The sequence below is a fragment of the Tiliqua scincoides genome, chromosome 2 (genome assembly GCF_035046505.1).
Source record: "Tiliqua scincoides isolate rTilSci1 chromosome 2, rTilSci1.hap2, whole genome shotgun sequence".
Taxonomy (NCBI): domain Eukaryota; kingdom Metazoa; phylum Chordata; class Lepidosauria; order Squamata; family Scincidae; genus Tiliqua; species Tiliqua scincoides.
Window position 1 is genome coordinate 2,513,161 of NC_089822.1, and position 143,664 is coordinate 2,656,824.

Sequence of the window (143,664 nt, forward strand, 5' to 3'; positions counted from 1 at the left end):
CCTTCTTTGCCCACCCTCATTGCCCTTTCCCCTGGTAAGCCTCAGAATCAGGATGGGTATGAGGTTACAAGCACTCTTAGCCGCTGGCAGTTAGAGCTGCCTCTGCAGTGGAAGAGAGAACTTTCCTCAGCTGCTCCTCTCTGCTCTCAGGAGGTTCTGCCATCCCTCATCCCTGGCCTTCCTTACACTCTCCTCCCCAAGATGTCATTAAATCCTACAGGCTGCCCCATCTCCTTCCTGTCCTTCCCTCCCTGCTTCCCAGGGCCTGCCCTTGTCATACCAGGTGGTGGCTATTGCTGCTTACTAGGGGATCTCCAGAGAGCCTCTCTAGGAGGCTGGCGTACTCATGCTACCAGTTGTGGGGGGGGGGGTGGCCCACCCAAGACTCTTGTCAGGTGGCTCTTGCAGTATGTGGGCTGACATAGAGGCTTCTGGGGCAAGTCTTTGTTTTGGCCAAAGATGTTGGTAGCTTTTTTGCGGGGGGGGGGGCAGCTTGGTGTCATAGGGTAGGCGGATCCCAGACAAGTTTACAATTTTTATTCTATAGTATTTATACTTTTGGTCACATCAATGCAAAACCAATACATTTGCCCTTCTTTGTTTCTATGATTTTTCCTTAGTTAATTCAGGAGTACCAAGGAGAAATGGAGCTCAAAGGACTGGGCTTTTAAGAGTTCCTTTAGGGCAACCCACATAGTTGTGCCTTATCACATGGCTGTGGGGTAGGAAGTGGCTTGTTGCTGAAGTCCTATCCAATGAATGGAGGTGGAAGAGCAGTTGGGCCTGAGGGCTGCAGGCCAACCACTCTGAACCTTGGCATTCCTGGTGCTGGGACAACAATAGAATTGGACTGCTTCCTTTTAACCAAGGAGTAAATGGTGTTCTAAGGCAACCTGGAGACTAACATCCCTGTGCTTAGTCTGGCTGAGATTTGGATGAGTCAGTAGTTCCCATACAGTGCGCCACGAGAACTCATGGAAGGATCTAGTAAGCTCAAAGTGTCCACTTGCCAGCAGTTACTGCAGTTGTGTGTGTGCAATTTGCTGCTGTGATCTGGCCTCCTTCCCGTTGGCAACTTTAGCATGGTCAGCACAATACCTTCCTATAAACACAAGCCCTGATCCTGTCTTCTTCTGGGCCTGGAGGAAGCATATATCCTTGGACACTATCTGTTCCCATGGTTGTGGGCAAATTTCTTACCAGGAGCAAATCTGAAATTATTGCCCCTGAAATAGGAGAAGGAATGCTTAAAAGGATTTCTGATGTCAAATGATGGGCTCCCCCCCCCCAAGTTGTCCTTATTTCCATTTGACAGTTGCAGAACTGAAGCATCTAAAACTACCGCCATTCAAAACTGCCTCACACGTTGCACAGCTTCAAAACCCCACCTACCCATGAGTGTTTTTGCAGGAAACCGCTGGGGCTAATGTGTACCATGTAATCATATAGTAGTAAACGTGTATGGTAATAGTAAACATGTATACATATTTCATATGTATATATAAAATGTTCTGTGTATGTATATTAACCCATTTCTGCCCAGCCCACAGGTGTACACAGTTGATCCCTGTCGTGTATATGCAACGTTGGGCAGAAATGACTTAAGGCATAATATGTGACATGGTCTTTGGTAGGGCTATAGAGCTGTCAGCTTGGTCTCCTGGTTTTCTCTGATGCAAGTCCCACTGAAGTGAATGGGGTTGCAGTACCTGTTGTTTGGGTCCATGGCTCAGTGACAGGGACATTCAGCATGAAATGCCTGGCATCTCCAGTTGAAAGGATCACAGATAGCAGAGCTGGGAAAGACTCTGCCTGAAACCCTGGAGAGCTCTAGTGAGGATTTAGATACCTCTGTGTGGTGTTGGTGTAAGACCATCTGTTAGGCTTATTTCATTTGTGTTATAGCAACAGGGCTATGGTATGGAGGCATTTAGGGTTTTCCAAACTGTTGAAAATGGCGTGTCCTGCGATGAAATACACTGGTGCAGGTGCCCAATGAAGCCTCTTCTAAAGGACTGTTGGTAGAGGTGGGAGAAAACAGTTTCATTCATTCATTCAATGCGAATTTCTGTGTTTTCCATAGAAGTGCAGAAAGTGCTGTTGTGTTTTTATTTTATCTCATTTTCCACCTCTAACTATTGCGCTTTGAAGCTAGATGTGACAAGTGGCTAATTTGGACAGAATCTTTTCTCTACAGGAGTGTTTAAAATTTATTTTGTAGTGGAGATACAGGTGGAAAAAGTTACCTTGGAATTGGAAGTCTCTGGCTTTGGGGGGAAAGGTCTGGGAGCAAGATATTGGCCTCCAGCTGTCGTCCTCCTGGGCCTCTTCTATAATGACAACATTAATTCTTAATTTGGAGGTAATGTTTTCCACAGGCATTTTCGAATCATTCTAAAAGCTCCACCCTAGAGGGAAGCATTTCTGGGGGATGTTCCCTGCATTGCAGTTCTAAGTTCACCTGTGACCCTTGGAGTGCTTTCCTTACAGAGTATGGCTTTGATCAGCGTAGCTGCATAACCTGCTGGCTGTACCTGCTGTTGGGGACTTGGAAGTCTGGTCAGCTGTGAGTGGGGAAAATTTGTTGTACAACAACAAATTTAAAAGTCAACTCTAGCGGGGTTTACATGAAGCACACATGGTTATGCTCTATGCTAGGGTGCCTCAGTGTTGTCAAGGCAGCTACAGTTTGCTCCTGGTTACTTTCACTATTTATACATGGCACTTCTGCTGAAGCATTCCTGGCCAGCAAATACCCTATATTGCAGGCATGTCCAACTTCGAACAGGTTGTGATCTACTTTTTCTGGCCAAAACTGCCGGTGATCTACCACCATGAAAATTAAGTTTCAAATTAAATTTTAACTCAATAAAGTTGGAGGATTCCCCTCCCCCCATTTTTAATGAACCTTCTGTCATTTACTTGGATGTGATCAGCTGTTAAGCAAATTAAGCAAAAACAAAACAGAGAGACGAAGATACAGTAAGAACTGCAAGAGGAAATGGAAAGTACATTTTTTCTTAAAGTTTTATTGAGTAATAACTTTCTTTAACTGTCTTAATAACTTTCTTTAACTTTTATTGAGTAATTTGTGTTAAATTTAGGTCGAGTATTGATCCAGGCTGATCTTGCACAATCTTTAATATTTTGCTCTTGCTCATTAGTGAGACGTCTGAGCCTGCATTTCATCCACCAGCTTTTTGAAGTTGGGTGAATATTGCGTGAGGGCCAGTCTCAGGGAATCCTGGAGATGTTCATCTGTCATGTTGGAACATTGTGTACTCTTTGTCATTTTCAGATGGGAAAACGCAGATTCACACAAATAAGTTGAACCAAAACGGGAGCGTACAGCTTCACTGCATCTTTTCAAGTTGGGAAATTTGTCTCTAGGCATTAGCTTCCAAAACGATTCTTGCTCAGCATGGGTCTTGAGAAAAATGTCATTTTTAAGGGTTAATATTTCATTTTCAAGAGATGGCTTGTTCAATGAGTAATTTTTACTGATAGCAGCTGCAGTTTCTTTATGTCCCCATCTACTTTGAATGGGTATGACAAGTACTCCACAACTGTTCCAATTTTTTGGAAGACACAGAATCTATTTTCGAATTCCTGGATAACAGAACAGATTCCTGTCACATACTTCTGAAAAACAAAATTTGGATATTATCCCATATGGTCTTGCTTTAGGAAAATGATCAAAAGTGTTGTTTGCAAGGTCAGTCATCATTAGCTCAAATTTGCTCTTGTAGGATGAAACTGTACTCATCATCTTGCCAATGCATTTGTTTTTACCTTGTAGTTCCAGGTTCATATCACTTAGTTCGCCTGTAAAGTCAGCGAGAAATGCCAGATCACATAACCACTCCTTATCTTCCTACTCTGCTTGGTCATCTCCCCACTCCTTCAAAAAACTTCTTATTTCATTCAGCAAATAATGAAATCTTTGCAGAAATTTGTGCCTACTTAGCCACCTTACATCTGTGTGCAAAATGATTTCCGCTACCCCTTCATCAAGAGTAAGATTGAAAAGCCGTCTTTGAAGTGATCTTCCACCAACTGAATTTACAATTTTGAAAGTGATGTCCATGACAGTCTTTGTATTGAGTCTCTTGCTTCCCAAAACTTGCTGGTGAATGATGCAGTGGTAAGAAAGGAAACCTGGGAAGTCATCATGCTGTCTACGGAGGGCTATGAAACCGTTAACCTCACCTGTCATTGTTCTGGCTCCATCGGTCGTGATGGAAACAAGTCTATGCAATGGAAGATTACACTTTGTCACAAAAGAATGGAAAGAACTGAATATTTCCTGACCGGTAGTTCTCCCTTTTAAATAAATCATTCCAAGTAGTTCTTCTTTAACACTGAAGTCTTCAAAAACCATCCGGATAAAGACTAGTAACTGCGCTATGTCTCTTATGTCTGTAGATTCATCCAGTTGGAATGAGAAAGCAACACAATTTGAAACATCCTCCAACAGTTGTTCAGTTGTGTCTCCACACATCTTTTCTATTCACCGCATGATGGTGTTTCTTGACAATTGTACATCTTGAATAACAGCTATGATCTCTTTCTTATTTTTAAATCCTTCAAAAACTTTGTCAGCTGCTTCAAGAAAACAATCTTTTACAAATTCCCCTTCAGTGCAAGGTTTGCATTTCTTTGCAATGAGGTTGCTAATCTTGAAGGATGCTATGGTTGCATTAACCGAATGTGACCTTGGCTTTGCCATCAACTGTTGCTGAGTAGCCAATTTCGATTTAAGTTCTTTGAGCTTCAGTTTACGAATTTCACTTTTGGGTGGAAAATCAGCATCAACCTTATTGCGATGCAGAGCCTTATAATGACGTTCCAGATTACCCTTTTTGGGCAAGAATACTGGGGCGTTACAAATTAGACAACAGCAGTTGTCTTTCACCATGATGAAGTAGTCCATTTCCCATTCATCATGAAAGTGGTAGGTTTTGCTCTTCTTTGGAACACTCATCTTTGTTATACTGGGGTGGCTGGATGTAAGAAGGCTAAATCTACTAAGTTAGTATAAACATTGGCTGAATCTGGTCCAAAACTGTCACTGTCCCAAAGTATTAAAGATCAACAGGAACTGAAGACCTCTGGATGATGTGCAATACAAGGACTGGAGATGCCAAAACCACACTTGCAATTCTAAAAGTAAAAATAAGAATTCATCATACTGGCACCAATAATCAAATACCACCAAACAATAATAAAAAAAACTCAAACACCTGTCCAGCAAACCAGATAAAATCAAATTTTTATTATTTATTACTTTATTAATTTATACCCCACCTTTTTGCCCAACGGGCACACAAGGCGGCTTACAAGCACTTTAAAAATACAACATTAAAAACAATCATTAAAAACAATTTACAATAATTAAAAAATTAAAAAACAAACAAACCCCATGGATTTTCATATAAAAAGCAAGAACGCCAGCCAGCCTGTCAACAATTAAAAGCTTTTTGAAATAAAAAGGTCTTCAGTCCACGCCGAAACGTTAGCAACGAGGGAGCAGTTCTAAGGGGAGGGTATTCCACAGTTCGGGGGCCACCACCGAGAAGGCCCTCTTCCTGGCCGCCGCCCCTCTCACGTCTCTTAGTGGCGGCACAGTCAAAAGGGCCCCCCCAGATGATCTAAGAGCACGGGCAGGATTGTAGGGAAGGAGGCGGTCCCTCAAATACCCCGGACCTGAGCCGTAAAGGGCTTTAAAAGTCAAAACTAGCACCTTGAATTGGGCCCGGAACAGAACCGGCAGCCAGTGTAGCCGCCAGAGCAACGGCTCGACAGAGTCAAACCGACATGCCCCAGCAACCACATGAGCAGCCGCACTCTGTACTAGTTGTAATTTCCGGACCGTCTTCAAAGGCAGCCCCACCTAGAGCGCATTGCAATAATCTAAAATCTAAAAATAAATCCAAAAAATACTGCCAAACAAGTTCAAATACCACCACACGCGATTTAATAAATTCTGCACACAGTGTCGAATCAACGCAAAGGCTAGGCAAAATAAAATTGCAGAGGAAAGCAAACGTCACAGTGGTTTGAACCAATTCGAAGGCAAGGCATAGGCAAGTTAGAACAAAATTGGAAAAGCCCGCCAAAATCACCAAATTCTTGATACTTCGATATTAGTTATACTTGATACTTAGATATTAGCCATTAGATATTTGATTTTCTCTGTAAACCGCTTTGTGAACTTTTTGTTGAAAAGCGGTATATAAATACTGTTGTTGTTGTTGTTGTTGATACTTTGTTGTGTCTGCCCGAAAACGTTTAACGAAAGCGAACTATAAAGCGACCAACGACCAGCACACGACACAACTAATATGGTAAGTGTATTCAGTTAAAGCCTGGGTGAATGGATATCGCCCAGTATGTAACACACTTCTAAGGGGTGTTGGGGCGGGGGCAGGAATGGGTGATTCTGAGAGGCAGGAGACCAGGTGTGACGCCGAGCCTGTGGCGTCTCATCATGGGGTGCGGGTGGCGGCCCCCTCGGGTACCCACAAACTATTGGCATGAAAACAACAACTGCCCCCAATACACCCGCAGGCAAGATTCCCGCAGGCAGGGAAAAAAGACAGGCAAAGGATCAGCAGCGGCGGCAAGCCCTCGGCAGACAACCTGCCGGCACAAGCTCTCTCCTAGCGATGGGGCAAGCTGCTGGAGAGATGGAGCCAAGTGGGGCTGGCGATCTACGTCTGACCCCTCCACGATCTACAGGTAGATCATGATCTACCTGTTGGACATGCCTGTTATATTGGATCCAAATGCTAAAATCAATTTAAAATTGGGAAATATTATCTGAAAGTATTTTAAATGGGGTTGTTTTACTGTAGAAATGACCCAAGTCTACTTGGGTCAGGGTATATAAGGCTTGGGCTTTCAGATTTTGTTCAAAAAATTAACTGCAATGTTAGAAGTATTTCTGATGCTGAGCTACTCGGGAGCAGTAGCAGACCCTGTAGCACTAGGGGCACAGTCAACTGCCAGCTGGAACACACCTTTAGAGTCAGACCCCTCCCCCCCAGCATGGAAGAGTAACTGAACTTCTGGGGGGGTTACTGTGACATTTCAGATTTCATACAGAAAGATGAAACAAAGACTAAAGCAGAGGTGGTGAGGTTTAGCAAGGATCAGAGTCCTGATGTTGAAACCATTTGTTACACTGCAAAGAAAAAGCCACAAAGGGAGTTGTGCCTTGGCTATATATGTGTCGCATGAGAGCTCGGTCTAGTCATGTGACCTATAGAACCAGTGAGAGCTTTTTTGCACATTACATGCCACAAATCCAGGTCTGATGATGGTGCATACAGCAGAAGGTGGCTCAGCTGCTCTTGGATCCTTGGCATGTAGACCTGCCCTGTACATGAGTTCACAAGTGTTTCTTGAGGCCTTCACATTGTAAAAATATATGCCTGAAACACCTTTGATGTACATGGGGCTGGCACCTGTGTTAAATGCTGCCCCCCTTTTGTGATGTGCCAGCCTCTGCTCCTCAGGCATCCTGGATTGGATGCAGAAGAAGGGATCTGAGTGGAAGAGGAAGCATGCAAGAAGAGAGTGGCGGGCTAGAGTGTCAGAGAAGCTGTAGCTCACCACTTCCTTTCTCCATACTTCTGCTCTTTCCTCCTGTTCCTCGTCCAGTCTAGGCAATGGGAGGAGGAGCCACTGCAGCAGCTTCCCTCCCAACTCGCTAACCTGCTGCCTCAGTCAGTCTCCCGGATAGGCTTGGACCTTGGATGTACAGCTTTGAAAAGTAAATCAGGGAAATCAGAGTCAAGAGAACAGCTCTCCTGAGGAATCGTCCTTGGAGTAGTTGCATCTCCTTGTCTCTGTACCCCATAGTCGATGTGCAAGGACTGACTCCCTTCATTTCCCTTGAACTGAAGGGACTGTCAGTGGCTGAATGCTGGATCCTGGGCCTCATTCAACTTGTGCTTTTAAAAATCAGCCTGTGCGCCTGCCTGGCTTACATGTATTCATAACCTCCCACAGTCTCAGGGTTATATATCACTACCATGTTTCATCCAAATGACAACACACAGGACCAATCAGAGGTTAATGTGCCTTCTTCCTCTGGTACCTTGATCTTTGTAACGCTGCCTACAACAGAATTTGCTCTTTGTTGCTGTCTTTGAACTGGATCCCTTTTTTGTCTTATATGTATCATAGCATATGTGTGTATTTAAATGCTTAGAATGTATCATATTGTATGATTGTATAATAGGATACATTCTGAGCTGCAAACAGCCTGTTCAGTGCATTGTAACTATTTTTCTTCCATTTGATGTTCAGGAGTATGGTGTATAAAATCAAATGTGTGGATTTATCTTGAGTGTGAGTTTTTCCACTAACTGCTACGCTTGACCTGTCCAGAAGTTGTTGAACTTCTTTATTTCTAGGTGATTTGCAGACTGTGCAGCGTGGATCCAAATGGGTGGTGATGAAAATGATACTTCAAAGTGGAGTGTTTTTATTTCCTCAGAAGTTTTCTTTAAAAAAAGTATATATAATTTTTTAAAAATTTTTTCCTTTGCCTCTGATCCCATCCTGTCCTTTATCCCTCTAACAAATTTCAGAGTTGCATTTCCAAAAGATTCAGGATGAGTCTTATTCCCAAAGGTAGGCAAGCTGAAGGAGCGGGAATAAAAAGTATTCCAAAACGTTTACCCATTGATGTGCTTAATTTGGAAATAAAATATTCAAATTTGCATGCAGTTTGCAATATTAGTCACTTGAAAGCCTGTAGACTGCATGAGGAACTGGTGTTTTGGCATGTGCAAAAGTCAGACCTCAAATTATTTCTGTTTTAAAAGGAAGGGGGGAGAGTATAAATGTGACTGAAAAGAAAATTTCTTTTGTTTCTTGAGCTGTTCTCAGGACAGAATCCTGGGAAAAAGAAGATTATCAAGATCTGAGCATTGGATGTATGTGTCACGATATGACGCTCCCTTTCAAATCCATAAACGGTTATTCAGCTCTGATGTTGAAGAAAACTGATACTGCTTCTTAGATTAAGATTTTTTCACATGTTGTAGGAAGAGTTGGTTGGTAACCTTCGGTCTCGAAAGACTATGGTATCAGCCTACAGCACCTGGTATTCCCAAGCGGTCTCCCATCCAAGTACTAACCAGGCCTGACCCTGCTTAGCTTCCAAGATCAGATGAGATCGGGCATGTGCAGGGTAACTGCCATGGGGAGCTGCAGTGGTCCACAGATTCCTGTGGTGTTGGGTACATGAAATCAAAGAGACTAGTATGGCTCTCACACATAGGAAGTGCTACTGGTGCTGTGCATAGGATGTACCTGCTTCGTACAATAACATGGGAATGGTCTTAAAGTTTCCACTTTCACTAGGGGGCTGCTTGCTCTCACCTCTAGCCTGTGCTTTTGCCCCCTACTCTCCAGGAGGTTGCTCTGCCCTACCTTAATCCATATGCACTCCCGTTTGTTCTGGCTCCTCTGCCCCCTTCTGCTTCTCCCCTCCTGACAGCCATTAGAGGGAGCATGACTTCACCCATCCATCCCGCACCTCCTTTTTTAACACTAATCCAGGACAATGGAAAATGGCCACTGGGTTGGGCCCCTAATTGAAGTGTTATGCAGACAGACCTTGTTGATCTTGAATGTGGTGAGGGGGGGCTTGCCAACCACAAGGTCTGCTATCACTGCTGGGCAGGAAGAGAACAGAGAACCAGACATGGAGTCAGTGCTGGATACGTTCAGGTGGTCAAATTTATGTTTGGGCAGATGCCTCCTCACTGTAGGGTGGTCAGAACAGATCTGTAGCATTTGTCTTTAACACAATTGGCACAGAAATATGGTGGCAGTTTTCAACTTTAAGAGTTTACATCTTGGCTTGGGACCAACTCTAGACATGTTTTCAAAGGTTTCCTTTACAGCTGTTACAGATTACAAATATATTTATAGCAGAGACAACATGACCATTCTCACAACATGACCATTCTCACAGGTTTGGTCATGTGAGAATGGATGATGGCCGGATCCCAAAGGATCTCCTCTATGGAGAACTCGTGCAAGTGAAGCGCCCTACAGGTAGACCACAGCTGCGATACAAGGACATCTGCAAGAGGGATCTGAAGGCCTTAGGAGTGGACCTCAACAGGTGGGAAACCCTGGCCTCTGAGCGGCCCACTTGGAGGCAGACTGTGCAGCATGGCCTTTCCCAGTTTGAAGAGACACTTGGCCAACAGTCTGAGGCAAAGAGGCAAAGAAGGAAGGCCCATAGCCAGGGAGACAGACCAGGGATACACTACACTTGCTCCCAGTGTGGAAGGGATTGTCCCTCCCGAATCAGCCTTTTCAGCCACACTAGACGCTGTGCCAGAACCACCGTCCAGAGTGCGATACCATAGTCTTCCGAGACTGAAGGTTGCCAACATTATAGCAGAGAAGAGTACTGTATTCTACTTTGCAATAGAATGTGATGGTAAAATGCATTCTGCCTATTTGTCCTGTGGGTTGAACAGTGGAAAGATGTTTCGAGAGCTGAGAAGCCATTACTGGTGGTGAACTTCAGGGAATGGAAGATGTACTGTGGTGCAGGATTTGTCAACTAGAGTACGTGTGACCTCAGAGTGTGGGAAGCACACACAATTACTGGTCCTTCCCTAGCAAGGTTCTAGAGAACCTTGCCACAGGAAGTGGTGATGGCATCTCTCCTAGATGCCTTTAAAGACCGAATTGGACTAAGTTCTGGAGGAAAAGTCCATCATGAGTTACAAGTCATGACAGGTATGTGCAAGCTCCTGATTTTAGAAATGGTCTGTCTCTGGATGCCAGATGCAGGGGAGGGCACCAGGATTCAGGTTGTGACTTGCTGTCTTGTGTGCTCCCTGAAGCATTTGGTAGGCCACTGTGAGATACAGGAAGCTGAACTAGATGGGTCTTTGGCCTGATCCAGCAGGGCTTTTCTTATGAGATGCCCTGCCCAACTGCTCTGTAATTTTTAAAAAATGAAAATAGAGCAGACTCTGCCCAACCTGCACAGAGCTGTGGAAGGACAAAGTGCCCCTGTGGATCTCCATCATGCATCTTCCACCCCTGTCCTTACACAAATTTTTCCTGTTGAAGGAACGTGAGGATTGGGAGTGAAGAGCAACTCTGTCTGCCTTAACAAGCATCCTGCCTAACTTAAATGGTGAGAATTTCTGCAGACCCTGACATTGGAAAGCTTGTTTTTCTTTTTATGAGCCGAAGTGGCTCCTTACTCTTAATGGAGAATTGTTTTAAATTTAAGGATTCTTCCATATGTGTGTCTATTCAGAAGTGAGCCCCATTGAGTTCAATGGGACTTACTCCCAGGTAAGTGTGCATAAGATTGCAGCCTAATCCTGTTTGATTCTGCACTCTAGGCTCCCCACCTGGTCTAGCCACTGTTGTAATTTATTCAAAGCTGCTGGCTTTCCCTACAAGCTAATGATGTTCATCATTTGTCCAAGTTCAAAGCAGAGAAAATAAGCCATTGCAAAAATGACTATAGGCCACGACTTACAACTGGATGGAGGAGTTCAGAATCTTTAATGTAAGAATGTTAATCCCTGGTGTGTGTTTCTTCTGTTCAAATCCACTTCTCTTCGGTTTTGTGTGTACAAATCCATTGAATGTTGCAATACGTACCAAGACGATTGTTCATCAACAAAGCACACTGCCTTGGATTTCACTGAAAATAATTCCAATGTCTGGGTTTTTTAAAAGTGTATTAGAATGCAGGGTGTTAAGTGAAAGATTCCAGTTTAATTCTTCATTTCTTGGTATTAAACGTTAATGCTCATAAAACTTTTTCCACTTGTCTTGTCTACTTGGTTGTGCTATTTCTTGATGTCACAAGAAATAAAAAGGACACAGAAGATGATTCTATCTTTTTTCATGGGGAAGAGCTTGGAAGTGGAATCTGCCTGAGCCCATAAAGCTTGATCGTTGAGATTCCAGTACCTTAACTGATTCCACTTCCAAATGTTGCAAAATGGAGCATGGATTTGGGGAGGAGGGAGAGGTCTGAGCTGTATTTCCAGTGTATACAGAAGTACAAGTAGGCTGCAAGATGGCTCCTTTGCTCTGTTGGTTCTGTAGATGGAATTGTTAAGCACTGGATCTCTCTCTCTAGATGGAAAATAATTGGCACTGTAGCTGGAAGGTTGTGTGCCCCACCAGCTGCAGCAAATGTTGTTCTTATCATGAGTATCACTATCTCTTCTGCAGCCTACAAACAATTTTTTTTTTTGCTATGGCCTTGTTCTATCGAGTCATTGTTCAAGGTGGAGCTTGAGGTTAATTTTTTCCTCTCCTCCTCCTTGCACTACTTGGAAGTTGTGTGAACTGAAAACTACTGAACGAAGTATTTGTGCATCGGTAATATGGGTATCTCAATAAAGCATTTGTATAGTGATTCCAGGTGCTTTTTTCACTCCTGTGTTGCTGCACAAATGGTGTGCAATGAAGTTTCCTTCTGCCAGCTTCGCAAGTGACAGGCTGGCCTTACAGCACTCAGAGACAGAAGGGAGCATTGTATTATGTAACAAAAGCCATTATGACTTGCTTCCATTGAAAGGCTTCAAAATCTGCACCAGCATGGTGTTGCTTTGAAAGCCTGTAGTAGCTCAGAAATACCTGGAAGGCAAATGTCTGGGAGAGGAACCTAGCTTAGCCTTCTCCATGTGTGTCAAAGGAGAGAGCCTACTATGAGAGGTGTGGAGGGTTAGAGTAGGGAGGGTTCTGCTTCCTTCGCTTGGCCTTCTGATGGTGGGACCAGACTGAAACTTGAGATACGAATTGTGCAGACACAAACATGGCTGCCCTGTCATGTCTAGCTTGACCTTCCGTTCCTTCTAGGGCTAGAGTGCATTCAGTGCCAGGCTACTTCTGCTGACTGCTGTTGGGTGTCTGGACAGTTGATGGCACTGCCCTTGTGCAAGAACACAATCATTTTAAAAGAGGGCAAGTAAAGGAAAATGTGGTCAGATTTGGAGAGATGTGTTTGCACTGGTTCACTTTGGTAATTTGTTGCTGTCATGATAGTCCAAAGTTCTCTTGACCTAAAATTTATTGTGACCTTTTAGAGAAGAATTGGTTGCTGGTGACATGAGCTGATATTGGCAAGAACTTGCTTCCTGTTGTGTGTGACATGAACTGAGAAACCAGTGGATTGAGCAATGTACAAACCAGCTGAGCAACACTTGAGAATAAAATCCAGTAGGTGAGAACTAAAGAAGAAAGTAAAAAAAAATCCTGATTTGTGGCAAGCTAAATAAGAATGGAAAATAGGATTTTCAGACATGGGTACCAAGTAACTGAACAATTGCAGGGATATGCAGTTGGAAGTGCTTTGGACTACCTGTCTAAACTCTGACTCTCATTTCTGAGACTTGTGGCTATAGAGATGGGTGTGAAAATAGTAGTAGCTTCCCACTGATCAGCCCCCTCGGTACACTGGCTAATTTTTTCATGAGATTTATATCCTACCCTTCAGGTTGAAACCTCAGGATGGCTTAAGATAATTTTCTAATCCTAACATTATTTTAAAGCACAGAAGAGCCAATAAAGACCCACAAAGTTGTTAAATGGGTGTAAAAAAATATGAGTTTTTGACACTGATGTACTCAAATTTTTCTACCTCTGATGGCCACCTGATGTCTCATGCAGTACTACCTCTGGCCTGTGCAGATTTCTTCTTTGGCAGTTTTTAGGAAAGAGAGCTACTATCTCTTGGTTGGAAAACGCCAAGTCTCCCTTGCCATTATATTCCAGGAGGCAGTGGCAGCCCACCGTTTCCCAGAAGCCTTTGGTACCACACTGTGGTTCCCATTCCTTACTGTAGCTAAGCTGAAGTATGTGAAACTGAACGAATCATGTTTGGTTCCTCAGTCTAACCTTTCCTCTGTTCTCTTCCCTGTGTCTTCCTTGTGTCAGTTTTTAGATGGTAAACAACTGGTGGCGGAGACCTGTCATTTTTACTCTGTATAAAACACCTTGTACATTGATAATGAGGTATAAATAATAGTCATAGTATGCTATACTATGACACTAAGCTACCAGCAGAATAAAACACCCTCCTTTGAGGCTTCATTCTTTGTTGCTGGTGCTGGCTGCCAACTACCCATCTTCATTAGCAAGGAGATACCTAGTCACAGTGAAAAGATGCTAATAATACTTATTAACACTGCACTGATTAGGGAAGTACATGCACATGGTTGTTGCAAAGCTTGGCAAAACTGCTCTGAAACCTGCAATTATTATCTCCCTAGTGTAAGAAGCAAAGCAAATTCTCAGAGTCTGGCTCAAGGCCATGTTTTCCTGCCTCTTCCTCAACTTGGGGCTGTTTCACACATTACTCAGCAGCAAAACTGGGTTTTCCACTGTGGGTACATGCAAGGGTGAACAGCAGCTGATCAGGGCTTTATGACATGCACACCTGTATGAGATGCACCTTAAGTACATCCTGGATAGGAGGACCTTGTATCTGACATATTCAGTGTTTATGTGTCTCTATTTCTATGTACACTTACCCAAGAGTAATCAATTTAATTAATCTGTTTAGTAGACTTTAAACATGCAGAGAATCAAGCTGCAAAGTGTTAACACTTAAAACAGCCTAGGTGATACACCTAGAACCTTAGTATTCTGTGTTTCACACCCTGCATGCTTATCTTCCAATGCTTGGTCCTAGCTTCTGCAGAAACTTCATTCCCCAAAGCATCTATTGTGGAGAGGAGCATGTGATGGCATTTGGTGTACAAGAGGGCAGAGAGGGTGAATGGATTAAATTAATACCATGAAATGATTGGGGGAGTGTAAATTAATAACTGGGAAGAGAGAAAGTAGGCATCTTGATTATTGTACTGTCTCATACTGGAAGTCTGGGTTTTAAGACTGAATCATCTTCACATTTCACGTGGCCCCTGGACCTATGGCAGAGGCTGCATCCCTTCTGTTTCCAGCAGCCTGTTTCTATGCAGTAAAATACACTGAAGTAGCAGTCCATCCTTGATTGGAGATGGATGTGCACCTCACCCTGTACAGCACAGCACTGCACATTTTTCTTTCCTTGGGACTGGTAGAAGCAAAACAATTACACAGGTCAACACACATTTTGCTGTCTTAAAAGTTAGACCTATTCCCAAGTATATTTGGGGTGCTTATTTTAAAAATGGCGTCAGTTTTGCCCCACCGCACCACAACATAGCCTTAGTGAATGATTCAAAAAGCTTTCTCACGAAGCTATGGTATGATGCGATGGGGCAAAACTGATGCCATTATTGAAATCAGCCCCCCAAATTCAAATAAAACCACCAAAAATTTAGAAAACTGTTTTTCTGACCCTCAATTTTGCAGGCCTGGGTGGAATGACAAAGGAGAAAAATGTACAGAACATTCTCTCTTAAAAGAAATAGGGACTTGAGTCATTTTAGGCACAATCCTAACCAATTTTCCAGCACTGAGGTAAGAGTATTGCAACTTCGAGATAAGGGAACAAACATTGCCTTACCTTCAGGATGCCTCCATGACTGCCCCCCAACTGCAGGGTACAGCACATGCCCTGCTGGCACAGCTATCTATGCCAGTGCTGGAGTCAAGAGTCTTTCCAAGTCACTGGCCCCATGTCGAGCTGAGGTTAGTGATGTCCTTCTTCTTCTTCTTCTGAGTTGTCAAAAACATCTGCTGAAGTGTGACTTGAGTTGAGTCAGCCTGAGTCTAGTGCCCATCGCTGCTTAAAGGGGAATAATTATGTAGAATGTGGGTGTTCAGGTACCCTTGTTTATACCTCTCCTTCCCCCCCAGCCAACTTCTTGTCTAGAGAGCACAAATCCTATCCAGCTTTCCAGTGCTAGGGCAACCTGGAGGTGAAGGAAAAAGCATTCCTGTACCCCCCCCCCCCACGCCCCAAGCACATGCTGTACTGTATTTGTGGGCAAAGTTGGATAGGATTGGGCTGTAGGTAGCAGTGCACTAGCATGGAAATATAAATAACAGTATCAAACACATCATAAAATATGTTACTGATTTTCTCAGTGTTTCTCAAACTGGGTTGTGGTCTGAGTTGGTGGAACAGAACCTAAACACAGCTGATGGCAAGATCAGATAACTAACTGCCTCACACCCTAAGGCTATTCAAAAATCAGAGAGCTGCTCATTGACCTGAAAAGGAGCTCAGCTTCTGCAGTTTGCAAGTAGCTGCTTGTTGCCCTGAAAAAGCAGAGCAGCTGTTTTGCAAACTGCAAGAGCTTGAGATCTTTGCAGAGCAATTAGTAGCTATTGTGCCAACTGCAGAGCAATTAGAAGCCATCTTACCAACTGCCCTGCAAAGAGCTCAGCTCCTGCAGTTGGCAAGGTAGCAGCTAGGTATATTCCGTAGGTTAATAATTCCGTAGGTTAATAATTATATGCATTAAAAATTGGTCACTGTGTTTAATAAAGTAGCAAACCCAATTGCTGGGGGTGTGAGAGCATAAATAGAATGCCGGATGCAGTGGAGGGCACCTGGACGCAGGTCATGCCTGTTGTCTTGTGTGCCCCTGGGGCTTTTGGTGGGCCACTGTTAGATACAGGAAGCTGGGCTAGATGGGCCTTGGGCCTGATCCAGCGGGGCTCTTATGTTAGTTGCCCTGCAAAAGAGCTGAGCAGCTGTTTTGCAAACTGCAAGAGCCTGAGGTCCTGGCAGAGTCAGGAGTAGCTGCCTTGCAAGCTCCAAGCGCTGGGTCTTGGCAGGGAGGAGCAGCTGCCTTGCTGACTGCAGGAGCTGCGCTCAGGGCTGTTGGCCAGCTGGCTGCTGATTGCCCTGCAGCCCTCAGGCCCTTGCAGTTTGCAAAGCAAAGAGCTCAGCTCCTGCAGTCTGCAAGGCTGAGTAGAAAGGGAGGAGGGAATTAAGGTTTTGCTTTTAATTTTTCTGGCAGGAGCATCAATTATTATAATAAATAATTTATATAAACATAAATATAAATTTATAAAATATAAATTTATTAATTTAATTTATTTACTAATTTATTGATTAACTAATTAATATTAATTAACTAACTAACTGCAGCTCGTGGAGAGGAAACGGATCATTTTGCGGCTCCGGCTCCTGATCTGCAGGTGCTGCTTGAGGCGACTCAAAGGCTTCTTTCTGAGTTCCGCTGTCGTCACAACCAACTTCTCTCTGGGCGCTGTGACGTCAGCAGACGTCATCGTCGCGTGCTGCCCCGGGCGGGCCACGTGGAGTGGGGAACGCCCTCTTTCCCTACCCCCGTGCCAGGCTCACGTGGCCCTCGGAGAGGCGTGCGGAAGGGAAGGGGCGGGGCCTGTTCCGCGCATGCGCGGAAAGGGGGGCGGGCTGCGCGGCCGCCCGTGAGGAGGGAGGCGGAGAGGGAGAGTCACGTGACTGTCGCCGTTGCCGCTTTGTGAGCACATTGGGCAGGTAACGAGCGCGCGGCCGCGGGTCGGTACGTTCCCCTCCCCCGCGCGCCCCCCTCAGAGGCTGAGGGAGGGGTGCCCCGCGATGGCCCTCGGGGGGCGCTGTCCGTGCCCCGCTTGGGTCACTTGGGGGCGGCCTGGGGGTCCCGGGGGGCGGGGAGCCTGCGCTTCGCCTCAGCGCCCGGCCCGTCAGGGGGGCGGCCAGACCCAGAAGTTCTGCGCCGCCGAGGCCTCCCCGGGCCGGCTGGGGGCGGGCAGTGGCGCAGCTGCGGGGGGAGCGCGAAGTCTCGCAGGGAGCCGCACCGCGTTCCCTTCCACGCCGCGCCCGCCTGGCGCGGCTGAGGGGGAGGCGCCGCTGCACACCGAGCGCTTCGCCCCCGCGCCACTGCGCGGAGCCCCTCCCTGTGCCGCCCCCCCCCGCGGCACAGGTGTTCCTGGGACCGGGACCCCTGGAGGCCCGCGCCGCCCCCTTGCGCCCCTTCCCCTCCCCGGCGAGAGGAAGTGCCTGGACTCGGTGGTGTGACGGACCGGCGAGAGGGTCCGGGGCTTTCCCAGGAGCCCTGCCTGGCCCTGCCGCTTCCACGGGCGGAGCGGGGCCTGCTGCACTGCAGCTGCCTTCGGACTGAGCCGCCCCCTGAACGGAGTCGCCCATCTGTGGCCAGGCGCGAGGAGGGCAGAGCAGGAGGGCTGCCTTCTTGGCGTCACCCCTTGAACCGCTTGTGCCCAGGGCTGTGCATGGGCAGCAGGGACCAGGCAGGAACCGGCTCGAGCAAAGGTGGCTCTGTGTTGCAGCAGTTTTCTTTGCCAGCAGGGACCCATTGCAAAAAGCCAAGCCCAAAACTTTTTCACATGCTTCTTGCCTGCAAAAGGGAGGAATCTGCCCTGCGCGCTTGTTTTCCCTACAGGAACTGAAGTGAAAACTGGTTTTGACTGTTAGGAGGATGTAACCGGTTGACTGGAATAACTTTTCCGTGAAATGCAACTCTTTCGATTTGCAGTTCCTTAAGGCTGCAATTCTACGCAGTTATTTATGAGAGAAAGAGCCGTTCAGCTCGTAGGTTTACATCTGATGAATCTTGTGCATATACCAATTGCGCTGAGAGTAGTTCTACGTTTCTTTGAATTCTCTGCTTAGAGGTATCTGATGGAGTATATAGCTTTCGGATGCATCTAAGTTTGTGTGAAGTACATACATCACCAGTTGCTAAGTCAGCTCTCCTGCAGTGCTGGAGCTGGCTTTTTCTTTTCTGAACCTGTTACATGGAGGTATGTTAATTGTTGTATGCGCATGTTGATGTCTGGGGAAAGTCAGTGTCTTCTGCTGCATCCCTCACATAGTCTCATTTTTAGTTAAGCTGTGAACTAGCCTATCACTCATGATGATATATTTGCTCTTGCTGTTAACCTGAATTCCTGGCTTTTACCTAACTTCAGCTCTTTTCTGATTTGAGTAGTAGTAGTGTACACCTCAAATGTACTACTTAGAGCAGCCATTTCCAACCACTGTGCCGCGGCACACTGGTGTGCCGCGAATGATCTGCAGGTGTGCTGTGAGAGTTTGGGAGAGGATCATTTGTTAATAGGGCTAATGGAGATGTGAGCTCCCCACCAACAGCATGGTGTGCCTTGTCAATTGTCAAAAAACTGATGATGTGCCTTGACAATTTTAGTATCTTGTCAGTGTGCCCTGAGACAAAAAAAGGTTGAAAATCACTGACTTGGAAACTGGTAGGCCTGCCCTGGGGGATCTCAAGGTGGAGGCCAGTTCTACCCTATGCTTTTGAGTGGCTGGTAGTCCTGGCCATCATTGTGAGAACCTCTAGGCAGAGGCCGGGTCTACTCTTGGCTTTGAGTGGCCTGTCCTGGGTGTCAAATTCCCTAGGTACCGCTAGTGCTAAGTAGGTATGTTCAGAGTATTAATGTTTATTGTTCAAGTACAAAAAAGCTATCAGAAGTTTTCTGCCTTGTCTTCACTGAATTATCATCTTTTAAATGTAAAAGCAGGATATTTTGGAAACGGTAACGCTGGGTTTCAAAGAGCTTCTGCAGCAAACTTGTCCAGTGGCTGCTTAAAGGTTTTTTTTGTAGAGCTGTTGCTGACACTTCATCCACATAGGTTTAGCTGCATTGTCAGGTGGCTTCCTTAGAATTGGTTTTCCAGAGATGATGTGTGAATGTTACAAAGTTGTATATCATACCTCGTGTGAATGTTGCATATCTTTGCCAAATGTTGGAATGCTAAAATCTGTAATTATACAATTGCTCTCTGTAGCTTTATCTCTGAATGAGAAATGCTTCTTTTGGGAGGCCTGTCACCTGTGCGTTGTCATATCAAAACAGATGTAAAACTTTGATTTAAATGAGGCTTTGGTGCATGGTGATGGATATGGAGTCTTTCAGGCATTTTCACTTGAATATCAGGAACATGTGAAGAACTTCTGAAGAGAAGGAACTGTTCAGACAATGTACATCTTCCAAAGTCATTCTCCATTAAATGTCAAAAGGACTACCTCTACTCCTGGAAGGATTGTTTGAAAGAGATTATTTAGATTTGGCCCAGTTTTCTTTCTCCAATATAGAGGGAAGCGAATGTCATACCTTCACTGTCCTATGCATCTGCTGCTTCTGGGAGTTTTTGAGGAGAGGGAGAAAAGTGGTCCTGATTACAGTGCCCTTGATTAAGGAGTCTCAACAGGTAGAAACACTCCCTGCTCTGCCTTCTCTTGCTTTTTAGGCCCCTGAGCTATAAAAATGTCACTGTCTAACTTTGCAAATATAGGGAGGGACTGTAAATATTCATTTATTTATTACTGTATTTATATACCTCCTTTCTTGTACACTTGAGTCTCATGGACTCAGGGTGGTTTACATAGGCAGGCTGATCATAAACCCTGCCCTTTTTTCAAATGAAGTTTTTACAAGTGTTATAGAATGTCTCATATATAGAGTGTCTCATAGAATAACTCATAAAACCCTCCATTTTGCCAGATGTTTCATAGTATGGTTGTTGACCTGGTTGCACAGCTCTTGAGCTTTCCAAGCTTCCATGGGCAGCTGCAAAACTTGCCCCTGCTGGTTCTCAGGATGTCATCCATTTCTTACCAGTTGAGTCTTCCACTTCCTTTGTCTCTAGCCAGCAGCTTCTGGTCACTGATCTAAGGCAAGACCCAAGCTGATCCTGCTTCGCTTTTCAGGCAGTGCAGCAGCTCAAACCCCAAACTGCACCTCCTGCCCCAGAATGTTACCTGTTAAGAAAGGAAAAAAGAGAAATTGTAAGTTTATTTTTTTGGACACAGGCTGGAATTCAACACTTATTTGAAATTTGAGTGTCCCAGAATCAATATACAGGTATTACCACAGGTATAACTAATATCCTGTATAACCCCAATATACAGGAAATCCACAGATTTCTCACCAGAGGTTTTATCTCAATGTAATGAGAAGGGCCCTTGAAATTAAAGGAAAAAGTCATTTAATACTAGCCTCCTTAATGGGAGAAAGGACAGCTGGCGGACAACTCATAGATCATTCTCTCTCTGGCCGCTTAGAACAGCTTCACTTCAAGGCAAGTGACCCCTCCCTTTCCCCTGAACATGTGAAAGAAAGATAATCACTTTGCATTCTTTACCGGGGCTGTCCTCTGGGTGAAGGGAGGGGGCTGTACTCTGGGTGAAGGGAGGGGTCCTTGGCATGGAGTGAAGTCTTTCTAAGCACCTGGCTAGAGACTGATTGGATTGTTTGCCTAATGACTCTGTCTTACATCACAAAGGTCAGCAAGGCTGTTTTTAAATTGCCTAGCAAAGGGACCTTTGTTTTTTAAATGGATTTGCTTTAATGTGATTTTTGCCATCCACATGAGTTCTGGGAATGGAATCTGAATGAGACTCAACCTGTATTGTAGCATTCTTCTCCCCCCCCCCCACTGCTACTTATAGGTGGGCTTTTTACATTGAAGTCTGCTGTAATGAGGCTTTATTTTGATTCTAGCACAAACTTGCTGTGCAGCCACTGCTTGCTTATGCTGGCTAAGCTACATTTCAGCCTTCAACTACATTTCAGTAGTATTTAAACCAATGTAGGACCCTCTTGTGGTGACTTGACATAAATGTATGAAGCTATATTTTTTTTGTTTCTTAGTGCTTTTTAGGCCACTTTCTGGTTTAGTTCTGGTTCAGGTCCACCTGTGGCTGTATGCTTGGTTTGGGTTAAGGTGAACAAAGGTTCAGTGAGCTATAAGCTTTGAGCTACTAACTTTGCACACCTAAATGGATTTAGTTCCTGTTTAAGTGGGAAAATGTAAATATTGATCCCCTTGTTGTGCTCAGATGTAATGGATATTCTAAGTGTCTCAGGAAGTAGATATAAAGGGATGGGAAAGATAATAGAAAAGGAGGGCAGGAGAAATAATACACTGATCCTTGATTATTACGTGATGCTGAAAGATGTAACAAGATGAAACAATAGGTGAAGTTGAAAGAGAAAGGCATCTCTCCTGCTCCTCTGCACCCTCCCCTTTGGCTACTGGATTCTTTTTCTCTGGTGTCTTGGAACAACTTAACTGTTGGATTTCTTGGGAAGCGAGCAGCTGTTCTTGGAATATTGCACATCTGGGAGAAACCACCTCTTTTCCTCAGGGAGCCTATAAGTGGGTTTATTTGTTTGCGAAATTTCTATCCTACCTTTCCTATGCGGAAGTAGATTCCAAGGCAGCTTACAAAGCTACATAGTACAACTCCAGAGTACAAATGAGTTGTTGTACTGTTCTAGGGGTAGAATCCTTCATGGCATAGTCATCACATCTGGTGTCTGGGTCTGCCTTCTGAGCTTCCAGCAGGAGCAGTTTCAGGTTGGCCAAGCAGTAAACAGCGACTACTCCTGGCTTTGTTGTCTCATGGCAGCTTTATCAGTCTCCCATCCAAAATTCAACCAGGGCCACTCCTGTTTAGCATTCTTTAGACAGCTTTCTGCTCAATTGCCAGACCACACCTGCTGTTTGTATTCTAATAGACCTATAGTTCCAGACTTATATGGTTTAGGGCAGAGCTTTTGGGGCCCTGGCCACTTTCACCTTAAGGGGCGGGGCAGCCTGGAGGCAGGGAGGAGGCAGTGGCGCAATCCCCAGGATTGCGCTACTCAGGGGGCTGCAGGGGCTTGGCCACACTACCTGAGCCTCCTGCAGCTTCCGGGGGGGGGGGGTATGAAGAGCCCTGTGCGACCTTCTGTAGGGCTTCCCACAACTTTGAAAGAGAAAGTGGAGTGATCGCGCCCCGCCTCTGCTAAAGCGGAAGTGGAGCGCAATTGTTCCACTTTCACTTTTGAAGCTGCAGGGAGCCCTGCAGAAGGTTGTGCAGGGCTCTCCGCACCCCAGGGAGTCTGCAGGAGGCTCAGATACATGCAACCAAGCCCCTGCAGCCCCCTGAGCAGCATGATCCTGGGGATTGTGCCACTGCCTTCCCGCTGCCTCCCCCCCACCCCCACAAGAACTTAGAGAGGCTCAAACTCTCCAGGAGAGTTTGAAAACTGCTGTTTTAGGGGGGAAAACAGTCATTCAGTCCACCTAACTTTCACCTTACCAGCTGCTCAAGCCTCTATGTCCTTTTTACTATGATGGGGGGTTGCTTTCTGGAGCATTTGTTGTACTTCACATTCATCAGATTGGGACCGTTCTTGTGACCTTGCATTCCCTTTGCATTCAAAACTAGTCTGTTTGACTGAGTATGGTAATTCTGAAAGTGTCCCTGAGCATGCTAGTATTTCTTAAAAGAACCGTTAACATATTGAGATAAAGAAATGGATCCTGTGGGAGTTGGGGTAGGTTCTCTTCCGATAGTTCTCCTGTGAGAGTGGGTAATTGTATTATCTGTGTTATCAGGAGTGAATGAATGATGTGAATGATCTCATTGCACTGGAGCAGAATAACACCAGTACTGCCCTCCTTCAGAGGAGATACATCCTCTGTCTCTTCATGATTTAGTGTAAAAGTTAAGCACACATCTTTGGTTCAGAAAAATAATGTGCTTCAACTGTAGGGATCCAGGAGGCAGCTCTAGTCTCCCCTTGGCCCACAATTTCTGATTTGACTTTGCTGTCATTTTTGTAGTTGTTGTAGAATTTGAAGAGACCAATTGGGTTTCTAGTCTGACCTCCTATCTGAAGGTTGGGAGTTTCCTGTACCTTAGATTGGGCTGCAAATTAGATCACATCAGTAAGGCAATAGACCTAAGCTATAGTGGAAGGCAGGAGTTTTTTGGGGGACAGGACGGGACACAAAGCAGAAGTGTTAAGAAGTAATTTAGGTATGCCTTGTGATTTGGGAAGTTTGATTTCCTGTACAAAAATAGCTTATGCAGAAGAAGGTAAACATGAGCTTGATGCTTCTACCAGGCCCAGTGGTGCAAAGAGGTTTGATCTTGTCCCAAACGATAGCTACAGTGATGCTCTTCTGTGGCAAATGGGTTCTATTTCAGCTTCTTCCTGCCTCTGCCTCTGGGTCATATAGTTCTCTTAGTAAACCTGTTTGCTGAAAGTGAACTCAATTTCTTATCTGTGTTTTACTGAATAACTGAGACCAAACAAGTCTTTGCCTCCCCTGGTGTCATGTTCCAAGTTAGGGTGGCTGCTATTCTCTTAAAATTAGGAGGAGTGTGTTGTATTTGAGAAGTCCATCCTACCTACTTTTCTGAGCTAGGACCAGAATGGTATTGCTCATCCTGCAGCCTTGCATGCTTTCAGCTTCAGCCTTGGCTTTCCCAGGAGGCATAGATAGACCATATGAACGTGCAGTTGTTTCGTGATCGCAGGGTGGCATGGGAATGACCTAGCTTAAAAAGCAGCAAGCAGTGGTAAAATGTGTGGCTCCTTTTGCACAGCTCAGACTTCATGTAAACTCAAAATGACTTAAATCGAGGCTTGCCTGTGTGTAAAATTGAATTTGTGCATTTCACTGGAGGCACCTACATTTTGGGGGGAGTTGCGTTCAAACATAAAAAGACTAATTTTTCAGCTTAACATCTACATTTTTAAGCAGGTTCCTAGATCCAAAGTAAATTTGTTGAACCCAGGTTTTGTGCATCTTAGAAGTGTCATATGGATCAAGATTCATTTTACAGCTACCATGAAGTTGCTGTATGAATTCCATTATGACACCTTGATTTGCAGCAAGTGCCAAAAATTAAAACTCATTGCCAGTTTGTCAGTAACCTGCATAAGGTTGTCTAATCAGTACTGCTAGATCTGTTTCATATTCTTGTAGACGAAAATTTGATCACCTTTGTGGACACCTGTTTCCAAAGCTCATTGTTCAGTTTTTGCTTTGTGTCAGTCATCACCAGAGGGTGGGTGGGTTTGTGAATGTGCGAGTGACTGAGTGATTATTTTGGTGGTGACTCTATTAACGTGAAATGGCAGTCTAATGGAAGGGGGGGAAGGGGGGTAGAGGGTTCTATTAAGTATTGGGCGGAAAGGAGAAACTACAGTACATTCATTAATAAATGAGCCAAATAGAAATAGGTATGCTGTTTCTGAAGGAGTGAAGTGTAGTTAAGAGTTGTTTTTTGGGATCTATTTTATGGATTGACTCTTGTCATGCAGCCAGTCACATCTTAAGATCCCAAGACGAATAAATGTGGCTTTGTTCAGGTATAGCAGTGTACCATGGCTTAGTTCAACAAGGCCATGCTTGTGAGAGCTGCAGGCTTGCACTTGTTCTCTTGGACAAGTAGAGGAGGTTTTAAAGCTTTGACTTTCACTTTCACTTTTCATGACCCACAATTCCGTGTTAAATGTGAATTTAGAATGAATGAATAGAATCCTTTATTGGCATATAAAACACACAAACAAATCTTCAACTATATACAATTGGTCAATTGGTCAGCCAGGTAGAATGTGAATTTAGAACTGAGGTTTCTTCCAACTATAGATAAAACAAACTGGGATCAAACCATGCTTTGATATGCTGGTTTAACAATTGCCTTTAGTTAGAACAAGTTTCCCAAGTTTGTATATGGCAGAACTCAGTTTATTTTAAAGAGGAAGTTCTTCTCTTTTTCTCTGTGGTGGGGGACACACACAGATGGACAGACAGCGTATGAACCTACAGCTCTCAGAGACTCCTTTTTTGTGCTAAGTCATGGTTCTGTGTGGCATCTGAACTGGGCCTATATGTTTATTATTCTACCTTATTCTTAGCTACCATGGGCCAGTTTGAATAAAAGTGTATTCCACTTCTGGAATTGGCTGAGTTTTGGCAATTCTTCAGGGAAAAGAATTGCAAGGTACAGGGGCAGCTGTCAAAATTTCCCTCTACACAGGCTTAACTTGGCACATCAACTGGGAATGCACTTATTCTATTGTCTTAAAATCTTATGGCCAGAAATGTTCTTAATCATACCAAGGTGGTCATTTGAAAAGGGCTCCAGGCAGAGCTTTACCGCCCTCAAAGATTTAGTTATGGGTCCATCTGTAGTTCACAGTTTGCACTTAATGTATTTTTGCAGTACCATTTCTAAATTGGCTTCACATTCTGAGCCACATTTGTGTTTGATTTTGGGGGTAGGGTGAGATATGTTGCTTGCTTAGACTCTGGATCACAATTAATTCTGGTTCTTTTATGCAGTGCATTGTAAAACTTTAAGCCATCTGGCAATTTCTGTTGTGACTTTTCCATACCTTTTTAAAAATATGGATAAACTCAATCTAAAGTTAGCATGATGTGTAAATTCAGAACAAGTTTTAATGAGGTAGGGTATAAATATATTTAAATACATAAGAATGCACTGCTTGAGATAAGCTTGTTAGGTTATGCCCAGCCATTGGTAGTCTTGGGTCATCAGCAGACTGACGAAGATAATGTTCATCTTTGTTTAGTTGCTGCTGTTAAGAATATTTATACAGATCCAATCTGTAACTGTGGATTCAGAACTCACGGTTTTGACTAACCATGGGTTGCAAACCCGCAGCTGGATCCACTAATGACTGGAACCTCATTCTGGTTATGTCTGAGAGACCTTCTGAGGTCCTCGGAATGCCCTCTGGAAAGTTTTGGTTTTCACTTTTCCTCTCTTGAGTTTAGGATGGCACACAAGATTGTCCCGCACCTTCAGTTTATCTTTGTCAGCCTTTATGAGGTGGGTTAGGCTGAGGGAGAGTCACTGGTCCCAGTCACTGTGAGATTTAATATTGTGTGATACTCAGGAATTGGTTAGAGATGTCATTGTTACTGAGCCATTGGGGAACAGTGATCATGCTGCAATTAGTTTCACCATGCATGTGGGGAGAAGAGTGCCAAACAAATCTGACACAAAAGCCCTTGACTTCTGACAAGCGAACTTCCCTCAAATGAGGAGACTAGTTAGGAAGAAGTTGAAAGGGAAGGTAAAGAAGGTCCAGTCTCTCCAGAGTGCATGGAAGCTGTTTAAGACAACAGTAATAGAGGCCCTGTGGAGCCAAGTTAATGAGCCAAGTTAGAGAGGCTGTTCGGGGCAAGGAAGCTTCCTTCCATAAATGGAAGTCTTGTCCGAATAAGGAGAATAAAAAGGAACATAAACGGTGGCAAAAGAAATGTAAGAAGGAGATACAGGAGGCCAAGAAATCCTTTGAGGAATGCATGGCCAGAAATATTAAGGGGAATAATAATAGCTTCTTCAAGTATGTTAGAAACCTGCCTGAGAAGCGGTGGGCCCGCTAGATGATGAGGGAGGGAAAGGGGAGATAAAAGGAGATTTGGAGATGGCAGAGAAATTAAATGAGTTTTTTGCATCTGTCTTCATGGCAGAAGACCTCGGGCAGATGCTCCCAAATGGCCCCTCTTGACCAAGGAATTGTCAGATAGAGGTAAAAGAGAAGATGTTTCAGACCTAAGTGACAAATTAAAGATCAATAAGTCCCCAGACCCAGATGGCATCCAGCCAAGAGTTATTAAGGAACTGAAGAACAAAGTAGTCGATCCCTTGACTAAAGCATGCAACTTGTCCCTTATAATGGCCTTGGTGCCAGAGGATTGGAGGATAGCAAATGTCACACCTATCTTTAAAAAGGGAAGGAGAGGTGACTTGGGAAACTAGGTCAACCTAACATCTGTTCCAGGTAAGATGGTGAAATGCCTCATCAAAGATAGGCTCTTAAAACACATAGACTAACAATCTTTGGTGAGGGAGAATGAGCACGGCTTCTTTAAGGGTAAGTCTTGCCTCACAAACCTTTTAGAAATCTTTGAAAAGGTCAACAGGCATGTGGATGTGGGAGAACCTGTGGATATTATATGTCTGGATTTTTCAGAAGGCATTTGTTATGGTCCCTCACCAAAGGCTGCTAAGGAAGCTCTATAGACAGGGAATTAGAAAGTGGGTCCTAAACTGGTTGAGGACCAGGAAACAGAGAGTGGGTGTCAATGGGCAATTTTCACAATGGAGAGAGGTGAAAAGCAGTGTGCCCCAAGGATCTGTCCTGGGACCTGTGCTTTTCAAGGTGTTCATAACCTGGAGACAGGATTGAGCAGCGAGGAGGCCAAGTTTGCAAACGACATCAAACTTTTCTGTGTGGTGAAGACCAGAAGCAATTGTGAGAAGCTCCAGAAGGATCTCTCCAAACTGGGAGACTGGGCAGCAAAATGGCAGATGTGTTTCAATGTAAGTAAGTGTAAAATAATGCACATTGGGGCAAAAAAATCAAAACTTACATATAGGCTAATGGGTTCTAAGATGTCTGAAACGTATCAGGAGAGGGATCTTGGAGTGCCTGTGGACAGCTTGATGAAAGTGTTGTCCCAATGTGCAGTGGCGGTAAAGAGGGCTAATTCCATGTTTGGGATCATTAGGAAAGGCATTGAGAATAAGATGGGTAATATTATAATGCTGTTGTACAAATTGATGGTAAGGCCAAACCTGAGTTTTGTTTAAACTCAGTTCTGTTCCAGTTCTGGTCACCACATCTCAAAAAAGATATAGTGGAAAAGGAAAAGGTGCAGAAGCGAGTAACCAAAATGATTACTGGGCTGGGGCAGCTCCCTTATGAGGGGGTGCCCCAGCCTAGTAATGAGGCTGGGCTGAGGAAAGGCTACAGCGTTTGAGGCTCTCCAGTCTAGAAAATAGGTGCCTGAGGGGGGATATGATTGAGACATACAAAATTATGCTGCAAATAGAGAGACACAGACACTTCCCTCTCATAACACCAGAACCAGGGGACAACCTCTAAAATTGAGTATTGGGAGGGAGAGGGCAGACAAAAGAAAATCTTTACTGAGTGTGGAACTCCTTGTCAGAGGAGGTGGTGATGGCATCTCGCCTGGATGCCTTTAAGAGGGGATAGGACAAATTTCTGGAGGAAAAGTCCATCACAGGTTGCAAGCTATGATGGGTTTGTGCAACCTGCTGATTTTAGAAGTGGTATGTGTCAGAAATGCAAGATGCAGGGGAAGGCACCAGGATGCAGGTTTCTTGTTGTCTTGTGTGCTCCCTGAGGCATCTGGTGGGCCACTGTGAGTTATAGGAAGCTGAACTAGATAGGCCTTTGGCCTGATCCAGCGCAGGCTCTTCTTATGTTCTTAACAGCACATGTCTGGATATTGCATTTTGCAGTATCTGTGTTAGAAACTGCGGTCAAACAAGTTCTGCAGTTTCCCTCAACAAACCCTGGAAACGGTAGTTTGGGGTGGGATATGTACTGTTGTCTTTTCCTGCTAACAGACTGTGCTGGGGAAACAGTGCATAAATATCCATCAACAGCAGTTTACTTAGTAAATGAAAGAGAGAAGATAATGGTTCTGTACCTCATAATCACTGTCTTTAAAAAAAAAAAAAAAAAGGCAAGGAGGATGTTCACCATCTACCCTTGAATCTTCCCAGCGTTGGTAAACCTACTGTCCTACTTTTGTTCTTCAGATCACTCTGACAACAGGGTCACTGTCTTTTACAAGGAATGTTTCATGTTGCTGCTGTAATTCAGAATATACAGTATTTAGATAATTTTTTTGAGATTTGTTTCAGCATTTCTACTATGAGGAAACTCAAGATGAAAATGTTATTGTTTGGGGAATAGTGATTGCTTTATAGATGTGACTTTAGTCAGTGTGTAATGCAGTAGAGCTACATTTTTTTTTAGATTGTGAGCCCTTTTGGGACAGGGAGCCATTTAGATATTTGATTTTTCTCTGTAAACCGCTTTGTGAACTTTTAGTTGAAAAGCGGTATATAAATACTGTTAATAATAATAATAATCTGAGCATTCTCCAGATGAAGTTCTCTCCTCTTCAGTCTTCTGCATTTCAACAATTCTGTATTGTCTGCTACTTTTGTGTGTTGGGGCCAAACACATATTGGTGACGGACGTTGGATATCTGTACATCTGTGAGCCTGATTAACTTCTGAGCCTTCAGCTTGACTATTTATAGAAAGTGTGGCTTCTCTGCTTCTATTCCTGGAATTATTTGGAACTTGTTCCAGGGGGTAGTGGAGGAGGAGAGCAGTTTAGAAAAGGGTGTAGGGAGAGAACATGCACACATGTTTATGTCTGTTACCTGGCAGTAGTGGGCAGCTTACTGGCCTTGGTCTTAAAAATGCATTCTTAGTCGTAGGATTTGTAACCTCTTGAGACTTGGGCTTTACTGTCATTCAGGATAGAATCCTTAGTACTTCACATGAAATCAAGCATGGGCTGGGGGATATGGGCTTAGCCTTGGAGTCATTATGAGCCCCATCAAGAGCTCATCTGGGTGACCTCGCACAAATCATTTGCTGTTTCATAGTTAGTTCTTCAAAGGAAAAATTGGCATTTGAATTCTTGTGATGTGGAAAAGGTGCAAAAGAGAGCAACCAAAATGATTACTAGGCTGGGGCACCTTCCCAATGAGGAAAGGCTACAGTGTTTGGGTCTCTACAGTCTAGAAAAGAGTCGCCTGAGGGGGGGCATGATTGTGAAATACAAAATCATGCAGGGGATGGACAGAGTGGATAGGGAGATGCTCTTTACACTCTCACATAATACCAGAACCAGGGGACATCCACTAAAATTGAGTGTTGGGAGAGTTAGGACAGACTAAAGAAAATATTGCTTTACTCAGCATGTGGTTGGTCTGTGGAACTCCTTGCCACAGGATGTGGTGATGGCATCAGGCCTGGGGATTGGACAAATTTCTGGAAGAATGATGTGTAATTTCTGGAGAAATGATTTCTGAAAGCCATGATGTTTATGTGCAACCTGATTTTAGAAATGGGTTATGTCAGAATGTCAGATGCAAGGGAGGGCACCAGAATGCAGGTCTCTTGCTGTCTTGTGTCCTCCCTGGGGCATTTGGTGGGCTACTGTGAGATACAGGAAGCTGGACTATGACCTGATCCAGTGGGGCTGTTCTTATGAATGAGACAAGGAATGTTGCTGTTAGCTTTGGTTCACTGGGATGGGGGCATTGAGTTTTTTTTATTCATGCCATCATGAGTAAATAACTTTGGTTTAGATTAGAAAATTCCCCATTCTTGCATTTTTGTTCTTCAGTCAGATCCTAAACTTGATTCACATATAATGTCACTTCACTTTGTGTACTTCGGTTCCCTGATTTCCTGTTTATGATACATCTGAATAGACAGGCTTTACTTTGTACTAAACAAGGAGTCATGGAGCAAGGAGCACACTGACCCTAATTCACTCACGTAGTGCCAAACTGTGGTAAGCAAACCTGTTTCGTATTCCTTATGAACCAAGTCATAGTCCTGTCACAATTCTAAAATAATTGTAAGTTTAACATTCTGTTGACAGACAGGGCCATCTGTGTGGATTATTACACTGATAATGCAGGTCATTATGTGCCAGAAACATAGTAGTAGTACTCTGCCCAGAAGCGTGTACTAGCTGATCTGGACAAGTGATCCAAGCCAAATGCATGAAGGGGGCTGTGGGTAATGATTCTGCAAACCCTTCCCCATTTCTTGGAACTTTAGCCCTTTCATTTTCATGGGCTTCCTCAGAAGCTTTACAGTGGTTCCTGAATTATATGATGATGCATAATAGTGGACTAACTTTCTTGAATGCCTGTTTGCCACTTAGCATGGCCACAGGAGAGCGTTGGGTATGCTCTTTATCGTGCTCAGAGCTGCATTCTTCTGTAGCGTGCAGGTGGCAGTTAGCAAGAGCTCCCTGGCAGATGAGTCAGTGTGGAAAGGGTTTCCAGGAGATAAATATTGAATCCCATTACCTTAACCCGTCTAACCTGACAAAAAAGTTCAACTCTGTAAATGGAAACCTGAGTAAAACTTGATAACTGAATCTTTACAGTGGAAAACTTGTGCTTGAGGGTGGAGGACCAGAGCGATATTAAGCTTAATGGGTGGCTGGAAGCAGTTGTCTTGTAGGCCCTGTGAAAAGTAATTTTCAGCTGCACTCTACAAAAGGCTTACAAGTTGTGCTGTTGACTTATGTAGCACTTGAGGATCAAGGAAAAAATTTAAAACAAACTCCACTTGCACCTTATTAGTCCATTGCCTGTTCAATGCAGGTATTGTTGGGTTAATTACTACTTTTCTTGTTGAGTTTCCTAAAGCTTTAATGGGCTGTCATTAAATGAATGTTTTTATAAGGCAATGACTGGTGCAGGAATGCTTTCCATGCATATTTCAAATAACTGAATTGGTCTACTAGGGCAGCTGGCAGAATCATTACCCGTAACCCCCTTTTTGCAACACTTTTAATGTTTGGTCCCCAGTGTAGGTATTGTCTGTGGGGGGGAGACACTGACACAGGAGGGTAACTGGCAAAAATGGATTAACTCTGCTTTTTAGATTTTCCAGGCCTAGCTTCATTTTCTCCTCCTACAACTTGCTATCTGTGTGGCTGTTTTTTTTTCCCTTCCAGTGGGTTGTGAGAAAACAGTTCCCTGCTCTTCCCTGGAGCTGGTTGGCTGTTGATTTGCATGTTAACATAGTCTGTGTGCTTGAGTAGACATAGAGTTTTAATAATAGGCTTTTGATCTCCCATCCTGGGATTAGGAACATTGCAAAACCATTTATAAACAGGCATGTGTTAGAACACATTGCTGAACTTTGACACAGCATAGTGGTATGGGACTTGCAGGCTATGTAATAGCCAGGTGCAAACGTCTTTTCTGTTCTAAATTGGAAGAAAATTAGTTCCTAATAGAACAGCATTTGCCAAGATGTGCAATACCTTGCTTCCAGCTAGCACAGACCAAGGTGTTAACAGGGAATCGTCCCGAGCTGGTTTTTCAATTCTCAGAAACATGGATCACAACTAAACCATTCCAGGAATTGTTCAAGAATCTGGTGTCTCTATGTCCCTGGAGGTGAACAGTGTGGAGTTGGAGGAGTGCATTTCTGGACTTCATCCTTGTCTAAACTGATCACTTCTCAACACTCCCTCCACCCCCAACTTACAGAAGCAGGAAAGGGTTTGAACTGCTTCAGACTGTAAATAGGAGATTGTGTCACTGAAGGCTCTCCCACAAAACTAAAATAGGCTGCCACTTAATTAAAGAATTCTTAGTTGATGCAGACATCTTCTTAAGAGGCATTCGCTTTTCCCTCTCACACAGGAGGGAATGCCTTTTTAAAGATTGTGCTTGCTATCAGTACTTCTTAGAATTCTGCTGACAGTCACTGCTTCTTAATTTAAAAGGTATACCACTGGCTGTTAGTCACGGTGGCTGTATGGGGTCTTCCTCTATTCAGTCAGTTTTTGTTATCTGATAGGGCTGTGGTTTTCAAACTCTCTGGGAGTTTAAAAGGCACATTGAGTGCTTGCAGGGGAGGGGAGAGAGGCAGCGGGGGCGAGGGGAAGGCAGCGGCACGATCCCCAGGATCACCCCCGTTGCTCAGAGGGGCTGCAGGAACTGGGATGTGCTCACCAGTCCCTGCAGCAGCGTCCTAGGGGTGCGGGGAGCCCTGCGCGAGCGTCTGCAGGGCTCTCTAGCCTGCAGAAAGTGAAAGTGGAGCCTGAAGTAGAGCATGGTTGCTCCGCTTTCACTTTTTGGAGGCTAGGGAGCCTTGCAGACGCTCGCGCAAGGCTCCCTGCACCCTCAGGACACTGCTGCAGGGACTGGTGAGTACATCCCAGTTCCTGCAGCCCCCCTGAGCGACGGGGGCTTAAACATAGAGCTTTAAGAGACTCCAGGCCGATAGGAAAGCTTTTTGAGAGAGTGAAAAATGCATGCTGGAGCTCTGCCTGCTGAACCAAGCCTCCTGTTACTGCTTGTCACGTTGCATTGCTGGTCTTGCTACCAGGCGACGGAGATCTGGAGCTCCCATGAGTGCCACTGGACACTACCTCAAGTACCACCAGTGATTCAAGTACCAATTAAGATTGCTGTCCTCAAACAAAGAAACAAAGATTTAAATCTCTAAAATTAGCATGCTTGGGAAAAGACAAGGCTGGAGGACTTCTCTGCTTGTTTAAATAGGGGAGTATTCAGTCTTTTACTCTCCTGCCTGTAGTTTGAAGTGGTACAGTCTAGAAGGAACAGTCTGGCCATGTGATGAGCAGGGCTTTTTAGATTTCTGCAACTGCATCACATTTCTGCAAGTGTACCAACAGCCCAAATGCCCAAATCTGGCTGTTGATAAATGATGCTATATCAGAACGCTAATGACAGTAAACTGGCTAGGACAAAGGTGAAGAGTATAGGTCTTGGTTAAGCAAAACTAGTGAGGAAGACGACAGAAGAGACTAAATGTAATTGTAAGGGGTAGAAAGGTTGGGACTGTGGTCCATGGCCCTGTTGGTGGTGTGTGTACATGTGAATTCATGTTTCTAGACTGAAACAATACAGGATGCATAGTCACTGATTATGTAGCTATTACATAGTGCTGTCTTCTCTTCAAGGTCAGATGTTAAGGGCACTGTACTTTGAAGACAGAGCTGGCCTTGACTAAATGATGCACAAATCATTTAGTTAACTTCTCTGTGTATGTCTCTTAACAGAGGATCTTCATCCCCTCCCCCAGCCGTCTGTCACCTTTTCACTAGTTCTTGTGTTCAAAATACATTGCCTGAATTTGTCATGGGGGCCATCCCCATGGCAACAGGCTTGTTGAACAGATTTGATTAACCTGTCAAATTTTCTGTGTATGGGTAGGTGAGCAGACTGGTGGAGAAAGGAGCTCTTATTAAAAGTAGATTTAAAAAACTTATCTCTTCAATATTGGTAACTATAAATAATGAGGCAGCGTTAGGTGCCTTCTCAATATATGTAGCCCAAGAGGCAATGTGCCAACAAAATTAGCCAGCGCAGTAACAGAATGTGGAACTAGTTGCCAGTCTATCCCTGGAATTGTTAAATTGTTGCAGATAGTGGGTGCAAAATGTGTGGAAGTGGCATTGAAGAAATTGTACAATTAGAGGGAAAGCCTAGCTGTCTGTAGGTCCCTTAATCACATCATAAATCTTAGAATAACAACTTTTAATGCAGACCCTAGGATATGTTCTTTGAAAAGAGTAAGTTCCTAACTCTTGTGGTAGGAGACAAAATCAGATATGTAGGTTGCTTTTTGGGGACCAGTTTATAAGACCAGGTTGATCTGGTGGCAGTGGCATGATGAAGCCACTCCAGTCGATAGTAGTTTGTGATGTGACAGATGTTGTGAATGCCCAGACGTTTCTCAGGTACACAGAGAAGTTGGCTGTGCTCTGTATCCTGGATCAGTCCTTAACTTGAAATAGCTTGAGCAGTGATTTGCACACTCATGATATGCATCTCACTCAATAGCAGTGTGTATTGAGGCGTGGCTTCAAGAAACCTAATAATACACTTGTGTGGAACACCAGAGTATTCTAAATTGATTTCAGATAGAAGTATTTTTACTCCAGGTAGTAGAGAGGGCTTGATTTTGATTGTTGTGGTTGAGTATTATTTTTGTAAGTCCTAAACACACACACAGAGTATTAAGAGAAAAGTGGACTGAGTAAAACAGTATTTGCTTGATGTAAGTAAGTTGTAGTATAGAAAAGTCTCTCAAAGTGCTATTCTCTGTGCCACGGTAAAATTCCTTCATCCATCTTTTCTCTTTGCTTTCTTGTACCAGAAAGTAAAATGCTAGACCAAGCAATGGAATAGTGCACACTAAAGCCTTCTCCCTTTATGTGTTTTGCTTTTGGCTAGCATGTTCTAATACGTTGCATTTCTCTATCAAATCTCTCTAATGAGGTTCCTCAATGGCTCTCAGTGCAAGGGAGTGTACAGCAAGAGGATGTAGAGTAAGGCAGCCCCCTATTTTTCAGAGAGTACTTCGTTTCTTGGGAGCTCCTTTACTCTTATCTGAAGCTGGAAATCTTTTCCCCCCACCCTGTTCTCATTTTCTGGATTCAAGATAGAAAAATCTGCCCTCTCACCCAGGGTTAGCAGTGTACATATTCAGCTGTGGGAGAGAGTGTGCTGCAGTTGGGTGCATCAGATGAAGAAAGGCAATTCATGTGCAGGAGCACCTGCACTTGCAAGGACACAAGGTGGAACACCAGCATATACCCTTTTTCTCATGTGTCATTTTTGTCTCTTTTGTTTGAATGGACATTGAAAGAACTTAGTTCCTTGAGTAGGTACACAGAGAATGGCTTCACTTGTGGATTTTTACATAACTGCCTCATCTGTTTCACGTGGTGAATTGTCTTTATGAATCCTGACCTGGCATCTGATATGTACTATATAAGGAAAATGTTGGAACTTTCTGAGCCTGTGTGAGGTTGGGTTCACAAAATGATCACTGTATGAAATGCATGTGGTACATTTTTGCCATGGTTCAGCTTTCTGAAAGCAAGCTAGTAAGAATAATACAAACTGGTCCTGCTGGAGGAAATGATCAAAATAATGATACAACCAGGTACAGGTGCCTATGTAAGTATATGTGGTACCCAGTCAGGCAACCCTCAATGCTGCATGGAAAAGCCACTTTTTAAGTTGAGGTGCATTGCAAAAGTACTATTTAAAATAACAAGGGAGCCTGCTGTTCAAGGGCAAAAATCCCCCAGGAGTCAGCTAAAGTAACTCTTTGACATTTGACCTGGTCTTTCTCTAAGAGAGATCTTGTTGTTTGGGGGCAACTCTGCACAAAGGCTTTTAGATTCTAGCCACCTGTTCTGCGAAGCAGTGTCTGGTTTAGCATGTGAACATAAACAGTGCTCCTTTTCTGTTCATCCTATCCAGTCAGCTTAGTTAAGGATGGTTTCCAAGATAAACAGTGGGGTTTTTATTCTCTTTGCAGATTTTCTATTTTGTACATACATTGTTTTGTATATACGGCATATGATGACTTCGGTGGGCAGTGAACGTACCCGGGGCACTCGAGATAAAGGGCAGATTTCGGCCACACAGCCAGCACAACCACAGAAACCAGTAGTACAGGTAAGAATCCAGGATCAGTGGGTTCATATACATGTTTTGCAAGAATGAATTAAAGCCATGTAGCTATGTGAAGCAACTACCCTGTAACTTCTTACTGGGTTTGTGTGCATGATAGTATACTGATGTTTGTACACTGCATGCTCAACAGGGAGCAGCAGCCCAATGGAAGCTCCCTGATTAGCGTGTTTGACACCTAAAAAACATCTGATGTGTGAAATGGTCCCAAGTCACCAAGTAATGCATTGACATTCTTATTTTGACATTCAGATGGCACCAAGAGTCTGGATAGACTTGAGGATTATAAAGTACTACAACTTGTGTTTATAATCTCTTTCTGAGCATGTTAGAAAACAATTTTTAAAATGTTTTTTAAACCTGTCTCTGAGGGGTGGTCACTGACCAGCTTGATGTGAAGGGGTAGCGGGGTATGATACCTTCCTGTTACCCAAATGTGGTCATTAAGACCTGTCTGTGAGCAACACCCACCCACAGAGTCATGTTAATGTTTAATAAAAAGGATTGGTCTATTGATCTAGCTCAGGGGTACCCAAACCCCGGCCCTGGGGCCACATGCGACCCTTGAGGCCTCTCACTGTGGCCCTCAGGGAGCCCCCAGTCTCCCATATGAAAAGTCTTAGCCCCGTGGAACCACTGAGAAGGGGAATTAATAGGTAAGACCAAATTTCCCCAATCCGGAACTTTTTATCTTAGTCATGACCTGAACATACATTTTCCCAGCCTGCGAGAGGTTAGTTGATTTCACCCATTACTACACTTTTTCTTTTGGACACCTTCTTTATTTCTTTCTCTAAGACTAAGTCAAGATCACCTGGAGCATTTGGTCAGGAAGGTGACAACATGACTCTGGTACTAAATGACTATTTGGGCCCAGTGATACCACCCACAGTGATTCTATGTAGGAGACAAGCCCCAAAGAGTGTCTTTTTACTTGGTAGCCATAAAGCATTGGGACTAGATGGATCTGTCTAGGAGTTGATGCTACTACTGAAAAGGTCCCTTTTGTAGCAGTCAGCCACAGAGCTTTGGACAGCAGGGACTACAGAGAGCTGACCTCAGAATTTGGATGGAGCACTTAAGGGATTAACTACAGGAAAAGACACAGGTTCCTGGTTCCCAAGCTGCATAGGATTTTAAATCAGTACCTTGAATTTTGCTCAGAAATGAGCAGGCAGTCATTGCTGGCTAATCAAAATTAACAACATGGTGGTGGTATTTTACTCTAGTTGAGGCTTTTAGGTGCTTTACAAGTTCAGCCCCATTTGTAACTGATGCTGAAGTTCAGCCTGGAGGTTACTTAAGCATGAATCACCACAACCAGTTCTGACTTTCTCAGGAAGGGACATACCTGTTCATGCTCCCCTGGTGTGAGCGAAAAGACATAGACATAGAAAAGGGAATTTTCCTAGTGACAATTTGACCCTTCATGCACTTATAGACAAATTAAAATGAATCCAGTTTTGTCAATCTCAGTCTAAGGACTTTCTGACTTCTGCTTAATTTCTAATGTGCTGTTTAAAACTTCTTGTCGTCCACTTCCCATTCCTAGAGATTAGTGTCTCAGTGTAGACCTGTGGATGATCATGCCACAAACCTAAACAATAGGCTCTTTAGAAGCAGAGTACAGAGACCTCACTTAAAAGCACGCAAAAGTTTTTTTTTCTTCAACAGGATTCTAGATGCTATGTTAAATGCTGCATAGTCCAAAGAATAAACTAGCTAGGCTTTCATACTTGCACAAGCTTGAGCAACCATCTGGTCAGGGCAGTCAGCTTAGGTGTTAGAGAAAACAGGAGAATAGCATTTGCGATCGGCTGCTTTCTGATGTGTCCTGTTGATCATCGTTGGTGTAATGAAGATTCCCTTTAACTTTATATAGTCTCTTTACTATAACCCTAGAGCTGTTGATTTCTTCCTCTGCCTAGTAGCAGCATATGAAGGGGCCAAAGTGGTGATGGTATGGATGGATATAATTCTGAAAAGTCTGCCTGGGACAGACCAACAATGACACCTTGCTGATCCTTCCCCTTTCGATGTGGTATGACATGGCATCCTTCCTGCATGGCAGAGTTCTCAGTCAGAGATCCCAAAATGTATTTATTAGCCTGTTACAGCTTTGCTCTTCAGGTCATGTCAGATAGGGTGCAAGTTAGTACAAGGTCTTCTGCAAAACTTTAGTTCTCTCTTATAGTCATCATTTGCCATAGTTCTGTCTTTTAAGCCTTACCATGTGGAGCTGAATACAATTATCCAAGCTGAATACATATCCAATTACAAGCAAAAATCCACTCATCCATTCATTACAACAATATAACAACAACAACAACAACAACAACATGGCATAAATGACAATTATAAATGGTTAGCACAAGTGAGTGTATTCTTCAGTTAAGAACATAAGAGCCCTGCTGGATCAGGCCAAGGGCCTATCTAGTCCAGCTTCCTGTATCTCACAGTGGTCCACCAAATGCTTCAGGGAACACACAAGACAACAGACATAGCCCACGTCCTGGTGCCCTCCCTTACCGTCTAGTGGGCCAACTGCTTATTTAGCAGGGTTCCTGCTTCTAACATATTTGAAGAAGCTTTTATTATTCCCATTAATATTTCTGGCCATGCGTTCCGAAAAGTCTTTCTTGGTTTCCCATATCACCTTGCTACTTTTCTTTTGCCTGAGTTTATGTTCTTCTTTATTCTCCTCATTCGGGCAAGACTTCCATTTATGGAAGGAAGCTTCCTTGCCCTGAACAGCCTCTCTAACTTGGCTTGATAGCCATGCTGGTATCCTCCTAGATTTAATCGAACCCTTCCTCCTTTGCAGTACACACTTACACTGGACCTCTAGCTTTAAACAGCTTTCACGCACTCTGGAGAGATTGGACCCTTTTAACTTTCCCTTTCAACTTCTTCCTAACTAGCTTCCTCATTTGAGGGAAGTCCACCCATTGGAAGGGTTTTTGTGTCAGATTTGTTTGGTGCTCTTCCCCTGACATGCATAAGAACAGCCCCACTGGATCAGGCCATAGGCCCATCTAGTCCAGCTTCCTGTATCTCACAGCGGCCCACCAAATGCCCCAGGGAGCACACAAGACAGCAAGAGACCTGCATCCTGGTGCCCTCCCTTGCATTGGCATTCTGACATAGCCCATTTCTAAAATCAGGAGGTTGCACATTCGCATCATGGCTTGTAACCCGTAATGGATTTTTCCTCCAGAAACTTGTCCAATCCCCTTTTAAAGGCGTCCAGGTCAGTAACCATCACCACATCCTGTGGCAAGGAGTTCCACAGACCAACCACATGCTGAGTAAAGAAATATTTTCTTTTGTCTGTTCTAACTCTCCCAACACTCAATTTTAGTGGATGTCCCCTGGTTTCTGGTGTTATGTGAGAGTGTGAAACTAATTGTAGCATGGTCACTGTTCCCCAATGGCTCAGTAACAATCGCATCTCTAACACTAATTGTATTATTAGTGTAACACTAACCCTACTAGTGTAGTTGTAACACTAATCACTGTTGCTAAAAGCACCTTCAACTTATGGAGTATCACAAGCTGTGAATTAATTCCTCCTGAGGAGTGCAACCTTGTCCAGAACAGCCTGAACACAAGCACTCCATATGGTTTTTTAATTTGATTTTTGAATTTATGTTCATACTTTTCAGGCAACAGCAGAACAAATTCGACTTGCCCAGATGATCTATGATAAGAATGATGCAGATTTTGAGGATAAAGTGAAACAGGTAAATGTCTTGGCCTGTCCCATTTGGGAAAGAGAGTTTGATTTCATATGCAGGACAGGTGAAAACAACAGAACTGAATAGAATGAAATCTCACCCTCTTCTCCTTGAAACCGTTTTCAGGCCTGCTCACTTGCTAAAACCTGTTTTCTAAAGCACCTTGAAACTTTATTTATTTATTTAGCGTATGGCAACCTTGAAACTTATCTGTAACCATGGGAATTAGAATCTATAAAACAAAAGAAAAAATTGGCAATTTTGGAAATTCTTATTATTATTAACAGTATTTATATACCATTTTTCAACTAAAAGTTCACAAAGTGGTTTACAGAGAAAAATGAAATAACTAATGGCTCCCTTTCCCAAAAGGGCTCACAATCTAAAAAGTTGCAAGAGAACACCAGCAGAAAGCCACTAGAACAGACACTGCTGGGGTGAGGTGGGCCAATTGCTCTGCCCCTGCTAAAAAGAGGAGCACCCCCTTGAAAAAGTGCCTCTTACCCAGTTAGCAGGGGAAAATCCAAACACTGTGTTTGATTTTGTAAAAGGGTCCCTAACATATGTGTAGCTGTGGTCCCAATTGTTTTGATTGCTTGTTTATTTTTCAAGTCTTATTGGGACTGAGTTGAAGCCAATCATTGTACTGTAAGAACGTAAGCCCTGCTGAATCAGACCAAAGGCGCCTCTAGTCCAGCTTCCTGTATTTCACAGTGGTCTACCAGATGCCTTAGGGAGCACACAAGACACCTGCATCCTAGAGCCAGTATCTCATCTGGCAGTCTGAGGTAACCTACCTCTAAAATCAGGAGGTTGCACATACCCATCATGGCTTGTAACCTGTGATGGAGTTTTCCTCCAGAAATTAGTCCAATTCCCTGTTAAAGGAGTGTAGGCCAGCTGCTATCACTACATCTTGTGGTAAGGAGTTCCACAGACTAATTGCACACAGGGTAAAGAAGTATTTTCTTTTGTCTAACTCTCCCAACACTCAGTTTTAGTGGCTTGTTCCCTGGTTCTGATGTGTTGTGGTTCTGGTGTTGTCTCTACTGTCCTTGCTTAGCTCTGATTTTAGAGAGTGATGTGCTTGTGTCTGGTCTCTTTGCTGTCATATTTATTTGAGTTTGAATGTATTCAGGTCCTGCACACAACTCTGGTTGCATCTAAAAGATCTGAGACATGGGGAGGCCACATGTAGCTTATAGTGCCTCGGAAATCCTTCTGAAACACACTTCTGGTATAGCGAAAAACCAGAAGTCCCTTTCAGAAAACTCTGGTAAGCCTTTTGTAGTGTGGGGAAGCAGCTTGTGATCTCCCCACATATCACAAAATGTGCCAGAGCCTTCTGAGATGCACTTCTGGTTTAGCGTATCTTGCATGTAACAGCAGTATCCTTGTTTAATGAACTATTTAGTTGTGTTTTGTATTGCTATACACCCTGAATCTCTGGGATGTTCTAGAAATGATTTTTGAAGCTGTGTATTTTCAAGTTCATTTTCTCTGTTCTTGCCTAGACTTGTCATGGTTGATTTTAGGACTTTTTAATGTACCCTCCTGGTGTGTGTGTACATTAAAAAAAAATTTCCCCTTGTTTTTTCTAGCTTATGGAAGTGACTGGGAAGAATCAGGATGACTGCATCGTGGCTCTACATGACTGCAATGGGGATGTGAACAGAGCTATCAATATCTTACTGGAGGGAAATTCAGATACAGTAAGCACTAATTTAGGACTAGCACTAGCTTAATGCTTTTTTTAAATGTAAAAGTTGACTTTGAGCCCATGTGATCTTCTCACCTTTTGTGGGAGAACTTGATTGTTGCCAAGGCTGGAAAAATTCATCAGGATCTTTTGATAGCTGAAAACATTTAAGACTCCCTGGTGCTCAGATTCCCCCTCTACTCCCAGCCCTGTCGGTTAACATTCATTCTGTAAATGGCAGGAAATTAAGGGCCCAATTGTTTCCAACTTTCCAGCTCCGGTGTAGCCAAAATGCACTCCTGTGGTAAAGGAACACATGTTCCCATACCTTGAGAAGGCCCCAGTGATTGCCCCTCTACTGCAGGATGCAGCACACACCCCACTAGCACAACTGCACCAGCACTGGAAAATTGGATAGGATTGGGCTCTAAATTGTTCCTTAGTTCAGAGTTCCCAAATTGTGGGTTCATGACCCCCAGTGGGTCCCAACCCAGTTTTTGGTGGGTCATGAAACTGCAGTTAGCTTAGACTATGACTAGACAATTAGACTACATGCATCAAAGTTAAACAATCTGCTGCTTGGGGGGAACCCTATGGCCAAATAACCTTTACAGCCACTGAGGCTTGAGTGAGTGGAAAGCTTTTCTTTTAGGTCCTGATACCAGAAAGTTTGAAAACCACTGCCTTAGTTGATTATTTCTTCCTTACAAAAGAGATGCCCTTCAACTTTGAGTGCAACTTGTATGTAGCAGCATTTGCTTTTTGCAGAAGTGTATTTTCCTCTTTAGTTTCTTGAAGGTCAAGTGCTAAACCTAATCCAGGGAAATTCTGTGTAGAGTTCTCCTCCTGATCTGCTACCAACATTGTTGTATAATACAATTTCCTTTGAACAAATTTAAGGTTCTCCCTAGCTTGGGGAGCTTGTATCTCAGCTTTTATACAAGTGAGGATTGGATGAACTGCAGGTCTGTCTGCCCTGGTGAAATAAGAGTGCTTACCTGATTGATGGCAGTTTGGCAGCTACTCCAAAGTTATCTGTGTCTGCTTAAGGATGGACACTCTTTAATTCTTGATATCTGCTAGCTTGATTCTGTAGTTTGAGAATCTTTGCAAATATTCAGTTAGGGTACTTTGTAAGTTAATTTGATTGCTGTGGTGCAGGTCTGAAAATGTAATTCATTTTTTAAGTCAATAAGTAACCTACTTAATACCTCAAGAAAGCTGAATTTTGTGACCTGCATACATGATGCATATTTGAATAATTTTTCTGTCACAGTTCAACTCCTTTATTGGCTTGTTTAATTCAGATTTTACTTATCCAGGAGGGGATGGGGCAAGGAATTGTGCAGGAGACCCAAGTCTCACCCCCAGTCTTATGAAGCTACATCTGATTCCTGAGACAGCAGCGTACCTTTGGCTAGGAACTTGCTACTTTTTAAAATCATTAAATGAAAGCTGAGATTGTGGGAAATTTAATTCTCTGTCCATTAGTTGTGTATTGTTCTGTTCTTCCTTGCTGCATAGAAATATGTGCTTGCCAAAGTCATGCTTACCTTAGCTTATCTTTGCCAACCATAAGGGCTAGGAACTTTCTGCTTTTTAAAATGATTAAATGAAAGCTGAGATTATGGGAAACTTAATCTTATGCCCTTTAGTTGGGTATTGTTCGTTTTTCCTCGCAGTATAGCTACAGCATACACTCAGCCCTTCTTCTGACTATTGTGGTCCAATGTGTATGGAGCAAGAATTGGCAGCCTTCAAACTTATTAGGATAGTAAAAATCCAGCACCATCTGAGTCAGTGCTTCCCAAATGTTTCATTGCCAGGACCAACCTTTAAAAATGACAATCTTTTGCAACCCACTAAAAGATATATAGAAGGAAATAGTTTTTATTAATAAATTATTTTTATTTGTTAATAAATTTATTAATTATTAATGGATAATATGGGTCCTGTGCTAAAACTGAAAAAAATGTGACATTTTAATTTTGGGGGTTTGAAGATTACCACTGGTTAGGTTTCCAGCTAATGATTTTCTTCTGCAAACTGGGCAAGGATGCTTGAAATTTTTTTTTAAATATTCCCAAAACTTTTCACGACACACCAAAAGTCTGCTGTTGGGTCCTGATCCACAGTTTGGGAAACACTTGTCCTGCATGACTGGGATGCCTTCTTTTGCTTACTATTTGCATTCCAAATTAGGGGAGGAAGGATATGTAGAGAGAGGGATTCTCTGGTTCTCATGGTCTCTTGTGAAGTCTTGCCAGTAGAATGAAACTGGAGACTGCCCAGACTGGAACTGTCTAAACTTATTCAAAACATTTCTGTTCTGTGCTCTTAGGCCTTAGAGTCTCAGAGCAGGTAATGGTACTCCTTTAAAATACAGCAATAATGCACAAAAATGTAGTATAAAACCAAAGCAGGAAACGTTTATTTAAAAAGATTTGTATCATGACTTTTCCTAAAATCTCAAGGCTGCCAACAAAATTCATGACAAATATAGAATAAAAGTTCAAAGAATGCTAAAATTCAAAACAATGAACCAGTAAAATATTTTATTTTTAAAAAGGTTATACCATGCCCCAGACAGCTTACAAAATGCGATAACCACACAAATCAATAAAAGTATGAAAAAGGACAAAAATAGAACATACAGGTGGTTCGTCATTTTTTACGGGGGTTCCATTCCCAGAATCCTTGTGGATGCTGAAAACCATGAATAACGATATCCATGATTCAGGGCACCTTTACCTCTTCAAAAGCGAATGGAGCTGTGCTCAGGTTGCTGCTGGAAGTGACCACCCAGGGGCATTAGAAGTCATTCTGTGCATGCACAGCTTCCCCAGCCCTCAGATCAGCCTCTGGAGGTGACCAGAGCACAGCTCTGGTTGCTTTTGGAGGCTTCAAATTGAGCCATGCTTGACTTAACGTGAGTCTGGGGACCTGTGTTGAACCAAATCTGCAGATAGAAAATCTGGGAATAAGAAGCTCAATCTACACAAAATAAAAGTAGTTAGGGCAGCAGTTCAGTTCAAACAAAATAATTAAAAAGTTTTATAGATGGTAATGTCAGGTTGGAAATTTTTGTGCAAGATGACAGCCACTGAATTCTGTTTGAATTATTTTGTGTATTCCTTCTCCATCCGAATAGACTTCGTGGGAGACAGTGGGTGGAAAGAAGAAAACTCTTGGAAAAGAGAGTTCAGAAAACAAAGAGAACAGAGAAAAGCGAGGGGACAGAGATGTGAGCCGAGGACGAGGAAGTTCCAGCAGACGAGGAAGAGGGGGAAGCTGTGGTCGAGAATGTGAGCCCTGACATCTTGCTTCTAGAAGTGTGGCTGCTTTCATTTGCCTTTGTTTGCTTAGGACTATTTGTTGAGCTTAAATTGCTCTATTTTTGTAGGAGAGTTTTGTATATTTTTGTCAGAAAGTCTCAGATATAATACAGGTCTAGCCTTGTTATACACTGATTTTTTATACACGGATTTGACTCAACACAATGGCTCCTGCAAATGAGAAGGAATATGCTTATACCTGGAGAAGGGAAGAAATGCATCCCTTAAAATCACAGTTTAAAAAACTTTTTACTGTTGCAGAGGGACAGTCATACAAGTGATTACAGGTATAACCTAAGTATCCACAGATTTTTCTATCCCAAAGGTGATGAGAGGGGCTCTTTAAATTAAAGGAAAACAGTCATTTACTAATACCAGGGAGGGCAGCCGGGGGCTGACAATCCATCAATCTCTCTCTGCAGGTTTCACTCCTCCCTTCCCCCTGAGCACAATTATGATCTTCTCCATTCTTTCCCCCTTGCTGGGGCTCCTGGTGAAGGGAGGGATTGCTGCCTCCTAGTGAAGCCTAAGCTCCTGGAGAGAGACTGATTGACTCTGTGTGCATTACAAAGGTCAGCAAGGCTGTTTTTAAATCACGAAAGAAACTTTGTTTTTTTTAATTGATTTGCTGGAACCCTAGAGAATGATGAGACTCAACCTGTACTGTGCACAGAGTATTTTTTATTTGGCAAGTTTGTTGTGGGGGAACTTGAAACTGGCTTGGTTTCAAGGTGTCTTATTCCCTTTTAAGCAAAAACAAGAATATTTTGCCCATTATGTATATGTGAAAAGGGAGACTAAACATTATCAGAGTTGTAACAAAAGCAATGAAAGGAATTTTATTTTCAAGATGGCAGCTTATGCCAAGGCTTAGATGCAGCACTATTAGCTCTGTAGGCATCTCAGTGATGTGAAGTTTAAATCAAAAAAGAGAACAACAATTTCAAGTCATCCTTGTGCCTTCTCAGAACCTCTCATCCTTTTCACTATTGCTGCATGATTTTGCCTCACAGCTGGAAAATGTCTGAATGGGGGGAAGGAACAGATGGGCAAGGTAATAAAACTGTTTTCATTAATAGTTTAAGATTCAAATATCTTTCTTTGTGTGTGTCTCTGCCTGTGTCTAGTTAGAGCAGAGGAGAATGGAGTGGACAGCAGCCAAGGGGATAGGCCTTCTGACCGTGGGAAGCGTGGCAGAGGGAGAGGTAAGGTGAACTTAGAGAGAGAGAGATTCTGTTTGTCTGTAATGCTTGGGGCTACTTACAGTTACACTGCACAGTGTTTTAAATTAGGGCATGCTAAGATTTTTTTCTAAGACTTTCATTAAATAAAATCCTTTGCAACAATTCTGGGAGAGATCTGGAGAGGCAGGAGACACAAACTCCCAACCAGTATGGCGTAAGTGAGTCAGACTAGAAGTGGAAAAAACTCCCCCCCCCTTCCAACCAATGATCTTGGATTAGGTTTTCACTCTTGGTCTAGCCTCCCTCAGGGTTGTTTCAAGGATAATGTGGTGATGGAGAGAACTGTATGTGCCTCCTTGAGCTCCTTTGAGGATGGGCAGGATAACAATAAAATGAGGTAAATTAATAAAGTCATGTAGGGACAGTAGATAGTTCCTGATGTTTGTTCTTGTTCAGGTGCACGTGGACTGAAGAGCTTATGGAGGAACTGAAACAGTGCAGGGGAAAGGGTGCTTTTCTCTGGAAGCCCATGCTGTTGAGCTTAAGCATGCTACACAGCCTGCTTAAGAATGTTCTGATAAGTTACTGTAAATCTGCACTTTCCCATGTTGATGGTGCGAAATCACCCTAAAATAGCAGCAGTTAAAGGGAGTCTGTTTTCAGAGTTGCCATTCAGTTTTATAGATAAAGCATATTCTCTCCCTTTAAGAAGTGAAATATATTGTGAAAGCTCTTCTTGTCTAATGGGAGCCTAGTTAATTCATTTGTCTTCAAGACTTAGTTACTTGTGTGTGTGTTTTTGTGTTTAGTTCCTAAAACCATTGGCATAAGACGTATTTTGGATCAGCTTTGTCGGACCCAGTATGGATGTTCCTGGCTTTCCTGGCCTCTAGGAGTAATCATGGACTTTGTGTCAGACATGTTGACTTGCACTCCCTTTACATAGTTTCAGACTAGGGCAATTGTGAAACTGGCTTATATGGAATAATTTCCTAGCAATCTTTGTTTAAAAGACAATTGTTTGATTTAAAAAGCAAGTTGTTCTGCTGGTGGCCCGTGTATGGACACTGAAGAAGGTTGCAACGGGAAGAAGCTGTGCAGGGGTTAAAAACCAATAAAAACTTGGTAGTGATAAGAGTTGTGAATCTGGAACAGTGTTTTGGAGTGAGGGAGGGGAAGGGGGAAATAAGACCTCCTATCCTTTCCTACCTGTCATCCCATTCTGTAGGCTTCCCTCTTTGTAGCTGACTGGGAGCTCCACTATTGGGACAAGGACCTGGGAAAAGTATATAATTGCCTAGCAACAGTACTTTAAGACTTAAGCAAGCAATGAGAGTATTGCTGCTGGGGTGTATGTTATGCATAGGTTAAAATCTAGACCCAGGTCTGAACCAATTTGGGAATTGCATAGTTTCTCTGCAGCTGTAAGAAAGGAGGCAGTTGGTTGGGTAGAAAGGAATGTGTTATCTGTCCTTTGATTGCCAGGGAGGATAGGTAGCTAATCGGAAGAGAGTGTGCTCTTAGCAAGTGAAGATTTGCTCCAGCTGTGTGATTCCAGTATGGGAGGGGTAAGAACAGGAGCATTAAGAACCAGCCTCTTCAAGAAGTTTCCAGCCATTAAGCAATCTGGTTGGCTTGTTCAGAAGTCATTTTAAAGGGATAAAAGAGGACCCCAAGTGGTGTGGTGTGAGTTTCCCTTGGGCAGAGAGTCTTGGGACCACCAAGACTTTAATCTCAAATTGATTTTCAGCCTAGTACAACATCTTAAATGCATCTCCTGTTTTGAAAATACAAATGTGTTCCTGATTTCTTCTGTGTGCATTTTGGGTTATTATTGGAGATGAAACTGAATTTACTCTAGAATTGGTAGGAATTGGCGATATTAGACAAAGGAGTCTAATGGCCTAAGCAGCCTCAGGTGTACATTGAATCATCTCATGCCTTTCTGACACAAAGTGCAGATTGTTAGGGTTTATCCAGCATATTCCCTTCTTCCTTTTCAACCCTGTGTGTGTGTGAGTGAGACTTATTCTGGGATGGTCCTAAATAAAGTATTGCATTATCTGGTTTTGGATTGAGGCATTTAAAGTATTGGCATGGTTTATCGATGGAAACAACAGTGTAATGTCATGCCATTTGCTGGCCTGTTCTCAGCTGTCCTTCTATTCTGAAGCTATCCACAGCCATCCTGCTGTGGCCTTTCTGTATCCACAGTGGCCATTCCTGACCTGTCGGTCTGAGGCCTTGTACCCCCCCTTAGGAAATAGTTAACCTTACTGGTCTTGGTTGTGCTCCTCTAGTGGACATCTAGCAGCAATTTAATATATACAGATAGTTGCATGTGTTCGCTACATTTATCAAAAGAAAAGGGATAAAACACTCTAGGTAACAACACATAAACACCTCCTTATATTGAAAACTTACCAATGAATGCACATGTTGACATGATTCCAGCTTCTAACCCAAAACACTCCACATAATCTGATGTCTCTAGAAAAGACCTTCAATACAACCACATTAGCAAATTCCATAAATTAAGGATGTCCTGTTTGAAGAAATACGTTGTCTGTCTCGGATCTCCTGGCAATCAGTTTCACAGGATTATTCCTGGTTCTAGTGGTGAGAGAAAGAGACATTCTTTTCTGCACAGTTCCTCAATGCAGCATATGAGTGAATTGGAGGAGCTGCTGATGCTGAAAGTGGAAAATTTAGGGGAATAATTGTAGTCTTTGCATAGGATGTGCTGCTAGACGGACACAACAAAATTTATCTCAGTTGAATGTGTGGTTTCTATTGGACCAGGTACACTCAACCTTGAATATTCAGATCTTTGTAACTTTACGTTGAGACTGTTATGGACTCATATTGGTTTGATATGATGTTAATTTGCTTTCCTCCTTGATACTTGTAAAGAGTAGGAGAAAAACTTGTCTTACTATAAATCATAATCTGATTTTATTTTTCTGTATACAAAGAGTTGGCTGCTTCTGAAGGAAGCAAGTCAAAGGAAGAGAGGATTTTGCTTAATCTTACTAATCCAAGCAGGTTGCTTTGTTGAACCCTCTGGGCTTAAGGTTTAGCCTGTCCATGTGATACTATTAAGCAAGACTCTTTCTTCCTATAGGATTTGGACGTGGCAGAGGAAGAGGAGCAGGGAGATTTTCAGCCCAAGGCATGGGGTAGGTTTTTACAGCATACGGAGTGAGAGATAATATAGAAACTTGGAGGACCTGCCCACACTACTGAACAGATATAGAAGGAAATTACACAGATCTCTGCAATTAATTGAAAACTGGACTAAATGCAGAGTTTGACTGTGTGTGCCCTGATACCTGGAAACTTGAAAGGTCCCTGGCTGTGAAAGACCAAATCCAAGGACATCAAAACCAGCTCTACTTCAGATACCAGGGAAACTCTTCTGAGAATTCAGTGAGAATTGCAAAAACAGAGGGTTTGATAACATCCTGTGGCTGCCTTGTTGTCTAAGGTTAGGGCAAGACCGAGATGAGTATTGGCTCTGTCAAAGATGTCCCGAAAATCATCATCTTCACTGATTATGCCTTTAGCCATCTGCTCACTAGTGCTCTCTAGCCCCTCTTAACATTTACATAGTTGCTGAAGCAGATATTAAAAATAATAGCCAAAAGATATATATCTATGCTGCGGATGCTACAAAGCAGAATTCAGGCATTTTATTTGCTGGGTATGTGTTGTCAATACCATGTGCATGTCCTCTAGGGAAATGTTGTGGACCTTTGTCAAAAAGGCGTTTCAGATTGGAGAAACAGCTTTTAAAGAGCTGCTTTTCATGCACTCTGTTTCAAGTCTTTCAATGCACCAAAGGCTTGCTCAAAGCTACACTGTAGAAAACACAGGGGGTCCCCATATGCACAGATTCAGTTATCTGTGGATCTGGTCTGCGGGCTCCTCTGGAGGGACCCTCTGGAGGGTCCTCTGAGCCCAGCAGAGCTCGTGGCATCCACAGCCTCTGCCAGGTTCAGAGTGAACCCTAGAGCTCAAAATACCTGTGACGTTTTTAATGTCTTATAAGGAGACCCATACTTCCTTGTTCCAAACTTACAAGAATGCAGGATTGCCCTTATTGGATGTTGTATCCACCTTCTGAGTCATAGGTATCTTGCATTTGGACAGTTGTGGGATCTCTCAGTTCAGACTTTTTAGTGAGGAAAGCAGTGAGGGAGTTCAAGTCCACAGATCGCCTTGCAGGTGAGGATGGAATGTGTGTTCAAATCCAGTCCTGCCTTCACACTGCTACAGTTTCCAAGGTGGCCAGTAAATGTATAAAATATATTCACTTATTCACACATAAGTGCTTGACAGTAACAAAATATCATACCATTAATAAGTGAAAAAATTGGAAAAATACAGTGAAAAATTTCTGGGTAACTAGCAGCAGAGTAGCATCACCAGAAAACCTGTACCAGCTGTAAATAGCAACAACAAACAATGGACAACAAGTTTCGATATTGGAGCATTTTGGGTTAGGGATGCTCAATCTGCACTGAGAAAAACCAAATGCTTCTGAAATTGGCTTGTGTTAGGTGACTATGCATATAGACTTGCCTTTTCTGTGCATTACCTAATGGACCCTACTGTTCTTATGGGGTGAGTTTAAAAGCATATCATCCTTTTATTTTTTTTAACAGCACTTTTTAGGGTAAAAGTTCTAGAGGGCTTCCCTAGGGCTTAGAATGCCATGTAAGACAATGAAAATGTTACTTATGTTTTTACGATAAAACTGGAAATAACATTTTTCAATTTAACTGTTATTCTGAGGCCCGCATCCACAGGTGGATGCGTGCGGCCTCTGAGGGGCTCAAAAGACCCTTCAGAGGGTGGAGGGCATCCCTCCTTATCCACTGATTCAGCTATCCATGGGGGGGGTGGGTTCCATTTGGGAACCCTTGCAGGTACAGGGCAATGTCAGTACTTGCCAATTTTTTGTGACATGATAAATCAATTGCATGCACTGCTAAATTTAACAAACCATCCATTCTTGCACTGTTAAATTTCTTGCATTGTTAAATTTAACAAAATATGTCAATGAAGACACCAAACTATTTGCATAGTTAATAAATAGCAAGGTACAGGCATCCCTCCCCCATGTTGTTGGGAGATCTCTTTCAGGGTCCCCCACACGGATACAGAAACCATGGGTTTGGGGGAACCCTATATCTACCCCCACTGCTCATTAATGTTGTTTAGATGCTTAGTGGGGTGAATTGTTTCTTTTACAGGACTATAAGCATGCAAGCTTATAGTGTGTGCAGATAGCCTGAATGCTTGAAGAGGCTACATTGAAAATGAACAGGAAGCGGTTAATTTCCTGCTTCCTGTTAACGTTTGATCTAGTCTTTTCAAGCATTCAGGCTTGTCTAATCTTGCATGCTTATAGCATCCTGTAAAAACAAAAAACAAAAACACTTCACCCCAGTATGCAGCTAAACTCAGATTTGTCAAGTTTGACTGAAACTGTATTTATACAGTACGGTTACTAATTTGATGAAGGAATGTGTTTTTAGAAATGTGTACTTTTTTAATGGAAAAATATAATAGTGAATTTTTTTGTCTGCTTCAAGTCTACTCTGAAGACTTGTTGGTTAGCTTGTTGTAATGAAGTGTCACCTGTTGGTTCAGAGACAGAATGCATGTAAGGCACATGGCTATACTGTTGAACTGGGTCCAATTCTATTTTATTCACAATTGTCATTTTATTAACCAAGTCACATTTAGAAAAAGCCCCCCCCCCGTCTAATGCTGTAAATCAGTGGTTCTCACACATTTAGCACTGGGACCCACTTTTTAGAATGTGAATCTGTCAGGACCCACCGGAAGTGACATCAAGAAGGAAAATTTTTAACAATCCTACCCACACTTACCCAGGAGTAAGTTCCATTTACTATCATTGTTAAAAGAATAGACATAGTAGCTTGTTAAAAGTACAGGGCTGTAACATTTTCACAAATGCAGTTACATACCATGGTAGCATCTAGTCTAATATACTAAAAATAAAATATTGAAATGAATGGGGACCTGAAATGGGCTCACGACCCACATAGTGGGTCCCCACCCACAGTTTGAGCAACACTATTGTAAACGAAAGAAATTTCTTTTGTAGTTAGATGGGTATGCAGGTTCGCAGTGGCATTTTGCTATTTCTTATCATTACATTGAGCATGTGCTTTGCATGCATAAGGTCTCAGATTCAGTCCCTAACATGATTCATGTAGAAAGGATCAAAAGTACTAGAGCTTGGAAAGCTGTGAAATTTTAGAGGGGCCATACCAGATAAGATATCTCTGGGTTAAATGTTGTGGTAGCCTGACTCCGTATAAGACAGGTACATATGCTCAATTTTCTTTGTATTTCTGACTTTCTCAACTTTCTTGGCCTGTAGGACCTTTAACCCTGCAGATTACACAGAAACTCCTGCCATGGATGGCTATGGCACAAAACAAGAGTCTTGGGAACCCACACAGAATAACACCACTGATGGAACAGGTAAGGCAATTTTGCAAAAAGATACAGAATTAATAATCTACCAGAAGTTATTGATGTAAGTGTCATGCTGTGTCTGTCCCCAGACATAAATATTGGTTTTTATTTGTTTTTATTGTAAAAGCATAGAATGGGAAGCAGGGAAATTATCTTTGAATATTGCTGCATTTGTGTTGAATAGGCATGCTGTGTTGACCTTAATTGTTTATCTTAAAAAATTGAATCTGCCTCTTAGCAAAGGATAACCCAAAGTGAAGCTAAAGAATTTTCAGACATCAGCAATGCAAAACATAATACAAACAAAATTAAGAGTAGCTGATTGGCAGAAAGCATTATAGCGTATAAAATCCCTTACCAGCGACAAACCCCAACTGTCAGTGACCTGTACCTGAAAAGTCATTCTACTAGCACCATAATGGGGAGGAAAGATCCCCCCCCCCCCGGAAAGAAAGCCTGGAAGCTTTTTCGGTTTTTTGTTTGCCACCAGCTCTGCCCTAAGGTCTAGAGCTTTCCCTATTATAAGGCTTTGTTTCAGAGGGTGTCTGAGACCCAGTGCAAGCCTCTTGAAGGATGGCAAATTGCAATGTTTGATTGTGGGGTTGTTATTAAGGTCTGAGCAAAATGACTTGGATTAGAAGCCAGTATTGATGGGGTGGTGATGGAGCAAGGGTATTTTACCTTCTCTTAGTAGATTCAGATTTCTTTGTATCTGTGATAAACTCATTGACCATAATTTATGCTGATTTTAGTTATGTTTTGTGGATAGGTTGGTTTTTTTAATAGTTGAAATCTTTGCCAAGGAACTTATTAAATGGTGTCTTACAAGTTCCAGTGCTGAGCTCTTTCTTTATACCTTATGGCAGTGATTCCCAAACTGTGAGTTGTGGCTCCTCAGGGAGCTGTGGAAACCAAACCAGGGGAACCACAGAATCCTCGCAAAAACCACTGCCCTATGTAGTGTATAGGATTGTAGCCCTAATGGGGAACTGCAGCCCATGGCCTAGTAGGTCAGAGGAGAGCCACCATTCAAAAAAGTTTGGGAACTTCTTCCTTAAGGACTTCTGGTTTGGGGTGGAACTAGCAGGGCACAGTTCTTTATGGGCTGATTGCTTGTCTGCTTTCCTTTGCAACAGGAACATGGAAAAACTCGGTTGAAGAATGGACAGCTGAAGACTGGAATGAGGATGTAAGTCTATATAAATGGCAGGGAAGAACATTTGGTGTAATCAGCAAGAGCTGCTTTGTTCTGAAATGCCAGTGGAGAACATTTGGATACTTTTTCTCCTCTAACATTGTTTAACCTTCATTATCTTGAATAATCTTAATCTCCTTGTGCTTTAGAGATGTACCTGGCACTCATTTTTCTTGAAATGTTTTAGCCTTCTTGGAGGAACAGTCTCCACCGTGTCCAGTATCTGGTATTCATAGGTAGCTTGAAATGGAGAGCCTTTTCTATTAAATGCCCTGTATAGTTTGTGAACAATCTATTGCAACCCACTTGTCAAAAACATTTAGGAAGAAATATTTCATTAATAATAAATAAATAAATAAATAAATAATAATCAGGGCCCTGTGCTCCCAAGGCTGCTAGAGACCTTATATATAGTGTGTGTGTAGTCATTTACTAGACTCTCTCTAGAAACTGAGCTAAAGGACTGTCCCCCCTTTACCGTCATTCCAGGGTACCCGGAAGGCTGAACTGGAGAGCAAGATGTACAGTTAGGGACTACCAGGCCAGACAGAGAGGCTGAAACTGGGTTCATGCATGATCTACATAGCATCAATTACTAGAGAAAATTGGAAAATGTAACATTTTAATTTGGGGTATGAAGATTATCTCATACCACAGGTTAGCGTTCCAGCTAACAGTTTTCTTCTACAAACTGCGCAAAGGTGCTTGCGAAGTTTTTTAAAAAGTTTCAAAAACATTTCATGATCCACCAAAAATCAGTTTGTGACCCTCTGTTGAGTCCCAACCCACAGTTTGGGAAATACTGGACTAACACATTTGTATGATATCTTGGGGCTCATTCTGCTTCTCAGCAAATGATTGTCATGGCTTGAACCATTCACTAATGAGGCTATGCCATATCTCCAAAACTAAATGTGATAGGCCAAAAACGGACCCCATTTTTTGAATCAGCACCCCGAATATACCCAGGAATTGATCTAACTTTAAAGACAGCAAAATGTGTGTTGCCTTGTGGTGTTTGTGTAGCGCTTCCTGAGTGTGCAAAACATTTCACATGCATTGCCCTGATGTTGTCCTCGCAGCAAATTAAGCAAATTTGCATATAAGCAAATTTCTGGAGGAAAGTCTTTCATAGGTTACAAACCATAATGGGTATGTGCAACCTCTTGATTTTAGAAGTAGGTTACATCAGAATGCCAGATGTAAGGGAGGGCACCAGGATGCAGGTCTCTTGTTGTCTTGTGTGCTCTCAGAGGCACCTGGTGGGGCCACTGTGAGATACAAGAAACTGGACTAGATGGGCTCTGGGTCTGATCCAGCAAGGAGGCTCTTCTGATGTTCTTATAAGGTAAGTATTGTTATCCCCATTTCACAGATAGGGTAGACAGAAGCTAGGAGGAAATAGCTTGACTTTACAGAGAATTCATGGTTGAGGTGAGATTCGATTTATCAAAGTCCTTATTCTTTCTTAGTGTTATCTGCTACAGCCACTCAAATGTTATTACCAAATTTGAGAAAATTTCTTACTTTCATAAAACCAGTTTGTGCTGGCCAAAGTTTGAGGTAAAGTAACTGCTGAGATGGACCACTTGGTCTGACTTATTATGGCAGATATTTTTATTCTTCCTGGTGATTGTGTCCAGAATTTTTTGTACTTGGTGTAATTAAAATATAATTTCTTTTCTCCATCCCTCCCCCCACGTCTTAGCTTTCAGAGACAAAGGTGTTCACTGCTTCATCTATTCCAGTTGAGAACCACATCGCTCCTGGCCAAAGGTATTCACTGCTTCCACACCAACTCTTCTCCTTCAGACAAGCAAGTAAAGAGCTGGGGGAGGGGGTGAGTAGCAGCAGCCTTTGGGTGTACATGTGGACACCCATCACCAGTTCCATATCTCTTGTTAGCCTCCTGCCCTAAGTACTCTCTTCACCTTGCCTTATTGATAGCCTGATCCTGTCCATAAATGGGAGGGGCTTGGGACAAGTAAAGATAGCTCAAATGTGTGTGTGCTCAGTTGTGTAGATGAGTCATGGGCAACACAGGGCCCATTTCAAGGTCATGAACCACCGGTCTTACAGTGGCAGTGGTATGGCCAGAGGTGTGTATTTTCAGTGGTAACAAAATAAAACACATAACACTGCTTTCTGCAAAGAAACCAGCAAAGGAAAAAAAATTCTAACACCTCTACATGTTTGTAGGCTAGCTGGGCTGAACAGGGGGTAGGGTGGGTGCCTGGATAAGTACTGTGGCTGCATCTACAGACACTATACCACCTATATCACCTACCTAGTACACTTCTAAAGCAATTGTAATTTATAATTACAATGTAAATTTTGCACATACCACTTTCCTCCAGGGGGGGGGGGAATGAAATCTATGGAGAAAGTAACATGTAAGAACACATCTAGGAATGGGAGAATAACATGACTTGTTAGCATCTTCCTAGGGGGTCATTCCATGTCATGTCAAGTGGTCTAGGGCTCCCCGCGCGACCATCACGGATTTTAATGAAATTTTGTGTGTAGAGTCCCACATGTCTCAAAGAACTTAGGTAAAGTTTTAGTTCGCCGGTGGAATACTTGTGGAGATATAGCCATTTGTTTGATCCCATACTGCAACCATGTTCAGTACAATTGTGAGATTTTGACAAATTTGAGACATGCTATTTTTTCAAAACAAATGAAGCTTAGCTACTTTACACAACTTTTTGCACTCTATCTTAATGAAACTAATAATAATTTTTGTTGAGCATGTCCAAAGTGGTTAAAATTGCAGCAAAGTTGGCCAAAAAAAACAGTGCTCCAAAAAACCCCAAAGTTTAGTGTTGAATAGCTCCAGCAATAATTAAGTAATTTGTGAAATTTAGTGCATAATATCCCAATATAACCTTGTTGTCAAATATGTAATTTCAGCCTCCTAGCTCTTTCCATTAGTTTACAAATTAAGTGTAAAGTTGATGATTTTTGTAAAAAGGCCAAAAATAAGGTATTTTCAACCTGCTTTGACAAAAAAGTACCTTCTAGAAATGCTTTTAAACTAATCTCATTAGAAAGAGCATGTTTCAAACCCCCCAGAAAAATGGATTTGATTTTCTAACGCAGGCAAACAGTGCCTGAAAGATAGGGACAAAGTTGGGAGACATTACCATAGCAACATATATTTCAACATGCAATTCTGTCATTTTTCAGGTTGTGCTGATTTTTTTAAACAATTTTTTTATCCACATCGTTATAACTGGTCCATGGTGACGTCATCACTACCTGTTCAAGAATGTGAACTGGTAGGGGTGTGAACTGTAGGGGTCACGTCCAATAGCTGTGCAATACCAGACACGGGTGGATTTTTTCATCCAGGTTCCCAAGTCTGTAATTTGGTTTCTTTGTTAAGGTTCCAAAGCTTTGCGTGGGTATCTGTCTGGTTCCAAGCCATTGATTGGGCTGCTTATCCTGGGTTCCCAAGCCTAAACTGGATATCTCATATGGTTCCCAAGCTGAAATGTGCAGTTCGGTTTTAAGCGCTAACCATTTTTTTTTTTACATTCTGTTGCATTTATGAGCCACTTCCTTCAACACACTTTCTGGAAATGAATATATATAGTGTGTGTGTGTATATATATATATATATTAAATAGAGCACCAAAAGTTGTATAAAGTAGCTAAGTTTCATCTGTTTTGAAAAAATAGCAAGGGAGATATTATGTCTCAAAGCTGTCAGAATCTCACAATCGTACTGAACATGGTCGCAGTATGAAGTCAAACAAATGGCTATATCTCCACAAGTATTCCACTGGCGAACCTAAAACTTTACCAAAGTTCGTTTGAGACATGTGGGACTCTACACACAAAATTTCATTAAAATCCGTGATGGTTGTGGGGGGCACTTTTCAAAAACTAGACCACTTGACATGGAATGACCCTAGGGCCTCTTCAGTATAGCTTATTGCTGGTGGCAAGGAGTGAGTGGTTGTGTTCAACACAGGGGCTAGGGCATTCCTATTTTGTTAGCCCCTTGATTTGCAGACTCTAGGGAGTAAAGTTGCAGTTGCTGTGGCACCACCATTGCTTTTCCTGAGGCCACCCACTTTATACATCTGCTAGAGAGCAAATAGAGGATGCTCCAGTCAGTGACTATCTTGTACAGTTGTTTTGGTTTATGCTAGAGGGGACCAGACATTTTAACTCACACTTCTGTTTTTGTCCTGGGTGCCCATCTTAATTTGCTTTTTGTAAAAATACATTGATCTAGGTCTTTTTTGGTGGTACACTAGTTTCGTTTTGCACAAGTGTGATACCACATCACTAAAGATGTTTGAAAATGGTGTTTATTTTTCTCAGAAGGTCGCCCATTGTGTTCAGTAAGCCTGTAAACCTATCTTAACTCCCCAGAAACAAATCTCTATAAATAATACTTTGGTTTCCTTTTTTGCAGTTGAGCACTGGTTCATTAGATTTAGTTTTAAATAACTGACTTAAATAAGAACTATTTAGTTGAGATGGTGGACTAATTGATAGTTAATTGTAGAAGAAAAATCAGTTGATTTATTTTACTTCGTTCATCTACTTTATGTATAGGGTAAGGGCAACAGGAAGGGGGAAGAGTTTTAACTTCCCCATCAAATTTGTCTGTGAAAAATGTGAAACAGAGAAGCATATCTAGGATGTAAGGTTACTTTCCTTCTCCATGACTGCTGTTTCTTGGTGCCTGCAATTCTCCTTCCATGTTCCATGACTGCCAGCTATCCTGCAAATAATTCTAAATGGCTTTTGAAAAGCCTCATTTTGGAAGTTCATTACATAGTTCTGAAGAGAGGCGTGACTAATTTGAGGGGTTCTTCATTAAAGTCAAAGTATCCCATTTAGCTTGTCCTCCAAAGACTGACTCATGCTTTTCATATTTCAGAATAAGATCATTGTTGAGAAGAGTCGAGTATTCTCCCCCCCCCCCCCCGCCATTGTGGTTGAAGGATGTTCACATTTTCAAAAATACCTAAATCGGAATTGGTTTCTAGCATATTTTTCTGATAGGGCCTTCATAATTGTCTGCCTTGCTTCCATGTTTTGGTTTTCTCTTGAGCTAGATACATTGGAAAGACAAGTCTAGTTACAGGTTTATTCAGAAAGTTTTATTTCAAAACTGAAATAAATAACAAACAAGGCATCTGACAGGAATACTGTAAGTGTAGGATATTCTGTGAATTTGTGTTTGGATTTCTGGATCCATGCTGAGTTCTTTCCAATGCCAGTTTTTCCCTCTCTCTCTATGTCTTTTGGCCTCCGCTCAATTCTCTCCTACATGTAGCATTGACCTGATGACACTGCTTCAGAAGCCTGTGACTTCTAACCCAGAAACAGAGGCACACTCCTTTGAGACTCCTCAGCAGCAGGGTTTTGGACAGGCCTTGGTCTTCACAAATTCCCAACACAACTCTCAGATGACCTTGGGTGCTGGCAACACAGTGAATGCCTATTCTCCACAGAGCCTGGTAATTGTGCCTTTTTGTCGTCTTCGAAGCACTGAGCAAGGCTAAGCAAAATGATATTTTCACTGAAGAAAAGGGAAACACTAGATAGATGACTTTGAAATATGTTGAGGACACAAAGCTGGGACTTTCCTTGCCAAGGGTAGCTTCTGCTTGCAGTCTTGCTTGGTGATCCCATCGTCAGCCTACAGATGTGTTTCTGTCATTGGTTGAACTGACCTACTTATATTGATTCTTGGAGGACAGCAGAAAACACTCTGTGCATAGTAATTAAGCTAAAGCAGTTCTGTCTATCAAATGTAATTCTAGGTTGGAAGACGCTGATGTATTATTTCCAAGCACATATCTGATTATTGCATGTGGAAATTGATTGTTTCTGAGTCTTCTGGCCTTATGAAGATTGCTTTGCTATTAACAAGTAGTATCAAATTTTGCAAATGAAAAATACTTCCTGTTCCTGGTGGTACAGCTTGGTCCTTTGATTCTAAAACTTGCAAGCTTCTCTAAATTTCAGTTCACTATGTGAGATTCATTTATTGTGTATGTAGAGTAATATGTATATATGTTGTACCTGGCACTTGTTAGGGTAAGGGAAGCTGGAAGATTGAACTCTACTCCAAGTATTTTATGTTTAGAAAGGAGGCAAGGGGAGCTGGGTAAGAATATGCAGAAACACAGTTTGTATAAACAAGGGTTGGTCTGTGTAGGGGGTGAGGCTCAGGGTTTAAGCCAGAGACATCTCAGAAAAGGTGAATTATCCTAGGTGCTTTAGGTAAGAATATAAGAACAGCCCCACTGGATCAGGCCATAGGCCCATCTAGTCCAGCTTCCTGTATCTCACAGCGGCCCACCAAATGTCCCAGGGAGCACACCAGATAACAAGAGATCTCATCCTGGTGCCCTCCCTTGCATCTGGCATTCTGACATAACCCATTTCTAAAATCAGGTAGTTGGCAACCAGCTTAGCAAAATATGCATTCTGTTCCAGAGGGCGCGTGGAATAAGTATAGGCTCCCTGCGGATATGAAGGATCAGTGAGGGCATCTTTTTAAAAGATAGAACGCTTGGGGAAGGTTAAAAATAGCAGTGAAACCACTGCATTTTCAGGGCTGCAGGCAGCTTTTTGAGCTGCCTACAGCCTCCTCCTAGTTGCTTCAAAGCTGCTGTATTCCCCCAGTGTAGTCCCAGTATGCAGTACAATGCGTTCTCTTCCTGGTGGTACTGCATTCTGGGGTGACATTGGAAAGTGAGCAGCATCAGAGTGACTAAGAAGAGGCTGCAGGCAGCTTGGAAGGCAGCCTGAAAATGCAACGGTTTTACACGATAATGTAAAAGTAGCTGTACGAGTTGAATCTTGTTATTCGCGAGGGTTCCATTCCCAGAACTCATGTGGATGGCAAAAATCATATTAAAACAAATTCAATTAAAAAACAATATCCCTTTGCTAGGGTTTGCTTTGCTAGGGTCCCTTTGCTAACCTTTGTGATGTAAGAGAGTCATTAAGCAGACAATCCATCAGTCTCCCTCCAGGCACTCAGAAAATCTCCACTCTGAGCCAGTGACCCCTCTTCACCCAGCTCCTAGCGCTGGGAAAGAATGCAAAGTGATGATCATCCTTTCACGTGCTCTGGGTGAAGAGAGGAGTCGCTTGCCTTGGAGTGAAGCTGTTCTAAGTGCCTGGAGAGAGAAATATTGGTGAATTGTCAGCTGGCTGCCCTCTCACATTAATGAGGCTATTGTTAAATGACTTTTTTCTTTAATTTCAAGGGCCCTTCTCATCGTGTTGAGGTAAAACCGTAGGTAAAAAAAATCTGTGGATAATTAGATTATACCTGTATTTAATCTTCCTCTACCCCAGGGGTGCTCACACTTTTTTGGCTCGAGAGCTACTTTGAAAGCCCGGAGATCTACCAGAGTTTTTTTTAAAATGTTCGCACCATCATAACATATAACATTTATGTGTACAATGCATGTTGGTGTACCTTGAGCTCCACTGAGTATAACAGGACTTACTCCTGAGTAGACATGCCTAGAATTAGGCTGTGAGGCTGCAATCCTAGCCACACTTACCTGGGAGTAAGCCCCATTGAGTACAATGGGCCTTACTCCCGGCGTTTCCTCCCAGAGGCACCTGAAGGGGGGGTCGGCACTCCGCGGTCTACTCATTTTGCCTCGCGATCTACCGGTAGATCGCGATCCACCTATTGAGCACCCCTGCTCTACCCCATATCTTTTAAAAAGGTGTCGTCCTCTCTCCAAAACAAAAACTTTGGATTCTATCTTAATTTAAATTTTCATTCATATTGCTGCCTCTCATATTGTTCTCAGATCACAAAAATTATATTTGGACAACTTGAGTGTTAATTTATTCATGTAGTAATGGTAATATCCTTCACTTTGCCTACTCCTGCTCTCAGCAGATAGAAATTCTTCCCCATGCACTGAAGCACTTTGTGAGAAAAGGTTTTGAAGAATCGGTGCTATTGCCTGGACGTGGCATCCTCTTGTGAGACTAGCGTTTGTCTGAATCTTCTCAAATGAGAGACTGTACTAAGGGAGAAGTTGGTATTAAGTTCTCTTTAGTATCAGTTTAATGTGGTTTATTTCTAGTCAAAAAAAAATCCCACCTCCAATTTTCAATCAAATTTTCAGATTCAGGGCTGGCCGCGCACCCTAAACCAAAGCCCTTTAGCATTATATAACACAAGAGGGAAAAGTTTCAAGAGGGGGAAAGAAAAAAGGAGCTCTTTTGTTTTTTTCTCTCTCCATCCCCATGAGTAGTAGCTGGAACCCTAAACTGGAGCACTCCCATTAGGGGCTTAAGGATACAGTGCAGCGTTTTGTTGTGGGTCATCTTTTGTGTTGAGGATGATATTACTATAAAGTGTGTAAGTATACATGCATACTTGTTTTTTTTCCATAATGCACTGAATCATGTTTTTTTTTCCCCCTTCGGCCTAGTCTTCAGTACTCTGTTCTGAATTTGGAGAATTCGGATCTTCAAAATTGGCCAACTCCACTGGATCTCAGATTTTAGACCAGTTGAAATCTCCAAGTTTGGGCCAGTTTGCATCACAAGGTTCTCTTAGCACAAACACCCCAGTTTCCACAACTGCTGCATCATCCTGGGATGTAAAACCTGCTATTTCACAGCCTTCGGTTCTCAGTCAGTTTGGTAAGTGCTCAGTCTTTGTAACAGTTAAAAAATATGGGGAAAAAAGTTTTTCTTGCTGAGTAATCGAATGTACTGATTGGCAGTGCTACAAGCTGCCTCAGCAGGTTTTGATGTTCTTCTATCACTCTCTTCTCTTGCTAATGGTGCCTAGACTTCAAGTCGCAACCTGAACCGTCCCCCGTGCTCAGCCAGCTGACCCAGCGGCAGCAGCAGCAGACATCGGCAGCCCCTGCCCCACCTCCTGGATTGGAGTCCTTTGTCCCACAGGTAAAAGTCAGAGAGCGATCACCGATAGAGAGCTCTACAGCTATTGGCAAAATGCTGCACCTCTCCAGCTTGTCTACTGATAGCCAGGTGGCGCCTGTCCAGCAAATGCAACAGAAGCAGATCAAGCTGCCAAAACGAAGGATAACTCCAGCTTCTAAGGTGGGTAACCCTGCAGAGAACCAGCAGCGTTCATGTTGCCTTTGATAGAGTGAGTGGGATTAGATAATCTGGGCATAGGCTAAGGCCGTCTCCAAGTAAGGCGTTTTTCCATGTGTCTTCTGGGAAAGTGATTAATCCCTGAACTACACTTGCATGTTACACTGGTTCAGTATAGGTGTCTTTTATATTTTATTTTGTTGGGTTTTTTATGGTAAGGAAGGGAAGGTGAAAGAACTAATACTTCAATAAATGGATGAATGAGAATGGCTGTGGATAGCTGAGAACAGGCAGCAGGTGGTGGAGGTAAGTTACAGTTTTGTTCCCACAGATAAGAAATCTACGGGAACAGAGTGCTTGAGTAGTGAGTACTGCAGTACTTGTTTCTCAAGTGGAAGAACCCATGTGCTGAGTTCTGTCCCAGAATAATACTTAACCTTGTCTGTTTTGTGCAGGGTGACTACCTAATTCTTAAACTCTTTAGTTCAGGGGTGTCAAACATAAGGGGCCAGGTTCAGTTCTTGGAAGCTCTTAATCCAGTCCATGGAAGTTGTTCACGATGTAACTGTGGAGCTTGGCTCAGCCAGTCTTAATGATGTTCTGAGGTATCGAGGAATTTCATGAGGCCTTGGGGGACCAAAGATGGCAGCTGCCAGATTGTAGAGTGGAGTCAAATGCTACACTGGGCCCAGACCAAATGAGCACTTACTCCATGGAAAAATATGTTGGTGTGTTTCAACTTAGGTTGCATTTGCACCCATGCGTTCACTGCAGTCCAAGGCTTTCTTTTTTGGCACAATCTGTACTGTTCCCTCTTCCCGTGCTGCTGGTCATCTTCAGCAGACTTGCTGGGTCTGCAGAAATTCCAACAGCACTTGCCTGCTGGATGGAGCGGGGTCTCCCTCTGAGGCTTTGCCTTTCTCAGGGCAGGGCACTTCTGGATCCAGACATCTATGGTACTGTGATGCCCCACCCCAGCTTTTGCAGAAGGCATTTTCCCCATACTTCCCCTCACGATTTCTACTCTTCAACGAAGTGTTCTGCTCTTCAATGAAGGAAGTGGATGCCCCAAACGGAAATCCCTTTTGAAAATATGCCCCCCCCCCGCTTACTTCCAAAGTTGACAGGCAGCATGTTGAAGTACACTTCTTCCTGGTTGCTCAGTTCCTTCCTCACATCCCTTGGTGTTGCAGTGCAGCTTCTCTGCTTGCACCACCCTGGGTTGTTGAGGCAGAAAACAAACACCCTGTAGTCAACAGAGTAGCAGCTGGTCCAGTACGTTGAGGGACAGCATGGTTGTCCTGGAGCACCCAGAACGACTTGACCAACTTGTAGTTTTCTTTGAAGTTATTTGGCTTTGCTCCTGCATGCCTCCAGGTCCTTGTAACAGCCCATGTGCGTCAATTTCTCTGAAATGTATCTGATCTGCTCCACATTTTGGTAGCTTTTGGTGAGAGTCACCTGGACTACGTCTTCCTGCCAAGAGTCAATAAATGTCCTGCTGCTTCTTGGTGCTCAAACAGTAAAGAAGTGCCCTGCTGCTGTGGAGTAACTTTGGCTATGGAAATACCACTTCTCTCCATCATGAGCCAGTGCAATTGAAAGGCTGCCTGATCCCCTGTTCAAACTAGGTCCTTTGTCTCCTAGTGGACACAATAAGGGGGAGGAGATGACTGCCCTTTAAAGCTGAAACTAACAAGGGGAAGAGTTTTGGTGAAGAAGGGCTCCCCAGAAGGACAGTCTGAGATGCCATCTCATCTATCGCTCTTTGATATCAAGTTCCATATGAGCATTGCAACCACTTGGTCAAAAACCCACATGGAAGACTCTGAACCCCTGGATTAGGAGAGCAACGAGTGACAGAGGGATATTTGGATATTCCATGGCACAAAACTCATGGGAAAAGGAAACTAATGTCAGTTTTGCATTGTAATATGCACTTATTCCTTGGAAATCTTGCTGCTTTGTACTTCTATGCTTTACTCTTTTATTATGATGGTGTTTTCGGTTCTGTGTGGTAGTGTTTTTAGTTATATTCTAATTGCTTATGAAATTACTTTATATATTTTTGTAAACCACTTTGGATGCCCATTTGGAAGAAAGTGGGATAAAAATGGATAAATACAATAAATAAATGCCCATTATGTGGGTTTCTGCATATGTGGTTTGGGCCTTATTCTTGTGACAAGTTTATAAGTATGCAGGATATTTAATTACCTTTGATGTGATTGTTAGACTCTTTTGTTTCAACTAAGTCTAGTCATGGTAATGGTATTATACCTGCTAATTCAGTTGACTTTTGCTCTAATCACCTTTAGAAGTATATTTGTTGAATTGTCATCTAGAGGTTTGCAGCAAAGTTCCCTGAGAGATTAAAATGCTTTTCCACCTGCTGGACATGTTCTATTCTTTTTCAATATGTTGGTTTTGGTCTATTAAGCCCTACAAAGTTTGAACCTGCTCACTATTCATGCTCTTTCTCTAGGACAATGGTTCCCAGGCTTTTTAGTACTGGGACCTACTTTTTAAAACAACACTCTGTCAGGACCTACCTAGCTTTAGAAGACAAGAAACTGATAAAGATCACTTTAACAGCTGCTCAAGGCTCTGTTTTTTGTCTTTTTTGCTATGGTGGGTGAGCACCTCCTGGGGCATTTGTTGGGCTCCATGTACAATAGGATCAGGACCATTCTGGTGGCCATGAGTTCCCCTTTGCCTGGCCTTCAGTAAGAGCCAGGGCGCATTTGCCTATTCATGAGTAAATGTGTACATGAGACTCGGTTTCACTTTCCATAGAGCTCTGTACATTTTTCTTGTCAGCTTGGAGTTGGGGGACTTCCTTCTTGAGTCATTTTGGGGGCCTGCGTTCATCGAATTGGGACCATTCTGGTGGCATTGTGTTCCTTTCAGCCTGCCTTTGAAGTGGACCTGAGGCATGCTTGCCTGCTCATGTGTAAATGGGAACGTGTTACTCAGTTTCACTTTTTATAGGAATCAATACATTTTCCTTGTCAGCTATCAATTTGTCAGTTTCATGACCCACCATTGATCAAATTGTGACCCACTTTGGGTCCTAACCCACAGTTTGGGAAACACCACTCTAGGGCCTGGAGGTGGGTACCCCCTCCTTTGAGGTTCAGGATGGTGGTGTTTGCAGATAAGTCTTCTCTGTAGTGGGTCTCCTGGTTGTAGACTTCCATTCTGAGATAGATTCTTTTGGCACCTGTGTTGTTGGTGCCTAAAAGTTAGTTTCCCCAAAGCTCTTAGTAGATGACGCACATTCTGTTGGCAGCTTTTGGTGTTAACTTCCGCTTTGTTTCCTGACCTTTAGGAAGCAATTAAGAAATTGAGTTTTACTATTCTCACTTGGTTATTAAGATTCTTTTTGTTCATCTTGCAAGACAGGATGTAGAGAAAATCCGTGTTGTGTCTGTTCATTGGCCAAGGCAGCCCCTGAATAACAGAGCTGGTTTCACTTGGCCGCTTTCACATGTGATGGGAATATAGTTTTAATTTTTCAGATTCCTGCCTCTGCTGTGGAGATGCCTGGATCTGCTGACATGTCAGAGTTAAATGTGCAATTTGGAGCTCTGGAGTTTGGATTGGAGCCTTCCTTCTCAGAGTGTGGAGAAGCTTCAAGCTATGAGAACACCAGCCAGACACCCAGCGACATCTTATACCCCAAGCTTGTAAAGTAAGCACACTGTTCGCTTGTCTTCTGATTAGCTTCTCACTCAACCTGACTTTGTGCCAGGAAATATGTCTGGAGATAAAGGTGTCTGATTCCTCGGGCTCTGTGGCTTAACCCTCTGGAGACTAAAACAGAACTGCATGTAAGTGGGTTTTACATTAGAAATGGGATTCTAAAAGAACAGGAACTGACTTTTTGCTGGTTGGGAAAAGTTGCCTTACAGTCAACTTGAAAGGAAGGTGATCTGCCATGGATTTGACTATAATGATAGATGATACATGACTTTGATTTTTTTCCAGTGATCCTTCAAATACCTCTTTGCCTGTGTCCAGTATGATACAGGAGTCCCCCTATACCACCCCTGCCATCTCTTCTGCCAGCTTGAGTTGCTCTTCCCAGAGTACCAGTCCTGTAACTACCACGTCCTCCTACGACCAGACCTCTGTACATAGCAGGATAACATACCAAAGTTCCACTTCTTCATCAGAACCACCTCCTGTCATGGTGAGTAGGCTCTATAAAACCCCAGTAGGGCAAAAATAAATCTGTGCAATTGAGCTGGGGGACACGGAGGTGATTATTGGATGGAATTATTCGTTGGCAACCAAACTTGTACACATTGCTAACTTGGATTTCAGGTTACTGTAGGAGAGCCCCGTATCCACTGATTCACTTATCCATGAATTGGGCCCATGGCCTCCCTTGCGCTCCCTCAGGAAACAAGGGAAGCCCTGCTTTCTTTACCTCCGAGGATCCTCTGAGTCCAGCAGAGACCATGAGCGTCCATTTGCAGCTTCTATCGGGCTCACGCTGAGCCTTAGAGGCGAAAAAATTCACTTCAGTTTTTTGTAAAACTGGAAGTGACTTTTTAATGCTTTATAAGAAGGCCAGAAGGTGCTTAATCTGTTGAACAAAAACAGTTGTAACTCTGGATGTAACTGATTTTACTTTCTGAGGGCCCAATCCTATCCAATTTTCCTGTGCTGGTACAGCTGTGCCAATGGGGTGTGTGCTGCATCCTTTGGTGGGGAGGCAGTCACAGAGGCCTCTTCAAGGTAAGGAAACATTTGTTCCCTTCCTCAGGGCTGCATTGCGGCTGCACTGGCGCTCAAAATTTATTAATTATTTATTTGATTTGTATTCTGCCATTCTCCCTGTAGGGCACCCAAGGCGGCTAACAATAAAAGCATTACAATATATTAAAATACAGAATAAAAAACAAATAAACATTAAAAGTAAAAACAGTTAAAAACAAGATAAAAAATACAGAGCAGTCAGCAATAAAAAAACGCACAGTAAAAACATTAATTTATAAAAACAGCCCTTATAAGGCCTCGAAGGCTTTCCTAAATAAAAATGTCTTTAGGCCCTGCTGGAAAGCTAATAATGAGGATGCTTTCCTCAATTCGAAAGGGAGGGAATTCCATAAAGCAGGTGTCACCACCGAGAAGGCCCTGTTTCTGGCCGCCATCCCCTTCACCTCCCTTAATGGCGGCACAACCAACAGGGCCCCCTCTGATGACTTCAGAGCATGGACCGGATTATATGGAAGAAGGCCGTCTCCCGAAGAAATTTGGATAGGATTGGGCCCTGAAACATCTCCATGATGATGACTGTGACCAGGAGCACCCTCTCTTCATTCTGCTGGGTGGGAGTTTTGCCTGGCAGAGTTTTACCCTGCTCTGTCACAAACGATGATATCTTGCAAAAGATTCAGTTAACAATGGATTTAATAAGGTAATGTATAACAGTGTTAAACTTTGTTGCACATTTTAGTTCAGCTGCCCTCCATTGTTGACACTGGCTGCTTTGAATTTGCAAAATGTGTTCCTTTATGTAATAATAATAATACAGGTATTTCTATACTGCCTTTCTTGGTCCTCAGATTTCTCCTTAGACTTTATTCAAGGCGGTTTACATAGGCAGGCAATTTAAATCCCCGTAGGGATTTTTACAATTTGAAAGAAGGTTTCTATCTTTCAAGAAACCACAACATTCAGGTGTTTCTTTCTTGATCTGGTCGCACATTCTGGCCTCCATCCTCCCACACTCAGAGCAGATGGAATAGCTCAGCTCAGCTTGTCAGCTGCTTCAAGGTCTCTCCATTCATGGTGCTGGTGGCCTCGAACCGGCGACCTTCGGATGTTATCTTCAGGCAAATGGAGGCTCAACCCTCTAGACCAGACCTCCTGCCCATTTCTTACCATGTACCATGTACATTTCTTACCATTTTCACATTTGCCTGGGAGGTCAGCAGAAGGAATTAGAAAAGATAAATTGATTTCCTTTACTACTGTCCTGACTGGGGTTGTATTAATAGAAAACATTTTGGGAGGAACCTTAAAACAGAAGACTTAATTGCACATAATTCCACCATCTATAGGCAGCTGAGTCATTCTGCCTTTTCTTTAACATTCTTTATCTGAAATTTTGATTTTCAGAATGGCCACGGAAGTGTTCAAACTCAGCCCACCCTTGACAGTAAGTAGATGAAACCTTTCTCCATAGGGAATTCCAACTCCCTCCTTTTTTCCTTTCTGTGCTTATCTGAGTGTGAGCTTATACAAGCACACTCTGCTTTGTGAGCCAGTTTTTTGTTCTTGCAGAAGGCATACAACTTTGGCTTGCCTTCTTCAGGCTGGAAAGAGTAACTGCCAAACTGACCATGTGAGACTTGCCACCAGTGTGCAAGTGGATGTTATCAGTTGAGTTTCTCTTGCCTGAGTTGAATTTGTGGTCGTAATTCTATGTTTCTAACTTTCTTTTGCAGACTGGACAAATTAGAAACCAGACTTGCATGCAAGATTTATCATGATGTGATAAAAGGCATCCCTTTTTTATTTAAGTCTTGGGCTCATCCTAGGTTGATTAATTGTTCCGTGTATGGCCAACATGCGGTGTGTTTTTTTTGGGGGGGGAGGGGGGGGTTGGCTTGCACACAGACCTAATTGCAAATCATTAGCTGTTTTGGGGTTCCCCCATTTTTCTGCTAGATTCTGCTCTTCCCTCTGAACACTTGACTCACAAATTGTTCTTAAATTCCTGTTGCAGCCATATACAGCTGCCCTGTACTAAGTTAGACCATGAGTCTGAGCCCAGCTGGAGTCATAGCTGGGAGTCCCAGGTTCAGTTCCTGACAGCACCACTTAGCAATGAATACAAGTAGCAGGGCTGGGTGGGAGAACCACTGCCTGTCCAAGTAGACAGTACTGGGCTTGAAGGATGGTTTGAGTCTCTTATGAGGCAGCTTCCCTCCAAGACTTCAAACAGAGGTGGTTCTTCCAGTTTTGCTTCTTGAGATCTTTCCAGCTGAAAAGTCAATAATTTGGCCCTCTGCTTTAAAAGCATGTACCTTTCCACTGAGCTCTGGCTCCTCTTCCCAAATGTTCCTCTAAGATACAGGTGTATCTTAATAAAAATAAATCTGCAGTGTTCCCTGTTGACCAGGAGGACTGTGGGATTTGAGCTTGCAATGTCACAGGAGCAGGCCTTAATGAGTGCTAAGCCTAAACTCCTGCACAACAGCATGGATCAGCATTTCTCAACATTTGTCCCCCACTGTACCACTTCACATGGTCCACCTATTCAAAGTACCACCGGAAGAAACTGGTGATGATATCATTGCCAGTTATTTCTGGATTGGGAGGCCAGGCACAACGTGACAAACACCAGTAAAAGGGTCAGGGCAGACAGGAGAGCTGTATTTGAGTATGTGAAAAGTGCACACTGAAGCTCTGCTCTCTGAGCTGAACCTTCCACTACTTCTTGTCATGTTGTATTGCTGGTCTCACTGCCAGGCGACAGAGGTCTCCCACAAGTACCCCTAGTTACTACTTCAAGTATCTTCAGTGGTATGAGTACCACTGGCTAAGAAACATTGGTGTAGATCGTTGGAGATTTTGATTAAGTACTGAAATGCGTTCTAAGTGGCATCCTGCAGAAGTCCCCAGGGCACCACTGTTGCCTTCCTCTTAAACTGCGATTCCTTTTGCTTGGATTGGCTGGAGCTGGTTGCTCCCTGGGCACCTTCCTCAGAGATGGCACTGGCCTTGCTTGCAGTGGCTGAGCAGGCAGTGATCCTCATGGTACATTTTACAATCTGCAATAAGAAAGATGTTTTCTGAGTCAGATTTTTCTGAGCTCCCGTTTCCCCCCCCCCCCCCCCCGAATCTGTTTTTCAGATTGGAAGAACAAAACTTAAATTCGAACTCTCCTGTTGAAATTTTATATTTTGGAATTATAGTCCCTCTGGTGGACAGCTTTTTCTACAACTGGAATATGTTGTGTGTAACCAGCAGTATCAAGATTTCACTTTACTTCATTTTATGATTTCCTGAGAACCACCTGCAATTTGCTCTGAGTTCTCGATCCATCCCCCACTCCTTTCACGCCCCCCTCCCCCCGGGTCTCGGATCACCTTCCAGACCTGAACAGAGCACAGTTCTGGTCAGGTTTGGAAGGTTCAGGTAGACCCAAATCCCCGGGTTCGGAACCTGCAGATAATTAAATCCATGGGTTCTGAATCCACGGATAACAGTCCACCTGTATTTTTTTAAAATTGCTTTATGCATAAGATGTAGTGTCCTTGCCCCAGTTGCCACCTGGTACTGGCAGAGATGATATGCATGAGCTTATTAATGGGCTCTGTCTTCAGACTGGAAGAGATCTGGTTTTTGCATGGGGGGCCAGAGCCCATTGACTTAGGTAACTGATGCTACTTATGTGAAAAGAGCACTGCAGGGAAACTGTGATAAAAGCAGGGGTGTTAAGGGCATTTTTGGGCAAAGCATTTTTGGGTAGCCTAGTGAATGCAACTTTTTTTTAGGGATTCCAAGTTATGTCTTTGTTCACTTGCAGAGAACTTTTTCTGGCTGGATACTGGCACCCCCAGAAAGTGGTTAGAGAAATGTCTCTTCTTTAGAATCCATTAGTCAAAAGTTGTGACTGTCAGTTTCTGTTCTGCCTAAGCCTGCTCCTTTCAGCAAATTCTGTTTTTTATTTCTTTCATGGTAGTTTTGCTTCACCTTAAACTACTTGCTATACTGTTGGGGGGGGGGATTTCTGCTGGAATATTCTGATGGCCTGTTAATGTAGCAAGAGGCACATTATGTTGAAAAGACAGTGATGCTCAACTTCCAAGCACATATCTGAAACTGCATGCTGTGGAAGATCTGATATTCTGAGTCTTTTCCATTGCCCTGTGTGTTGGAAAAAGTTAAATTAAGGGTTAACTCCCAGTCTGATGTGTGCCTTTGTTTGTATATGGTATTGCAAAATAGGCTGGAAAATGCCTCAAACTGTTCTGTTCCTATATGAGAGCTGGTGTGGTGACAAAGGAACAGAGCTGTGAATTGGGACTTTCCCAGGCTCATGTTTTGCCTTGGCTCAAAATAGTTTTGAAGTGACCTTAGGCCCACCATTCCTTCTCAGCCTCAATCCTCCCCAGCTGCAATGGGGGAAAATACTTGCCTTATGACCACATCAAGGTAATACCTGTGAAGCACTTTGCACCCTTGGAATACTGTGTAAATGCTTAGTAGACTGTTGCAGAAGCCAGTGCCTTGGACCAGCCCTATGCAGGGATGGATAGCAAGTCTGTCCTTAAAGGCTCCAAAAGCAGATTTGTAGGCCATGTGTCGGGTGTGGATTTCAGAACATGCATGACATATGTGCACAGGAGAAATCTATTGCAGTTGCTGGGATTGTGTGCAGTAGCCAATAGACAGCATCATGGTTTGCCAAGGGAGGAGAGGGTAGAAGGTACAACAGCAAGAACTTTATTGTGGTGATAATTTCCCAAATGCAAGGAAGGAGAGGAAAAAAATAAAAAGCAATGTGATGTTCCTTAGTGTTTTGTGCGTAGTTCCTGTGTAAAGAGAGAGAAAAGAAAATTCTTAAAAGGGAAAGGGGTGTATGCAAGCAAGGAGGGGGAAAGGGATGTGGGGAAATCAAGAGGGTTACCTGAGGGGTAAAGAACAAGGTGCCTTGTAGTAACAGGAAAGTGGGGGGCAGAGAGCTGAAGGAGAAGGGGGAAGGAAGTGAGAGATTCCCAAGGTTCTGGCTGCAGCATAAGACCATGACTATGTTGCAGTTCTCTGTAGCCTGAGCCTGGCCCCACAGGCAAAGAGAGCCCCGCAGTGGGTTGTGACGTTGCTTTGCTCCCATGCAGCAGGGGAACTAATATAGGTAAACAGCCGCAATCTTGTTGGGCAATGGGGGTACTGAGAGTGTTATTTGCCAGGATTATGGTAGTTGGACAGGCTTATTGGTGCATGCTTAGCAAGATGAGAAACTAAATATAACCATTTATTGGCCCAGTTGATTGGATAGATTTCTCTTATGTTGCCCATCCACCTAGTCCACAGTCTTGGTGCTGCTGCACAGTTCTTCTCTGAATAGCTTTCCCCCGCTTCTTCCAGCTACATCCGTTCCAGCGCCCAAGACGGAAGCTTCTCCTCCCTCACTGCCCACCAAAGTTTCTTCCTTGCCTAGCACTGCGGCCACCACGGCTTCATTTCTGCCTTCAACGCCGTTGCACACTGTGCCACTACCCAGCTTGCCGCAGTCAAATGACTTGGCCAACAGCTCACTCTCTCAGTTAAGCAGGTACAGTAGGAGGTGTGGGGTGGGGGCCGTGAACACATGGTGGAGTTGGGTGACTGGGAAGATGAGTGGTGGAGTCATGGAGATCCCCTCTGTTTCCTCAGGCAGGCCACGTGAGCTTTTATTTCTATTCTACTTCACTTACATGATGTCCTCCTCTTCCAAGGACAATAAGGCATATATGTGCTGCACAATGTGGCTGTTGGCTTGCTGCTGGCTGCTGAAAGGAAACCAGTTGGGTTGTTGGTCCATTGGGAATTGTGTGGTCCTGCTCTTTCTCTGCTTAGGAGTTTTGCACCCTGGGAAGCTTTTATTCTGCCTGTGTAACTTTTGAGGTTGCGAGAGACACACACAAATGTAAAGGGCTGGTTTTCTTGCAGAAAGTTGTCATGCAAGTTACCAATCTACTAAGAGAGATAGTATCATTTTGATCTGAGTTGTTTGTCTGCTTCAGTGCTGGTTGTGTTTGAGTTGAGGTACTAGAAATGTCCAAAAAAGGACATTTTTTTAAAGGAATGCTCAGTTGTATCCTGAGTGTCATTCTTGATCTAACACTTGTGCATGTTCTCTCTCCCAGTTCCCTCTCAAATAATCAGAGCAGTCTCTCATCTGCCTTGGCATCGTCATCCACATCTCACATAGTAAGTTCCTTGGATGTCTTCAGTAGCTAAAGTGTCTTCCTTGATGGATCTGCAGAGCCAGACTTTTCCATGATGGAGAGGACTGTCTTCCTTCAAAGATGGGGAGGGCAGCATTTTGTCCATGTCAGTGAGCAGAATATTGCATAGTGTATCATATACCAAGGCTGTCTGTATTACAGTTCTTATGGATAGTATTGATGGGGAGCCATCCACGATCTAGCTTTGGTTGTGTCAGCTGGTGGTTTTGAGGTGTGGTGATGTTAGAGCTTCAGTCTGGTGGTAGTTTGCTCTGTGCTTAACATGGACAACTCAGAGCGGCAGCACAGTTAAGTGCCCAAATACTGGGATGAGTTTATACTCAACGCTTTGTGCTGGATAGCTCATTTAGAAATAAGAAATCTCTGCAATTCTGTGGAATTATGGTGCACAGATTTGTAAATCTGTCTATTTTAGAATGTTTTATCTCACCTTTTTCTTCCCAGGGAAGGCACCCAAAGTGACTTAGAACTTTTAAACTATCCATATATAGCAGTGAAGAGGTCACTAATTCTTCATTGGGAATCAGTGCTTTTAAAGTAAGGTGTCCTTGGTGAAACTAAAGTATAGCCAAGTGGGAGTGAGTCTGTAAGGGCAGGTAGTGAAGTGGACCATATGAGTGCACTGCCACGTGGTCCATTTGTAGGCAAATTCTTGGGTTGCTTGATGCCACCTGTTTTCTATCCAGATTGGACAGAGCCAGGTGTTTGGAACTAAGGAGGCAATGCAGATGCCAGCGCAAGGCCGGCTTCTTCGCCATGCTGCTTGCTTACAAAGTGTACACATGACACTCTGCAGCGCCCTTTGCTTTCTCTTTAACCTCCTTTGTTTGTGTATGTGTGTCTTTCTCTCATTTCCAGCACACTAGTGTTGAGAACTCCGCTGTGCTCCAGCCTTCTGCAACCTTTTCAATTGCTTCAACCTCAGCCATTAGCGCCACCTCTTCGGTTTCCAGCATGGCCAACACTACCAACAGCCTTGGCCTGAACGTGACCAGTGTTTGTCTACCAGCCCCCACCACACGGGCAGCTCCCTTAGTGTCTTCAGGTTCGCAATATTAACCGATCACGTGGATATAGTGAGAGAGGACTTCGGTCTGCAGGTCTGCCCGTTGAGCACCTCTCATGAAGCTGTAACTGCGTTGAGAAATTCTATGCCTCTTCTCAGAGACTCTGCCTTCTCAGCATGCTTTGCACACTGACCTGTGAAATAAAATTTGCTTGCCTTTTTTAATGTGTGGGAATATTTGATGGGGAAAACTCTCCACCTTGTGTTTAGCTTATTACCTAAACAACAACAAAAAACTGTCTCTTGTGGTTATAAGAGAAACTGTCATTCATTTTCTCTCATTCCTCTGCTCTCCAATCCCCTTCCCAAAATATTTCTCGTTATTTGAAAATCTGGATTGTGGAAACCAAATTTTGTAATATTTAGATTACTGTCCAGATTTCTGCATAATTCTGTTAGCAGAACCCACTGGGGCCATTCTTTTGTTCAGCAAGTTTGGTTCCCATTGGGTGAATGAGGTGAAAGTGAAGAGTGGGTGGAGAGGTAGAGCTAGTTGCTCTGAGAAGATGTTACTTTGTATGGGGAAGGGGCTGTAACCTGGCTGTGGAGCATGTGCTTCACAAGGTCCAGGTTCAGTCCTTGGCTCTCCAGTCTGAAGGTCTTGAGTAGCGGGATTTGGAAAGATCGTGCTTGCTAAAGATCTCTTTTAGTTGGAGAGTTTAGTTTTAGTTGAAAACAATTTTGAGGTTGGTAGCTCAATACTCTGTTCATTCATGGTTCACGAGGGGTTAGACTTGCATATCAATGATGCCTTAGTTGAGTGATCTTAGATTTTGTTCTGGGGAGTGGTGTTTAGGGAATCCACAAACAATGGGGGTTGCTGGTTAGATTTCTTCAATCTTTGTTTAGCTGTAAACCATCAGTTCCCAAACTGTGAGTTTAGGGCCAACCAGTGGGTCATGACCTAATTTTGTTGGGTTATGAAACTGACTGGGCAGATTAGGCCATGTGCATCAAGGGTCTAACGAGCTGCTACTGGGCGGGAGCACTGCTGTCTGGTCACCATTATAGCCACACCCCTTGGCATTTATAAATCAGGCAGCAGGCTGGCTTCTAAAATATGGGAATCACTTCCCTAAACTATTTCAAGGTTTGCATAGTTAAATTTATAACTCGTGCATTCTTTTCCAGAGAGGTGCACTCTCTTGGCAGGTAAAGCATTTAAATAAAATAAAATTTTATTTTAAATAAAATTTCTGTAGAGTGAACACTAGATTTAAATAAAATTAAATTTTAAATGAAAGAGAGTACATGAGTTATGTTAAATGAGTTAAATTTAATTTATCAATTTAAATAAAATTAAATTTTATTTTACTTAATACACCTAAAAACCGCACTGCTGGAATTATCCTAATAGCTATCCTCAACTAGTAGATACTTTGCCAGAGACATTTTGTGTCGCATCCAGAAGATCAGGCTTGGGCTTGCTGAACCTCCCAAGAAAGCTGCATCAGGCTTGCTGCCTAAAATACCTTTGTACAGGTTGAATATCCCTTATCCAGACTGCTTGGGATTGGAATGTGTCTGAGTTTCAGAATAATTGCATAAATATAATGAGAAATGCTTCCTCTTGCTCTTTTTACTGTTACCCATATGGGTATCTATTGGCCTCGACATTTTTCAGCAATGTCTGTACAGGTACACACCACAGAGCAGAGAATAGAACTTACGGCATGTACCTGCACTGTATGTGAGAATGAGCATGATCTTCTAGTGTTCACTCTACAGAAAGTTTAAAAAAAGTATTGGACAAAAATGTCTGGATTTCAGATGTCTGGATAAGGGGTAATCTACTCAGTGGCATAGCTGGAGGGGGGCGGAGCACCCAGCCTGGCGGGGACTGTCTATGGGGCGAGCGAGTGGCCCCTCCCTTCGGAGCCATTCCCAGCAGGGGGAGCAAAACGGAGCCATACCGGGAATGGCTCTGAAGGGAGGGGTTGCTCACCCGCCCCGCAGACGGTCCCCGCTAGTCTGGGCGCTCCGCCCCCCTCCAGCTACACCACCGAATCTACTTGTACTCATATTGGTCAAAATGAATTGTACCACAGTCCTGTACAAGAGCATGCTTCTTTGTTGAGAAGGCTCAGTTCTGTGACCACCATCATTGCTAAGCATTCTGAGCCCTGTTTGAGTGAGATGGAATAAGCCTGTTAAAGCAGGAAACTGTTTTTCACTGAAGGCAGAGGAGAGAGCCTCAGAGCTGCCATGGAGGGTAGTGAGTCCACCCCCCCCTTGCCCTAGGAAATGAGAAAAAACGGGGGAGGAAACAGTATCCCTTTTATGTCATTTCTGGTAGTGCAAGTTAAACTAACACATACCTGCCCTAAATTGTCACAGAAGGACAGGTAAGGGTTTGATGAAGAAGAGAAGATGGGAATGGGGAACAGTTGTCATGGTAGAAGATGGCACAGAAAGGAGGAGTCTGCCATTATCAAGGAGAAGAATCTCTTTTGCGAAGAGACTTGAGCAGCTTCATCAGGTAGTAGAGGTAGGAAAGCAGTTCTCGGGCACAGGGAGTATCATAACAGGAAGGCAACAGTGGAAGTCAAGACTGGCACTTTCCATTTTTCTGTTCTGATGGTTTGTTATGTGTATCTTGCAATTTCAGGTTAAAGTTTTTCAACCATTTTCTCTGCAGAACTTTCTGTTTCTAAGTCATGGTCAGTAGTTACTTCAGAGCTTGTCACAGGACATATTTCAGAACTGAGAGCTATGTGGCTCTTCTTCTACTGTATTTATTAGCCTGAACTTATTCATAGAAACATTTCTCTTGGTTCTACAGGAAAAGCACCCCCCAATCTGCCCCAAGGTGTACCTCCTTTGCTACATAACCAGTACATTGTGGGACCTGGAGGACTTCTGCCAGCCTACCCAGTAAGCAGTTTCTTCTGCCTGCCCTTGTCAGCTTTCTCCCCCATGCCCCAGATGCCAGTGGGATGTGGATGGGGGTCTCCAAGTCTGATCAGGGTTAATCTGCATACAGCAGACTTGGTCATGTGTAACTTGCCACCAAGTCTGAAGATACCAGCACAACTTGCGCTTCTTGGATCTTACTGTGGAACTGCATGTGATTGAGTTGCAACCTGCCTTAAAAATAAGGTCTCATGCTCCTCAGAAACGGGAAAGACCCAATGACTACATCCTGCAGAGATGGTGTAAAAACACATGGAGTGCCTTTTCCCCTCTGAATGTGCGTTTTCTTTGGCTTAGCGTCTAAACTGGGGCACTCTTTTGTTACCTCAATCAAATGTGTCTCTTATTATGTCACTAAGGAACACCTTAGAACTAGATGAATCTCATTTGCCAAAAAATTTAGCAGGTCAGTTCTCACAGTAAAGCTTTAACCTTGGAACAGGTACTGGTGGAAGAAGATAGAGTGCTGGGCTAGTAGACTAATGGCCTGATCCAGCAAGGCAATTCAGGTTGCCATTCTGCCCTGGTTTTATTTGCCGGTTCAGTGAAGGCAGTTTCAATAATACTGTAATTCAAGATCCTATGTTCCATGATTGACTCTGGAGGTGAGGAGGAGGAAGGAGGCATTTGTAACCTTGTCCACAGAATCGCCTGATCCTGCTGTGCTTTATTTTTTTACCCTTTAAAGAGCTAGCTAGCATTCTGACTGAGAGACTGAGTTGGAAATGAAAAGCGCTGGTTCAGGTTTTGCCTCCTGCTATGAACTCATGTAGTTGGTCTTGGACAAACCACTTTCTCTCTGTCTCTCAGCCTGCAGTGTGCAGAGAATAGCCTACCATATATGGTTCTTGTAAGGACTGCAAGAAGGTACTGTTGGAAAGCACTTTGAAACCACTGCTTATGTAAATGCTAAGCGTTTCTTACTGCTAGAGGAGTTCTTTATTGCTACATGATTTGTTATCCTCAGTCAAAAACACAAAGCCCCTGAGGGTCAGGCTTGTGCTCTCACTTGTAGCTGTTCTTGACATGGCTGCTGTTCGCCACTGTGGCATTTTGATTACAAAAAACTCTGGGGGTCTTGGTGGTTCTGGCCTGCAGCCCAAGAGGTTGCTGAGCTTAATGATGTGAGGGGGTGTCTTGTAACTTTTTATTCTCTCTGTCCTTAAGCAGATTTATGGTTATGATGATCTCCAAGTGCTCCAGTCCAGGCTACCTATGGTAAGTGACTTTTTTCAGTGGAAGTGTTCACACTGTATCTGAGATGGTATCCTTTTGAGAGATCTATAAACGTGTGTTGACATGATTTGAAATGTGTAACGTTAAGTCACAGTTCACTAGCTTCAATAGGACTTTGGGATCAAAGCTTTGATTTCATATAGAAGAGCAAGTTACCTGTCCTTATCACATGCTTAAAAACTAGGGGCACTTGGAGGCTTCTGCTGGGCATGAGGTGGGGCTTCTCCACACTGCATAACTTCTAGTTAGTTGTCCAACTGATTACTTTCAGTGTTCTGTGACCCCTTACTAGTTGGAGGGACCAAGTTATATACATTTGGCAGGGGGAGGAGACAAAGTCCTTCATTCAACCACGTCCTGAAGCTTTATTCTGAACCCAAAGCTTTAGCCGCCTTGGGTGCCCTTCGGGAAGAAAAGCGGAATATAAATCGAATAAATAAATAAATATTGAGGACATTTGTGTCCTGCTTTTCTGGTTCACAATTGAACCTCAGAAGGTTCCATACCAAAAAGAAAATCTAAAAACCAGCAGCAGCCAAAATACAACCGAACAAGGGGCAGGAAAGGGCAGATTTTTGGAATGGGAATTCCAAACTCACTTTTACTTACCTTTTGCATAGCTTGGTTAGCATTCCTCCAGCAAGCAAGCTTCAGACTGCGATTTGCAACTCTAGTTTGGAGGGCAAATGCCAACTGTAGACTTGGTTTCAATGCAATGACAAACTAAAATAAAAAGTCCTTTTGGGATTTTTGACCACATTCAGCAAGTTTAGACTCTCCTATTGTTTCGCGCTCACATGTAAGGCATTGTCAAGGACTAAAAACAACACACCTAAAATGGTACATTTAGAACTAAAAATTAATCTACTGGTAAGCTTTTATTAAATTAAATTATGCAGGGGATGGACAGAGTGGATAGAGGGATGCTCTTTACACTATCACATAACACCAGAACCAGGGGACATCCACTAAAATTGAGTGTTGGGAGAGTTAGAACAGACAAAAGAAAACATTTCTTTACTCAGTGTGTGGTTGGTCTGTGGAACTCCTTGCCACAGGATGTGGTGATGGCATCTGGCCTGGATGCCTTTAAAAGGGGATTGGACAAGTTTCTGGAGGAAAAATCCATTATGGGTTACAAGCCATGATGTGTATGTGCAACCTCCTGATTTTAGAAATGGGCTATGCCAGATGCAAGGGAGGGCACCAGGATGAGGTCTCTTGTTATCTGGTGTGCTCCCTGGGCCATTTGTTGGGCCACTGTGAGATACAGGAAGCTGGACTAGATGGGCCTATGGCCTGATCCAGTGGGGCTGTTCTTATGTTAAGCTTTCTCCCGCTAAAGATTCACTAAAACACTCAAATTCCTTTTCCTCTGAGTTTCTGTTGTGAGCTCATGAGTTTTGTTTTTCTAGAACTGGGGGGGGGGGGAATTATGTTTGGAGTGACTTTTTCATGAAGAAAAACTTTTTATTTTTCTGCTATTAATGTAAAATATGAACTCTGTGAAGGGAGTCGCTGTCCAGCTAGCCATTTCACTTGATCTCACTTCCCTTATGGTCTGTGACAATATCCTTGTGTGGGACTGCTTAGTTCTGGACTATCCCTCAGCAACCAAAAAGCTGGAAAGAGAGTATTGCTGATATATTGAAAGCAAAACTGGCCAGAAACTGAGAATGGGGAGGGCTGCTCCAAATATGGACAGGGAGGGTGGGGACGCTGAGCTGGGGTTTATCTTTGTGCTTAATGCTTTTTACAATAACTGAAAGGATAACAATGGATAACACAGGTAAGTGTTATACAAATGGATTCATGGCTCCGGCTCAAGCTTGCTGCTGCAATGAACTTTCTAGGTTGCCTTAGGAAGCGGTGCCCTCTCTGCCTCCTTATTGCTAGGGGACAGTAGTAGCTTCTTTGTCAGAGTTGTGTCAGGATCATATCACTGTAAGGTCTTTGCATGCTCAGGCCCAAACCAAACGTGCAGCTGTTCCATGGGAAAATACGTCCATGGATCACATTAGACAGAGGGTTTCAATTCGTGAGATTTGTGACCACACATTCACCACAATCCAGGGCTTTTTTAATGCAACGAACTGCACCAGTCCTCCTGCCGTACTGCTAGTCACACCAGGGCAGACTTCCTGGGTCTGCAGAAATCCCAGCAGCACTTGCCCGCTGGAAGGGGTGGTTTCACACCAAGGGCTTCATGAACTATGTTCCCTGAAGAGAAGTCGCATATCCTGATCCTATGTCCAGGCAAGGGGAGCAGACAGTTGCCTCAACTGCCTCACCTACCAAATTCACGGATATTGAAACCCACATGGGTTTGCAAGTGTCCATTCAAAAGCGCATGTGGAAGGCTTCGAACTCACAGATTAAGAGAGATGAGTGGGAAAAAGTTGCAGTACTTGGATATGCCATGGCACAAAACCCATGGGATAAGGAAACTCATGTGAGTATTGCTTCACTTTGCACTTACTCTGTGGCATATGCCCACTGCCATGTGAGTTTCCGCACGTTTGGTCTTGGCCTCAGTGAGCGCTAGATAAACGCTTGTTGTGGTTTGCACATAGTTTGCCTTTTCCCATATTTTAGGGCTCAAGCTGTTGTGGAGCTTCTAAAAATGGAGACAAATATGGTTCTGAGCTGCTTGTCCACCTTCGTTTTCCATCCACTCCCCACTTTAGTCTGCAATGGAGAAGTCATCGTCCTGGTCTTTCAGTTCCAACTGGTTTCCAACCCACTTGGAGCCATGGAGTGCTGATTTGGCTGATCACAAATCACCGTTTGCCAGTTCAGAGGTGCACCAGTCTGTAGCTAAGCTGCTTTTTTAGTCCCGTTCCAGCACAAAAGACACTTTCACGGTGTTAAAAGAAGTGGCTGCTATGAGGCAGCCAGCTCTTGGCATGATGTGATTCTAGGAAAGCCCTGAGCAATGCAGATGATAAATTGGGTTCCATGTTTGTTCTGCCTGTTTTGCCAGTTGCATGAAAACTGTGGGTCAGAGAGTTGGCGTCATCATAGCTCTGAGCTAGTTCTGTAGCTCTGAGCTACAGGAGTAAAACTGTTCTGATGTTTACTTTTCTTTAGGATTATTATGGAATTACATTTCCCGCTCCTGCAACATTGACTGGCAGAGAGGGGAGCCTCACCAACAATCCATACTCAGGTGAGTCAGAGTTCTGAAGTCTGGCACAGGGGAGAAAGTAGTGTTAGCTCGGTGTAGCTGGTAGGCTATTGGATCCACATCTAGGAAGAAGTGACCCTATGCAGCTCCAGTTGTGCCCTGTTCGTGAGCTTCCCTGCAACACTATGGGCTGTCCATTTTGAGGAGGCAAAAAGGCAGCACTGACCCAGTGGGGTTGTCTCTGCATTAGTCCTGCTCAAGGTGGTTTACAGCAATCTTAGAAAGTGTTCAAGTGAGTGCAGTATTAAATGTGCAATGTACCAACTTAGCAAATACTTCCTGCCTATAAAGGCAAATGTTATGAAACTTGTTTTCTGTAATGAGAGAGGCTGGGACTGCCCCCCCTCCCCAGCAAGAATAGAGCCCTGATTCTCAGTCTGTGAGGGACTACTAACATCTCATGAGAGAGGAATGAATGAATCAAAGAATATTGTGACTAAAGTACCACCACAGAGCAAGTTGCCTGTTGCATCACTGATGATAGGCTGGTCTTGGTGTCTGCCAGTTGTCCTACACTGGAAGGTAGTTCTGTGGATTGCAAGTGGTTGTCTCTCTATCAGTTCCTCAAGAGATTGCAGCAGGCTTACTTGCTCATTGTACATAGAAAGTCACCATAACCTTGGTCTGTATGGATCCTTGGCCAGAGACACAGTCTTCACAGTCTTGTACAGTGTGCTTTTTCTGTGTTTTTCAGGTGACATAACAAAATTCGGTCGTGGGGATTCTGCCTCCCCCACACCTGCTACCACCATGGCCCAAGTGCAGCAAAACCAGACTCAGACACACCACACAACGCAGCAGCCCTTCCTCAACCCCACCCTGCCCCCTGGATACAGCTACACTGGTCTGCCCTATTATGCTGGAGTGCCAGGAGTCCCCAGCGCGTTTCAGTATGGACCTACCATGTTTGTAAGTTGTGCAGCCCAATGGTCTCTCAGACTTCTCCTGGGGTGCTTCCAAAATATTCCTTTTACCATGATTGAGATGGGCTGGTGGGAGGAGTCTCAGTGAACCAGTGCTCTAGTGTTCCAGAGCAGGGAAGAATGTCATGGGGCCTGGAGCGGGCCCAAAGGCACACCATGTCAATGCTTTATTTTAAATATACTTTTAACCTGCTCTAGCTCCTGAGAGGTTCAGTGTGGCCTACAATGTATAAAGACTTCTTAGAAAACAGACAAAAACTAGCAGTAACACAGACTTTTAGAAAACATATAATAATGAATAAGCACCACTGAGCTTGTCAGGGCCAGCAACTCCTGGGAGAAGGCAGACTGACCGAGGAGACCAGTGCCTAGTGCAGTGGTATTCAAACTGGGGCGTCGCAACCCCCCAGCCTGTGGGTCCTGGCTTCTGGCCCCTTAAGGGGCGGGGGCAGCCAGGAGACAGGGGGAAGGCAGCGGTGCAGTCCACAGGATAATCATCCACAGGATCAGGGGGGCTTGCAGGGGCTTGGGTGCACGTGCCCAAACCTCCTGCAGCCTCCCAGGGGTGCAGGGAGCCCTGCGCAACCTTTGGCAGGGCTCCCCAGGTCAGGAAAAGTGAAAGCGGAGCGACCGCACCCCACTCCACAAAACCGGAAGCGGAGCAAGATTGCTCTGCTTTCCCTTCTGACGGGGCTGCAGGGACTGGGATGCACTCACCAGTCCCTGCAGCAGCCGCCCCTGTGTGCGGGGAACCCTGTGCGACCACCTGCAGGGCACCCCAGGTCAGGGAGAGGGAGAGTGGGGCGATCGCGCTCTGCTTTTGCGGAGGCAGAGCAGATCGCTCCACTCTCCCTTTCCCTGACCTGGGGCGCTCTGCAGGTGGTCGCACAGGGCTCCCTGCACGCAGGGGCGGCTGCTGCAGGGACTGGTGAGTGCATCCCAGTCCGTGCAGCCCCCTGAGCGATGCAATCCTGGGGATCATGTCGCTGCCTGCCCCTGCTGCCTGCCCCTGCCCCCGCCAAGACTTACTGCGGGTTTCAAACCCAGAGAGTTTGAAAACCGCAGGCCTAGTGGTTTACGTGTGTACATATACAGCTTCTTTCTACCCACTTTCTCTACTGAACCAGCAGCAGAAAGGGGGAGGGGAGCCTTGGTAGTTTGTATTCATTGCCACCATGCCAGGCTATACAGACTAGGTGAAGGGGGGGGGGGTCATCTGGGAAATACCCCTCCCAAGAGAGCAGAGGGGATCAATCCTACAGCAGTGTTTGCAGGTTGAAAAGATGTGAAAGTCCACTGAATTACTGGTGAACGTGGGCCAGGGAGACAACAGGTCAAAATGTAATTAGTTTATTTAAAGTCTAAACAAAAGGGATTAACAAAAAGAGGAAATACAGGTGGGTGGTAAAAAGCCAAGCAGGCAGATGGGGAATACTGCTTAGGGAAAATTTTATTTTTTCACATTAATTTTGAATGACCCCGGGGTAATGGATTTTTGGCCAGAAGACCATTTTTCCAAAATCGCAATCAACCTCTCCCAATCATCTCTGTTGATGCTACACAGTTACCTATGGTGAGTAGCACTGCTCCTGGCTTGGCTATAAAGTGTAAAGTGTTCACCAGTTGGATGCAGTGCTCTTTAACGTCCAGCAGATGGAGCTGGGATGCTACTCAAATTCTTTTGGCCTTCTAATCCCCACCTCATGCCTGGACAGAAACCAGGGAAATTTGTAATGACTGGAATGAATTAGCAAAGAAAATACCATAGTCCAGTGTTTCTCAAACTGTGGGTTGGGACCCACTAAGTGGGCCACAAGCCAATTCCAGGTAGGTCCCCATTCATTTCAGTATCTTATTTTTAATATATTAGATTTGATGCTACCATGGTATGTGACTGCATTTGGGGAATGCAGTACTTTAAACAAGCTACTATGTACAGTATATTCTTTCAACAATGACAGTAAATGGGACTTACTCCTGGTTGTAAGTAGGATTGTAGCCTAGCATTATTCCAAATTTTCCTGCTTGATGACATCACTTCCAGTGGGTTCTGAAGATTCTCATTCTAAAAAGTGGGTCCTGGTGCTAAATATGTGAGAACCGCTATCATAGTCCTATAAGACAGTTCTAATTATGCAGCCCCTGTCTTAAACTACTCACATTGCTCAAAGATTCCCCAGCCATTTCACTTGTGGTGGGGTAAGTGGCTGTTGTTTTACAGCAGGCTCTGAATTTGTCTCCTGTCTAAGACTGCTTTGTTGTTAAGAGTTCCTGGTTACTTTTTATGCTGCTATCTTCTGATTTTTGTATCCATTGTTTAATCTTAATTTTTTTAAGCGTTAGGCTTTTTGAGTTGTGGCCCTCCTTCCATTGGACAAAGATGGAAGGTCTTATAAATAACTTGACCTTCTTTTACCTGCCTCTGTTTGCCTGCACTTAGGTACCTCCGGCGTCAGCCAAGCAGCACAGCCTCAGCTTAAGCACTGCTTCAACACCCTTCCAGCAAGCAAGTGGCTACAGTCAGCACGGCTATGGAGCAGGTAACGGTGGCAAATGTTCTGCTGTGAATTCCTCTTTTTTACCTGTAGTGTGATACAGGCTTGTTCCTGTGGAAGGGAAAGATGACCATGTGTGAGGGAGTGTGTCACGCAACACCAAATCTGAAAAGCCAGATCTATAATGTCCACGGGTTCTCCCACATCCACATGCCTGTTGACCTTTCCAAAGAATTCCAAAAGGTTTGTGAGGCAAGGGCAGTGCAGTAATCCTATCTTGCACTGGAACAGGCAAGCCAAGAGGCTTGTACTGTATCCAGTGCAGGATAGTGGCCAGAAGCGGCTTGGCCAGAGGCAAGGGGAAACTTTTCCCCTTACTCCTGGGTAAGGGCCACTGACCTCTATGGGTCTCCTTCGACTTGCGCCACCTCTGAAGGTGGCGCAAGTCTGAGGAGAGCTTGAAGCTGCTCCGTTCTCCCTGGGAAGGGGGGTTGGGATCTGGCATTACTGCCAGATTCCAGCCCCGCCTCCCTCTCCCAGCCCACCCACCCAGGAATTGGGTGGCATCTCTCTATGCACTCTCAAGCATCTCCCTATCCACTCTGTCCATCCCCTGCATAATTTTGTATGTCTCATTCATGTCCCCCCTCAGGCACCTCAGCCTAGAAAAGAGTTGCCTGAGGGGGGGGCATTATTGAGACATGCACAGGAAGGACAGAGTGAATAGAGAGATGCTCTTTACACTCTCACACAACACCAGAACCAGGGGACATCCACCAAAATTGAGTGTTGGGAGAGTTAGGCAGACAAAAGAAAATATTTCTTTACTCGGCTTGTGGTTGGTCTGTGGAACTCCTTGCCACAGGATGTGGTGATGTCATCTGGCCTGGATGCCTTTAAAAGGGGATTGGACAAGTTTCTGGAGGAAAAATCCATTACGGGATACAAGCCATGATGTGTATGCGCAACCTCCTGATTTTAGAAATGGGTTGTGTCAGAATGCCAGATGCAAGGGAGGGCACCAGGATGAGGTCTCTTGTTATCTGGTGTGCTCCCTGGGGCATTTGGTGGGCTGCTGTGAGATACAGGAAGCTGGACTAGATGGGCCTATGGCCTGATCCAGTGGGGCTGTTCTTATGTTCTTATTTAGTGTACCCAAGCGCTATGTTCAGTCACATTGCCCAGTGCCCTAGACATGGAAGCAGTTGTACCAGTAACACCACTCTCCTTCCTCTTGTTCACACTATCAGGCTATGAGGATGTGACTCAGGGGACGGCAGCCGGAGACTACAGCAAAGGAGGCTACGTTGGGTCCTCTCAAGCACAAAACAAAGCATCTTGCAGTGGACCAGGAAAGGGTAATGAACGTCTTGTGGTTTTCTCTCCTGCTGCCCATTTGGGAAGTCTGGGATCCCCTTGGCTCGGCCAGGGCTTCCGAGGCTTCTCAAGGGCCTGTTCCAGCTTTCCTCTCATTACTGGTCTACCAGGGCTGGGCTTTGTCTTTGCAGTTTTACTCAGAGGATCAGCCCAGGGTTTGAAGGGGAACAAGACCCAAGCCGCAGAACAACTCCCCAGTATGGTGGGGGAGGGGGTGCTCCTGTAACTTGGCAGAAACCAAGCTGGGCATGGCTTTAATCTGGCATGGAGGGGCTGGTGAGGCAGAGGAATCAGGCATTCCAAGTAGTACTGTAGGACTTCACATACCTCAAACACTGGATTGATTTTGCTATATATCTTATTGGTCTTTTTAAAACTGGTACAAAAGCTTTACCAGTGGGCAGGCTCTGCTTGAGTGCAGAGCCTTGTGTGCAGGAAGCCCCTGTTCAACACCCTACATTTCTGATGGAATGATCTTGAATAGAGAGCCTGGGAAATTCTACCCTTCGGGGGGGGGGCGATGAGATTTGCTGGGTGGGCTGATTGCTCTGTGAGGAAGCATAGTCTTTACACATTCAGCAGAGCAAACGCAGTCATCTGGACCACATCATCCGTTCACTTTTAAGGAGCTCTGAGGTTGGATGTTCCTAGTTTGGGTGAAGACCAAACTCTGTACTTGGGGGTGTGGAAGTAAGACCCCCTAGAGACATGACTGCCCTTCCTTTGATTTAGGCCCCTGCTTCCAGTGGCCTAGAACTGAAAAAATTGGTGCTTTGGAAGAGGTCAGTTCTCTGAATGACCTTCCACAGGAGCTTCACATAGAGGCCTTTGCAACCTTTCCCTTAATTCAGTTCCAAGTTGTGGGCCTCCTGCAAAGCCGGGGTGGGGGGACACAGGTAAAGGCTGCGTGGCATGGTGGCTGCACTTGTCTTTCAAAGCCTGGGTATGTTAGTGACATGTTCAGCCTCCAATCAGAATGCTGCTGGAAATGTGGGAGCAGACCAGGGGCTCATCTTACTCAGCAGGCCTTCCAAGTGCTGGGAGAAGGCATGCTAGCAGGACGGGAAGGCCCTCTACTGCTCTGTGCTCCTGACTTTGTGCTTGTGGGGCTGCCAGCCAGCCAGTCAGGAACCCCTTAGCTGACAAGTTCTGTGAATTTTCACTCAGTAAGTGGTGAGATTTTCAGGGGCTGAAGCAAGAGTTGGATGTTCAGGGACACAGGCCACAGACGCCTGCGTTTGCCTTCCAGGAAGCATTCCCCCCGGTGTGGGAGACAGGATAGGCCTCTTCTAAGATGTAACCTTCTTTTCTATACAAATGTTTATAAAAACTATAAAGGCATGCCAATTTAATGAGAAGCATCTTTGTTGTTGATTTAAATCACTGTTTCCCAGCCAGTGATCTGCAGACCACAGGCGGTCTGCGAAATCCTGAGAAGTGGTCTACAAGGTCACAGGAAGAAAAGATCACTTCCAGTGTCTTGCCAAGTGAGCACTCCCTCACAGACCATCAGAGAGGGCAGAGAATGGACTGTCCGCAGCCGCAGGTGGCACTGATGTGGGGCTGCAGCTGTGGGCAGTCTGTTCTCCACCCTCCATGGGGCACGCTTGCTCAGTGAGAAGCCTCCCCACAGACTACCAGAGAGGGTGTAGAACAGGCTGCCTGCAGCTGGCAACAAAACCAGCAACACATAAATTTTCTCTATAAAAAAATCTAAGAGATCTCAAATAAACCTTCTTTGTTACAAATTTATTTGCTTTTTTGTGCCGGGGGATGGGGGCATGCACATGGTCCATGACAATTCCAATTTTTGCCTCAGTCATCCACAGGCTCCTAAAGGTTGGTAACCACTGATTTAAATGTTGCAACTCCAGTACTTCAGTTTAGCAGTTACAGCCGGCTGGTTGTTGCCCCTGCTGGATTATTTGTAATAGCAGCTGTTCAGCCGTCCAGGCTGTTGTCTTTTAAAGGAACAGTGTGGCACACTCTGGCTTGGGGCAGAAGGAAGCCTGCTCCAAGGCAAAAGGGTCACACCAGCTGACCTGGTTTGGGAGATGCAGACAGCAACGTGTCTGTCTTCAGAGCTCTGTTTTTTTCCTGTTTCTAGGTGTTTCTGTAACCTCAAGTAATTCTGGAGTGCCTGATATCTCTGGCTCTGTCTACAACAAGACTCAGGTGAGGAGCCCCTGGTCCCCTGCTGCTGCCACTGCGGACCCCTCGTCAGTGTGCTGCTGATCTCGCATGCAGCTCCTTGTTGAGATGTCCTTGGGTCTTACACACTGCGAGAATGCCAGAGGTGGGCGTAGGCCCACCCGCAGTTCAGGCTGCACCCTTGCCTCAACACTCAGCAAATGCTCTGGCATCTTGAAATGCGGTTTCACATGATTCTGGGGCAGAACCCGGGTCATCCTCTCCCTCCCGGCCCCGTAGCATGCTCTGGTCAGAGATGACCGTGTGTCTGCCCTGTCTTTCTATGTCTTCAGGTGTCTTTGTTTGTTCTCCTCTGCTCAGACTTTTGACAAGCAGGGATTCCATGCTGGCACTCCACCCCCGTTCAGCCTCCCCTCTGCCCTTGGCTCCACGGGGCCCCTGAACCCAGGTGCGGCTTCTGGCTATGCCCCAGCCCCGTTCCTCCACATCCTGCCTGCCCATCAGCAACCTCACGCACAGCTGTTGCACCATCACCTGCAGCAAGATGGACAGGTGAGTGGCTGGGGCAGGGAGGCAGGGCAGATGCCCCAGGGTTGCCCACCATGCAGGCCTGGAAACCTTTCACTTGACTGTGGTGCTTCCCCTCCCGTGGGGCAGAAGGCTTAGCTGCCACAGTGATCTGTGCACTGTGTTATGAATATGTACCGTTTAGGCCTAGTAGCATGTAAAGCCTGAACCAAGCTAAACCAGTAACAGAGAAGTGGCTTGCAGTTCTAGCTGCAAGGAATTTACAACTCAATGGAAGGTGATAATGTAGCACCTAAGCAGACAGAGAGTGCCCATGAATCTCCGGTGGGGAGGGGAAGAACTAAGAGGACTAGCATCCAGCCCCATTTTGGGAAGATTCTGGCCCCAAGGGTCTCTGATTGGACAGTTTAAATGAGTACAGAGTCACCTCAGACCTGTCACCATAAGAAGTATAAGAACAAAGCCCAAGTGGTGTGTGGGGGTCTTTGTCTCTTTTGGTGGAAAAGGTTGTGGGTGCAACATCCTGCAGGCAGAGGGCCAGGGCCATGTGGCCTCAAAGGTAACTTGGAGGAAAGATCTACAAAAGAAAGCTGACCCAGGTGAGAGTTGGGGAATAACAGAGATAGCCAATTAGCTTTGTCATTTTAATGCTGATATGTTTCCTAGAAGTTTTATGCCTTTAGCATTTGCCTCTAGCATTTATGCCTCTAGCATCATGTAACCCTATGCATTTAATAAAGTAAAAATCCTTTTACTAAGTTGTGTCATTGTCTGTTGGGGACAAAGTTTCAGAATCCTGCCTAGCCGTTCAACAAGCTACCAAATCCTCATTGAGGACTAGTAACTTGAGGACTGAGGCTTTAATTGGAGAAAGAGCTCAGTGCCTGCAAGAGATAGAATTAAGCCTAGAGGGTCTCAGTGTCCCTGGACTGAGACACTGGCACACACAGGGTGGTGGCAGTACTACCAAACGGGTCCTTGAGGGCTCTAGGGTTCGAGAACCAAGAACTCTGAGCACCCCAAAACCTTGGAAGTGTATGACGTCTACGACACACTGGTTTTAGCTTTATCACCCTCCTGCTTCCTCATTCCTAAACTCAGTGGTATTCTCTGGATGGAAAAGGAAATAATATAGTTGCACTGATGTCTGTTGTACATGGTGGAACTCTGCTTGTCCTTCTGACAGATGATGTTTTTTTAATGGATGGAGGTTTCCAAGGGATGGACTCATTGCTCTTCTGGAAAATCAAAAGCTATCCAGTTCTACTTTGAATGGAAATCTCATTAAAAGACCATCCCCCCCACACACTTGGGGGCTTGAAATGTCTGGAAAATGGCACCTGGTGGGTAGAGGACTTGCTATGATGTCTGAAAACTGCTGCAGGATGTGCCACTTCTGGGTCTTCTGGTGTTGCCCATCAGAGAATGTGCCAGTTGTCACTTTTCGAGCTTGTGGTGGTCCATGTGTGCCTGTGCCCTTCACCCCCCAGCTATTTTTACAGAGCTGTAAACAATGAGAATCTTTTTGCAAAGGCTTCTGGGGGTTTAAGTATCCTACAGGTGGCTCCCTGAATCAAAAGCAGCCCCTGAGATAACTGGTGGTGGCCCCTGCTGCAGCCGCTGGTGCAAAGTGCATCTTCAAGTGACTTTCTCTCTCTTGCCTTTTTCTAGGGTGGATCCGGCCAGCGCAATCAGCCAAGTGCCATGCAGCAGAAGTCTCAGGCTACCAAAACTGCCTATGGAACTTCCCCATACTGGACAAATTAACCCCAGACACAGAAGAACCGGGGGTGGGGGGAAGAGGGAGAGAAGACCGCAAGTAGCAGCCAGCAGCCATCCTTGGATCTGCCCAGAAGACAGATGGGGAGCGTGTGGGTTGAGGATCCAGGAGTCCAGCCCAGAAGCCTGTGCAGGAGAACGGCCACCACTTCCCTGCGTATGCAGTTCCTTGCCCACCTCCTCTGTGGTTTACGTTGTATGTAATATATTTATGTATGTATTTGTAAATGTCATAGAGTCTAATGGTGGCTTCTGCATTTTATTTTTTGAGGAAGCCTGTTTTCTTCCTCCTACAGGAGCTCCAACCCTTGTTGACCCAGGGCAGCTCTCTGGATTTTTTTTATATTGCTTTGAGGGTGTTGCACTCGAAGGACAAAGTGTGCCGCTTTTTGTTGTTGGGTTCAGAGACACTACGACTGAAAGGCTGTTCTTAACTCTGGCAAATGGCGAGGCTCGCTAGAGGAATGGAGGCTTTTCGCCTTCCTCCTAGTTTCTTACATGTAGTTTGTTTTTTAAAGAGTATTTTTGTTCCCTGTCTGCCCAGTCCTGCCAGCACACAGGTTGAGTAGTCTGGCTGCAAATAGCAGCATCATGTTTTTTTGGACAACTTTTTTTAAGCTGCGAGGTCGCTGGGATTTCTCCCCACCCCATCCCCATGTTCTCCTGCCAGAGACTTTGGTCTGCTCTGCTTCTCCCAGAATAGTGTTGACCAGTCAGGGCTTCGGCAATGCAGGGATTTTTTAAATGAAAGGATGCCATGGGTGCATCTTGTAACTCTCTCTTTCCCCCTTTCCTTGGCCTGGGTGCCACTCCACATATCTGAACCAGGATAAATAGAATTAATCAGTGATGGCTCTTCATGAACTCCACCCAGTCTTTCTTTGCAGGGGCAGGAGTAGAACGTGAAGGGGGGGTATGCATCTGTGTGTGCAGGAGGAACTCTCCATTCTTCCTGTTCTACACCACTGTGGTGAATGTGTTAAAAATTTTGTGTTTTTTTAGCCCAAACTCCACCTAATAAAGTTCTACGCATATCGAAAGTTTGCAGTCTCCATTTTCAAAAGTCAGCTGGCTCTGCACTTGCCCTTGCCCAGTGATTCACATCTGGCCTAAAGTCAGGGGTTAGCAAGAACCCCCCTTCTTGATGTTCTCAGTACCTCAGCACAACAAAATGGCTTCTTAGCACACAAATAGCTGGACAGTGTGGACTTCCTCCTCCTGCAGTGTTACCTAACAGTGCCAGAAGTCCTCCCATGGCTTATCTTGTGCCTAGAACTAGGTAGCTACTAGGATGTGCAATCTATAGAACTCTGGACAGCCTAAGCAAGTTAGTGGATTGGCTGGAGATCTGGGGCTGGGGACAGAAATACAAGGGATCTGTTTAAGTGTCCATCTTCTGCCAGTCTAGGACATGGTGGAGAAAAGATCAAAGCGCTGCACTTGGACAGACGTGCCAACAGCATCACCAAGCAGCGTAATATTCTTCTGTGATGAGCTGAGAGGGCAGAGAAGCCTTCAGCTGCGTCTGCAGAATTTACTGCAACAGATGAGGGCTGCTGTTTCTGGTCTCTACACCAAATTGTAAAACAGCACCCAGAAAGGAAGCCAAGCGGAGGAAATGAAAAGGCATCCAGTGATTGGACTCTCCAGGGAGACTTCAGTCTATGGAAAAGCTTCTCATTCATGTTACAGAGGAAGGAAACAAATTTACCTGGATCAGTGTATGATTTTTGCTCTGACACAAGCATGTCTATTTTAAGAAGTTAAAAAGGTGGTGGGTTTAAGTGCACAATGCTGGTTCTAAGGAGGATTCCTGTGGGTGAAATGTGATTCTGTTCCAGCCAAGTAAGAGTTCTAAGATGATGTGTCAACCATCAGCTACTCATTTGTGCAGAGGGTAACTGATGATGTTTGATGCTGTGAGAATAAGCAATCCGTGTTCTTGAAGTATTTTCCATCTTGGTGGTTTAATTTTCCCCAATAGCTTCCTCTATTCTCCATGCCTACAATCCATTGTTTTTACCACAAGCTGCTTAAAAATTCTGGATGCTTATTTTGAGTTTCATGTAGCGTTAAGACTGTCCTTCAGTGATGCAGCACAACATTGAAATAGCACATTAGTGGCCAATTGTTTATGGAGTGTTGCTGTAATTGTGGTTGGCTTCTATTCTGGTGGCTGCAGTGCATGTTTGCTATTGGCACAGAGCATAGCAATAGTAAAGGAGATCACTGCGTGTGAAACCAGCTGAATTTCCAGTTGAGGAAATTCTTTCCGTGGAAAGGAAATGAGGAAAACAATTACCACTGAAATGACTCCAGTTGGTTTTGTGGATCCCTAAGAACTAAATGAATAGCACATCTCTTGTAGCTGGTGTCCCTCCTCTCTTCTCATAGAGGTGTTTTTTTTGTGAGTGAGAGGATTACAGATGTCTTAATGAGCACAGTGGGCAGTAACCATTTCCAAACACCTGCTCATAGAACCATCTGCTTATAGCTTGTCTGGTTCACCACACACTCATGAACTTCCCAAAGTGTTTAAGAGCAGTGCGAAACTATAGTGTTGACATAGTTTTTCTGACCACATGTTGAGGGTCTATATCCTTACTATAGGCCGGTCAGCCTAACATCCATACCGGGTAACATCCATACCGGGTAAGATGGTGGAATGCCTCATCAAAGATAGGATCTCAAAACACATAGACGAACAGGCCTTGCTGAGGGAGAGTCAGCATGGCTTCTGTAAGGGTAAGTCTTGCCTCACTAACCTTATAGAATTCTTTGAAAAGGTCAAACATCCAGCTAGTTCAGCTTCCTGTATCTCACAGTAACCCACCAGATGCCTCAGGGAGCATCCAAGACAACAAGAGACTTCCATCCTTGTTGACGAGACAGACTCCATCTTGACCCCTAGACAAATTTGGTCTGGCAACGTTCTCAATTCGGAACAAGCTCTGTTTGTGTGAAATATGCGAGCTAGTTAAAATCAAGGACTACAGAAAGTAGTCTATAACATCTATACCGGGTAAGATGGTGGAATGCCTCATCAAAGATAGGATCTCAAAACACATAGACGAACAGGCCTTGCTGAGGGAGAGTCAGAATGGCTTCTGTAAGGGTAAGTCTTGCCTCACGAACCTTATAGAATTCTTTGAAAAGGTCAACAGGCATGTGGATGTGGGAGAACCCGTAGACATTATATATCTGGACCTTCAGAAGGCGTTTGACACGGTCCCTCACCAAAGGCTATTAAAAAAATTCCACAGTCAGGGAATTAGAGGACAGGTCCTCTCATGGATTGAGAACTGGTTGAAGGCCAGGAAACAGAGAGTGGGTGGCAGTGGGCAATTTTCACAATGGAGAGAGGTGAAAAGCGGTGTGCCCCAAGGATCTGTCCTGGGACCAGTGCTTTTCAACCTCTTCATAAATGACCTGGAGACAGGGTTGAGCAGTGAAGTGGCTAAGTTTGCAGACGACACCAAACTTTTCCGAGTGGTGAAGACCAGAAGTGATTGTGAGGAGCTCCAGAAGGATCTCTCCAGACTGGCAGAATGGGCAGCAAAATGGCAGATGCGCTTCAATGTCAGTAAGTGTAAAGTCATGCACATTGGGGGAAAAAATCAAAACTTTAGATATAGGCTGATGGGTTCTGAGCTGTCTGTGACAGATCAGGAGAGAGATCTTGGGGTGGTGGTGGACAGGTCGATGAAAGTGTCGACCCAATGTGCGGCGGCAGTGAAGAAGGCCAATTCTATGCATGGGATCATTAGGAAGGGAGAACAAAACGGCTAGTATTATAATGCCGTTGTACAAATCTATGGTAAGGCCACACCTGGAGTATTGTGTCCAGTTCTGGTCGCCGCATCTCAAAAAAGACATAGTGGAAATGGAAAAGGTGCAAAAGAGAGTGACTAAGATGATTACGGGGCTGGGGCACCTTCCTTATGAGGAAAGGCTACGGCGTTTGGGCCTCTTCAGCCTAGAAAAGAGACGCCTGAGGGGGGACATGATTGAGACATACAAAATTATGCAGGGAATGGACAGAGTGGATAGGGAGATGCTCTTTACACTCTCACATAATACCAGAACCAGGGGACATCCACTCAAATTGAGTGTTGGGCGGGTTAGGACAGACAAAAGAAAATATTTCTTTACTCAGCGCGTGGTCGGTCTGTGGAACTCCTTGCCACAGGATGTGGTGATGGCGTCTAGCCTAGACGCCTTTAAAAGGGGATTGGACAAGTTTCTGGAGGAAAAATCCATTATGGGGTACAAGCCATGATGTGTATGCGAAACCTCCTGATTTTAGAAATGGGTTATGTCAGAATGCCAGATGCAGGGGAGGGCACCAGGATGAGATCTCTTGTTATCTGGTGTGGTCCCTGGGGCATTTGGTGGGCCGCTGTGAGATACAGGAAGCTGGACTAGATGGGCCTATGGCCTGATCCAGTGGGGCTGTTCTTATGTTCTTATCCTGAGGGCTCTATTCCCAGAAGCCCACATAGATGCCACATAGTGTTAAAGGAAATCCATTTAAAAAACAATGCCCCTTTGCTTAGTGGTTTAAAAACAGCCTTGCTGACCTTTATAATGCAAGACAGAGGCATCAGGCAATCATTGTCTCTCCAGTTGCTTAGAAAGGCTTCACTTTTGAGGTAGCCACCCCTGGGTGAATGCTTCACCAAGCATTCTTCTGTGTGCTGGGGGAAGGAGGGGTCACTTGCCTCTGAGTGAAGCAGTTGGAGAGCACCAGGAGAGAGAAGGACTGATAGAGTGGCTGTCAGCTGCCCTCTCCCACATTAACAAGGCTATTGTTAAATGACTTTTTTTCCTTTAACGGACGCTTCTCATCCTGTGGCTTAAGAATTTGTGGATAATTAAGTTATACCTCTAATTTTTAATTCTGGACCCATTAATTCTTAGAACCTTTTCATCTTTAGCCTAAGAGAAGTTGATTCTTGATGGTGAATGCTCAGATTAGTTAGTGTCCTTTTATCAAACTTATAAGGGGGAACCTGATACAGGTCTTCTACAATGAGAGAATGCAAAGTTGGTGGGCTTCTACTCACATTAGGCAATGGGATGAATTCATAGGGGGAAGGTCACCTTTGATTGTCTACCAATTCCACTGCTGATAAGATGGTATTTTAATAGCACTGACTTGCCTATGACAAGCTTGCTTCTCAATAATGCATGGTAGACAGTGGTGTAGCTAGTTCACTTGACACCTAGGGCGCATAAATTTTTGTCACCCCTATATAACAAAATTGTCATTAGGTAAGGGAGGCTTGCCAGAATGTGGAATGAAATTGGGTACCAGTTGGAAGGGGAGCCCAGGTCTGCCCGGCATAGATCTGGGTTCCCAAGTTTGGATGGGAGCCCAGATCTACCTGCCAAACAAATCTTGGCCAGAGGCCAAAGGTCATTCAAGAGCCCAAGTCTACTGGGCTGGTTGACCTGGGCTCTGGTTTACATAGTGCTCATACCACCCCCCCCAAACACGAACATTGGATCCCACCCTAGTGTAACCCTCCCACCAGATGTCACCTTGTTAACACCTTATTGGTTCCATGCTGTGACATAACATCTCATTAGCTCTTTGAACAATTAGTCTCGTTGGTCTATTTTACATAAGACAGTTATATTTTTGGTTTCTGGTTTTGTGGCCATAACTTTTGGTAGGTTGGCAACCTTCAGTCTCGAAAGACTATGGTATAAGACTACAGCACCCAGTATTCCCAGGCGGTCTCCCATCCAAGTACTAACCAGGCCTGACGCTGCTTAGCTTCCGAGATCAGACAAGATCGGGCATGTGCAGGGTAACAGTTGCTGCCATAACTTTTGACAGAATGGAGATTTCACCTTGAATTTGTTTCATTGTATTCTGCTGCAAACTACACATTGAATGGTATATAACATGTTGAGTATTATTCCTAACTGCAGTTCTAGCAATTTTGGTCACCAGTGGTGTCACCGCTCTGAGGGTGACACCCAGGGTGGATCACCCACCCCCACCCCGTCAGCTACATCCCTGATGGTAGGTTTAGGGATATTTTATTTTAATTACAATAAACAATTTTTAAAGAAACCCATGCATCAAGATGAGCACTCCAGCTTGGTAAAGAATTTGTTTGATTACTTAGTGATGGGACAGAGCTATGCTAGTGGAGAAAGTTCTATGCTAGTGGAGAAACTACAAGAAAACTCATACATGAATTGAGAAATTCCAGCACATTTCAGCATTCAATGTTCACTTTTGTATTTAGTAAGTTTGATAGAAGTTCATTTGGCAGGATCCATCCTTGGAAGAACTGGAAGAATTTTGCTTAATGCCATGTCCTACAAAGCCAGTTCTTTCCAGTGAGTTCACCCTCAAGCTGTCCGAATCCCTGTGTAAGTTACAAGATTGCCTTAAACAGGAGTAACAAGATAAGATGGTATAAAACCATATCCACCATTTACAGGGATAATGTAAAGGCTACAATATATCAAAGGCTTCTGCTTGTTACATGAGCTTTTCTAAATACTATGACTCATGTTCTCTGTGGCCTTGCTGGATTATAGAGAACAAACTACTGAAGGCAAGGAAGCAGGTTGTTGACACCAAGGAATTCTCACCTTTCCACCAGCTGCAGTAGATGAAGCAACCTACTTCTTGTGCCAATGAAGGTGGGGAAAAAATGGGAAGGGAGGTTACTAACCAGGGGCTTTTGCAAACCAAAGAACTGGTTTGGATTTTTGGCCATCCAATGGCCATCCAATGCTGTTAGAGATGCTGTGGCACTTTCAAATGTAAGCACAGGTGCTTCCCAGCAGGGACACACATGCCTCTTTTCAAGAGAACAGAAGAAAGCGGAGAAAACAGGTCTGTGGAAGATTTGTCAGATGTGACAATGCATTTTTCCTTTTAAATGTATCTTCCTTTTGCATAACAGGTTCCCAGTCACCAAAAGAACAACCCCCTAACAGCAAGTACTAAACACACTTGGTGATTTTAAACATTACTTTGCATGCTGTCGATTGCTTCTGCACCGCAGAGGAGCACCGCGTCTGTCCTGGCATCACTGTACTTGCTGCAGTCACAGAATCTCTCTCAACAGCAGAGGCTTCTTCTGAACTGCATTCCAGTGCAGAGTACAGCCCACTAATACAGTGTCCGCATGCAACTGCAGCTGCATTAGTGAACAGAGAAAGTGGGATACATAAATGCAAGCAAGAAGGTGAGCACTTGAGGTATTCATTTGAGAGCCACACAGAGAAGCAAACAAAAATGGCTCTCTATTGCATATTTAACAACCCAAATTTTGTGTGTGTGGTAACAGAAGCGCCGACATGCTCCCTTGTTATACCCACTAATGTGGAATGACAACAGCTGTGTTCTGGTTGTTTTTCCACTGCTGTAGTACAGGGAGTTCTACAGCAATGAGGGAGGCTGTAGTAGGTCATACCAGCAAACACCCTGAAGGACACAAGGAGGGTTCCTCTTAACAGCTCTGTGCCTCTAAATGAGGTGGCATTTGGACAGGGAACCAACAATACAGAGGTACTTTATTTCACATTTTATTAGTAGACAGAGTTGCCAAAAACTAGAATTGCCAAAGGGGATGGGGGAAGACAACACAAAAATGCATTAATCAGGTTTAATTATATCAACCAAAAGGAAGAAACACACTATCCGGGATTTCCACTCTAAAAAAAAAAGCTGGGGTGCTTCCTGCTGGTCTCAGAATAGTTAACTGCATTAGAAATGGTTTCTGCATCAAAAACAAGGGGCAGGAGAAGTTGGGTTTCTGAGAGATCGAGAGTACAGATGGCTCAAGTAGCGTTTATCACCTTCAAACATGTAAATATGTTTGAGCTTGTATCTCTGTTGGATTTCAAGACCGGGAAACCAGCAAGTCAACAGGCAACGATCCCTTGAAGGGTGGGGATGAGTCAGCCTGGCCCAGCGGGCAGCAAAACCCTCTTGGAGCAGGTGCTTTGCTTCCCTCCAAAACAAAGTCACAGCAAGGGGAGGACAGCGGTCTAATAATGCATCTCACACCACCAAGCTCGAGAAGACAAGTTACTGGAGCGCATACAGTGAAAACGGTCAAAGTACAAGAAAGAGCTGAGAGATGCAGTTCCCTTGTTTCAAACCAGGCCAAGAGTACCGACTCCACCTCCACTGCGCAGATCAGGGCATATAAGGAATCTGCCCTGTCTGCTCAGCAAGGGGGCACTTCACAGTTCCCTGCTGTGGCACAGAATGCTCTGTTTACAGAGCCACACGCTCTCCAAGAACAACCTTACTCCAGAAGTGCCCCCCACAGTTGGATTGTCTTGAACAAATCACAGTTGGTTGCATTTTGGTTTCCATTTTTACAGTCCTGCTTGACACCCTCTCTCCCCCCCCCCCCATGCCTCTTTAAGCAATTAGGACTGTTCCACAATTTGAACGCAGAAGCTGAAATGGGCCAAGTCAGCCACCCTCATTACAGCCAAGGGATCCACAGTTGCAACAGAAGCCTGAGACATATAGCTCATTCCACTGGATGAACAGGATTCTCACAGACGGTGGCTGGGGGGAGGGGCAACAGATACCAGTCGAGGACTGGCTTCCCCAAAGGGGTCCATGGCGGCTTCAGTTCACTCCACAAGGCTGCCTAGAATCCATGGCTACTGACGAGCCTGCTTCTGTGCTGCAGCTTCAGGGCAGAGCTCTTCAGGGCGAAGGCACAGCGCCAGGGTATTCACCCATCCTTGTCTACATGATAAACTGAAGTTGTGTGAATGACATCATGCAAGAAAGCAGAGGGTTGCATTACAGTCATGGCCAAGATATCCACCTACCACAAGGTCACAGAGGATTGGCACAACAGTGATCACATGGTTTCTGTCACTGACTTAACTCTTTGATGCTAAATTTTGTCCCACCCCAACCCATTTTCCTTGCAAAGTTCAAAGGCGCAGTAGATCCCTTGTATAAAGCTATCCTGAATACATCACTGCTCGAGGAAGGGGTGCGCACTGCAGACCATAAAGCCAGTCATTTTTTGTTTAAATCCCTCCAAGAGGCATTGCTCTAGCTAGGCATCACAGCCCAAGCATGCTCTTAGCATTACGCTCATTAGTGAGTATACCATGCCCTCAACAGCTTTCACCTCTGGCAAGAGCCCAGAGAATCTCATCTAAGTAAACCCACAGACCCTGGTTTCTGCCCCCCTCCCCCCACCCCTATGCTAAACAGCACTTCCTTTCAAGGTTGATCAGATTGTTCTGCCCTAGTTGGGCACACCCCACACCCTGGGGCAGAAGGGAGCAGTCACAATTGCTCCCAAGGAAAACACAGTATGCTTGAGAGCTCTGTCCCACAGGAGAGAGCCTGTTGCAGCTGACTCTGCCTTCAGAGAGAGGCCTTGTGACAGCAGTGGTCAACTGTCTCCCCCGCCCAGATAAAGCAACTCGAGGGTGCAGTGGGACAACAATACAGAGTGCTTTGAAGTGTTTATTGGAAGGTTCATATCACAAGACAACCACCCCAAGCCTCAATTCAACTTCTTGGGGGCTACAGCCCCTCTCAATCCAGGCTCCCTCCCCCCTCCACACATTTTGTAGCACTGCAATGGAATACTGGACTTGTCAGCACCCTGTCTTGTCAAGCTCACTACCCCGGAGCTTATACTTCCTGCCCAAGACCTGAAAAGAAGGCGAGGGGCAGGGGAGAACCACCAGCACAAGGCCAAACAAGTGAGCACCCCATCACAGTCACTGGAGCAGCAATATCTTGGCAGGGGCCCTGCAGCCAATTCACTGTCGTTCTCATCTCCGTTTAAAAACCCCGGCTCCTGGGGAGGAACCCCCCGCCCCACAGTCTCTGGCGTGAAATACATTAAACATCCGGATGAAAGAGACTGTGTTTAATTCAACACCCTAAACACAGAGCAAGCCTGTTGTGTTGTGAATGTTCCTGGAGGGGGTGGTGGCGAAGAGGAGCAACTTTGTGGGGGGGGGGGGAGAAAAAGGCCAGGACGTGGGGTGGGGCAGAGAATAATGCAAGTTTCAAGACACTCTGTGGGGAGCTCGTGTTTGCTAAGAGGTCCAAATAAACAAAGGGGAAAGAGTGGGATCCATACAGCAGGAGAAAGCAGGAGGTGCAGGTTTCGTTGGTATCCCCCCACCCCCTCCACCGGTGTGTATATATATATTTATATATTTTTTGCTGAACTGTCACCAGGTTACGACTGCTCCCCTCTGGCCACACGGGCAGGGCAGTGCGGGGGAGGGGCTGGGGCAGGTCACGACTCCTCGTTGCCAGAATCATCGTCATCGTAACAATCAGCATCCTCCTCCTCCTCCTCCTCGTCTTCATCATCTATGTCGTCGTCGTACAAGTCGTCATAAAGCAAATCCGAACTGTGGTCATTGGAAGGCACTTTAGTTTTGATGCAGTACTCGGCCAGCGTGGTTGGAACCTTCACACCGTCCTTCTCCGCTTCTGCCTTGGTTGCCTGGACTTGTTTCCTGCAAGGCAGAGAACCGAAGGCCCGACAGTTAGGCACACTCTGCCCAGCCAAGGGCAGCGGCCACATCATCGCGCGACTCCGCCCTCCATCAGCTCTGAACACTCTTCCTGTGCCCAGGGGTGCCCGGCCTCCACAAGCAGCAAGGAGGCCAAGCAAGGCTGTGGAGTGAGGGCAGGAGACTAGCTCAGGGAACTGTCTGGCTGGGCAGATTTCTGCAGTCCAAGTTCAGAGACAAGTTCCTCCTAACAGCGTTCCTCCAATGGATGATGGTCCCAACTCAGGATTGGAAAGCCAGGAAATCCACCTCATTCTGCCCTTGGCCATGGGTGCGGAGGAAGAATCTGGCCCCCTGTCCCACTGGACCCCACCCCCAGTACTCTGCTTGAAAGCCTTTCTATCTCGAGCAGTTGGCCAGAGCAGAGAGAAAAACATAAGTATAGGATCTGGGTCAAGTCTCGATTAAAATGCAGCCTTATGCTGCTGCTTGGCATATAAGACAGTGTGGGGAGGAGAGAGGAGAGCGTGCCCTGCATGTGTGTTTGTCCAGATCAGGAAAACCTACAGGACTCATTGAGGGGAAGTTGGCAAAGTGCTACTTCTCTGAAGGCCAAATGAGAGGAGGACCCCACCCCACCCCACCCCACCCCGTTGTCTCAGAGGAAGATAACACTGCAGCCATCCAGCTAGGGCCTCAAGCACCAGCAGTTGCAAGGCTTCACTGCACACTGCCTGGGGAAAACCAGGGAGCCAACAGGACAGACAATGTTGGGCTGGACAGATCAGTGGTCTTTCAGGCTTCCTCTCACCCCTCCTCAAGCACTGCCCACAACTCAGGCTGTCTGCAGAGGCCTCAGGCTTCTCCCCAGTCCAAAAGGGTCCCGGGGCCAGTGATGGGCAGGACTTCCCTCACCCCAGGACCCTGGAGAGTCCATGCCAGTCAAGACAGACACACTGGCCAAGACTGAGTAAGACAGCTTCAGAGGCTCTCCTGAGGCCAGTTTTGAAGCGGATCCCAGGAAGAAAGCCCTTCCCCCACTGCCCAACCCAGGAGGAGGAGCAGCAGCAGCTGCGGGCTTACCGAATGATTTCTGCGTATTCTTTGTCTTTTCCTTTGCTGTCCCTCCATTTTCTGAACATGACAGAAGCATCGACATTTGCCGGAGAGAAGGTGTTGGGCTCGTTAAGCAAGGAGATTACGCTCAGCAGGATAGTCCTGAGGAAGCAGGAGAAAGAGGCATGTGTCAGGCGGGCTGCATCTGAGGGAGTGTTTCATGGTTCTTGAGCTTCCAGAGCTGGTTCTCAGCACCTTCTGACACATTCAGGACAGCTCAAGTCAAGCAGTTTCTACCACAGGACTTGCCATGTGTGTTCAGAGGGGAGTTCGTGCAAGGCAGGGAATCACTGGACTTGCACTCTTGAGTAAGTGGCATCGCTCACACCTGGCGATCCAGGGAGGAGCAGCTCCTGGAATCTGTGGCAGCCCCCTTTCCCCAAAGCCTCAGAATCCCACCTCAGGGATTTTCTGAGCTCCTGCTTCCCATACAGCCACTTAACTGGGAGCGCTGAGGACCAAGCCTGGGATTTCCAGACGCCTTGCCAGCGCTTCACCACTGATCCAAGACTTCCAGTGCTGCACACAAGCACCGTCTGCATGGGATGCAGTGAGTGCAGACCAGAGCATGAAGAGAAGCAGCCCTGAAGTGGGGCACGGGTGTGTGCTGGAGTCAATGCATGTTAGTACACCCCTCCCCCAGAGCTGCCTGGGGGCCGGTCATCAACAGCAGGAGCTGGCAGCCTACAGCCTGTAGACTGGATCTGGCCTGCCACCCAAAGTCAGCCAGCCTAGGTGGAGCTTGGCTTGTGAGGCAAAGCCTCCCACCCAAGTTGCTCCGCATTGGACAGGACACGGCAGAGCTTCTGGTGCTCGCTGAGTTCCTTTGCCAGGCAGCAGGTGGTTCTGCTGCTCCCTGTTTGTTTCACTCCCAAACTGAGCTGTGTGTGCTTCTCCTGGGAGCTTAGCAACCTGGAAGTTCAGTGAGGATGTCATTGCCAAACGTCCAGCCCCTTTGCCTGAAAAGGTTGCTGATCACGGATCTACAGCCAAGAGAAGGAGAGAGAAAAACCAATAGTGGGGATCACGCGGGGCCAGTCAACAGGCTGTGGAAACCAGGGAAGCCCAAGGTGCTCCAGCAAAGTCTTTTTGGAAGGAGCAAGTCCTGAGGAGAAAGTGGTGTGGTCTCAAATGGATGCCATTGAAGGAGAGGGATGCATAGATGAAGCAAGGACGAACTCTGAAGCAGGGATGAGGAGCATGTAGTGGGGGGGGGGAAGCCAGAAGAGAGACTGGAGTAGATGCCCAAAAGAGGCATATGGGGTTGTGCCCAAATGCAGCAGGCATCCTTTCCAGTTCGCAAATCTAGAACTTGTAGCTTTCAGCACCTGTGGGGTTGGGCAGTGCACATCCTAGGCACATGGAGAAGAGGCAGTGCTAGCCAGTGGGAAGTTGGCCTGGTGAGAAGCCAGGGAGGTGCCCCCCCCACACTATGGTGCAATCAGGCTGCCAGCCTTCCATCACAGCACTGAAAGACCCCCAATTCCGACAGCCTTCCTGGGCTCTGGCCACCTGCTATATTGAACAGACACATGGGGAAAGCAATTCCTTCCCCAGCCCCCAAGTGGCTAAATGAGACAACGCAACAAGACCGAATGAACAACTACAAAGGGCTTTCCCACAAGTAAACAGAACAATTGCCGCAGCGGCCACACACGGGCCCCCAACAGTCGACCCTGCCAGAGTCCATTTTGGCTCCATGATTTAGAAGCCGGCTCTGGAGTGATTCACTCCCAGAGATCTTTGTAACTGTTAGTCCATGCCTGCCATTAATGAACTTTTCAATACTGGCCATTTCTGCAGCCTCCAGAGGCCCAACCTGCCGCGCAGCCCCCACTGAAAACAAGTCGGTGGCCCACAGACAAGCTGGAGTGAGACCGAAGCACACTTGGATGAGGTGACCTCCAGGTGCCTCGCTTCACTCTTGCAGCAGGATTGATCCAGATTTTTATGCAGTTGCACCTGTAACAATCATGCCAAACTCTCTGCAGCAGACCTAAAATCTGCTGGAGCCAGAGTTGGAGTTAGGGTTTTGGAAGTTTAAACATTATGGAGAGGGAAGCCGAGAAACACTGGTGTGCTTGGACCCAGGCTCTGCATCACCTTACCTGACATTCTGGGTTGGATTCCACCTTTCAGATGGCAGCTCTCCACTTTGAGGGTCATCTACAGGTGGGTGAAGGATTGAAATACAGACGTCTCCATTCTGGCAAGAGAGAGACAGGTGGTCAGGACATGCAGACACCCACCTCAGCACAGACCCCCCCCCCCCCAAATACCTCAGCCTCGTTTATCCTCTCAGCTTCACCATGAGGAGGCTGGGCAGGGATACACAGTAAGACTTCTCGAAAACAAAAGGGGAGAGCATATATCCCTGCAGCCTAAGTAACCCTCAAAGGGCTCTCTACACCCCTTGCAAGTGGCTGCAGTGGTCCGCCTTGGGCGTTCTGGTGCTTGGGCACAAAAGCAGCAGGAACTGTGTTTTCCTTGGGGGTTCCCTTGATGAGCATCCAGAATCCACAGAACTCCAGCAGGGGGAGCCAGAGCTCTCGGAAAAAGAAGAACTGCCTTCAGCCCTCTGCTGGTCCGGAGCTCCATGCCAAAGCAGCCCCAACACACACCCTGTAAGATTGATAAATCTGTATGTCCTTTTTGCGCTGGGCATCCAAGGGGGCAAAGACATAAAGGAGAAAAAGTCCACCAGCACGCACGGATGGGTCCGCTTTGTGGGCTCCAGAGTATACGGCATCGCAGCTTACGAAAGGGTGAGAACCGATAGAGACAGGTGGAAAAAATGGTGGGAGTGGTTAGATGGGGTGAATCCACCTATAACGTGATGTATCTGTGTTCTAGTTAAACAGCTGATGTAATGTGACTGTAGTTGAAAACGAAAAATGTGATTTCTTTCCTTTGTATTATTTATTGTAGTATGAAACTTTTTTTAAAAAAAATCTATACCCCCCCCAAATCTATATTTGCCAACACACACCCTGCTTTGTTCACCTTTGCATCTCCATATGGAAGGGTGGGGGGCTGAGGGGGGTGAACAGGAACTCCCAGTGGTGTGGGTAGCTAAGGGGAGAGATAGTCACCTTGCCCATGGGGCAACTTGACTATTTCCCAGTCTCCCCTTCAGTTGCACCTAAGATGGGAAGGGAGACCAGCTGAATGGACAGTGGATGATGATTGGCTGTGTGCAGTGCTGTTGTTGGGGGTGGAGGAATCCCACCACTGATTATGTGTCTCGAAGGTTATGGTGCCATCATTAAAAGGGCGACAGGTCACAGGGGTTTTGCAGTGCGGGCTGGTTGGCCTCCCCAAGAGAAAGACGGCTAAGACAGACACACAATTGTCCTGCTTTGTGACCTCAACCCCTCCCCGCCTCAGGGGTACTGGTGATCCTGAAGGTAATCCCTCGAGCCTACAGCTGCTGCTTTTAAATGCCAGGATTAAAAAGCTGCTGCTTTCAACATGAGGCCTGCCTGACCCAGGACTTTACCCTGGCAGGCACCAGAGACCTGGCTGGATGAGGCAGGAGGGCTGGGTCTCCCTCAGCTCTGTCCACCAGGTTTCTTGGTGCTGCAGCAACCACAGCTACAGGGATGGGAAGTCAGGGTCATGATGGTCTGATAGGACGCAATTCCCCTTATTATTAAGATTTACACCCTGCTTTTCAACACAAAGTAGTTTACAGAGAAGACCAAACAATGGGTAGCCCAATCCTGCATTCCCTGCTCCCTCTCCCGGCCCGTCTCCTCCCCTTCACCTCCCCCACCGCCTCAGAATGCCTCCTCCCCACCTCCCCCATGCCCCCACCTACCGCTCTGCTGCCTTGTGGTTCATGCAACTGCCGAGCGGCAGAGCTCCAGCGCTCACCCAGTGTTAGCCCAGCACCGGTGCTAGGGCCTGCAAACATGCCTTACGGCACGTTGGCACCAGTGCGTGCCAGCAGTGAGCTGGTGCACACTGCATAGGATTGGGCCCTAAATGGCTCGCTGTCCCCAAAAGGGCTCACAATCTAAAAAATATGCAGAAGAAACACCAGAGAACAGCCATGACAAGAGACAGGGGCTTGAGTGAAGTTTTCCCCTGCTAAATACAGGCATCCCCCCCAACCACAGTTTCACTTTTCTGAGGTTCTCCCCCCCCCCGTTTTTTACTTATCTATGTGCCTTTGCAGCACTCTTCCTATATAGCCCTTCCTGCTACAGAACACTAGAGGAGGAATGCAAGAAGCAAGCAGTCAAAACACTAGAGTAGTGGTTCTCACACATTTAGCACTGGGACCCACTTTTTAGAATGAGAATCTGCCAGGACCCACCGGAAGTGATGACATGACCGCACGTGACATCATCAAGTAGGAAAATTTGCCTTAACAATCCTAGGCTACAATCCTACCCACACTCACCCAGGAGTAAGTCCCATTTACTATCATTATTAAAAGAATATAAATAATAGCTTGCTAAAATTACAGGTCTGTAACATTTCCCCAAATGCAGTCACATACCATGGTAGAATCAAGTCTAATATATGAAAAATAAAATACTGAAATGAATGGGGACCCACCTGAAATTGGCTCGCGACCCACCTAGTGGGTCCCGACCCACAGTTTGAGAAACACTGCACTAGAGGAGGGAGACAGCCAGAATGTTAACAGGAAACAGGAAGCAGTCCCACTTCCTGTTAGCGTTCTGCTGTTTCTCTCCTCTAGCATTCTGGCTGATTGCTTCTCGCATTCCTCCTCTAGCTTTCTGTAGCAAGATGGTCTGTATAGGAAGAGACATTAAAAAGATCACGTAAGTATAGAGTTTGCTTTTATCTGCTGTTTTGGAGTCTGGGGGGGATGGGACATATCTGCTGTTTCGGAGTCTGGGGGGATGGGACATATCCCCTGCAGACGGAGTGATGCCTGTATAAAAGGAGAAGCACTTGAAAAAGTGCTTCTGTCCAGTTAGCAGGATAATCAAGTAACCTGTTCAGGGTCTATTTTGTCCCTCATGCTAATTTCTAGAAGAGGTCACCTGAGGATCTGGAGAGGGGTGGGGTGCCTTCAGTTTGTTGATGACACCCAACTCTATCCCTCCTTTCCATCTAATCCTGGGGGGAGCGGCTGCTGAAATCTTGGAAGGTGGTGGGGAATTGGATGCGGGTCAATGGACTGAAACTAAATCTGGACCAAGCAGTGGTCCTCCTGCTCCAGAAATCCATGATGCAGGTGCGAGACTATCAACCTGTTCTGAATGGGGCTGCACTCTCTGCAGGAACAGGTGTGCAGCTTGCTTGGAAGTCTTCCTGGATACACAGCGGCTCCTGGAATGCCCGGTGTTGACTGTGGTGGGGGGAGCCTTTTGCCCAGCTTTGTGTGCCAGCTGAACCAAGACCTGCTGACATCTCATTCGCATTACTGCAGTGTGTGCTACACAGAGCTGCCCCAAAGACAGTCCGGAAAGTGCAATTAGTGTAGGGTGCTGTGGCCTGTGTGGCTACTGGGGCTCAGTGGTTTGATTCTACTGGACACTGTCAGTTCATTTCAGAGCCTAACTCAAGGGGCTGGTTATGACCTTTTGTCTTAGGATCAGGGTACTTGAGGGACCTTGCTGTGAATATGTACAGTTTAGGCTTAGTAGCATGTGGAGCTTGAACCAAACTAAGCCAGTAACAGAAAAGTGGCTTGCCATTCCTAGCTGCAAGGATTTCAGTAAACAGCCAACCAGATTTACAACTCAATAGAAGGTAAGAAGGTAACACCTTTGCAAACAGAGTGGTGCCTATCAAGCTGACAAAGGGCAGCTGGGCTGGCAACCAGACCCACTTCAGGAAAGTTGTCCCCAGAAGTCCCTGATTGGACAGCCCAATGTCACCTCAGTACTATTAGCCTAACAAGTATAAAAGAGGAGGCCCAAGGGGGTGTTGGGGGGCCTGCTGGGACAGAGGTTTTGGGTGCAACATCCTGCACGCTGTGGACCTTTGTCCACCATGGGCATCTGGCCTCACAGGTAGCCTGGAGCTAAAAGATCTACAAGAAGCTGAGCCAGGTGAGAGATAGAGATTAATAGAGATAGCCAGCTAGCTTTGTTATTTTAATACTGATATGTTTCCTAGATGTTTAAGCCTCTAACATTTGCTGCCTTATGTAACCTTATGTACTTAATAAACTAAAAACTCTTTTACCTAGTTGTTTCATTGTCTGTTGGGGACAAAGGTTCAGAATCCTGCCTAGCCATTCAGCAAGCTACCAAGTGCTCATTGAGGTCTAGTAACTTGAGGACTGAAGCTTTAATTGGAGAAAGCGTTCAGTGCCTGTAAAGGATAGATTTAAGCCGAGAGGGTCTCAGTATCCCTGGACTGAGACACTGGCACATACAGGGTGCTGGCAGTACTACTAAACAGGGGGCCTTGAGGGCTTTAAGGTTCGAGAACCAAGAACTCTGAGCACCCCAAACTCCCATAAGTATGCAACAGACCTCCTCCTCCCATACATGCTGGCTCCCTCCCAATATTTGGAAGGGGCCCTTCTGCACATGCCAATGCCATCAGAAATAAGGGGAGCAGTACAGAAGGCCTTCTCTCTGGGGGGTGCTGCAGTTGGGGATTCCCTTCCCTTGTGATTAAAGAACTGCCCCCCTCTCTTGTTCTGGCGGAGACCAAAGACATTCTGTTCTAGCCAGCATGTGGGAGTCTTATTGCTTATCACCACCTTTTATCAATGGTGCTCAAAATGGCACTCCATAATGTTCTGATGCCGCTTTACTACTTTTTTCTATTTCACCGATTCTTGACTCCTTTGGCTCTTTCGTGGCTGCCGTATTGTGTTTTGGTGCTCACTATTCATTGCTGCTTTTGATGTTTTCACTGTTTCCCATTTTTACATGTATTGAGGCTGTTGTAATGTTTCTTATACAGGGGGCCCTCGTTACCGAAACCCACAACCACTCCCAAGTGCTGGCAAAGTCCATGGTTCTTGGAAGAGGAGCAGCACTGCAAGACTAGGCCAACCCAGCCTTGGCCTTCCTTGCCAAGTATCAAGCCTGAGGCTCAGTGGCAGCCTTCCAGGCAGCCAAGAGGGGGAAGAAACCAGTGGGAAGGCGGAAGAGATCTCAAATGCACCAGCCCTGGACAACACATCACGCTACACAATGGCTACACAATGGCTTCTCTTTTGACATAAGAGATGCTTTGTGGGGCAAGAGTGACATACAGGCTTACCTCATAAATGTTGGGGTGCCACATTTTGGTCAGGAATCTGAAGGTCGGTGGCGAATACGGGTAGTCCATAGGAAATTTAATGTGAGCCTGAAACAGACAGAACCAAACACCATATTCAGAATATGCACTTGGCACCCCAGTACAGCCATAAAAGCCTAACCTTGCATGCAGCTGCAGAGCTGTTCTGCCTCCTTCATACCAACATCATAGTCAAAGCAAAGGGACAGCAGGAGCCCCTCCGAGCAGCCAGTCACCCTCTTCTGCATTAAATTTGTGTTGGGTTCAAGTTCCCTCTCAGGCATGTTATTCACTAAGAAAACCCGAGGCCAATGACCATCTTGGCCTAACCTCACAAGGTTCTTGAGTGCATTGATAAGAACTCACACGCAGGCATTCCTCCCTAAGCCCCAAGCCCCAGAGGGACGACAGGACACCAGTGGCCAAAAACAACTACAAATACCACGCAGTGTTTTCTGGCCAAGACCTGGAGGCTGAGAAGCTCTGGACAGGGAAGATTAAGTTTTGTGGAAGTGCTAGGCATGTAGCAAATAGATTTCCAAAACTCAAGAAGTATTAAGAAGTTCAGGTTGGGCCCACATTGAGTCAGATCCATGGATAGAAAATCCGTGGACAAGTAGGCTCAAGCTGTACATAATTCTTAAAAACAACTGAACACAACACCATAATGATGGAGAAGAGGAGGTTGGGCTTCTTTAGTGCAAATGCTCCTAAAATCCAAAGCTCTTTCTACCGATATATGTGTCTTTTCTGAAATAAAACCAATGCTGAGGGAACGGATTTTTAAACTGGATAATGCTCAGGATTTAGATTTAGTAAGATCTTCAAATTTTTCTCAGCTGTACCGTTTTCTGAAATTAAGTCACTCGAGAGCACAATATTTATTCTCACTTACCTCTGCCCCTTTGAGAAAGGCGTTCACTGAACTGCGTTTTCAAACCATGCCAACAGCAGTTCTAGATGGCAGATATTTGTCCACTCCCAGGCATTTGAGATTTTGTATTTGTGGAGCAGGACAGATCGAGGATATTGCACATTATCTGCTTTACTGCCAGCTTTATCAAAACCCTAGGGAAAAATTTCTGGAACCTATTTTGGCTACCCTACAAGGGGAGAATCCACAAATGAAATTGTGCTAGTTACTTTCTGACTGTGACCCATCAGTCACTTATAGCGTAGCGTAGCGTTGCTTGCTAAGGCTGCCAGAACTATTTGTGCCAACTACCTGGGGGAAATAGCGGTAGACTGTCAAGGAGACTCCTTAATATGATGGGTATAGGTCCCTTAGTGCTTGATTTTGATTTTATTTTATTACTGTTTGTATTTTGATGTATACCTGGATTGATATATTTATTTCATTGTGATGGCTATTAGCTAATACAATAAACAATTTTGACTTTGACTTTTGACAATACCATAATGAAAGCCACCAGTGCTCACAACAGAAACAGCATGTGAAAATTAAAATGATCACAAAACCCAAAGAACTCAAGGAAATCCAACATGAAAGTCTTAGCTGCCTGCTAAAAAAGCAGGGACCACTCGGGCATTTGGTGGGAGGGAATCCAAAACCAGGGCTGCCACCACTGAGAAGCCCTCGTCCTGTGCTCCCATCAGCCATATTTCAACAGGCAACAGAAGATGAAGCTGGCAGCCTGCCTCCTCCCCCACAAGCCAGCTTATCCCTCCTGTGACACTTCAACAGCTCTCTCCCGTGAAGACAGACTTGGAGGCAAAGGGCTTTCTGCCCCATGCCCCCACACACATGAATGCAATCAGGAGTTCGTCCCTAAGCTGCCAACTCCTGTGTGAAAGCAGAGTGAATGCAACCAGATGAGACAAGCAAACCTGGTGTGTAATAAGGCGTGAGATGCAAATCAGGGTAGTGAATGTTACCAAGGTCAACAGTGCCTTCTGGAGAAAGGGCAATATATTCACTACATTTATTCACTACATTTATTTAAGGGACAGAGACACATCACTAGATTCGTTGTGCTTACAAGAGGTGCATCTAGTTAATGCAATTCATTCATAACTTACTCCACAACCGCTGAAGTGTGAAATGGGTGCCATGCAGTACCACCAAGTCCACTGAAACTGAATGCCACAAGCCTCACAAGGCATTAACAGCAGGTGGAATTCTCAGAAACCCAAAACAAACTTCTTATTCAGTGCCAGAGTTGAATTCCCACTGCTGTGCTGGATGTGCAGCCAGGCTGCAGGCAAGGATGCTGCTCTGCCTGAACAGGGAGGGCAGACACTACGCATCAAAGCCAAAAGCAGCACTAGAGCCAGGTCCTTCTTTTAAACTCCCCTCCTCTCAGTCAGGGATCATTCAGAAAAAAGGTAGTGCAAGCATAGTTGCTCCAGTCACAACCCAGCAAATCCACTGAGAATGAATAGCCTGGCACGGAGCTTTTGCAAAAGCTGTTGCTGGAAGCCAATCTACAGGAAAGAGCTGTTCATCTTACAGGACCACACTGAGTTTCAGAAGACCCTGCAGGGGCCAAGATACAGCCACTTCTCCACACTCACAACCAGAAAGCTGCCATTTCTTGAGTGTTTCAACCAGCAGCAGAGTGTAATTGGGATATGCTAATACCACATATCCCAAAGAGGGGCCAGCTCAGTGTCAAGAGGCCAAGCACCCCCCTGAAGTTGAGAACACGGCAAGACATAGCAGGGTGCTTCCTAAAGCACACACCACAGGAGCTGTTGTCCACTGACTGACCCACTGCAGTTCTGTCCACTGCGACGGACAGTGGCTGGCTTCCCAAGGCCCAACATGCCATGTTCTTTCAGCTGCAATGCCAAGGAATGAAGGGTTTACTTTCTAGCTGGTGCTCTACCACTGATTATGGGTTTTCCAAGGCAAAGCAACAAGCTCACTCACTGGTTAGTGTCAAAACTGCAGCTTCCATGTGTGAAAAACCCACCACAGATCAAACAGCAAATTTTCCAATTCAGACAGTTCAGATCAAGTGGCAGCCAAGTTATTGGAGAATGGGGTAATGAATGGGTCATGTCTACAGGTTCTCTCCTTCCATGCCTGGACAATCCTGTTTCACTCCTTCAACTATACATGTGCTGATGCTCATCAGTTAGTAAGCAGGAAGAGGCTCTGGTTGCACAGAGCTTTAAGCTGGGTATTTATTTTTCACATTTTTATACCACCTTCCTCCAAGGAGCTGGTTAACATGGTTCCTCCCCTCATTTTGTCCTCACAACAACCCTGTGAGGCAGGTGAAGCTGAGAGACCATCTGGTTTCAAACTGGCCCAGGATCACCCAGGAAGCTTCCAACTGAGTGGGAATTTGAACCCAGATCCTCCAAGACTAAGCCCTACTCCCAAACCACTACACCATCCTGACTCTCAATTAGATTAGTCAGACATCTGCCCGAGGAATCCACAGAAACAAATTCCAAAGAAAACACGTTCACCAGAAGTCAATATTGTATTTGAGAGACTGCCAGATGGGCAGAAGTTGCAAGAAGATGCGCTTTGCATTAGGATGCCCTGTTGCTTAACAAGCAAAACAACTTCCCCGATCACCAAGCAATAAGTGCATAAATACAGGAGTTGGGTAGTCATCTAAAAGAGCCTGTACAGGTTGAGCCTACTTATCCGCGGATTTCCTAAAAAATTGTTAAAAAACAATGTTCCTTTGCTCAGTGATTTAAAAACAGCCATGCTGACCTTTTATAATGCACACAGAGGCAGTCAACCTCTTGCCAGGGGCTTAAAAAGGCTTCACTCTGAGGTAGCAAGTCCTCCCTTCCCCAAGAGCCCAGCACAGGTAAAGAATGGAGGAGGTGATAATGACTTGCATTCTTTCACATGCTCAGGGGGAAGGGAGGGGTTGCTTGCCTGGGAGTGAAGCTGTTCTAAGTGCCTGGAGAGAGAATGATTGATGGACTGTCTATCGGCTGCCTTCTCCCCCATTGCTATTCTTAAATGTCTTTTTTCCTTTGATTTAAAGGGCACTTTTCATCATAACTGCAGGTAAAAAAATCCATGGATAATTAAGTTATACCTGTAGGTTTTTTTTTGCCTCCAGAAGGCATTCTGAAGCCTGCAGAGGCCATGAGTGGACATGTGTGGCCTCTGCGGGCTTCAGAAAACCCTCCAGAGGCGACCTGAGCACAACTCTGGTTGCCTTTGAAGGGTTTAAAGGGGCCCAAAACTGCGGATTTGTTTATCCACGGTTTTTGGTATCTACGAGGGGTCCAGGAAAGGATATCCCAAGGATACCGAGGCCCCACCTGTACAAACATACAAATTATTCACACTATACGATCACAAATTTTGAGAATCGCTCTACAAACGGAGCCAGCATAGTACTCCCCCATAGTAGCCATTAATAGCCAAAGTTAAAAATTGCAATACAATGTGAAAAAAATATTTTACACAGCTGACAAATGCAGGACACTCTTAATGCAGCCACTACAATATACTGCCATGTTGAAACTACAGACTGGATATGGCCGACTGCTGCAAACAGTGGGGACAGTCCTAGCTGCAAGGTTGGCAACTGCTTGTCCCTGGAACAGAACCTCCACTCTGTCGCCAACTGACCTGCCAGAATATGGAACTTACTTCGACAGAAAAACTGATTCACCTGTTGGCCCTCAGGAACTGTAAACCAGATTCCCTCCTTTTGTGGTGCTTGGCTTCGTCCTTATGTTCAAGACTGAGCGGGGCTACGTCCATCTAATTGCCAGATAGTTGGAAAAAGGCTACCTGGGTAACTGAGGGCCCAATCCTATCCAACTTTCTAGCACCAATGCAGCCATGCCAACGGGATGTGTGCTGCATCTGGGGGGGAAGCAGTCACAGAGGCCTCCTCAAGGTAAAGGAATGCTTGTTCCTATGCCTCGGGGATGCATTGTGGCTACAACAGTATTGGAAAGTTGGACATGATTGGGCCCGAGTCATTTGTACCTGAACAGGACTGTTGCTCTAACACAATGCAATGCAACTGAAACTCTGGTCTTCATGAGCAAGCTATGGTGAGACCAGTGTTTGTCTCTCTCAATAATTTAATTCTGATTTTTCTGTAACTTTTAAAGGTTGACTATAGCTTAATTTACTGGAAAATTCAATGCTGACCAAAAGATAGACTGACAGGCTGGATGAAATTTAAACACTCAACTCCTCTTCAGTGGATCATATTCTTGCTTAAAGAAGTGAAGACTGGCGCCTGGTCAGCGAAGACAAGTCCCTGTTTCAAACCTCTGTGCTTTCCAGGTGCGCTTACAGCAATCAGTGAAGTGACAGCCAGAGGACATGTGCGCACACGTATATGCCCCTGAAGGCATATGCACACTTTGGTAACATGCTAAGTTCGGGAATTTCCAGCAAATAAATCCACAGCTACTGAACCTATAGGGATGGCATTTCTATGCCATGTAGCTGAACATAGGAGTTTCCTTTTGTGTACCAGATAAAATTCCTCATTAATAAGAGGACGGCATCCCCCAGATGGTTGTTTCCATGGAAACACCCAAGAGATTTCTTGTCAGACTCCAAGAGAAATTCCTGTATATATGCAAGTGCAATAATTGTGTCCTCCTTCCTGCTTAGCCATTACAGGCTTCAGAATCCTCTGTCTGCCAATATACCAAATGGTACCCTACTTTCTTGGCAGGAAGAAAAATAGTCAAAACTCTGCTCAGGGTAGGAATTTAACAAGGAATTACAGTTCCAGGACAGCCCCATGGTATATTGGGCAGTTGCTCACAGAGCTCTCCAGAGTAATGAGGGCCAAGCCTGCAGATGCTCTCCACCCACAAGGTGAGGAGTTTATCACAGGGTCTCCTGCCACTTAGATCTGGCACCCCTGGACCAGTGGAGGTTCCAGGTTGCTCAGGTAAAGCCTTGCATTGAACCCCCATTACCTCCCCCACCCCCGGAGGAAACACAGAACTTCTGCACACTGAAAAAAGAGAACGGACCTCAGAGGGCAAAACAGATTTTTAAACTGTGAAATGCTGCAAAATTCAATAACGAACGCCTGCCTCATTTCAAGCCTACAAACTAAAACATTAAACACAAATTACAGCAATAATTTTCAAAAGTTTATTTTACCAAATATCCTATTTCCAACATTAAAAATGAACAACTTGCATTATGCCATCTGAGAAAGATCTGTCATTAAATTTGGATATCTGCACTAAAGGAGCAAACAAATTTCCAAAAGATGGCAATGCCATGTTTTGTCACATGCCTTGCAAACAGCTAGGCAGCTACAATTGCATGCAGCCCTGAATTTTCATCACGAGAGAAAGCCTCCCTCAGCCAAAAGAAATATGGTTTACTATATCCCTTCTACAATAAACAAGGCAAAACCAAAATAGCAAACAGAAAAAGGTCACCATTGATTGGGCAGATGCTGGGAGTTGAGCATCTCCACACATCCCCCAGGACAGTGGCTGGAAATCTAGGGTAAGGGGCCGGCCAGGCAAGATCCCCCTCATTACTCCCCTGTTGCCGACAGCTCATGCTTCATCTGCAAGGTCTGCCCTGGACTGATAACGCGTCTTGCTCTCTGAAACGGGTTCTTTCCCAGCTATTCACACTTTGTTCCTTTAGACACCATATTGGGAACACCTTCACTAGGTGGGCTGCCCAGAAACACAAATTCCCTAGAGGACATTTGGTCGCACATCCAGTTAAACCAAGCTCAAAAGAACTTCCTATGAAAGCTGTCCATTAAGAAGTTAAACTGCGGAAAAGACACTTGGGAAATTAGACCTGCCTGTCCCTGGTGATGATGCTATGAACTGCAGATTAAGTTTCATCCCTCAAAACTAGTGTCTGCTTTTCTACTTACAAAAGGGCTCTAGTTCTGAATATATATATATTTTTTTAAAGCAGTGGTTCCCAAACTGTGAGGCATGGCTCCCTGGGGACCCATGGAAATCAGCAAGGAGAGATGCGGAAACCTTGCAAAAGACTCTGCCCTATACAATGTATAGGACTGTAGCCCTAATGTGGAGCCACAGACAATGGCCCAGTAGGTCAAGGGAGCCAAGAGTTGAAAAAGTTTGGTTTTAACGTATCAATATCTGCTGAAGACCCAAACTAGATATCATCTGGGTAGGACTTCTCTGTACTTGTGTTGGGAAAAATTCTCTTTTAAGCCTTTAAGAGTTTGCACAGTAAGCTGACTCGACTTAGATGCAACAAAAAGGGAGATGTTGCACTGATACATTATCTAACACAGAGGTTTTCAAACTTTCAGGTCTCCAGAGTGCTTTACACCCCTAAGAAGTTTTGGGGAGCCCCAAAGTAACAGATGCAGAGGACGCATCACCCAGCCCAATGTCAAAAGAGAAGGAACAGGAGGGGGATGAGGAAGGAGAGCCATGAACAGGAGAGGCAGGAGGGATGGTGAGCAAACCAGGTAGGGGGCAGATGACGTGCTATTTATGACGTGCTTGTGGAGCCTCTGCAGGGGTGTCAGGGAGCCCCACAGCTCCTAGGAGCTCACTTTGAGAAACACTGATCTAAAAGATCAGCAGGGCTGGTGCCATGCTCAGCACATCTTACTTTGTCCCAGATGATTTTATTTCCTTCATTTAAAGCAACTGCATCCAAACTGCAGCCCGCTGAGGCTCTGAATCACCTTTCTGGGTGAGATGGTGGCAGAGGCTTTCCATTTGGTGGGCCGCTGTGAGATACAGGAAGCTGGACTAGATGGGCCTATGGCCTGATCCAGTGGGGCTGTTCTTATGTTCTTATGTTCATTCTGCAGTGCAGCTCTGTTTTTTATGCTTCTACTGCCTGTTGCCCCAGAAGGCTATGGGCCCCAATTTCCAGGTGGAAATGGCTACTCAGCACAAGTTCCTGAAAAGACTGGCAACAAAAACAGAGGACTGTGGAACGGGAAGCCCTCCACCACTGCCATGCCCAGACAGACAGCTTTGGGACACCAGATCCAGCCCATGGTTTGCAGGCTACTGATTTAAAGTCACATGCATGAATTCTACAGGAAGCCACTGCTACTTGGCTGTCCCAGACCAATCAATGTCAATCTAGCCATATGCACTTGAGAAAGTAGTCACAAGGGGAATGCTCCATGTAGAAAGAAAATGGCTTCCCAAGAGGGTTCAGTACAAGTGAACGTACAAGTCTCAGAAGACAGTGGAATAGCCCACAGTGCTGTTCTGCTGCTGAAGTGTGCAACGTCTGCTTGAACATTAAGTGACTGGTAGGGCAAATGGAGGCATTTTGCCAAGAACAGCCCACAAAAGGGGCCTGATCAGCACTCAACTACCCAACTAAAGCTTTCTGGTGATGGCAGAGAGGCCATTTCTCACTCAAATCATAGGCCAGCTCTTATCAAACCTTCATGCACAACCAACCAGTCAGCATCAATGCAGTTGTTTATTTATACCACGAGTGGCCAAACAGCAACTCGTGAGCTACCTGTGGCTCTATGTTCTTTGGTAGAGGAAAAGTTCATTATAGGTTACAAGTCACAGTGGGTATGTGCAAACTTTTGATTTTAGAGGCAGGCTGCCTCTGATTGCCAGATGCAGGGGAGGGCAATGGGACGCAAGTTGTATCTGTTGTCTTGTGTGCTCCCTGGGGCATTTGGTGGGCCACTGTGAGATGCAGGAAGCTGGACTAGATGGGCCTTTGGCCTGATCCAGCAGGGCTCCTCTTATGTTCTTATGGTGGACAGCCAGCAGAAATATGTTGAGCTCCTTTTTACAACACAATTAAAAGATGAATAAGAAGTTTTCAAGCTTTATAATTATTACCGGATATAAACTGAGAGCCCAATGGGTTAAAACACAAGTTTAATGTTCATGGGGTGTCAATGCATTTTAGAATTTAAGTGCTTCTTAAAGACTGCTGCTTTCAAGCATCTGAAGTTTATCATACAAGACGCTTACATTAGGCAAGCCTGGTCACCCCCAATACATACAGCGGACAGAGTGTGGGACGAGGAGACTTGGGTTCAGATCCCTCTCAGTTATGAAGCTCCATATGGGTGACCATGGACCAATCCCACTCACTCAGTGTCGGTGCCAAACTACCTCACAGGACCAGTGTCAGAATAAAGAGTGTGCGGTGGGCCATCTGTATCTAAATCAAAGTGCACAAGTAGTAAAGTTTTGCTGAAAATGAGAGAAGAATTGGGTAAGAGGCACTTTTTCAAGTGTGTGCTCCTCTTTTTAGCAGGGGGAGAGTAACTGGCCCACCTCACCCCAGCACTGTCTGTTCTAGTGGCTGTCTGCTGGTATTCCTTTGCATCTTTTTAGATTGTGAGCCCTTTTGGGACAGGGAGCCATTTAGTTATTTGATTTTTCTCTGTAAACCGCTTTGTGAACTTTTAGTTGAAAAGCGGTATATAAATACTGTTAATAATAATAATAATAACAACAACTCTGGCAGGGCATGGGATCCACTGCCATCATTTGTAAGGACGCCACCTTGTTCACTGCTGTCTGTACATAAGCTGGTGACTGGCTGAGACTTGGCAACTGTAGGCCAAGCAGAGAGTCCTGCAGCTCAGTCTGGCCCAGAGTCATTTCTCATAAAAACGACAGATACACGAGGAGGTTGAGCACAGCTCCTCCCTTGGCAACGGGCAGGCTGCGTGTTCTGAAGCAGCAGCTTCCCTCGTCAAGCAGTTTCTATTTCTGTTGCTATGTCAGCACAGTTGCCACTGTGCCAGCAGTCATGGCGGAGGGCGGGGGAGAAGCAAGTGACAAGGGCCAGTTCACTGAGGCAGCTGAACTTCCAGGGAAAGGGTTGTGCCAACTGTATCCACATTCAGGAGAGCTCATCATAGCCACAGTTCCGAGATGCAGACACAAAAGGATGCAGCAAAGATGGAAGGACTATTTTAGAAGAATGGGGAGATTTGTACTTACCATGAATCCCCCTTCTCAGTGGTCTCTATGTAAGGAGATTAGTCCTTACAAGTGGTTAGCTCCTGATTGGGGGGCGGGGCAATGCAGTGAACTGAACAGGCATGATCTTCGGGGCTCCGGATTTCAGCCTGTTTCTCACCTCTATTTCTGTGTGTCCAGGAGATCCAATGACTTTGCCAGGAGAGGTTTAGTCATCCTGACGGTGATACCTGAGTTAGGTTGGAGCCCGGGGGGGAGGGGCTTGTGTTTGTTTATGGAAACAAATAAAAATGTAAAAAACAAACAAGTGGGTAGCTCCTCTCTCTCAGGTAGGCAGGCCAGAGTCTTTTGGACTTCCTGAGGGGAGGGGCTACCTGGACTTGCCCAGGCTGTCTAAGCTTGAAGAGCCCCTCCCCTGTGGGATGTTTTCAGATGCTAGATGTTCTGTCCTGACGTGGTGGTCGTCTGCTACATGCTGCGCTGCATGTCAGCTCCAGCGTTAAGTGGGGAATGGGTCCAGGTGGCGTAACACCCTACTCTAGTTCCACTGCTACTCCGCGCTCCCCTTACATCACCATTCTGCTTCTTATTAACCTTACTTATCTATCTTTTGTTCTCATACTTGTTTAAATTTTTGTACGGCTGCGAGGGCGGGCGGACTAATCCGGACATGGAGACCACTGAGAAGGGGATTCATGGTAAGTACAAATCTGCCCATTCTCCAGTGAGATCTCCATGTCCGTCTTAGTCCTTACAAGTCCTTACTCCCTGAGGGAGTGAGCCACTATGCCCCTAGGGGGGTTCCTTGTCGGAGGCTCTGTAGGCCTCGGTTATGGTCTCTCTGACCCACCTGGAAATAGTGGAGGGAGACACCTTCCTGTCCTGATCACTGGGTCGGTATGAGACGAACAAGGCCTCTGAACATCGGTAGGCAGAGGTCCTGAAGATGTAAAAGCTCACCGCCCAACGCACGTCGAGGGCATGCCATTCCCGCTCCCTGGGGTGAGAAGGGTTGGGACAGAAGGTGGATAGCACCACCTCCTGCGACCGACGGAACAGAGAATTCACTTTGTTGCACGGGACCTGGCCATTCCTGCATTTAATTCACAAGTGTGAATATGTGCCCAAGTGAAAGAAGAGGATCTGGCCCTTAGTTGTACCTGCTTGGGTTACTGTGCCTGACATTACATTACTCCCTCTCGCCTACCCACCCTGCTTCTCTGCTGTAATCCTAGAGCAATGGGGAAGTGTCACGCCAAACCTCATGAGTGTATGTAACTTTCCATACCCTGTGGTCCCATCTGAACAACTGAAAACTTGCAACTACTAAGGGTGACACAGCAACTCTTTTGGCTCACAAACATTCTAAAATGGACAAAGACCAAGACTTTTCATACTCCAGGACAGAGATGAGAATAAACATGTTGCAGGAATGAGTGCAGTTTGTAGGAAAAAAATTAGAACAGGAACAGAGCAACAGCTGTTGGGCAGTTGAGGAAAGCGACAGGAGTTAAAGTCCCAGGTAACGTACATGATACACTTTCCAGAAGGATGCCTGCAGACTAGACAGAGCGCCCATTCTGCTCAATTGAGACCAACATCTATAGAGGCCCTTAGGCTTGTATTTTCCCACATTACCTTTTACACAGGGGTTGGTGGCACAGAAAGGGCAACTGACAAGCTGGGAGATTGCATGGCTAGTGGAATGCAAGGTTTGCCTTCACCTCCATGCTGAACCAACAGATTCTTCAGGTTCAGACATTACCTTCTGTGTGCAGCAAGGCACTGCATGAACCCAAGGGCCACTTGCAATCTCTGTGCCTGTAAGCTGGGGGCAGCGGGAGCAAGGGAGAAGGAACATATCAAGTAGTAGCGATGCTATGACTGTGGCGTATAAGTAATGAATCTCAGTCTGTGAAAACAGAACACTACAGTATTTTTAAATTAGATTACAGGTGCTCAGGAAACATTTCTCACACATCCGAGTAGGGCTCATTTCCTTCTCTCCCCCCCCCCCAACTGTAGGCAGTGGCCATTATCCACTACCAAATAAGGAGCAGGAATGCTGATTTGCTGCAAGGAAGTAGCAAGACTGTGAATCAAGCTGGAGCTCTCAAGTTCATCAATGGGAAACAAACAATATGGAAATCTTGAGAAAGTTACCTGAACCAATAAGTGCATTGGATTTATTATATGGCAGACATTTTCTATTCAAAACTTCTAAGTTTAAGAAAGAGCATGTGAAGCAAAGCCTTCTATTCCAGGGCATGCCTACTAACAGCTAACTCGGGCTGCTGGATACCAACCAGCCTGCATGCAAATGGGGCCACCCACAAAGTAGTATTTTCAACGTACTGGGGGGAGAGGGAGGTACACAATTCCCTAGGTCAGGGGCATCCAAACTTTTTGACAGGAGAGCCACATCATCTCTCCAACACTGTGTTGGGGGCTGGGAAAAAATAATTTATATTTAAAATTTGAATAAAATTTACATGAATATATTAGAGATTGAGCTTATACGAACGAATGAAGGTCTTGCGATAGCGCAAGGCCTATAAAAGACCTTGCCCAAAGCAAGGCCAGCCTTTCCTTCACTGCCACTGCCCAGACGTGAAACAGCAAGCAGCGGAGGGAGCCCTTGGCCTGCAGCTCATGCAAGAGGTCAAACAATCAACCCTCCTGCTGAGAGTAGTTGCATCAGGCCAGCCTGAGCTCCAGCAAGTTTCCGGAGGGCCAGAGGCTCATTGGAGAATGGGATTCCCCGCGGGTCAGACTGGGGTCCCTGAGGGCTGCAAATGGGCCCCGGACCAGGGTTTGGACACCCCTGCCCTAGGCATACAGAAGTAGAGGTTTCAAATTAAGAAGGATGCCCCCCCCCCCCAGTCTGCCACACACACACGCACAGGTACATTCCTGCCTGATGGAGATGAAGCCTACATGGAATACTGAAGAGTCACCTGGGGAAAAAACCGAACATGGGTAAGGGGAAAGAACAAACACATTGGCCTGCCTGAATCAGGGGCACTGGGCTTAAGTACAACTTTTTGTTACAGATCCCTCTTATCACTTATAAAAAAGGGGTGGGGTCGAGCGGAGGAAGGACAAAGAATACATGTGGGTTAATGGGCAAGTAGAATAAAAGAAAGGGTTTATTGGCTCTTGCTGGAATTCAGCTTGGAAGAATGCAAGAGAAGATGTACATGGAAATCCAACTGAAGTTAGATGAAAATCCTGCCAGTCCACCTCTCACCTCAAAGCCTTTGAACAATAATTGCCCCTTCCTTCCCAGAGGATATACACTGACTAGACTATGCAATAAACCAGGGTTTATGCTGTGAAGACTGCACCGATAGGGGGCATGTGAAGTGCTCCCAGAATTAAGATAAATGCTTTGATGCACTGTTTTTACTAGATGAGAACAATTAAAAAACAAGTGTTTGTGTTAGGTTTGAATTTGGCCCCAACAGTGAAGGGCCAACAAAAGACAATAAATTTTCTTATTGGCCACAATATTTGTTTTTGGCCTTCTCACTGATTCTTCTTAGGAGTTTTTTTGTTGTCTACAAATTCTAAGCAGCAAACACAGGCTTTTTCCGTGACTGAAATTCCATGTGCCATATACTGTGCAATTTTAACAGCAGCATGCATGCATGCACACAAATGGGGGCACATGTGAGCACTCTGAAGTTGTTCTGGAGCTGCATAAAGCACAAAAGGTTAAGAACCCCTGCATTGAACAGGTATCACAAGAAACTCAACAGCTGCGCTAGATTCTGCAATTTGCAGAGAAGGATCAAGGGCAATCCAAAGGATGTTCACTGCCAGAGTACTGCATCTCTCAATTCCAGCTTGTACAAACATTTCCAGCGTGACGGTGAAGCTCCTCTGGCTCACTACATCCTCATAAAGATCGCCACTACAGATGTGGTCTCACTAACTCCCAGCATAAAACATAAGCAAGAGAAATCCCCTCTTTGATTTCCGGCTACAGTCCCCTGCTGCTTAAGAGATGAACCAAAAACATGATGCAGACAGGGCTAGGAAGGTGAGATCCAAGGACTGTGTCTCCAGGAAAGAATTGCAGAGTTAAGCAAGGAGTTAGGAGCCTTCTGTCCTAGGAGTGCAGGGGGGGATTCCTCTGACTCTAGTAATCACTGCCAGGCCAACATCTCTGCAAAACCATGTTCTCACTCACTGACCTTTGATCAGCCACCATTTCTCACCACAAATCAAAAGAGGTGTTGTGATCATGAAGACAGATAATGTGCTCTCGACATTAAGGTCTATGTGCAAAAGACACAACAACAGAATCGAACAAACGTCCAGACGATAGCAAGCAAGAGGCAGGAACTTGCACCAGCCAGCAGCAGAGAAGCAACTCAGCACCCTGAGGAATGTTACACTCTGGAACTTCCCCTCTGTCAGAGCAATTAGCAGGAGTCGGGCTGCACCAGATGGAAGGGAAGGGTAAGCAAACCCGCCTTTCCTTACCCAATAAAGAAACGCACAGCATGCCTGGCCAATTCCTAAGCAGCGAGCAACCTTGTAATTAGGCAGCTATTTTTAGGAAAGGAATTGCTCAAGACTCCAGCGGGTCACCAGAATCAAGATGCTGTCCCGGCTTGATGCCATCCCTGTGCACAACACAGCATGTTGTGCAACTTGTTCCTCAAAATGGCCACAGAGCCAGAAGATTGGAAGATAGCAAATCTCACATCAATTTTTAAAAAGGGAAAGAGGGGGGACCCGGGAAACTATAGGCCAGCGAGCCTTCTTACCCAGCCTAACATCCATACTGGGTAAGATGGTGGAATGCCTCATCAAAGATAGAATCTCAAAACACATAGACCAACAGGCCTTGCTGAGGGAGAATCAGCATGGCTTCTATAAGGGTAAGTCTTGCCTCACAAACCTTTTAGAATTCTTTGAAAAGGTCAACAGGCATGTGGATGCGGGAGAACCCGTGGACATTATATATCTGGACTTTCAGAAGGCGTTTGACACGGTCCCTCACCAAAGGCTACTGAAAAAACTCCACAGTCAGGGAATTAGAGGGCAGGTGCTCTCCTGGACTGAGACCTGGTTGAAGACCAGGAAACAGAGAGTGGGTGTCAATGGGCAATTTTCACAATGGAGAGAGGTGAAAAGCGGTGTGTCCCAAGGATCTGTCCTGGGACCGGTGCTTTTCAACCTCTTCATAAATGACCTGGAGACAGGGTTGAGCAGTGAGGTGGCTAAGTTTGCAGACGACACCAAACTTTTCCGAGTGGTGAAGACCAGAAGTGATTGTGAGGAGCTCCAGAAGGATCTCTCCAGACTAGCAGAATGGGCAGCAAAATGGCAGATGTGCTTCAATGTCAGTAAGTGTAAAGTCATGCACATTGGGGCAAAAAATCAAAACTTCACCTATAGGCTGATGGGTTCTGAGCTGTCTGTGACAGATCAGGAGAGAGATCTTGGGGTGGTGGTGGACAGGTCGATGAAAGTGTCGACCCAATGTGCGGTGGCAGTGAAGAAGGCCAATTCTATGCTTGGGATCATTAGAAAAGGTATTGAGAACAAAACGGCTAATATTATAATGCAGTTGTACAAATCTATGATAAGGCCACACCTGGAGTATTGAATCCAGTTCTGGTTGCCACATCTCAAAAAGGACATAGTAGAAATGGAAAAGGTGCAAAAGAGAGCAACTAAGATAATTACGGGGCTGGGGCACCTTCTTTATGAGGAAAGGCTACAGCGTTTGGGCCTCTTCAGCCTAGAAAAGAGGCGCCTGAGGGGGGACATGATTGAGACATACAAAATTATGCAGGGGATGGACAGAGTGGATAGAGAGAAGCTCTTTACACTCTCACATAACACCAGAACCAGGGGACATCCACTAAAATTGAGTGTTGGGAGAGTTAGGACAGATAAAAGAAAATATTTCTTTACTCGGCGTGTGGTTGGTCTGTGGAACTCCTTGCCACAGGATGAGGAGATGGCATCTGGCCTAGACTCCTTTAAAAGGGGATTGGACAAGTTTCTGGAGGAAAAATCCATTACGGGTTACAAGCCATGATGTGTATGTGCAACCTCCTGATTTTAGAAATGGGCTATGTCAGAAGGCCAGATGCAAGGGAGGGCACCAGGATGAGGTCTCTTGTTATCTGGTGTGCTCCCTGGGGCATTTGGTGGGGCTGCTGTGAGATACAGGAAGCTGGACTAGATGGGCCTATGGCCTGATCCAGTGGAGCTGTTCTTATGTTCTTATGCGGGATCAGAAGCATGTGGGCCAAGTTTTAGTACTCTACACGTGAGGGCATGCAGACAAGTCACAATGGGAAGAAACAGCAAACTGTACTCTTCCCTGCTCTGGTCTTCTTTGGGTCACCAGGTCACATGCTAGAGAGGTCTGATCCTTGTGACTTGCCCGTTCAACTTCCTCTTTACTAGTTCCTTCATTTTTGAGGTCCCCTCTCTTTTAGAGAAGTGTGTCTGTTGAGCTTCTCTATAAACTTTTCAATTATTTGTGTGTATTAAATTCTTATTTAAAAATTTTTTAAATTGCAATCAGTTAATGAATACAGCCAACAATTTAAAACAGGGGCTTCCAAAGTTTTTGGCAGGACGGCCACATCGTCTCTCTGACACTGTGTCGGGAAAAAAAACTAATTTACATTTAAAAATTTGAATAAATTTACATAAGTTTGCATAAATGTATATATTAAAGATGGAACTTATGTGAATGAATGAAGGTCTTGCAATAGCTCACGGCCTATAAAAGGCCTTGCACAAAGCAAGGCTGGCCTTTCCTCTGCTGCTGCCAGTGCATCACAGATGTGAAACAAGCAGTAGAGGGAAACCTCATCCACAGCTCACGTGAGACATCAAACAGTTGCCCTCATGCTGAGAGCAGTTGCGTCGGGCCAGTGTGGGCTCCAACAAATCTCCAGAGGGCCAGAGGCTCATTGGAGACTGGGGGCTCCCTAAGGGCCACAAGTGGCCCCAGGGCCGGGATTTGGGCACCCCTGATTTAAAGCAAGCCTATACATGTCAAACAAGACTGCCCCGGGAAACATGTCTGCAGGTCCTTCTGTCCATTATTTCAGGTTCTCCCCTTGCACACAAGGCATGCAACATCACTAAAGCAAGCACCCTGAAATGTTTGTGGAAGGGAGAGTGGAAGAAAGAATGAGAACAGCACACACTGCATGTACCATGATTTCCTCCAGAAGCCATAAAACGTGGTGCAACACCAGGTGTGTATAGGAAAGCCCACAGCTCAGTGGCTAGACCTCTGCTTTCTATGCTGACGGTCCCATGCTCATCTCATCAGTGTCTCTGGTTTAAACAGTCAGGTAGTAAGTGAAGGTAAAGACCAGGGTAGAGCCACCCTGGGTCCCTTTGGGGAGAAGGGCGGGGGGACGACACCGCCGACGCTGACAATAACAATAACAATAACTATTACTATTACTATTACTATTACTACCAGTGCCCAAGTCTTAAAGATACTTCCAGTCCCAGGAGACAACAACAGGCTAAATGGACAACACCAAGCTGTTGAACTCCACACCACTAACAACAGAACAAATGGGGTAGAGAAAACCTATTTCAAAACATTAGTCAGAGAGAAGAACTAAAACCAACTTCAAACGCCTTTACAGGTGAAGAGAATGTGTGGGAGGAATGCTGCAGCCTGGGCACCACTACTGAGAAGAACCTATCACCACCCAACCACACCGCAGATGGCTGCAGGGCAAGGCCTCTACCAATGAGCTTGGTGGGCAAGCAGGTGCCTATAGCAGAAGACAGTCCTGGAGAGATCTTCCAAGCACTGTAGGGTTGGGCAGCAAAGCAAGATGCTGAACTGGGCTTGCAGCAAATAGAGAGTCACTCCACTTAAGTGTAACCCTCATAGATAGCCCAGAGGTTGCACACAAGTTGTGCAAGAATCACTCTCAAAAGGATGCCATAGTTGAGAACTAGTGGTTGTTGCCATTTCCCACCCTACCCCTAGTTTGTAGGCTACTGTGATGTAATGGAGCTATTTAAGCACTGGGCAGCACAAAATGAGGCACAGCAAACAGTGGCACTTAGTAGTCCCCCCCTCCCGAAATAATTCAGGCAGCACTTTGGAATTCCAACACCAAGCAATACCCTTAAGCCAGCAGGGAGCTGGTGAGTCACCAGTCGACAGAGCCACCTGGATTCCAAGCCGCCTTCTCCGCCTCTGCAGTTTGCAATCTGTCCCAGCCGATGTCCCTTGCGGCCAACTCCTCCTTTGCTTCCACCCCCAGCCAGTCACACGTTCTGTGAAGACACACATGGCAGTCACCTCCGTCATAAACAGCTCTCACCCTGCTGGAAGCAGCAGCAGGGCGAGGGGATTTATTTTTAGACTGGGAAGTGTAAACCAAGGCACTGTTGCAATGGTGAACAGTTCTGCCTTCCCACCACTGACTGGTCCAGGCAGTTATCTTCCCAAACAGCAGCTGGTGCCACCTTTTCGGATTTAGAGAACCTCCCTTCTTGAGCTAAGAGACCCTTGTCCTCCCACATTACTCAAAACGCAAATCTGTGCCTCACAAAATAGCTGAGGCCTCCATCAGCCTATGTCCGGACCTCTTCGAGCTGCAGGTCTCCCCCTCCATGAATTCATCTAATCCCTCTAATCCCCCCCCCCCCAGCAACCCGGCTAATGGCATCCCATCTGGTGGCTGTGCTGAGAGGTCAAGAAGCAGCCACTGTTCTTTAGCCCTCAGCGACTTCATAGTCAAGGTGACCACAGAGCTGAAGGCTTTCCAAGCTCACAGTCTTCATCCCTACTGTCAAAGAAGTTGTTGCAGCAAGTGAAAGCCATACCAAATTTTAAAGTCAAGGCAGGAAACATGTCCATGTTGCAACATAGATATTTCACTATTGCATACTGTATAAGGAGTGAGATATGCAATATTTTAAAAGTGTGTTTCCATGTCATGACAGCGAAGGCGTTATACACAGGAAGTTTTAAGCATAAGATGATGGCAACTTTACAGGCTGACGGATGGTCATCGACAACATTCCCTACCCTGGAAGTGGGTAGGAAAACTGAGGAGTACCTCGCGCTTCAAATAATGGAGATTTGTGCTAACACTGCCTTCAAGACAGACTTGCAGCTGTATGGTGCTTAAGAACAGAAGTGGCCTCTGTGTGTGTGTGTGGGGGGGGGGGGAGAAGAGCAGTGTTGCCAAGTCAGTACTACACATTAGGTTCAATTCCTTTGCAATCACTCTTTACAAACTATTTTCACAACTTCCAGGTTCTCTGAACACCCCTCACATCTAAAAGCACGTAAAAAAGTATTTTGCTACTGAAAAGGCTTCGGGCTAGATCTATACAGGCATCCCACCTGTATCTGTGGAGATCCGTTCCAGGTCCCCAAGATTCAGAAGCCATGGATAAGAGGGGACCCTATTGGCACAGAGCTCCATGCCCCCCAGCACACATTACCTTCATATTTCATTGGCAAGCTGGCACGTTTCTTGCTTTTATAGAGGTTAGAACACAACATGCAGGAAGCCTGCACACTAGAACAGCAGTCTCTAAACCAGGAGTGTCCAAACTTTTTGGCAGGAGGGCCACATCATCTCTCTGAAACTGTGTTGGGGGCCGAATTAATTTACATTTCAAATTTGAATAAATTTACATAAATGAATATATTAGAGATGGAACTTGTATGAGTGATTGAAGGTCCTGCAATAATAGCTCAAGGCCTATAAAAGTTCTTGCACAAAGCAAAGCCAGCCTTTCCTTCACTGCCACTGCTGTATCACAGATGTGAAACAGCAAGCAGTGGAGGAACCCTTGTCCCACAGCTCATGCGAGACATCAAACAGCCATCTTTACACTGAGAGCAATTGCGTCGCTCCAGCGCAGGTTCCAGCAGGTCTGCAGAGGGCCGGGTGCTCATTGAAAACTGAGGGCTCCCCGCGGGCCAGATTGTGAGTCCCTGAGGGCCTCAAGTGGCCCCCGGGCTGGGGTTTGGGCAGCCCTGCTCTAAACCATGGGACCGCTGAGCCCAAAAAACCCGTCCCGGTTGTGAACAGAGCTACCAGTTCTGCAGGGCACCTCTTATCTTCCTTTCCGATCTCCCCAGAACCTCACACCAGCCAGCCACTGGCTAGAAATCTGGGTGACTGCTGGAGTGATGGGCAGCCGAAGTGGCTGCCCAGTATGAGATTCTAGGGAGATTGGAGAGGAAGATATGAGGCTGCCCTGCAGAATGGGTAGCTCTGTTCATGACAGGGACGGGTTTTTCAGAGCACCGGTTCTGGTTCGCAGGCCATAGTTTGACAAATGCTGCACTAGAGGGACACATGAGACCATTAACAGGAAGCAAATACTTAGTTCTAGGGAGGAAGTAAAAACCCTTAATTGGTGTTTGGAGGTAGTTCTGGATTAGATAAGGGCAAACAACGTCACTGGGAGACCACTGGCGGACCACTGTGGCCCATAATAAGTATGTATTTGAATTCTGATTAATATTCAAGGCAGGGATTGGCCACTAACATACAACATGGAGTTGAAACATCTGAAAAAGCCATGGCCACAGAGGTCAACTCTGTTGACTGGACAATGATAAGAATAAAATGCATTGTGTCAGCAAATCTGTTTGGAATATTCTACAGTGGCAATGCTGAACTCCTGTTCACTGTATCCCAGGAAACCTGATGCAGCTGCTTGCTCAGCCAGTGTACACCGAAAGCAGGGCCTCCCAATTTCATTCTAGTTGCTAGATATTCTCCTATAATTTACATCATCTCCAAAGCTTCTGTGCCAGACCTAACTCAGGTCCTCCATACAGTTCAGCAGATGGAGATCAGAACACGGATCAAATCCTGCTTTTGATCCAAAATTTCCTGCTTCATTTGTCAAGCAAGGTGTAGCCAATTTCTGCTAGGCCATAATACTGAAAATACTTCCATTCTCACTACTTTGCTTTTGTTCTAGTGAGGTGCAAATGCTTTTGCCTCCAACATTTCACCAACAAAAGCAGTAAGAGTTGCATCCTTGCAACCAGCATTCCCACTAAGCTGTGCGGGATGGCTTCATGCAGGATTGCCAATTTTTAAGGGGAACCCTGCTTGCAACATCCTATTCTTATAACAAGGACAGTGTCAAGAGTGTCCTGAGTGTTTCTGCTCCAGACCCTACTACTACAAAATTGCTAGAGGCACTTCTCTTGCTGTATTCATCTACTGTGGAATAATTTTTAAACTACAGCCTAGGCTAAGAGGGCATGTTTTTCCATCTTTTTGCTTAAAAAAAAAAACCTAAAACATACTAGAAAAACAAACTGCCTTCTAAATGTCCAAGGTGAATGATCTCAGCTGCACTGAGCAAATGGCAGCACACTCTGTGTGGTGTCTAGCATAGTTCACTGGCCTGCAATCAAGGTGAGTTAGCCGTCCACCAGTGGCGTAGCTTATGATCATGTAGCCCAGCGCCAAGTTCAAAATGATTCCCCAGAAATGAACAGCCCTGCTGGATCAGGCCATAGGTCCATCTAGTCCAGCTTCCTGTATCTCAGTGGCCCAACAAATGCCTCAGGGAACACACAAGACAACAAGAGACCTGCATCCTGGTGCCCTCCCTTGCATCTGGCATTCTGACATAGCCCATTTCTAAAATCAGGAGGTTGCACATACACATCATGGCTTGTAACCTGTGACGGATTTTTCCTCCAGAAATTGGTCCAATCCCCTTTTAAATGCATCTAGGCTCCATGCCATCACCACATCCTGTGGCAAAGAGTGAAGTCACACCCGGGCCTTTATCAGGCAAAAACCTGCCTCCCCCACCCCCAGCAGCTCACCACCCACTTGCTCTGCTGCCTTCCTCCAGCCAGTGGCATAGCTAAGGCATTTATCTGTGCTGGGAGTCAAAGAAGATTTTGTAGCCCCTCCCTCCATGACCAAATCAAATACAATTAAGTAAATAGTGTGCCCCTTATTGGTAAGGGACACTGTTGGGGTGATGGTTATTCTCCCCCGCTAAATATAGGAGGAGTGCCACTTGAAAAGGCGCCTCTATCCAGTTAGCAGGGGTAACTGTATTATGATACATGGAAATGAGAGTTGACTCATACTAAGCCCTGTCTCATAGGTCAGTTTGGAATTAAGGAAATCCACTTTATTCCATAACACTTGTGTTTTCATTTTCTGGTTAACTGGCCATAACTTTTGATAAGTACAGATATTCCAATGAGGTTTGTTTCATTGCATTCAGCATTAAATTACCTTTCCAATGATATATAACATGATGGTATTATTCGTTCCTACCAAGGTTTTCACGATTTTGGCCACCAGTATCAAGCTCGGCTTGTTGCCAGGTGCAACTGCTACCCCCAGTGCCCCCTTAGCTACGCCTCTGGCCCATCATCCTTACAAGCCATTCAACTGCCTCATCTCCTGGTGCAGCTCCCTTCCCCAAGTCTAAAACTTAGAAGCCAGGAGGGGGAGCCACCAACGACTACCACCTGTGGCATTCTACAAGCCATATGAGATAGGGAAAGTCATCAGAAAAATCAAAGCATATGAAACGCTGCTCCAACTCTGGGGCTGTGAAATGCCACAGATGGAATTCTTTCAGCATTGTTTTGGGTAGAATAATGAAGCTCCATTCCCTTTCATGCTGTATGCCAGTAACTGATGCACCTTAAAGTTATGTCTTTACAAATCAGAAGTGGAAACAAGTAGTTGCTGTTTGCGTTCAAGGAATGAGGTGCTGTTTTACCAAAAATCCCTAGCATAATACACAGAGATGTGCCAACTATCCTCTTTCCTTTAAGGACAAGTGATCAGAGAGACAACAGAAGCGTTATTATGGTACACAGAAGTGGGGCAGGCTGAGGAAACACATCAGTGGCTTTTCTGGTGGGGGGAGGTCAGAGTTAAGCAGGACAGCACCTGCTTCCCATGCAGGAGGTCCCTGGTCCAATCCTTGGCAGATAATTTCTGTCAAACCCTACAGTGTGACTGCCAATCAGTACTGACAGTCCTGAGCATTTCTGCACTTGGAAGGAAAGTCCTACACTAGTGTTCACAGTTGAAAGACCCAGTGCAGGCTGTTTAAAATAAAACTGAAAACCTGAATTTTAACTTCAGAAGTCTTACAAAACTGATCTCCTCTATGGAGAACTCGTGCAAGGAAAGCACCCTACAGGTAGACCACAGCTACGATACAAGGACATCTGCAAGAGGGATCTGAAGGCCTTAGGAGTGGACCTCAACAGTGGGAAACCCTGGCCTCTGAGCGGCCCGCTTGGAGGCAGGCTGTGCAACATGGCCTTTCCCAGTTTGAAGAGACACTTGGCCAACAGTCTGAGGCAAAGAGGCAAAGAAGGAAGGCCCATAGCCAGGGAGACAGGCCAGGGACAGACTGTACTTGCTCCCAGTGTGGAAGGGATTGTCACTCCCGAATCAGCCTTTTCAGCCACACTAGACGCTGTGCCAGAACCACCTTTCAGAGCGCGATACCATAGTCTTTCGAGACTGAAGGTTGCCAACACAGCTATGTAAAAAGCTGCAGAATTTAATCACAATTGATTATGGGTTGCTAGAGATCAACCAGAGCACAAAAGCACAACTCAGAAGCAAGATCTTCCCTTCAAGGGTCAGTGAAACAAGTGGGACTCACAGGAGCACAAAACCATTAATTTATATAAGACTTCAAGAACTTCCCTTGATCGAGTATGCCTATCGACATTTCATATTCTGGATTTTCACAGCTCAAGACTGAGGCACTCTGCTGCAAGAGACTGCCGACAATTCATCACCCAGGTAAACAGCAGGTGGATTAGTTTCAGAATGAACAGCAAGCAGACAGGAATGGCTTGTCAACACACAGTAAATCAAACTGAGAGGACTGTTAGGTTGGTTTTGTTTAGACCAAGAAACATTTAGAGTTCCACTCATCTCAAGGACTCATTCTGCCCATCCAGCTCAGTACATCACTTGAACTGCAATTCTTCCACATGCTGGAGAAACAGGACAGTCTTCCTTCTCTGCACCATGTGAAAACCGGCAGAACATGCTGGTACCTGGTCATGCAGCGCCAGGTTCTCAAGAGAGGCTGAACAGTCTGGGGAATAAGCAGGGATTGGGGGCCTTGGGGAAGCACAGCACTTGACCCAAACTGCCGCACACTTGAGTTTCTTCCCAAAAGGGAATGGTGGGAGAAAAGAGCCCATTGCTACTGGAAGCACAGAAACCAGAACTATACAGGAACAGGGGGTGTGGATCAAGCCTTCAGCAGACTGCCTTTCTGAGCTGTTTAGAGGGACGCCTTCACCTCCTGCCCCTGACAGCACTGCGAGGCGACTTCTCTATGCCAAGGACCGAGGACAGCAGCTGTTTACAGGGCACACAGCAATGCCTGCACATGCTTGACAGGATTCCAGGCTCCCAGTACCCCTTGCTTCCCTAATACAGGGACAGCTGAGTCATCAGATATTTGGGAAATGACTTCAGAGGTATTATGTGCAACCCCACGCCACATTTATGGAAAGTCTGCTTGATATTTCAGGAGAGCTCACCTGGGTTCGGCAATTATTGAGGGGCTCCCTGAATCAGAAGGCAGACCTTAAGGATCGACTTGCTAATAGGTCCGGGGCCCACTGCTCATTCCGCTGCCCTCTTTGCTTGAACATCAATTTTAACTTTCAAACTTTTAACAATCCTGCCCACACTTAGGAGTAACTCCCACGGACTATCATTGTTAAAATAATATGTATAGTAACTTGTTTAAAGTACAGGTCTGTAACATTTCCCCAAATGCAGTCACATACCGTGGTAGCAACAAGTCTAATATACTGAAAATAAAATATTGAAATGAATGGGAACCCACCTGAAATCGGTTCACGACCAAGCTAGTGGGCTCTGACCCACAGTTTGAGAAACTCTGAATAGATCAAAATAATGAATTTTTCTCCTTTTCTAATTTAAAAACACACACAACCTGCATCCCAGTGCCCTCCCCTGTATCTGGCAATCAGAGGCAGATGCAGGGGAGGGCACCAAGACGCAGGTTGTGTGTCTTGTCTTGTGTGCTCCCTGGGGCATTTGGTGGGCCACTGTGAGATATAGGAAGCTGGACTAGATGGGCTTTTGGCCTGAGCCAGCGGGGCTCTTCTTATGTTCTTAGAAGATAGCCAATTTGCAAACTCCGGTAATGCATATTTTGTTTTTAAATTAGAAAAGGAGAAAATTGATACATTTGTTAACAAATATGTCTGATCCAGAGTTTCCATTATTATTATAAAAGCTTATAGAGTTAAACGACAAGAAGAAACCTACAATTTTTTTGTACAAATATTTGTTGGTATGTAACAAATATGACACAAATGTACTATGAAAAATGGAACAAGGAGCTGACCAGACCAATTCAATATAACCAATGCATTATTACAAAATACTTCTTTGATGTCTATGGATCTAAGATTATGATTAATCAAACAGATGATTATTTTCCAGATATACTGGACCTCTCAACAGTTATAAAGTAAAGGACTGAATGCTGAACCAAGATGTTGGAGGTATAATGTATCAAATGCCAAATGACTCATATGCTATGGTCCTGCCCAGTAATATGTGGCTTTCAGGAAGACGTTGTCAACAATATTAATATTGTAACCGGACAAAAACTGCTATTTATTAACATACACGTTATGTTGAACTATATACCCATGACTTACAGATTAAATGGTTGTCAAAGCAAGTGGATTCTTTGTGCTCCAACGACAGCTAAAAGGTTGATTATGAAAAACTAGGAGGATAAATGCCCTCCATCTATTATACATTGAACTGGTAGCCTATTGACACTTGCTACATATGAACAAACTGCTTATAGAAGCCAACTTTGGCTTTATTTATTTGAAAACATTTGGAAACCATTTCTTGATTTATATATACAGCCAGTATCTAATGTATTGTTGCATTATTTGTATGTATGGTATATCAGACTAATTGAATACAGTATTGACAAAATTTTCTTTTGTTTTTTGTGCATGGGTTTGTGTGTGTATATGGTTTGTTTTGTTTTTTCAAAACATTATAAAAATAAAGTAAAAAAAAACTCCTTACTTGTTGGGGAAGGTGGATTAAGACAGGCCAATCCCATACAGCAGTGGTTTCATACAAGTCCAAGAACTTAGCAGAACAGTGCGGTATAGAAAAGAATTCTTTGGAACACTTAAACTTTGAATTCAGTTCTTTTAAACACATGGAAACATTCAAGTAGCCTGTGTTTCTTGGGATAAACATGTAAACTGATCCTCCAAGGCAGCTATTCATCACAGGCTGGGGAGGGATATGGGTGCCACTACAACCTCTAATGGCACCTGCCAAGAGTCTTCCTAATGGCTGCCAGCCTTGGTGGAATTTACCTGCTGTTGTTTGATTTACTTCCCAAGGTTGCTGTCGCTGCTGTAACCAAACACACTAGACTCAAACAAGCGGCAAAGTGCAGCAAGACTCACTGCCTGGTTCCAGCATACCCAGTAGAGCTTGTCGTCATTGATGAGGCTGAGACTGGTGCTCTTAAATGATGGCTGCAACATAAGCAGCAGTGTGACACTTCCCATCATAGGAAGAAGCAGAGAGGAACGGCCTGGTTACCTGGAGACATTTGAGGAGTGTGTTAGGGAGGAGACTTAGTTGGGGGACTGGGACATGACCAAGCCTGTGTTTAGAATGTGTGTGTGTGGGGGGGGGGGGGGTTGGAGGCCAGGGACTTGCTGCTATTGTGGCAGTGCTAAAGAAGGTGCTTCTGCCTGGCAGGAAAACAACTGAGTATGCAGCAGAGAAGCATCAGGTAGCCATTTGCCACTCTATGGCCAAGAAAACAACTAGCAGCTTTCTGGGGAGCAGAGGGGAGGAAGAGGAGGAATGTTGGGGGTATGTAGCTTAGTGTATTACAAAATTTTACATATTGACACAAATTCAACAAATAGCAGATGGAAACCCATCAAAACCTATTTCCAGTTCAAATCATACTGCTAAAGAACAAAATGAGAACTTAATTTGTTTCCCTAACAGATTTATAAGGCGTATCTATTTGGAAAGCAGGGGCTAGAAAGAACAGGAGCTTTAATTTAGAAGAAAGTTTAGCACAGGAAAGATGTTAATAGTTATTTCCTCTGAAGAACTGCCGACTTTTCTCATGCATTCTCTGGACTGGACTCTTGGTATCAGCCCCCTCCCCAACACTACAACAGCTCCTCTTCAGAACATATTCTGCCTCAGTTCTGTGGTAATGTGGGCCTTTATACACGCGAGGTGTATGGCACCAGTGGTTCTCAAACTAGCTGATGCGGCAAACTGGCAATTCCTCCAATGTGCCAGGGACCAGCGCCATGCTTGCGCCATATTACTGCTGCCATTTCTTTCATGTGCAGACTAGCAGCTGAGGGCTTGCAGACCACCATCCTGAGTAACAGTGTACTACACATTTCATTAGCTGCTATGCACGTTCAGTGGTTCCTTTGTGCTTGTGACAGCTGAAAACTGAACTGTATAAAAAAGATCTGTGTTGGCTGCTGCCATGTACATGCTGCTTGATTTGTGTGCATGGGGAATAACTGAAAAAGATGCAAGGCTAAGTAGTAACTAGTTTTTCCTGCAAGTTCCATCCCCACATGGGTTCTACCCCATGCTGCTGGTCTCTGCCCCCTGGTCCCAGGGCTGTAAGCCGGCATTCAAGATGGGTTCCAGTTCTTGACCAGTTAAAAGACCAGTGGGTAAGATCATAAGCAGGTACTACTTAGTTCCTAGGATAAGGAAAGGGCTACGTTAAGGCTGAAACAATGAAACCCTTATTTTAATTAGGATCCTGATTTGAACACTTACTAAGAACTGCAGCCTAGACGTTGTTCCACCTCCCACAATCACCACAGGGTATTTCAAGGGAATGCCTAGCTGCCACAACAAAGCTTCAGCCTGGCTTTCCCTATATGGATTTAAGCAATAGCAGGAATTTGTACAAGTGACTCAACGCACACAGAAGACTAGGATCAAGAGCAGAGGTCTACAAACCCCAGTCCAGGGACCAGATGCTGCCCGTGGCCAGTCTCTGATCCCGAGAGCCTCTGACCCAGTTGACCAAACACAACCTGAGTTGTGCTTGTGAGGTGGGGTAATGGAGGTCCATTTAAGTGTGTGCTTTATTTCTTGGGCTGTGCTAGTGTTTGGAGAACTCCTGGACATTTGAGCCCATTCATTCATTTATTCATTCATCTTAAGTTCCATCTCTAATGTATTTATTTAAATTTTATATTTGTTTTTTTCCCAGCCCTCAACAATGTGCCAGATATTTGATGCAGCCCTTCAGCCAAAAAGTTTAGAGACCCCCCGATCTAGAGGACTGCAGTCAACACACATCACTCTTGTGCTGGTAACAGCTGAAAGTGATTCTCAAAAAAAAAAAAAAGGAATTACCACTGGAAGATGCATGTTTTGAGTCCTTACTTCCTGCCCTTGAGCAAAGTTCCAGCCACATGCTCAAGTGTGTTGCAGCTATAAGCACTAGGTAGGGCCGATTCATCTATGAGGCCAACTGAGACCGTTCTCAGGCAGCAGGTGGTGGGGCATCCATGTCTGCCTGCCCACCCATCTCCACTTCTCAATCTGGAGAAGCTCTAGTCACCTCTCTCCTACTCCATACCCAACTTCCTTTTCCAATTTAGTGATGCTAGCATATCACTAGGTAAAGGGGCAACATCTGACATGTCACTGCAGGTGGTACAAGGTCTCGGACTAGCACTGGCAGCAAGATTTTTAAGACCCCAAACTGAAGACTCATGTGGTGTCTAAGGCAAGCCTTCTCAACTTCCAGGAGTACCACATTCATAAGTACCATCACCTCTGCCAGGGATGGCGGCTGCACTTACAAGCAAATAGTTTGCCACACAACTGGGCTCTCTGAACCCTCCTTCTCCAAACTGACTCTTTTAAAGGATCTGGTAGCTCCACAGCCACATCTTGCCCCCGGTGCTCCACTTCCCCAGCTACCTTCACCTCCTACAGTATTGGGCCAGATAAGGCAATGCCACTTGGTCACTGTGACAATGCAGCAAGCACCACCTCCCATAATATGCCACACATCACTAGTGGTACCAATACCACTGGTTGAAAACTGGTCTAGGGAAGCTCCTCCAGCCATTTAGATGCACCTTGTTGCTGCAAGCCGGTCAAGCCTGGAATCAACCCAGCAGTTCTTCTCACCATTGCTTTGCAATAAGATCTTCGTTCTCCAAATGTGGGATGGTTTTCATTCTTCTGACTGGTACTAAGAAATACGGTCAGGAATCTAAAGCTTTCAATTCAGCCTACTTGTAAGCGTACTTAGAACTGCAGCCTTTGTGTTGAGCCTGCACTAGTCAGAGTCCCACAGAATAGTTAACAAGAAGTTTAGCTCTGTGACCTCAACCCACCTCGCTAAGCCTCAGCAGGAGGCATCTGAGCACCTGCATATAGGAACATGGAAGTTGAGGCAAACAGTATGGAGCAGTTAATTCCAAGCCCCACAGAATAATTGTGGCATTCAGTCTTGCCCTGCCTTTGCCCTGCAGGCAACTACCAGGACCTGCAAAGAAAGTGGCAGAGATACAATGTTGGCAATGACACACTAACAGTTGGGCGAGCAAAGTTACCTTGGATTCAGGTCAAAATGCTTGCTCACCCACAGCTAGGTCTCCAAGCCTCAGATCTCCAGCGGCAGAGGGATTAGCAGATGACCTGCTCTATTAAGCTGCTTCCAACCTCCCTGCAACAGAAGATTCCCCGAAGCACACTGAGTTTTGTTTCCCAATAACCCCATCCTCTCAGTTTCCCAGATATCCTTATGCCAGTTCATACATTTGAACCCTTGTAAGGAGTTGGGAAACAAAAAGGCAAGTTGTTAGTCAGGCAAGAAGGTGGGAGCCTCTTGTAGCCCACCTCCTCCCACTGCAACATCCACTTGCAGCCTGATCTCCTCGCTCCTTCTCTGTTCATATTAGATTGAAAATGTTGTACAGGGGAGATCACTTATCCTGACTGATGCGAGAAGGGCGGGTGACGCAGGGTGAGCCATCTGCTCAGACACCAAAGCAAATACTGATGCTGCCAAAGAGACAGCCAATCTCATTTCTGCTTCTTCTGGTCTGGAGAAAGGGTTATGTGGGGCAGCAGCACATTCTGAGGCTGAATTTCACAGCACACACTGCAGCCTCACATAATCCAGCTCTCAGGTCAACAGCAGACAGCACACTATCAAGAGCCACCTGTCCTTCCCAAATCCTCAGAAAGGCTTACAAAGCAGTTCTCCAGTCAACCAATGCCAATGTTTAGAAAAGCAGTTATGATCAGGTGGTTTATTCCCTTTTTTCCCCCCACCCACCTACCCCCAATGTGACCAAGTTAGGCAGCTCATGACACACACACCCGCCCCCCAACAATACAAGGGAGCATACACACTTTGCTGGAATTTGTTCCTAATTTGTAACTGCTGCTATTCCATTCTGCTTTCACTCACTGAGGTTGGTGAGTTGACTTTTTAAATTGCATTTTAAGCTTTTCATTATTTTGTAAGTCATCTTGGTTACAAGGTGAATGGAGAAGTAACAATATTTTAAATACATCTTCTTTACAAGGCATTCATCTTCTTGGCTCAAGTTTCAACACAAAACACTGCTTGTCACTTTTAAAACTATGTATCAAAAAGACAGACCCTGAACAATGAATACACCACAAGGTTTAAGCAGGGGGCATTCAGATGCCTCACTTGCTGGGCAATAAGCTGTCTCACTCCTACTGGTGGCTCCTGTCTGCGTTTGCTTAAGAGGCTATTGCAGGAAGAGTCTGCAACAATGGCAGGTTTCCAACTAGTAGGCTACAGTGCAGTCTTCCACTGTGATTCTTACATGAGAATGCAACTGCACAGGACTTACATAGTGACTACAAACACAGCGGTGCTCGCTCTGATGTTCAGAATTACGGAGTTCATAACATAAAGGGGTATGATTATATAAAGGATAAATTATATCAAGGGGCACTAAAAGGGGCACACCTCTAAACAGAGACCTAAGATCCAAGAAAGATTTTCTATCCCTTTCCATTTGTTTGACATTGCTCACAAAGCGCACACTGGATGGGATCTCGTATTCCTTATATTAGCCACTTCATCAGTTGTGGATATGTAAGAACTGTGCACAATATTGTAGAGGTAAGAGCGCCGGGGGGGGGCCTTTGATATACAGTACATCTTGCTAATGAAGAGGGTGCTTGCCCTGCCTGTAGCTTTCTAAACCAGAGTGCTAGCATCACATGGGACCAGAGATTAGTATCACCCCTCCTTTAATTGCACAGCACGGCTGCATTTTACACTCCTCACCATTTAAAATCTGCCCTTCCAGTGTTATTTGCATCCACCAGAAAGTAGTGTTAGAACAGGGCCAAATTCCAGTTGAGTAGTTGGCCAGAGTCCCCATCAGGCAGCTGCCAGGGGCCACACCAGACCCATAGTAATCTCTCCTTTCAGAAATGAATGGAGAGGGTGTCTTACCCACTAGTTCTGTGCCTGCCTCTCTCATCCAGCACGCCACACCTCCACATCCTGCCACCCCTAATACTTCCATCAGTATTGCTTCACTTGTGCTGCTATCCTGAAGAGGGACAGTAGAAGTGGTCATTGCTAAACACCATCCATTTGCCCTATTAAGCACACCTTTTCTGGAGGATAGTCCGCAATTTATGTGATGTAGCAGGGCTGTTATAGGCCATCTGTGGAAGCTGATCAGGCAGCAGCAGCAGCATGCCTCAACATACCTGTTGCTGAGAGACCACAGGTAAGGCTTTCTATAAGTACCTGGTGGACCAGAGTGAATGAACCTGGATGCTCATAGATGAATCTGGCTGGATCCAGAGAACTCTTGTTTTCTATGCGACTGATAAGGGTCCCAGGCTTATGGGCCATCCCTGCAATAGGGTATTTAGACACTGTTGCTACAACGTATTCCCTACACCAGTGGTTCTCACACATTTAGCATTGGGACCCACTTTTTAGAATGAGAATCTGTCAGGACCCACCGGAAGTGATGTCATGACCAGAGGTGACATCATCAAGCAACAAAAATTTTATCACTCCTAGGTTGGAATCCTACCCACACTTACCTAGGAGTAAGTCGCACTTACCATCATTGTTAAAAGAATATACTGTACATAGTAGCTTGTTCAAAGTACAGGTCTGTAACATTCCCCCAAATGCAGTCACATACCATGGTAGCATTAAGTCTAATATATTAAAAATAAAATATTGTAATGAGTGGGGACCCACCTGAAATTGGTTGGTGACCCACCTAGTGGGTCCCGACCCACAGTTTGAGAAACATTTTTAGTCTGCATAAAATGGTACTCCAAATCTCATATTTGGTAGACTACACTCTAGTCAAGCACTCACTGTGTACATAACCTCTTCCTTTTTAAGCTTCACACTCCTGCAACACTCCACCAAGCTCAATTTTCTGCTGGCAACTTTTAGAAAAAGTCATACAGGGACTACATGACATGCCTTATCATGCAGGATTTCATATTTACAGTGTAACCATAGCTCTCTGTTCCGATTTTAGGCCAGACTGAAATATGAGTTGGCAGCTCCCCACTTTGAACTACACGTCCAGCCTATTTATACACAGATTTTTTATACACGAATTTGACTCAATACGAATGGCCACTGCAAATGAGGAGTGTGCTGGTCCCTGGAGAAGGGAAAAAAATCCCTTTAAAATCAGTTTTTTAAAACTGAACAGTACTTT

The 143,664-nt window shown here is 45.0% G+C and overlaps 2 protein-coding genes, 2 non-coding genes and 2 pseudogenes across 4 annotated transcripts in view; 3 read left to right on the top strand and 3 right to left on the bottom strand.

Annotated features, from left to right (window-relative positions):
• Positions 1 to 9,103: 9,103 nt before the first annotated feature.
• Positions 9,104 to 9,220, bottom strand: LOC136642694 (5S ribosomal RNA; annotated as a pseudogene).
• Positions 9,221 to 17,348: 8,128 nt separating this feature from the next.
• UBAP2 (ubiquitin associated protein 2) lies at positions 17,349 to 93,190 on the top strand. The gene is made up of 28 exons (XM_066613443.1): positions 17,349 to 17,434; positions 36,624 to 36,763; positions 40,444 to 40,521; positions 42,117 to 42,227; positions 45,366 to 45,519; positions 46,677 to 46,754; positions 49,858 to 49,912; positions 53,152 to 53,255; positions 54,386 to 54,438; positions 56,153 to 56,220; positions 59,744 to 59,927; positions 62,886 to 63,099; positions 63,251 to 63,525; positions 67,044 to 67,216; positions 67,513 to 67,717; positions 69,655 to 69,694; positions 73,633 to 73,819; positions 74,394 to 74,457; positions 75,354 to 75,540; positions 78,344 to 78,435; positions 79,645 to 79,692; positions 82,801 to 82,879; positions 83,592 to 83,806; positions 86,261 to 86,360; positions 87,566 to 87,673; positions 89,800 to 89,867; positions 90,204 to 90,395; positions 92,043 to 93,190. Exons 2-28 carry the CDS (start codon positions 36,665 to 36,667, stop codon positions 92,136 to 92,138), a joined length of 3,327 nt encoding a protein of 1,108 aa, XP_066469540.1. The 5' UTR covers positions 17,349 to 17,434; positions 36,624 to 36,664; the 3' UTR covers positions 92,139 to 93,190.
• Positions 60,233 to 60,315, top strand: LOC136643428 (small nucleolar RNA SNORD121A). Its single transcript, XR_010794027.1, has one exon. It is a non-coding gene; the product is annotated as a small nucleolar RNA SNORD121A (small nucleolar RNA).
• On the top strand, positions 72,323 to 72,407 carry LOC136643429 (small nucleolar RNA SNORD121A). The gene has a single exon (XR_010794028.1). It is a non-coding gene; the product is annotated as a small nucleolar RNA SNORD121A (small nucleolar RNA).
• A 4,674-nt stretch (positions 93,191 to 97,864) lies between the features above and the next one.
• Positions 97,865 to 97,981, bottom strand: LOC136642836 (5S ribosomal RNA; annotated as a pseudogene).
• Positions 97,982 to 99,694: 1,713 nt separating this feature from the next.
• Positions 99,695 to 143,664, bottom strand: part of UBE2R2 (ubiquitin conjugating enzyme E2 R2) — a 70,333-nt gene continuing 26,363 nt past the window's right edge. Inside the window, exons 2-5 of the mRNA XM_066616981.1 lie at positions 110,970 to 111,056; positions 105,872 to 105,969; positions 103,731 to 103,865; positions 99,695 to 102,650 (exon numbers count right to left, since the gene is read on the bottom strand). Coding sequence (XP_066473078.1) covers positions 102,425 to 102,650; positions 103,731 to 103,865; positions 105,872 to 105,969; positions 110,970 to 111,056 — 546 coding nt within the window. The 3' untranslated portion in view covers positions 99,695 to 102,424. The remainder of the gene's footprint in view (positions 102,651 to 103,730; positions 103,866 to 105,871; positions 105,970 to 110,969; positions 111,057 to 143,664) is intronic.

What these genes read in the sequence shown, in the direction of transcription:
- UBAP2 (XM_066613443.1), top strand. Translation starts at nt 36,665, where the DNA reads ATGATGACTTCGGTGGGCAGTGAACGTACCCGGGGCACTCGAGATAAA. An exon ending in TAACACCACTGATGGAACAG is followed by an intron (nt 53,256 to 54,385) that starts GTAAGGCAATTT and finishes CCTTTGCAACAG; the next exon opens with GAACATGGAAAAACTCGGTT. An exon ending in TCACTCTCTCAGTTAAGCAG is followed by an intron (nt 73,820 to 74,393) that starts GTACAGTAGGAG and finishes TCTCTCTCCCAG; the next exon opens with TTCCCTCTCAAATAATCAGA.